General features: G+C 37.9%; 1 pseudogene; it reads left to right on the top strand.

The window, feature by feature from the left end:
• Window positions 1-65,215: 65,215 nt before the first annotated feature.
• On the top strand, window positions 65,216-135,944 carry LOC139438581 (vomeronasal type-2 receptor 116-like; annotated as a pseudogene).
• The last annotated feature ends 8,235 nt before the right edge of the window (window positions 135,945-144,179 follow it).

The following is a 144,179-nucleotide window of genomic DNA, read 5'->3' as shown; positions in this document are numbered from 1 at the left end:
AGGCAAATGAAAGCCTCTCTCTCTATGGGGCTTCTGTCATGTGTAAGGAGTGGTCTCTATTCATCTGTGTTCTTATCCTGTGTGTTCACTTCTTGCACTCCAACTCAAAACTCCCACAAGAAAAACCAGCATCAAAACCCACCAAATCTGTCATTTGCCATGTATTTTATCTGTGAGTCTCCACCCACTGTGAGTCAACATCCTACTGATGTGGCCCAATCAAAGTCCTAATCATAATTTAATCATGCCCAGATACAGGCCAGTTTACATACATAATCCAATGTTGGAGATTTGGACCTGAAGGGTATCAGGAATGAAAGAAAGAGAAAAGACAGAAGGAACAAGCAAGAGAGCTGGGATCAGGGGGTCTGTGAGTAATAACTCCTCAGACAACTTTATTGTTTACAAGGGGCTCTCTATATACACCAGTGTACATAAGAACAAGCAGGAATACATAGCCTATGTGCCAATAAGCAGGAACACATAGCCTACCTGTCATCAAGCAGCAACACGTATTAACTATCAGCATTACCCATAGTTTAAGAAATTTAAAAAAATCATCTTATCTGAAGGTGCAAAATATAAGTGTTCTATTCACTACAAAAGGTATGTGCTCATCTTTTCTTTCTTTCAGCCTTTAACAGCTTCATCCCATTTGCCAGGAACTCTTAATTACCACATTCCTTAGGTTGCAAGTGTAGCCATGGAGACAGCACTAGCATGGAGACAGTACGTCTCTCCTTGTGAGGCCACTGTGCCTCAGTTTCTAACAACTCAATATCTATTTTTAGAATTCATAACTATATCAAACTGTTACACTCCACCTCTGCATTCCAAAATGACATTACAATATTTTCTAAAAACACCTTAAATCTGTAACCATTTAAATAGATTGCTAAATTATATGACAATCTATTTAAAGAAATACAGTTTGTCTTGGGGCAAATTCCCATCTGCTGTAGGTCCCTGAAACTTACAAAACCATTTATCTTCCTCCAATATACAAATGGGCATTAAAAGGATTACCATTTTCATTACAATAAGGAGAAATTGGGAGAGAAACATGAGTTAAGCATACTCTGGATTTCAGTAAACCTGCAGGGCATTCTCCATTCGATTTCAAACTGAGAGTCATTCTTAAGATGATGGTTTCTTCTCCATGGGACCTTATGGGAAATCACCCTTTCCACAGGCTTGCCCAATGACTATTTTCTTGTTTCTACCTTCATCAAACATATAGGTGTCAATCAAGCTTCAGTTTTCCCTCTCAAAGTGCATTGGGGTGATTGTCACACATAACCAAATCTTTGGGCTGGAGACTTAATGCCCCTAGTACAGGCATGTGAAGGTAACATCCTCCTTAACCTTTGGCATATAGGCTCCACTCTATCAGAGCAATGTGTTGACCACCTGGCCATTCCTCATCTACGGGGAACAGGTGTACCCTTCTCAGACCTATGTGGTGCTGAACTTAATCACCCAAGTCCTTGAGGAGTGTGTGCCACCCTCTTTGTACCCTGGCATGGCTAAACTCCCTGAACATCAGGTGGGGACATCTACCCTCTTCAACAACTGGTGCAAAGTCACCCTCTCTGTGCACATGGGTGGGTTTCCTCTCTTGGCCCAAGGCAATGTCCTATTCCAGATCTTAACTCTCTTGGTTTTCCTCTTAAAGCTGTTTTTCCTTCAATCTCTCCTTTCCACGTCCCTTTTAGCCCAACTGACAGTAGTTTTGTTCATACAGTTCTTTCAAAAACCTTGTTGGTTTAGCATGCAAGAAGCAGGGGTCCAAGCCTTCAGACAGTATGTCTTTCGACAAGTATTTCTGAGATAACTGTATTTTCAATCCTGATTTACAAGTTCCAAGTTTAGGTTAGTCCTCCAATTGGGCACTATCATTTGGCAGTTTGATTTCCAGAGGCTTGGACTTTCCAGAATCAGTTTCTGTTTTCTTTGTGCCCAACAATTCATTTCTCAGGTTATCTCACTTATCTAGTAGTTTGCAATAAGCTGCAAGGAGAAGCCTAGCTGCATTCTATGAGTTTACTTTGGAAAGTTTTCATCTAAGTTCCCAGGCTCTCCATTTTCAACGACAGTCTTCCATAAAACACCAGGAGTTAATCTTGCTAAGTTTTCTGCAACTTTAAAAAACAGATTGCCTTTCCTCCAATTTCCAATAATACTTTCATTATTTACTTCTAAGGCATCATAAAAAAGCCTCTTTAGCATCCATATTGCTATCAACAGTCTCTTTATTTAAACATTTTTTATTTTATTTATTTATTTTTTATTAATTTCTCTCCACTTCCCCCACCCCAGTTATCTGTTCTCTGTATCCATTCACTGTGTTCTTCTATGACCACTTCTACCTTATCAGCAGCACTGAGAATCTGTGTTTCTTTTTTTTGCATCATCTTGTTGTGTCAGCTCTTCATGTATGTGGTGCCATTTTTGGGCAGACTGTACTTTCTTTCATGCTGGGCAGCTCTCCTTATGGGGTGCACTCCTTGTGCATGGGGCTGTCCTATGCAGCAGACACCACTGGGTGGCATGGCACTCCTTGTGTGCATCAGTGCTGCACATGGACCAGCTCCACACTGGTCAAGGAGGCCCGGGGTTTGAACTGTGGACCTCCCATGTGGTAGCTGGATGCCCTATCCATTGGGCCAAGTCTGCTTCCCTAAACATTTTTTATTAAAGTTAATAGATCACACAAAATGTTACATTAAAAAAAAGAGGTTCCCATATAACCTACTCCCCACCCCTCACGCCCATCATTTTTGTAAATTGTATTTTTTTGAAGATACACAAATGTGGTGCAGCAGTGCTCAACTGTCTCTTTAAAGTGATCTAGGTCTCTTCCATTAAGCATTTCACAATTCTTCCAAAAAATCCTTCTACCCATTTAAAAAATGATTCCAGTTTTTAGTACTTGAGAAAGAACTTCCCCACTTCCCACTTCTGTATTATTCAGACAAAGGTGCTGATGCAAAATACCAGAAGTCTGTTGGCCCTCATAAAGGATATTTATTTTGGTTAGAAGCTTAGGTACCAGGACATAAAGCATAAATTCCTTCCCTCACCAAAGTATTTTGCCACATGTTGGTGCAACATGGCTGCCAACATTTGCCAATGTCCAGGCTTCCTGTGTTCCTCTCTACTCAGAGCTTGCCTCTTTCCAGACTCAGTTACTCTGTTATCTCCAAAAGTTCATCTGTAGTCTATGAGACTCTCTAGGTAATGCCTCTCCACAGGGCTAGCTGTAGACTTTCAGTCAAATGGCTCTGTCTCTCTCTAGGACTTTTGCTATGTCTACGGAACTGTCTTTATTCTTCTGTGTTCTTCTCCTGATAGTTCACTTCCTGGGCTCCAGTTCAAAACTTCAGTGACAAAAAGTAGCATTAAAACTCCAACATCAAAATGCACTAAATCTGTTCTTTGCCATGTGAGTTGGGAATATACACCCTACTCATGTTGCCCAATCAAAGCCCTAATCATAATTTAATCATATTCAGGTACAGACCAGTTTACAAACATAATACAATCTCTATTTTTTTAAATTCATAAATATATCAAACTCTTATAGCATACATGAAGAAGTTTGCTTGCAGGGTCATATGATTATTCTATTATTCTAGAACTAGCTATTCTACAACTTTCAAAATAAAGAGACCCAGATTTCAAAGTACATAGAATGCATTAGAAGAAAGGCTCTCACTTAAGATGGATTTAGGGGAAATGGGATTTATAAGAAAGAATCAATGTTCATGAAAATAAAGGATCTGAGTGGAAATTTCATTAAAAATGTTAAAGGTAATTTAAAAGGCTCCATAAATTTTTTGGGGTTGGCAAAAAATAAGAAAATGGGTCTGGACCAAGGAAACATGGAGCAGTGTGTGGGTGAGAGCATGACAAAAAATAAGTAACCAAGAGGAAAATTTTTAACACTGACAATTATGATAGGCCTGAGATATATGTTGGTATTAGATGACCAGGAGTGTTATTATTTCTCCATATTCTCTTCAGCAATTGTAGTTTTATTTTTTAAAAATAAGATCCATTCTGTAAGATATGTAATTATATTTCATTGTAGTTTTGATTGCCATTTCTCAAATATTTATGTCAAGCATTTTTACCTGTGTCTTTTGCCAATTTGTGTTTCTTTGGTAAAATATCCAAGTATTTTTCCCATTTTTAAATTTGGTTACTTGTCCTTTTATCATTAACTTTTATGATCACTTTATAGTAAGTGCAAAACAAACCCTGAGTATATATGTGGTTCCCAAAAATTATATCCGAATGATTAGGCTGTGTTTTCACCTTCTAAACAAATCATTTGAAGCACAAGCCTATTTCATTGTTAGGAGATTGTATTTATCTATTTTTCTTTCATGCTCATTTTTTGAGTGTAAAGTTTAAGAAGCCACCACCTACCACAAGATCTTGAAGAACTTTCCCAGCATTTTCTTGGAGGATTTCTATAGTTATAGCTTTTATATTAGTCCTTAAATTTTTTTGGTTAATATTTGTATAGGGTGTGAAATAGTGTTCCTCCTTTCTTTTGGCCATGGTGATCCAGTTCTCCCAGCACCATATGTTGAATAGACTGTTTAGACACAGATGAGTTGGCTTAATAGCCTTTTCAAAAATCACTTGAACATAGATAATGAATCAGTGTTTCATGGCAATAGAAGGCATGTTGTCTTCCTTCCAATACCGGTTGGAAAACTTTCAGTCTTTCAACAATGAGTACAATGCCTGCTGTGGGGTTTTTGTATATGCAATTTATCATGCTCAGAAGATTTCCTTCTATTTATATCTTTTGGATGGTTTTTATCAAGAAAGGATTATTTATTTTGTCAAATAACTTTTCTGCTTCAATTGAGCTGATACTTTGATATTTCTTCTTCAATTTATCAATGTGGTTTATTACATTAATTGGTTTTTCATGTTGAACCACCCTTGCATATCTGATCCTGGGATTTTCATCTTTAGGAGGTTTCTGGTGTGGTCCAAGAACCAACTACTGATTTTGTTGATTCTCTCTAATGCTTTTTGTTCCCAATTCAATTTATTTGTATTCTAATCTTTGTTATTTCTTTTCTTCTACTTGCTATGGCTGTAGTTTTTGTACTTTTTCTAGTTTACCCAGGTGTGCAGTATTGTCTTTGATACCAATTCTATTATTTTTAAACATAAGCATTGAGGGCTATGAATTTCCCTCTCAGCACTACATTTCCTGTAACCCATGGGTTTTGATAAGCTATGCCCTCATTTTTATTTATCTCAAGATATTTACTGATTTCTCTTGGAATTTCTCTTTGACCACTGATTAATTAAGAGGGTGTTATGTAATCTTCATATATATATATATATATGTGTGTGTGTGTGTGTGTGAATTTTCCCTTTTTACATCCACTATTGATATACCAGGTCATTCCATTATGATCAGAGAAGTTGCTTTCCAAAAATTTAATTTTCTTATATTAATTGAATCTTGTCTTGTGACTGAACGTATGGTCTATCCTAGAGAAGGATCACTAAGTCTTTGAGAAGAATGTATATTTTTCTGTTTAGGGGAATAATGCTCCATAAATGTCTGTTAGCTCTATTTCTTTTATCATATTATTATAGCTCTCTGATGCCTTTTTTTCCTGTGTCCAAATGTTCTATCTAATACAGAGAGTGGTGTATTGAATTCTCCAACTATTATTATAGATATGTCTATTATGCTCTTTAATTTTGACTGTGTGTGTCTCATGTATCTTGGGCCAGTCAATTTAAGTATATAAATATTTATATTTATTATTTATTTTTGATAAATTGTCCCTTTTAGTAAAATATAATGACTATCAGTCAGAGTTCTCCAGTGAAACAAAAACAATGGGAGATATCTATAAATTGAGTATGATTTTATAAAATGCTCTCATATGACTGTGGGGATGCACAAGTCCAGATTTTGCAGCCAGGCTACAAACCAGAAGCCCTGATGAAGGTCTGATGAAAGTACTTGATGAGTTTCTGGTAGATGTTTGCTGTCCAAAGATGAACTGGGAAATTCTCCATGAATACTGAAATCAGTTCCTCTTTAAGGGCATTTAACCGATAGGATAAAATGTCAGTCACTGCTGACAGGCATATCCCTAACTGATCATAGATGTAATCAGTCATCTATGCAGAGTAAACTCACTGATGACAGAATTCCATAAATGTCCTTGCAGTACAATTAGCCCAGTGTTTGCTACCAAAAAAAAAAAAAAAAAAAAAAAGGGCACTATTAGACCAAGTTGACACATTAACCTAACTATAAGAGTTCACCACTTGGCAATTTATCAACCATACACATTACTTTAAAGCATACTTAGTCCCTAAGTTAAAACAATAACAAACATTTATATATGTGTGTGTGTGTATGTGTGTGCATCTCCACCTAACAATGTTCAACTCTCTTGTGTAAAAACAGAAATGTATTCATTCCCTCCAGGATAGGGCACAAGTCTAGGGTAATACTCTTAAAGTTGACATCCTTAAATATTATGACATGAAAATAATAGAAATTGTCATATGAAAAGGGAATCAGGGAAGAGGACAAAGATATTCATTTTATATACACATACAACCATACTCTTAACCAAACAAGGAAGATAGATTCATGACTATTATAGTCCTCATTTCTGTAACTCGTCATCTGGTTGAAGTTCTATTACTACCTTTTTCCACTACCCACTCCATGTTCCCATTACCTTCAGCAAACACTTCAGATGGCTTTGTTCTTTAACTGGTGGAGTGGCCAAACCGTCATTCCTGAAGATTCTAGGCCATAGTTAGTCCTGCTTGAGTTGGGTAATGACAATTTTCCATTGACTTTAATCACAGAGCATGGAAGTACTAAGAGACACCCTAGAGATTCTCCTGCATTCCAGCAGAAACTTCTTTACCCCATCATGTAGAAGCAATCTTACTTCTCCTTGATAGTCAAGATAATCACCACAACCAGTACAGCAATTACCTTGTTTGCCTGTTGATTCAGAGGTAAGAGGAGCCCCATTAACTTCCAGATGAATGGGATCATTGGTGTCTTTCCTGGTGGCAACATTCCTTCTTTTAGAACTAAGACCTGTATACCTGTAGTGCTTAAGGTTGCAGGAACAGGCATTTACTAGTAGGTGAATAAGGGTAATAGAGAGTGGTGCCATTCTCATTTCCACTCCTTGATTCCTGGACTCATGAATCCTGGTTATGGGAAAAACAACACCATAGAATAGATGCTGATTTAGAGCATACACAGCCTCCTGAGGAACATTGTGCCAACCCTGCAAGGTATTGACACCTAGTTGGCACTGTAATTGAGGCTTCAGAAGGTCATTCCATGGTTCTAATAATCCAGCTGCCTCAGTATGATGGACAACATGAGTTCCATGGGCATGTGCCCATTCCTGCACATAATTTGCTTTGAAATAGGTTTCTTGAACAGAAACAATGTTGAGTGGAATGCCATTGTGATAGTTATGTCATTTAATAAGTCCACAGATAGTTCTGGAAAAAGCATTGCATTTGGGGGGTGCAAACCTATATCCAGAGTAGGTATCTATTCTAGGTAAAGCAAATCACTTCCCCTTCCATGAACGAAGAGGTCCAGTGTAACTAACTTGAAACCAGGATAAAGGCTGTTTGCTTTTGGGAATGTTGCCATATCAAGGGCTGAATATGGGTCTCTGCTGCTGGCAGATTGGGCACTCAGCAGTGAATGTAGCCAAATGAGCCTTGGTGAGGGAAGTCCATGTTCCTGAGCTCATGCATAACTTTCATATCTACTTCCATTACTACTTTGTTCATGAGCCCATTGGGCAATGACGGGAGTGGTTGGGGAAAGAGCAGAGCATTATTCAGGGAATGGGTCATCTTATCCAATTGATAATTAAAATCTTCCTCTGCTGAATCACCCTCTGAGCATCTATGTGGGACATGTTTTTGCCCACTCAGAAATGTCTATCTACATACCTCTTCCTCAGACCTCTTTGTCACCAATTTTCCAATTATGATTCCTCTAAGTCCCTGTCCATCCAGCCAAACCATTGGCAATAGCCCATGTATCAGTGTACAAATACCCCTCTGGTCACTTCTTCCTACAAGCAAAATGAACAATCACATTCACTGCTCAAAATTCTGTCCACTGGAAGGATTTGTCCTCACTGCTGTCCTTCAGGGGTATCCCAGAAAGGGACTTCTGTGCTTCAGCTGTCCATTTTGGGGAGGTACTGCAAAACATGAGGAACTGTCTTTAAACCAGGGCTGAGTTTTCTCTTCCTGAGTCAACTGATTGTAAGGGACTCTGCAAGAGGCCAAACTGTGGCCTATAAAAAAGAAGATATTGTGGCACTGGTGGTGACCATGCATATTTGTGTTACTTCATCATGTTACTTACTTGTGCCTTCAAGGCCCACTTAAGTTCTATCTCATGTAAACCACCTCCACTTTATTAGGAAGTGCTGCTGTGATGTACAACTTTATAGTTTGGTTGGTCAGAAAATACCCAGATCATGAAAGATAATACAGGCTTCAGGGTAATTTGATGGCCCATGGTTAAGTGTGTCATGGTAACTTGATGGCAGGTGGTTAAGTGTTGGGTCTATTCTAAGTCTCAGCATTCAACCAAAAGCTGTTTCTCAAAAGGAAGGTAGTTATCTGCAGAAAATGATGAAACTTTTTTCCAAAATCCTAATGGTCTACATTGTAATTCTCCTAAAGAAGCCAAAACAGGCTTCAGACAACATCTCTATTTATTAATAACACTGAAACTCCAAGCACCATTCAATCTGCTGGATCATATGCCCCAAGACCACTTGGTACACAAGTACAGCTTGCATAGTATCCTGGACCTGTCACAGGCCTTCTCTTGTTATAGTCCCCAATCAAAATTTGTAGCTTTTCTTGCCTCACTGTAAGTACACACAAATGAGGAATTTGTTGTCTCTAAAATCGGAAGAGACCAACTAAGTGTTGTGATTTTTTTTTTGGGCACAGGAGGGGGCAGTTACAACAGCTTATTCTTCACTTACAAAGGGATATCTTGACATGCTCCACACCACTGGACAACTAGAAATTTCATCAAGGTAAAAGGAACCTGTATTTTTGTTGGGTTTATCTCCTATCCCTTCTCACACAAATGCCATACCAACAAGTCCAGAGTCTTTGCTACTTCTTGTTCATTAGGTCTTATCAACATGATATCATCAACATAATGAACCAGTGTGATGTGTTCTGGGAAGGAGATGATTGGTGTTCCTGAATACAGTATTATGACATTAAACTTGTGTTAGAGAGTTGAAGTATACCTGAAGGAGGACAATGATGATATATTGGTGGCCTTGCCAACTGAAAGCAAACTGTTTCTGGAGGTCCTTACTAAAGGCAATTGAGAAAAAAGATTTTTCTAAATCAGTAGGTGCATACCAGATACCAGATATATGTTTATTTGATCAAGCAATAATTCCACATCTGTGGTAACAGCTGAATTGGAGTCATCACCTGGTTAAGTTTTACATACTCTATGGTTGTCTTCTAAGATCATCTGTTTTCTGCACTGGTGAAACAGAAAAGTTGAATGGAGATGTGATGGCAATCACCACCCCTTCATCCTTCATATCCTTGATGGTAGCACTAATCTCTGCAGTATCTCCTGGAATCCAGTATTGCTCTTAATTTACTATTTTGCCTGGTAGGGGCAGTTCTAGTGGCTTCCATTTGGCCTTTCCTACCATAATAGCCCTCACTCCACAAGTCAGTGATCCAATGAAGGGATTCTGCTAGTTATTGAGTATGTCTATTCCAATTATGCATTCTGGAACTGGGGAAATAACTATACAGTGGGTCAGGGAACCCACTGGACCCACTGTTACACAGATCCAAGCATCGACCCCATCTATCACCTGACATTCGCAAGCGCTTGCAGTGACTGTTGGGCAACAGTGATGTTTCGGGTTTCCTGGAATGTCACTTTAGTGCCAGAGTCTAATAATTCCCAAAATGTCTGATCATATCCTTTTCCCCAATGAAGAGTTACTCTTGTAAAAGTCCTTAGGTCTCCTTGGGGAAAGCTGGGAGGAAGATGAACAGTATAAATTTTTGGGCAGTTTAACAGGATACTTCCCCAATTGGACCTTGCCTACTTCTCATTCAAGGGGCTCTGTGTCTGTACTCTCTCAAATCTGGGAATTGATTAAGGGGCCATGATTATTTGTGTCTGGATTTCAAGTTATGGTTTTGTTCATTCAACCCAGAACTCTTCTGATTATACAGATCCAGTAAAAATTTAGAAGACTGCCCATCTATTTCACTTCTAAGTAACCCATGACTTATTAGCCAATGCCATAACTCTATGCAACTCAAACTCTTTTGATTGTTGCTTTGAGTATGTCTTTCATAGTGTTAACCATGCCCACATTGTCTTTGGAGTTTACTACCAATATTTGACTTTTACAAGTCCAAGATCTGATCATCACCATAATATTTAGGGATTCTAATTCCTTAACAGCCCTTCCTACAGGAATATCTGGACTACAAAGAAGAGCAACCATAGATTTCTTCTTGGAAGATGGAGATATTCTTACAAATTTATTTCTCACACTCCTGGTTAAAGGTGTGTCCTCTGGAAAATCCTGGGGTGGGTGGGGAGGTCTAAAGTTGCAAATTGATTCTAGCATTCCAATTTCTTTAAGCTTTTAAATTCCCTCATACTGTTTACCATGACAAATCAGGCATCTCAACCTCAGACATGCTAGGCCATCTTTTGGTCCATGTTTTAGGCAGCCATATGAACAAACCATCTGAGCTCTTTCTAGCTCATTTAGCTACAGTGTTCAAACAAAAATTTCTGCTTAGTGGGCCCATATCAATAATTTCATCCAGATACAACCTTATATCCTTCCACCATTATCCCACAGCCTTAGTATCCATTCCCACATATATTCTCCTGATTTGACTATATAAATTGAAAATCTCAAGAAGTTCTTTTACAGTGTAGAATGCATCCTCATGGGTGACGCATTGTATTTTACCTTTGGGGCTTGTTGTGATTTTATTCTGGTTAAGTCTCAAAGATAATAGGTGTGTTGGGTGTTGTTAAGAAGATTTGACCTCAGGGAATTCCTTCACATTTTTATCAGGTCAGAAAGAATTAATCTCTTCAGGTAGTGGCTGGAAGGTAGATTCTTGAAGGTGAAGTGAGGGTTGGGCAGTGCATGCTGAATTTGGGCTGTTGCCTACCTCAGAACTGAGAGACTTCCTTGGGAATGCTGGAACTTGGGTGATACAAGGTTGGCAAAGGCTGGCCATAACAGATTTATGTGGTAATGTCTCAGCAGAATTTAGAGTTCCATATCCCAATGAGCAAACCTATATCATCATCATCCCATGTGTCTCCTTCTTAATCCTCAGGGTTCCACTCCTTCCCAATCGAAGCCTTCATTTTAGCAGAAGACACCCTGTGAGGTTGAGATTTTTGTTTCCTTTGCAACTTTACTACTACAATGAGTGTCAATGTCTGGTTTTCAGAAATCTCAATGCTGAGGCTGCAGGAAACAAAATTTTCTTTCGGAGAACACAAAGAAATTTTCACATCATTCATGTGACATTTAAGTTGCAAATGTGAAGGCTTTAGCTCATCACTTTCTTTTATAACTGTAAATATTGTATCTAGGAGTATTCAGCCAACATCATTGTATCTTTTCACTCTACAAATCTCTGTTAAGCTGTTGGAAACACTCTCATCCAGATCCTTGCTTCTTATAAACTTGGAAGTATGGGAATCCAGTGGTGGTATTTTGTGTAACTCCATGCCAACTCATGCTGTGGACTGTTGGTGGTCTATTCATTATTGGAAAGGTACTGATTAGTACACTTTAGTCCAATTAGAGTAGACTGCCTATTATAAAACTTTCTGAACCACTTGAGAAATCTCATGTTTAAGGTTCAGTCCTCAGGAACCACTACTGATATCAAATGTATTAGTCAGAGTTTTTCAGGGAAATGGAATCAACAGGAGATATCTGTAAAGAGTATGAGATTTTATAAAATTCAGTGGGGATGCAAAAGTCCAGATTTCTCAGGCAGCCTGCAAATCAGGGGCCCTGATGAAGATCCAGTGAAGTCCCTTGATGAGTTTCTGGGAGACATCAGTTGTCTAAAGTCAAGTTTGGAAATTCTCTCTGAGTGCTAAAACCACTTCCCTTTTTGAGGCATTCAACTGATTGCATAAAACATCACTCATTGCTGATGGCCATGTCCCTGGTTGATTAGATCTAATCAGTCATCTATGCATTAAAATTACTGGTGACTAAAGTCCATAAATGTCCTTGTATTACAAGTATCCCAGTGCTTGCTAGATCAAAGAATTGGGCACAACTATACGACTGAGTTGACATATTAGCCTAACCATCACAATGACCTTCGTCATCTCTTATAATGTTTTTATTTAAATCCTATTTTGTCCAATATTACTTTGGCTACTCCAGATGTTTTTTGCTTATTATTTATGTGGCATTTTCTTCCAACCTTTGAATTCCAGACTGACTGTGCCATTGCTTATAAGGTGAGCCTCTTGTAGTCAACATAAGTGGGTTATATTTTTTCATCCATTTTGTCCGTCTATGAATTTTGATTGAGGAATTCAATTTATTAATGGAACATTATTAGTATAAAGATATTAATTGCTTCTTCCTTCTCATTTTAGGCTTTCCATTGTCATATGTTCCTATTGTCTATTTCATTGGCTTTAAAATTTTTTTTCTCTCTTTATTTTTTTTTAAATGTTACATTAAAAAATATATGAGGTCCCCATATACCGGCCACCGCACTCACCCCAGTCTTCCCACATCAACAACCTCTTTCATCATCATGGGACATTCATTACATTTGGTGAATACATTTTGGAGTACTGCTGCACCACATGGATAATGGTTAACATGGTAGTTTACACTCTCCCCTAGTCCACCTGGTGGGTCATGGCAGGACATTCAATGTCCAGCATCTGTCCCTCCAGTACCACCCAGGACAACTCCAAGTCCTGAAAATGTCCCCACATCATATCTCTTCTTCCCTTTCCCTACCCTCAGCAGCTACCATGGCCACTTTCTCCACATCAATGCTACAATTTCTTCCATTACTAATCACAATAGTTCCATAGTAGAATATCAGTAAGTCCACTTTAATTCATACTCTATTCCTCTACCTGTGGACCCTGGGAAGGTTATGTCCACTCCACCTCTATATCAAGAGGGGGCTTAGATTCCATCTGGATGATGGATGTAATTCTCCTGCTTGCAGTTGTAGGCATTCTTGCCTCCCTGGCATGGTGGTTGGCCTTCTTCACTTTCCCGTTTGCTGGCCAGGGTAGGTCCAATAAACAAGAGGCTAGGAGTTGCAAGTTTGCCAAGGCTCAGGGCCTGGCTGTCACATGGACAGTCCAGAGATTCAGGTCTCGTGAGCATACACCAACCCCAGCACCAACCACATGTCTGGTAAAAGTAACAGAAGAGGCATGTGTAGAAAGCTCAGATCTGAATCCAACTCCATCACACTCAGGAATACAAACTTCAAAGTAAGGCCAACTGACATGGTACTGAACTCCAGAACCATCTGCCATGACCATAGAACCTGTGGGTCTCTGTAGCCCTCAGGAGAACCAGTACCTGGGCTTGTATCTACTTTGTCTCTGGGACCCTGCTGAGGCATGCATAAGTGTGACCCCTCTGATGACCTCCTGACTCTTTTTTGGAGACTCATAGGCATATAAACTCACTTGTCCTTTTCATGTCCCCCTTTTATTCATGTGAGAGTACCGTATATTGTATATGTGAATTACTGTGTTCTAAAGCTTTTGTGAAGACAAACTTAATAATTAGAAAAAAAAGAAAAAGGATGTAAACACTGAGGAAGAAATGGAAGAAATTGCCTTGCCACTGTATATATAGGGCAACACCTATAGCAGTGATGAAAGGCAAAACATCAAAAACAAAGCTTTTTCATTTTTTCATTTTTTGATACCCCAATTTATTTTTACTTTAAGTTTTCTAAATTAATATGTATTCTATAACCTTTAAACCCATCACTATATTCCATTTTACTATTAATGGAACCTGGCAATATATTAGGCTTCAGTTTTAAAGAAGTTTCAGACCACAGAGAGATTCAACTAAGGCAGGGGAGGAACACTGGTGGGGGGTGTTATTGATAGGTTGGGAGGGAACTCTCCAGAGCATGTATATAGGGTACATAAAAATATTTACATATTTTCATAATGATTACAATTAAAACAACTGAGGGAGTGTTGATTTCATTGCCTTTTTAGTTAACATTACTAATAGTCATCATTTCTATATGCTTCTCCAAATCTTTCACTGTTTTCTTTCCTTTCCATATGAAAACTTCTCTGAGTACCCATCCTAAATCTGGTGCTCTTGTAACAAATTGTTTTTCTTTGTCTTTGAAAGTTTTAAATTCATTCTCATTTTGAAGGCCAGTTCTGCTATATAAAAAATTCTTGTTTGACACTTTTTCTTTTTCATAACTTTAAATATATCATTTTCTGCTTGCTTTCATGTTTCAGGGTTGTAAGAATGGTGTTCATTCTTATTGAGTTTTCCATAGATGTGATACATTGCTTTTCCATTGCAGTTTTCAGAATCATTTCTTATCCCTGTCATTTGACATTCTGAGTAGTAAATGTCACAGTATAGTTCTATTCTGCATTACTCTGTTTTGGTGTGCAGTCCTCCCTGGTTATTGATATTTATGGCTTTCATAAGGGTTGGGAAATATTGGGTCATTATTTACTCAAACATACTTTCTGCCACTTTTCTGTTCTCCTTCTGGGACACATAAAATGCTTTTTTTGTGTGTGTTTTGAATTACCATTCAAAACCCTGAGGTCCTGTTACATTTTTTCCATTATTTTCTCTATCTGTTCTCCTGTCTTTTCAAGTTCAGATGTTCTGTCCCCCAACAAATTCTATCCTCCATCAATTTAAATCTGCTGTTACTTGGCTCTAATGCATTTTTAATCTTATCTACTGCATCTTTCATTCCCATAAGCTCTGTTACTTTTCTTTTCAGAGGGTCAGTTCTTTATGTTCACCTTGTGTCTTCTTTATGTTCTTTATTTCTATAGCCATACTTTCATTCAGCTCCATGATTTTATTAGTAATAGTGTGTGCTCATCATTAGTTGTCTTAAATACTATGTCATGTCAGTGGTTTGTTCCTTAGGCTGTGCCTTCTCCTCCTGTTTTTTAGTATGGCTTGCATTTTTTCACAGATGTCTAGGCATCTGATTATGTTAGTAAATTTACTCTGTCAATTTCCCTCTTTGCCTATTGCCTTTCTTTCAAACTATTTATTGATTTTTAGTTGAACTTATCCTAAATCTTTAAGATTGACTGTTAATTTATCAAATGTAGCCCAGGGACCATTTTGGCAGTGGTAGCCAGATACAAGAGCACCTTGACATGAGAGACACCAATAAGGTTTCTAACTTATTGCAGTTTCCTGGCCTGGCAGCAGATATTGCTCCTATGTGAAACTTTGAGTAGTTTCTCTCTCAAAATTCACTCATTGATGATTATGGCCTGGCCACAGATGACATTTATAATGGGCTTCACCAGCCAAACTCATCAAAGACAAACTACTCTCCTCTTTAATCCCAGGGAGGATGATGTCCACTCACCTCTCAGTGGGCCACAATGAGCCAAGAGTTGTACCCAAGTTGTTTGCATTAAAGTTGGGGATGTGTGCCATTCACCACCATGTGGGCTAGAACCTCACAGTTTTGTTTCAGTCTTTTTCATTTCTCTATATTCTCCCTCCTGGAAGATGTATAGCCCTCTTCTGATCTGCAGAACCCCAAAACAGCTCCCTTGGACAGCTTTTAGCCCTACCTCCAGTGTTTTTGTAAGCGATTTGAGCCTGCTTCCTTATTCCATCACCATCTTCCCTGCAGCCCACCATGAATGTTTTTTTTTAATGAAAATGTATTATATGCACTTTGTATACCATAACCATTCATATTTATTCAAGGCAATGCAGAACACTCAATATTTATTCCCTGATTCTTTTATTTTTCTGTTGCTGGCTCATGCTAAAAGGAGGGTTTAATTAGAGTTGAATAGTTCCAGTCTCTGTGATCATCTTGATGGTTATATAATGTATTTATTTTATACCTAAGGTGAGCTCAAACTCTATATTATATAAACATGGTAAAATAATAATTTAACATTTAAAATTGAAAAAATCTGTACAATTATCTGAAACAGAAATCTCCATCTGAGTACTCAAAAGTATTTTATTTCAAATAGTGAGTTAGGCATTTTCAAGTTCATTGTACTGACTCAGGATGACTTGCAATGAGGTAAGGATGGAAAACACCATACCAAAGAATAGAGTCTAAACTGCAAGGAAGAGAATTCCATCCATCAGCAATATGGGATCAAGGCACCCTCTAAATTAGAGGTGAAGTGGGTATCACCATCCCAGAATCCTCAGGATTGGAGAATAAAATATGGACTAGAGTTGGCTTAATGATATTCTACTATAGACATTGTGATTTTAGTAATGGAAGAAATTATATCACCAAGGTGAAGACACTGGAGGTTCTGGAGGAAGGGAGAGGGGAAAACTGGTGTAATATGGGAAGAATTTCAGGACTTGGGAATTGTCCTGAATGACATTGCAATAACAGATACAGGCCATTATATATCTTGCCATAACCTACAGAATTGAGTGGGAGAGAGAGTAAACTACAATATAAATTATAATCCATACCTAATGGCAGTGCTCCAAATATGTTCACCATTTGCAATGAATGTACCACACTAATGAAAGAAGTTACTAATATAGGGAGGAGTGAGGGTATGGGGAGTGGGCATATGGGAATCTGTTTTTTTTTTTCAGGTATCTTTTTGTGTAATCTAAGGATCTTTTAAAATAATAAATAAATAAATAAAATAAAATAAATTTAAAAAAGTGTGTTAGGGATCAATGAGGGATATATATTAAAATTTATATTTTTGTTTGGGCCTAATATTTTCTTTTTGAAATTCTGACAATTACCTGTATACAATTTTCTAGTATGGTAAGTGCCTATAAGTTTAGAATTTAAATTCTAGATAAACTGCTACTTTTATCCTTATGAATCCTACTTAATTTTTAATGTAAATAAAATATTAGAATAGTTGTCACTTTACAGAAAAATTATGCAGAAAATATATAGTCCTCATATAGCCTACTTTCCACTCACACACACAGATTTTCCTATTAACAATTTACATTAGTGTGTGTGATAGATATGCCTTCTAAAGTGAAGGATAAGCTGTTGCATCTGGGTCCTCCTACAACTTAAAAAGAGGCACAATACTTAGTTGGTCTCTTTGGATTTTGGAGACAATACACTCCTTATTTGAGTGTGCTACTCTGGCCCATTTACCAGGTGACCAGAAAAGCTGCTAATTTTGATTGGGGACCAGAACAAAGAGAGGCTCTGCATCAGGTCCAGGCTGCTCTGCAAGCTGCACTACCACTTGGGCCATATAATCCAGCAGATCCAATGGCGCTGGAAGTTTCAGCTGCAAATAAAGAAGCTGTCTGGAGCCTTTGGCGCAGGCTGTTATAGGAGAATCAAAATGCAGACCCTTAGGATTTTGGAGCAAAGCCCTCCCATCCTCTGCAGATAACTACTCCCATTTTGAGAAACAGCTTTTGGGCTGTTACTGGTCCTTAGTGGAGATTGAATGCTTAACATGGGCCATCAATTTACCATGAGAACTGAGTTGCCTATCATGAGCTGGGTATTGTCTGACCAACCAAACCATAAAGTTGGGCATTCACAGCAGCACTACATAATAAATTGGGAGTGGTATATATGAGGTAGTGCTCAAGCTGACCCTGAAGGCATGAGAAAATTACATGAGGAAGTAGCCCAAATGTTTTTGGTCACCACTACTGCCATGTTACCTTCTCTTTCCCAGCCCACAGCTTTGGCATCTTGGGGAGTCCCTTACAGTCGGTTGACTGAGGAAGAGAAAACTCATGCCTGGTTTACAGACGGTACTGCACAATATGTAGGTACTACCCAAAAGTGGACAGCTGCAGCACTGCAGTACCATTCTGGGACATCCCTGAAGGACAGTGGTGAGGGCAAATCCTCCCAGTGGCCAGAACTTCAAACAGTGCACATGGTTGTTCATTTTACATGGAAGAAAAAATGGGCAGGGGTGCATTTGTACACTGATTCATGGGTTGTTGCCAATGGTTTGGCTGGATGGTCAGGGACTTGGAAGGAACATGATTGGAAAATTGGTGACAAAGAGTTCTAGGGAAGAGGTATGTGAATTGACCTTTTTGAGTGGGCAAAAAACATAAAAATTTTTGTGTCCCGCATGAATGCTCACCAGAGGGTAACTTCAGCAAAGGAAGATTTTAGTAATCAAGTGGATAAGATGATGCACTCTGTGATGAATACTCAGCTTCTTTCCCCAGTCACTCCTGTCATTGCCCAGTGGGCTCATGAAAAAAGTGGCCATGAAGGTAGAGATGGAGGTTACACATGGGCTCAGCAACATGAACTTCCCCTTACCGGGGTTTACATGGCTACAGCCACTGCTGTGTGTCCAGTCTGCCAGCAGCAGAGACCCACACTCAGCCCCCATATGGCACCATTCCTTGAGGTGACAAGCCTGCTACCTGGTGGCAGGTTGACTACATTGAACAACTTCCACCATAGAATAGATACATGCTGTGGGTATGGGTTTGCATTTCCTGCATCCAATGTTTCTTCCAAAACTGCCATCCATGGACTTACAGAATGTCTTATCTACTGCCATGGCATTTCACACAGTATTGTTTCTGACCAAGGAACCCATTTCACAGCAAATGATGTGTGGGAATGGACACAAGTGCATGGAATTCACTTGTCTTACCATGTTCTCCATCACACTGTAGCAGCTGAATTGATAGAACAGTGGAATTGCCTTTTGAAGGCTCAATTAAGGTACAAACTAGGTGGCAATACCTTGCAGGCCTGGGGCAATGCTCTCCATGAGGCTGGTGTATGCTTTAAATCAGTATCCACTCTATGATGCTGTTTCTCCCATAACCAGGATCCATGGGTCCAGGAATCAAGGGGTAGAAATGGGAGCGGCACCACTCACTATTACCCCTAGTGACCCCTAGGAAAATTTTTGCTTCCTGTCCCTGCAACCTCTGCTAATCTACAGGATTTAGTCCCAAAAGGAGTAGTACGGTCACCAATGAATACAACAATGATTCCATTGAACTGGAAATTAAATATGCCATCTGGCCACTGTGGGCTACTCTTACCTATGAATCAACAGTAAAAGAAAGGAATTACTGTACTGGCTGGGGTGATTGATCCTTACTCTTAAGGGGAAATAGGACTGCATCTACATAATGGGGGTAAAGAATAGTTTGCCTGGAATACAGGAGATTCTCTGGGGCATCTCCTAGTACTACCATGTCCTATGATTAAAGTCAGTGGAAAATTGCAACACCCCAATCCAAGCAGGACTAACAATGGCCAAGAATCTTCAGGAATGAAAGTTTGGGTCACCCCACCAGGCAAAGAAACATGGCCAGCAGAAGTGTTTGCTGACAGTCATGGAAACATGAAATGTGTAGTGGAAGAAGGCAGTGATAAATATGAACTTCAACCACATGACCAGATACAGAAATGAGGATGATAATGGTTATGAATCTTTCTTCCTTGTTTCATTATGATAATGATTGTATAAGTACACAAAACGAATTTCTTTGTCTTCTACCCCCAAATTTCCCCTTATCATATAACAAGTTGTATCCATTTCATGTCATAATGTTTTAGGATGTCAAGTTTGAGAATGAATATTGTCCAAGTACTTGCACCCTATTTTGTATGGAATTAATGCATTTCTGTTGTATGCAGGAGAGTTGAACATTGTTAGGTGGAAAAATATATATATATATATATGCATATCTCTTATTGTTTTTACTTAGAGACTAAGTATGGTTTAAGAAAATGTGTGTGGTTGCCGAGTACACAAGGGGTGGACTGTGGTGGTTAGGGTATTGTGTCAGCTTGGTCAGGTAATTGTGCCCAGTAGTTTGCTCAAGCAAGCACTGGACCGACTGTAATACAAGAGCATCTATGAACTTTAGTCACCATTGACTTTACTGCTGTGGTAAATCCTAGATAGCTCGTTATAATTACATCAGTCAGGGAGATTGCCATCAGCAATGAGGGATGCTTTATCCAATCAGCTGAATCCCTTAAAAGGGGGACTGATTCCAGCATTGAGAGAGATTTTCCCAGCTCATCCTTAGACAGCGAATATCTCCCAGAATTTGTCAAGAACCTTCTTTGCACTTTTATCACAGCCCCTGGTTTGAGCCTGCCTGCATAACCTGGACTTGTGCATCCCCATGGCTGCATGAGAGACTCTTATAGAATCACATACTATTGACAGATATCTCTTGATGATTCCAGAACCCTGACTAATACAGTGTGGTACCTCTGAAGCAATTGATAAAACAGTGTTTGTGCAATAATAGTGTAGGATAGCTTACATTAAGGTCCAACACAATGTTGTACAGTTTTTTAAAAAATTTATTCTGGTAACATACACTAGAATTTCCCATTTTATATCCTTTAATTATATAATTCAGTGCTGTTAATTAAACTGAAAATGTCCCACCATCACCACTATCCATTATCAAAATACTTTAATAACATCAAACAATCTTCTCCCATACCATTTAAGAATGAACTTACCATTTCACACAGCCAGCTGGCCCCTGGTAAACTGTACTTATTTCTGAATTTATGAATTTGCATATTCTAATTACTTCATAGGTTTTCTTCTAAGAGTTTTATAGTTTGGGTTTTTATATTAAGGATTTTTATCTATATTGAATATAGAATGAGGAGAGTTCCACCTTCATACATTTGCATATGGATATCTGGTTTTCTCAACATTTGTTGAAGAGAATGTTCTTTTCCCATTGACTGGACTTAGCACCCATTTCATAAAACAATTGGCCATAGATGTGATGGTTGATTTCTAAACTCTCAATTTTTTCTATTGAACTGAAGATTTGCCCTAGTGTAAGTTACTATTTGATTACTGTCTGTAGCAGTTTGAAATAGTTATGCATTCCAAAAATAGATATTGGATTATGTTTGTAATCTGGTGCACACCTGGGTGTGATTAAGTTTTGATTAGGGCTTTGATTGAACCATGTTTTAGGATGTTGAGTACCCACCCCTTCTTGGATGGGGACTCACAGATAATAGGCATGGCAAAGAATAGATCTGAGGACTTCTTAATGTTGGAGTTTTGATGTTGGAGTTTTGCGGTTACCCCTCGGGCTTAAGAGTGGTTTGCTGGCCCGGCGGGGAAGTGGCCGCGGTAGGCCAAGCTGCTGCCCCCATACTAGGGTGGCTGGTCGAACTCACCACCACCCCTGAAGGAAGCTCGGCATGGGCGCAGAGTGCCCTCGGGTCTCCCCTTCGTTGCAGCCATGCTTCCGCGGCCACCCTTCCTCCCAGATGGCGCCAACCAATGCCTTGTGGGGTGGCACCCTTCTTCTTCTTTCTCCCTGCGCAGGCGCAGGGCGGAAAATTCCAGTCTGCCCTTTTCCCCTCCCCCGACAGCAGCAACAGCCAGGCGTGGGCAGAGAAATCCAGTCTGCCCTTTTCCCCTCCCCTGACAGCAGCAACAGCCAGGCGTGGGTGGAAAAATCCAGTCTGCCCTTTTCCCTTCCCCTGACAGCAGCAACAGCCAGGCGTGGGTGGAAAAATCCAGTCTGCCCTCCACCCCAGCAACAGCAGCCACCAATCCCTAAACCCTGCCCCTTCCCCCAGCAACAGCGACAGCCAATCCCTAACCACCACCCCTCCCCCATCCAGTACCACCCACTGACCTTTTGCCGGCAACCAATCAGAACAGGGCATGGCTTCGACCAATCAGCCTTCCCCAGCCCCTATAAAACTGTTGCCTCTCCCTCAGTAAAGTGGACTTGCCTGTTTACCTTGTCTCCACAGTAGTTCTTCTGCCGTGCGCCCTCCAGTCCTGAGAGCCCCCAACAAGGGCCTGGCCTCCCTTGTCCCCAGTTCGTCGCCTGCTTCTCCGGGTGACCCCTTCGTCGCCTGCTTCTCCGGGCGACCCCTTTGTCACCTGCTTCTCCGGGCGACCCCTTCATCGCCGGCTTCGCCGGGCGACCCCGTCAACCGAACCGCACAACCCCTTGTGAGACCGATCCCTCGTCTGCTGCCGGACCGACCCCTCATCCCAAGTGGGACTGACCCCTCATCCCAAGCGGGACCAACCCATTGTCCAGAGCTGGACCGACCCCTTGTCCGCAGCCAGACCCCACCTCTACCGACCGAGCAAGCCGCCGCAGAGTTTGATGCTGAAGTCTTAAGCTGGAGCCCTGGGAAGTAAGCACACAGAGGAAAGAGAAACAATTCTCAGGAAGAGAGTAACCGTGAATCCAGAAAGAAGGAAGAACCTGGAAGGGAGGAACCCAGGAAGTCTGAACACTAACAGCATAGGCAGTCATCTTGCTCCAACACATGGAAGACTTTGGTGAGGGAAGTAACTCATGCTTTATGGCCTGGCATCTGTAAGCTCCTACCCCAAATAAATACCCTTTATAAAAACTGACACATTTCTGGTATTTTGCATCAGCATCCCTTTGACTAACTAATACTCTGTCAAATATCTTTTCTGTATCAAATGAAGTAATCATGGGTTTTTTTTAACCCTTTTTCTATTAGTGTGCCTTATTACAATAATTGGTTATCTTTTGTTGAAACACACTTGTATTCCAATGATATATTTCACTTGATTATGATGTGTACCTTTTTTAATGTGCCAGTGTTTTGTTGAGTGCTTGTGAATCTATATTCATGAATGATATTGGTTTGTTTGTTTTTTTCTTATCTTTATCTTGTTTTAGGATTAGGGTGATGCTAGCCTCATAGAATGAGTTAGGATTTGTTCTCCCTTCTTCAAAATTTTGCAAGTATTTGAGCAGTATTGTTGTCAATTCTTTTGTGTACATTTCATAAAATTCACCTTGAATTGATGTGGTTCTTGGATTTTCTTTGTTGGGAGGATTTTGCTTGGTGATTCAATCTTTTTATTTGTCATTGGTTTCTAAAGAACATCTAATTTTTCTAGAGTCAGTGTAGATTTTTTCCCTTCCATTTCAAGAAGTTTATCATTTTCATCTCATTTATCTAATGCACCAGAACACAATTGCTCATAGTATCTTGCAATATCTATTTTATTTCTGTGGACTCAGTAGTATTTCCCTCCTTTCATTCATTTTATTTAATGTATCCTCTTAATTTTTTTGTCAGTTTAGGAAAAGTTTTGTTGATTTACTTGCCTTTTCAAATAAGCAACTTTGGTTTCATTAATATTGATGGTTTCTTGATTTTCCATTTAATTTAAAATTTGTTACTTTATCAGCTCATTTGGGATTTGTTTATTCTTATTTTCTACTTCCTCCAGCTGTGGAGTTTGACCTCTTATTTGATATCTTCTTTTTTAGTGTAAGCATTTAGAGCTAAACATTACCCTCTCTCAACTGCATTTGTTACATCCCTTAACTTTTGGTATGCTGTATTTTCATTTGCTTCCAGATATTTTCTAATTTTCCTTATGAGTTTTTCTTAGGAGATTTGTTCATTTAAGAGTGTGTTTTTAAATTTACACATAGTTGTTTGCTTTCTAGTTATCCACCCATAATTGATTTCTACCTTAATTCCATTGTGTTCAGAGAAGATAAATTGCATGCTTTCAGTATTTTAAAATGGAAAGAAACTTGTTTTTTGTGATGTAAAATATGGTATAACATGGAGACTAATTCAAGTACACTAAAAAGAATTAAAGAAAGTGGGTATTCTGCTGCTGTTGGGTAAATGTTCATATATACATGTGTAATATATAATATAATATAATATAATATAATATATACAATATATAATTAATATATAAAATACAATGTATAATATATAATTTTTATTTCAGATTTAATATATAATATAACTAAGTCTCATTGGTTTACTATAGCTTTCCAGTCTTTGATTTCCTTCTCAATCTTTGCTGTAGATGTACTATTAATTATTGAAAGTGCTACATTTATGTTTTCTCTTATTAATGTGCAAACTTCTATTTCTCCTTTAAATCCATCAAAATTTGCCTCAAAAACTTTCTGAATCTGGCTTTAGGTGAATATATATTTAAATATTTTATTTTTTGTGGTGAGTGCTTTATACATCATCACTTTTTTGTTCTATGAAACCATTTTGACTTAAAACCTATTTTATTTTCTGTTAGTATTTCTGTGCCAACACTATTTTGGCTATTATTTACATGGAAAATTTTGTCCATACTTCATTTTTGACCCAATTGTGTCTTTTATTTTAAGATGAGAATTTTGTAAACAAAACATAGTTGCATGACACCTTTTTTTAGCTCATACTTCCAGTATCTGTCTTTTGGTTGGAAGATTTAATCTATATAACATTAAGGAAATGATTGAAATTCCCATACTTTATTCTGCCATCTTGTTAATTGGTATTTGTGAATCTTAAAACATTTTTGTTACTCAGTTCTTCCTTTACTGCTTAATTGCATACTTACTGAGTTGTTTTTAGTGACCCATTTTGTATCCATATCATTTACTTTTGTTTTTACTTTTCACTTATGTACTTTATGGTTGCCATGGGCTTAAAACTATAACAATCATGTTTAATTTGGTTTTGTGAATTTACTTTTTTATGTTTCCTTTTTCTTCTTTTTATATTTTTTATTTTATTTTATTTATTTTAATTTCTAAATATATTTAGAATACAGAATTGTTACATAAAAAATAGAGGATTCCCAAAGCTCCAATCTGCACCCCTCTCATATTTTTCATTATTAACAACATCCTTCATTAGTGTGGTTCATTCACTGCAATTGATAAATGCATTTTGGAGCATTGACATTAAGTGTGGATTATAGTTTACAGTAGAGTTTAAAATCTTTCTCACCAATTATGTAAATTATGGCCAGATATCTATTGGCTTATATCCATCACTGCAACAACTTCCTGAACAATTCCCAAGTTCAAAAAATGCCTCCATATTACACCTATTTTCCCCTCTCCCTGCCCTCAGAACCTCCAGTGGCAACTGTGTCCACATCAATGATATAATTTCTTCCATTGTTAGAATCACAATAAGTCTATAGTTGAATACCAGCAAGTCCATTTTAATCCGCAGTTCATTACCCAATCCTGAGGATTCTGGGATGATGTTGTCCACTCCACCTCAAAATGAGAGGGGGCCTTGATCCCATATTGCTGATGTATGAGATTCTCTTGCTAGCAGTTGTAGACTCTTAGATGTACACCTACCAGCACTATTAATAACAATAGGTTCAAATAGAAAAACAGAAGAGCCAATTGCAGGAAAAACCCAACTGAGTCCATCTTTGTGACCCTGGTGAGCATAAATTCCAGAGTCGGGTCCATTTTCAAGCCACCAAGGTCCTGAGCTATCTGGTCTGTCTATTGTCTGGATGTGCCAGAGCCTTCAGGAGCCCCCCCACCCCCCCCCCCCCCCACTATTTGGGATAGTATCTACTTTTGCAGTCAATGAGATCCTACTGAGACCTGTATAAGCATAACTTCTGGAATGAACTCCCAACTCACTTTGAAGTTTCTTAGCAATATAAGTATATTTATCTTTACTTTTCCCCCATTTGGTCAAGGTCTTTTTCCAGTTTCATTGCTAATTAATGCCAAGAAGGCTCATCCCTGGAAGTCATATCCCACACTGTGGGTTGGTAGTGTATGTATATACTGAGTTTGGCTTAGAGAGAGCCCATATTTGAGCAGCAAGAAGGTTGCCAGGAGGCAACTTTTAGGCACACTATAATAATAGGCTAACTTTTCATTTCAAGAGAAATGGTTCATAAGAACAGTCATCAATATCAAGGGTCATCAATGTAATATCCTCGTTCACTAATCATTGCTCCTGTACTTGGAAGATTCTTGGTGTTCAATTAGGAATGTGACAGAGATCTCTAGGATGGGAATTTGATATTCTTTTGGTTATTGTGTGAATGTCCACCCACCATGATAATCCCCTATGAACACTTGAACACATTTATATGGCTTATAGGTATAGCTTCCTCCCATTTATCCCCCAAAACTGACACCCTGCACTAATGATCCTCCCTTGCCACAGTTGTAACACTTCTGTGTTCCAAAACATGTTCAAAATAGAAGCCAATGAAATATCCAAATATAATTAGTAAGAAAATGAAATAATAATGGTATTTTTAAAAAGAAATAAAATTTTAAAACTTTTAAAAATTAAGAAATTGGGTAATAGTAACTAAAGAAAAATTATGAAAAAAGACCTTTTTGACATTTTGCCTTACATTACTTTAAGATCTGCTGTCCTATATGTACAGTGACTTTTTTCTGTTTATTCCCTCAGTATCCTACTTTTCTCATTTTGTCTTCAAAGAAGTTTTAGGTTGCAGAAAAGTCATATACTGAAAACTAGGGACTGCCATATGCCCAACATCCTCCCCCTTTGCCCCTTTCCCATATTAGTAACTGTCGCAGTGTGGGCTCACCCGGAGGGCCGCTGCAGGGGCGGTGTGGGCTCAGGTGGAGGGCTGCAACACATGGAGGGGCCTCCCAAGAAGGTGCTCCAGGGCCAGCAAGGTGCGGAGGACGCGCAGTAGGAAGAAGACTACCGAGACCAGGATCTGTGCGCATCTGATTTATTCAGGAAGTACAGCAGTTAATATAGGGCGAAGATGGGGGAGGTGCAGGGGGTGTGGCTGGGGTGCGGCAGATGGCTGATAGGTTCGTGCAGGGGTGCATCACTGGTTGCAGGCAGAAAACGGGGTAGCCAGGGTTCTCGGCGGCAGTGAGACGGGGCTGTCATGGCGCGGCGGTGGCCCTCGGGGGAGAGGCAGGGTTAGGCCACCGAGGGGGAAGCGGGTGCAGCTGGGCAGAGGGGTGGGCAGTATGCCTGGACCCCAAGCAGAGGGCCTTAATGCCCATTCCCACCACCCGGGTCGGACTCACACCAGTGCCTGGAGACGAGCCGACCCTTGCTGTTGCTGCGCTCCCACACGGTGCCACCCTACATTTCCCCCTTTTCTTTTATTAAGCACTGAAGAAGGTGGAAGAGGAAGGGCCAGCGCTCATTTTGTTGGGGGGAGCCTCGCCAGGCAGCGCGTTCGAGAAGCCTGTCTTGCGGGGGGGTGAAGGTGGGTGGCAGTGGCCGCTGGGCCCTTTCAGCTTGGGCTAGGTGGAGTAGCCGCAGAACTTGTTGGCAGAGAGGGCCTGGCTCAGCATTCAGGGTCATCATGGCCATCCAAGGGGCGAGGTGTCACTGGCGACGTTTCTCTCTCTGGGTCAGGCGGTTCGGCGGTGGCAGGCCGGATGAGGCATCCTGGGACCCAGATGGGCTGGGTGGCATCGTCTGGAAAGACACAAGCAAAACCCCTTCCCTGGGCAAGGAGGGGGGCAGGCCCTGACCAGATGTTAGTCTTGGGGTCTTTCCACTGAACAAGGGGGGCCTGTGTGGGCTGGTAGGACGGGCCCCAATGAGCATGTACTGGGGAAAGGCCATCCTCATCAAAGCAGAGGAGGTTGTGGTGGATTAAGGCAGAGGTGACAATTTCTCCAGGTGTGTGGCGGGGATGGTTGCTCCTTTCCTTTTGAATAAGATGCTTGAGGAAGAGATGAGTGCGTTCAACCATGCCTTGACCTTGGGGGTTGAACGGAATTCCAAAGTGATGAGTGATGTTGTATAGCCTCAGGAACACGGTGAAGGAAGAGCTGCGATATGCTGGTCCATTGTCGGTTTTCAGGTCCCATGGGACTCCCATGAAGAGGATGGCTTGTCTGAGGGCCTGAATGCAGTGCTTGGCTGTTTCTCCTGGGAGGGGAACGGCATAGCACAGGTGGGAGAGGGTGTCGATGGCCACATGGAGATACTTGAGCCTGCCGAACTGGGGCACGTGGGTGACGTCCATTTGCCATCGGGCATTGGGGCGTAGCCTGTGCGGATTAACTCCTTGTGGCTGTAGCGGCCCAAGGGGCAGAAGGGGTGCACAGGCTTGGCAGCATCTGACCATGTGCTTGCAGGCCTGGATGGAAAGTTCTGGGAACAACTTGTGAAGGCTCCTGGCAGAGAAGTGAAATTGAGAGTGGAGTAGCTTGGCTTGGTTGAGGAGGTCGCCAGGTGGAGGGGCGGGCGGTTGGCCTCCTGAGCACTCTACTGAGGCTGGGAGGGCTTGGATGGCTTGATCAGCGAGGTTATTGCCAGCGGCGATAGGTCCAGGAAGGCCAGAATGGCTCCTCACATGAGCGATGTACCAGGGCGCCGTGCGGTTTTCCAAGAGACTCTGGAGAGTTAGGAGTGCTTGGTCGATAGGTCTTTTGGCAGGAAAAAACGTGGCAAAAGCCAAGACTTGGCAGACTTGCAAGGTGTACAGGCTGTTGGTGAAGATGTTGAGGGGTCTGTCGGGACAGGTGCGGAGAGCTAGGACGATGGCCTGGAGCTCTCCTACCTGGACAGAGTTCACGTTGATGTGGATGAGTAGTTGAGGCTCTGACGTACCAGGCGAGTAGATGACAGCTGCGAACTTGTGCTTGGAGGTGTCAGTGAAGGCGGTGGTGGCATGTGGGTAGGGGCGGCAAGACAGGAAGGGGTGGTGCGGTGGAGGGATGAAGGATAACTGGGAGATGCCCTGAAGCAGCCGATGGCTGGGGTAGTGGTTGTCAAATTCACCATGGAAGAGTTCTGCAAGGACTTGCATGTCTGGACTGGACAGAAGCAGCGCGGTGGTTTTCTTGGCATCAAGCGGCCACACAATGGTGTCAGGGGGAGTACCATATGTGTGGGTGCATTGCCAGACGAGGTCAATGGCCAAGGAGATCCAGAGGGTGACTTGCAGGCCGATTTTTCTGAGCTTGTTTTTGGCGGTATGGAGCCAGAGAAGGGGCCCTTCTACCAGAGGAGCCCGGTGGGCGTACCAGTGGTAGGCAGGATCAGCGCCAAGATGGCTCGGTTGGGGTCGTGACTCTGCAGTTGGCATTCTCGCAGGGCATCATTGACAGCTCGGATGGCCTCCTGTGCAGCCGAGGTAATAGCGATTTTCTTTGCTACGGCCTGCGGAGGGTCCTGGTCGGTTTGCAGGAGGGTGAAGAGGGGTTGTAGTTGAGCGGTGGTGATCAGGAGAGCCGAACGGAGCCAATTGATGTGCCCACAGATTTGCTGTAGCTCTGTCAGAGATAGCTTCTGCAGAATGGCCAGTTGGGGGGCTGCAGGCGTGATGGTGTTGTGGATGTTGAAGCCTAGAAAGGTGAAGGGGAGCTCCATGCGTACCTTATCTTGTTGGACTTGTAGGCCAAGGTTGTTGAGATGGCGCAGTAATGCCGTGACGATGGCTTGGAGGCCTCCGGGGGTTTCATGCGCCACGAGAAGGTCGTCCATGTAATGAACAATGTATGCAAAGTTCTTTAATGGCTGAATTGCCTTATTGACATAAAGCTGGCAGATGGCCGGGCTGTTTTGCATTCCTTGTGGGAGGACTCGCCATTGGTAACACTCAGCTCCTTCTTGGTGATTGGTGCACGGGAGCGTGAAGGCGAATTTTGGACGGTCTTTTGGGTGCAGTGGAATGGAGAAGAAACAGTCCTTGATGTCGATGGTGGCAGCGCACCAGTGTCTAGGTATAGCCGTGGGGTGGGGGCACCCCGTTTGGGGGAAGCCCATTGGGTGGATGTGCTTGTTGATCTCACGCAGGTCGTGGAGGAGCTGGTACTTGCCTGACTTCTTCTAAATGATGAAGACAGGTGAGTTGTACGGACTGGTGGATGGCTCAATGTGTCCTGCGTCGAGCTGGTCATAGACAAGAGCTCAGAGAACTAACAGTTTCTGGGATGAGATGGGCCACTGCTCCACCCAAATGGGCTTCCTCAGTATCCCATTCAAGAGGAGTGGGTGCTGGAGGTGTAATGCGAGCAGTGGCGTATATCATTGGGGGGGAGCCGTGGATAGAATGGCTCCGCAGTTCGAGAGGACATCCCGGCCCCAGAGGATATTGTCGATGCCGGGCAGGACAAGGGGGCGGAAGGTGCCTTGGCGGCCTTCCTTGTCCTTCCAAATAAGATCTCGGCTGGTTTGGAATGAGGGAGCTGTTCCGGTGTCTCCAATGACACAGGGGCCGGGAGCACACCCCAGTTGTGTGTGGCTGTTTCTGGGAAGCAGGATATTTCTGCCCCGGTGTCAAGGATTCCCTGAACCATTGGCCTTCAACCTCTAACTCCATTATTGGTTTCTTGGGTCCCAGTGGAACGGTCCACATTATGGCAGGGGGTGGTGGCGTGGATGAGTGGCCTCTTGCTGGCGGGGCTGAGGCCTGCCCCCTCTCGTGTTTAAAGGCTGCCGTTGGCTGTTGGCGGTGCGGCAGTCATGGGCCCAATGGTATCCTTTGCCGCAGCAGGGACATGGGGTGGGAGGCGCGCGTGGTCTGGCTCCTCCGGTGTCTCGAGGCGTGTTCGTGGATGGTCGTGGTCAGGCGGCATGAGGGCATTTGCAGGCAAAATGTCCGGTTTCTCCACATTTGAAGCAGTCAGAGGAGAGGGACATGGCCGTGGCTATGGCCTGAGCCAGTGCGGTGGCCTGTGGGCCTATGTGGGAGCAGGCCAGGATCCAGTCGTGTACTCCCCTTTCCTTCATTGGTAAGATGGCTTGTCGGCAGGCATTGGTGGCCCCTTCCAGAATGAGTTCCCAGGCAAGGGCTTGTTGTGCATGCTTGCCAGGGACCTTGTGCTTGCAGGCCTCCTGAACCCGGGATACGAAGTCGGCGAAGCCTTCGTCTTTTCGTTGGACTAGCTTGGCAAGTGGCTCAGGTCTGGTGGCGGAGCAGCTGCGGAAAGCGCGGAAAGCCAGCTCGCGAAGTTGGAGCCAGAACTCGGGGGGGGGGGGTGTTGTGATATTGGGCTGGATTGGCGAATTGCCCCGTGCCTGTGTAAGCGTCCGGGGCCCCGACATGGGCGTTGTGTGCCACTTGCTTTTCTGCCTCTGATGTAAAGTGAGCACGCCAGTCGATGAATTGGCTGGGGGTTAGAATGGCCCGAGCGAGGGAAACCCAGTCATATGGAACCGCGAGCTGAGTGCTAAGCTCCTCAAGCAAATGTTGGGCGTACGGGCTACCGAGGCCATCCTCTTTAACAGCCTTGCGGAGGTTTTTTATTTCATCGGCTGTAAAGGGGTACCAATCCTGCGGATGGTGCCGCGAGGGGGCGGCATTCAGTGGGTATAAGAGCGGTGTCTGATGCACGGGGGCCTCTGCCCATGGGGGCCAAGTACCCATGGGCCCTCTGGCAGATGAGGGATCCACGGCAGGGGGTACCCAGGGGGTGGGGCAAGAACGTGGCTCATCCCAAGATGGTGGCACCTCACAAGATGGCGGACTGCCCCAGGGGGTAGGCGGCTTGTAAGATGGCGGCCACTCCTCTTCTGGCGGGGACCAAGATGGCGCCGTGGCCGGAGGGGGTGGGTATAGGGGGAGGGACTTCCCTTTATCCTCCCAAGAAGAAGGCAGGAGTTCGCCATCTTGGGGCAAGGTAGGCGCGTCCGGTTTGGGTGGGCAAGAGTCCAGGGCATTGTTGAGGCAGCTGGACAAGGACTTGGTGTCGGAATCACTGTCTGACTGAGACCCCTCTCCCTTGCTCTTACCACAGGTGCAGTGGAAAGCATCCTGATTGACAGGGGTGCCCTGGAGGCACGAGCGAATGGCGATGAGCGTGGGGAGAAGGCTGGAGGGAAAACGCTTGTTCTCATACTCCACAGCCGCCGTGACGTGGTCAATGAGGTTAGTGTACATGTCCGGGTCCCACAGCTGGCAAGTGGAGAGCCAGGGGTTGAAAGGCAGCAAAAGGTCCCAGTATGTTTGGAGCTGCTTTACTGAGACATCCATATGATTGGTGTCTAAAAGGCTGGCAAGGGCCCTAACCTGAGGCACCTGGCAGGAGGAAAGATGGCTGCCCATGGCGCCAACAGTGGGGCCTAGCGAAGACGGGGGTCCTTACCTTGTGGGCAAGGCGGGTGGGGGTCTGGCCGGGAAGTTGTTGCCCCCACATTGGATGCCAAATGGCGCAGTGTGGGCTCACCCGGAGGCCCGCTGCAGGGGCGGTGTGGGCTCGGGTGGAGGGCTGCAACACATGGAGGGGCCTCCCGAGAAGGCGCTCCAGGGCCGGCAAGGTGCTGAGGACGCGCGGTAGGAAGAAGACTACCGAGGAGACCAGGATCTGTGCGCAAGTCTGATTTATTCAGGAAGTACAGTGGTTAATATAGGGCGAAGATGGGGGAGGGGCAGGGGGTGTGGCCGGGGGGTGGCAGACGGCTGATAGGATCATGCAGGGGTGCATCACTGGTTGCAGGCAGAAGATGGGGTAGCCAGGGTTCTTGGCGGCAGTGAGGCGGGGCTGTCACGGCACGGTGGTGGCCCTCAGGGGAGAGGCAGGGTTAGGCCACCGAGGGGGAAGTGGGTGCAGCTGGGCAGAGGGGCGGGCAGTACGCCCGGACCCCAAGTGGAGGGCCTTAACGCCCATTCCCACCACCCAGGTCCGACTTGCACCGGCGCCTGGAGACGAGCCGACCCTTGCTGTCACCGCGCTCCCACACGGCACCACCCTACAAGTAACATTTTATATGTGGATGGTAAGTTTGTTACAACTGATGTACAAATATTGATGTATACCTTAAAACCATGATCAGTGGTTTACATTATGGTTTACATTTTGGACCATATGCGTATAAATTTTGATGCAATTTAACATGACCTGTATTCATTATAGCAAAATCATGTAGAACACATCCATTGGCTACAAATTGCCCCCTTTTCCATCTATTCTATTCCTACCACCCTCTCCACTTGGGATCCATGGCAATCACCAGGCTTCACTCCATGAAGGGCAAGATTCATAGTTAATTGCAACAGCCCTGATGGTTTGACACATTGGCCTGTTCTCCCATATTAGGCACTGCCCATGCTCTTGGAGACTCTAATCCTTCTATTTGAGAAAATAGTAGTCCTCCCTAGGATAGGAATTCACCACCTTGCCACTCATGTGGCTCTCCACCCAATTATATAAGACACTATGGCCAGATGAACACATGCACACACTCCCAGCTTCCCTTGTATGTGAGAGTTCTATTTTCTTTTGCTGCTTTCAGTATTCTTTCTTTGTCTTGAATATTGGACAATTTGACCAGTATATGTCTTGGTGTAGATCTGTTAGGATTTATACTGTTTGTGGTATGCTGCACTTTCTGATGCCCATGTCCTTCAATAGGGTTGGGAAGTTTCCAGCTATTATTTCTTCCAACATACCTTCTATCTCCTTTCCCTTCTTTCATTCCTCAGGGATGCCATAATCAATATGTGTGTGTTTCCTTTTGTCATTGAAATCTCTGAGTCCCTCCTGGATTTTTTGTATCTTTTTATCAATCTATCTTGCTATCTCTTTGATTTCAGCTGTATAGTCTTCCACATCACTAATTCTTTCCATGTTCAAATCTTTTATGTGTTTCCATTGCATTTTTGATTCTTATATTGTGCCATTCATCACCATCATATCCTTTATCTTTTTATGTGTGCTTACATTTCTTCATTGTGTTCCCCAGTGTCTTCTTATATCCTTAATCTCCTGCACTTCATTAGATTGATTCATGATATGTTTTTTGACATCTCTGATTAGTTTTTCCATGTTCTACATCTCCTCCTGTTTTTTAATTGTTTTGTTGGACTCAGCCATATCTTCCTGTTTCTTAGTAAGGGTTGTAATTTTTGGTGCTGTCTAGGCATTGGTTTATCTTGATGTGTTTGTTAAATTTTTTATCTTCTTTTTTATCTTTTACTTTTTATTCTTCTTTTTTATCTTTTGTGTTCTTGTTTTTCATCAGTTTTCATTTTGACACTTCATTTCTCTTATTCTAGTTTATCTTGTTTTCTATCTTCCCTTATAAAAATTAGGGCCTGAAGAAAAGAAAGAAGTATGACAAGAAAAAGTATAATAGTAATAATAATAGTAAAAGGTAGAAGAGGAACCCTATAAGACCTAGGAAAATGAGTATTTAACTCAAGTAAGAAGTGCAGAGGAATAAGAGCAAAAAGGTAGAGTGAAAAATGAAATGAAAAATCAAATAGAAAAAAATATATAGAATTAATTAAAGGCCAGAATGATGAGGAAAGGGGGAAAGAGAAAAGAAAGGAGATAAAAAGTTAAAAATGTTTAAAAAAAAAAAGAGGAAAAAGGGGAAGGAAATAAAAACAAGAAAAAAATGAAGACTGATAAAAAATGTAATGAAAGAACAATGATAGAAAGTAGAAGATAGATGAAAGAAGGAAAAGAAATAGTGTAGGTAAACAAAATTTGTAAACAAAAACAGGGAAACAAAGGTACAGCAAGAACAACAAATGAACAGCAACTAATTAACAACAAAAGGGGGAAGAAAGGGAATAAAAATGGGAAAAAAGAACAAGTAAACAAGTAAACAAAATCCACGAAAAAACAGCCTCCACTATTAGGACACTAAGGACTTTCTCAGACTATGGGGTTCATCAGTCAATTACCCTGTAGCCTTTCCTGCAGTTTTTGAACCAGGTTTTCATTGGTAAACTATGTTAAATTGAAAAAAGGAACATTTGACTCCCAAGGTTGAGCCTCCCTAGTGCCATGGAATTACTATCAAACACCAGCTGGTGATGCAACTAGAAAAAATCCATGAATTAAAGGGGGGAATTGTAAAGACAAATGAGTTTATATGTCTAAGTGACTTCCAAATTAGTTGAGAGGTCAGCAGAGGGGTTGCACTTAGGCACAACTCAGTAGTATCCCAGAGACAGTCAAAGTACACACAACCTCAGCTACTGGTGCTCCTGAGATCTATGGAGACACACAGGGTTTATGGTCATGGCAGATAGCTCTGGAGTACAGTGTCTTTCCAGTGGATACTACTTTGGAATTTGTGCCCATGAATGGGATGGAGTTGGACTCAGTAGTGACCTTACTACACATGCGTCTTCTTTCACTTTTACAGAAACTGTGGTTGGTGCTGTAGTTGATGTATACTCAGGAGACTTCAATCTCTAGACTGGCCATATACCACCTGGGCCCTGAGTCTTAGCAGAGTTGCAAAACTTTCTCTTTGGTTCATTGGACTTACCCAGGTCAGCTAACAGGAAGATGAAAAAACATGGTCAACTTCCAATTGAGGGAATCAAGAGAGTCCTGCAAGCAGGAGAATTATATCCTCAGTCATGAGGGATCTAAATCCCCTCTTGATTTAGTGGTGGAGAGGACATTGCCATCCCAGGGTCCCCAGGATGGAGGAATAAAATATGGATTAGAGCAGACTAACTGGTATTCTACTATAGAACTATTGTGACTCTAGCAAGGGAAGAAATTTTAACATTGATGTGGAGACAGTGGCCACAGGAATTGCTGAGGGTAAGAGGGAAAAGGAAGTGTGATGTGGGGGCATTTTCAGGATTTGGAGTTGTCCTGAATGATATTGCAGGGCCAGATGCAGGACATCATATATTCTGCCATAACCCACTGAATTGACTGGGGGAGAGTGTAAACTACAATGTAAGCTATAATCCACATGATGTAGTAGTGCTTGAAAATGTATTCACCAAATGCAATGAATGTGCCACAATGATGAATGAGGTTGTTGATGTGGGAAGACTGAAGGGGGTTGGGGTGGGGTATATGGGAATCCCTAACCCTAACCCTAACCCTAACCCTAACCCTAACCCTAACCCTAACCCTAACCCTAATGGAATAAAAGTATAAAATCATGATTATCTCAATAGATACAAAAATAATTCAAGAATTAAATGGCTATTTATTATGTAATCAAAGAAAAACAAAAACAAAAAAAAGACCATTAAGAATAACAGAAAATTTTGATAACTATCCATTGAACTTCAAGCAAATAATGATGCCCCATATCCTCACTTCTATTCAACATTGTACTGCTCATACTATAGAAATTATATAAGGCTAGAATGAAGCAAGTGATGGAAAGGGGGAAGACAGAAGCAATTATAATCATAAAATGCCACTCTGATGCTACATATATATATATATGTATGTGTGTATACCTCTACTTCTTCCAGCAATGACCAGTGTACATTGTCCTTTTAAAACTCATTGAATTTAATGTGTGTTTGATATCAAAATTGTAGCAAAATATCATATCATTCTAGAAAAAGGCAGTATCTATATATGTTCTTTCATAGTAGGCAAGTTAAAAATTAAATTTCTATCTCACAATTACAACAATACAAGTTTCAGAAGACTTTATAGCATAGGTGAAAATAAACAATATAACTAACAGATATTAATATTGGTGTATGTGTATTCACAGAGCAGATTAAGCATTTAAACAAATATCAAAAATGGTGTTTTATTTAATAACAAAAAAGTTGGGGAGTTATCCTCTGTGAAATCAGATAAGTAAATATAAAGTATAAGTTGTAGAATAAAATATATTTGTATTATATTTCACATTTTAGAGATTTACTTTATTTAAAGAACACTTTTGAATAAATAAGTAAAATATAACATCATGCAGAAAATAACAAAAGGTGTGAGCATGTAACTCACACAAACAGAACTTAAAAAAATAATAAAGATACCTAGTAATATTTTTTTTTTAAAAAATAAATGGTAAAATATCCTTTCATGTCTCATGAAAATTCACATGAAAACCAATTTAGCAATGATGAAAGAATTACAGTGAAAAATGCAATAAGGTACCATGTCAAAATATCTGGGATTCATTCTGGCAATATTTCACAAAACTAGGTTAACTTAATTTATCATATGTGTATAAATGATGTGTAAGGAGGTTAAATGTTATCATGTTTGGAGTATCAAAAATCAGAACCCACTTAAATATCCATCATTAGGATAGTCATCATGTATAACATTTATATATATATATATGAGTATGTGCATATACCAGATGCAAGTATGAAACTGATATTTGTTGATAATAAATAATACTGGTGATATAAATGTGTTCATGGTATAATATTATGAAAGAAAACTGATTATAGAATAGTATATAAAAGCAAGAAAGTGAATGTAGAATACATATATACAAATATATACATATGTGTGAATATAAATTTTTAGTACTTGATGTTTTCATATACTCCTTAAAGTTTATTTCATTTGATCTTAGCCAATTAGATACTTCTCTGTTCTTCAATGTCAACTCTTCTATAAAACTGTCAGATCCCGGAGGTTCTTTTTCCTGGAGAACAGAGAGCAGACAAGCACAGGTTTGGTGTCTTCTGCAGGAGTTGGGCTGATGACCCTAAACTTTATATCCCTGTGCAACGTGGGGATGCTGAGCTTGACTGCAGCATAGTCTCTACTGTCACAAAAATACCTGAGGAGAGATTTCCTTCATTCACTACCCACCACAAATCTCCCATCCATGGAAACATAAGAACAAATATAGAATGATGAACAAATATATATATATATATGCACATATACATATGTACATATTAAAAATATAGAAATATTTTGTAATATATTTCAATGCTAATTTTGCATTATATATTAAATTCTATATTACAAACATTATATAAAAATGCACAGTATAATTTTATCTTATAGTCACTATATATTTAAATTATAAATGTATAATATATGGACTATGTAGTCTATATTTATATCCAATATATTTATAAAACATGATATATGATATAGGATATACAATATATAAGATATATATGGCATATATGTTTTTATATGGATTTTTATTTATATTATTATACTTTTAATCCATATCAACAAACAGAATGCATGTAGTAGCAATTACAGAAAGAGAAGGGAAGTAAAATAACTAAAAATAAGTACATTAACAACCTCTTTCATCATCACGGCACATTCACTGCATTTGGTGAATACATTTTGGAGCACTGCTGAAACACATGGATAGTCGTTTACATTGTATTCTACACTCTCCCCCAGTCCACCCAGTGGGACATGGTAGGACGTACAATGTCCAGCATCTGTACCTGCAGTACCATTCAGGACAACTCTCAAGTCCTGCAAATGCCCCCACATCATATCACTTCTTCCCCGTCCCCTCAGCAGCTGCTCCAAAATGTATTCAGCAAATGCAGTGAATGTGCCACGATGATGAAAGAGGTTGTTAATGTGGGAGGAGTGGGATGAGGGGGTGGGGCTATATGGGGACCTCAAATTTTTTAAATGTAACATTTTAAAGAAATATAGAAGGAAGAAAAAGAAAATACAGGTAAAGGACAAAATGATATCACAAGAATAATAAATAAACAGTATGAGAGTCAAAGTAAAGAGAAAATTTTAAAAGCATCTAACCAATAGGCCTGGAGTTAAAGGCCACAATAACTGGTATGAAAAAGGAGGGATTCGAGAGCAGACTGGAGCTGACAGTGATCTTGAATAAAAACATTTGAAATACGTTGAGAAGCAGAAAAGGAAAATAAACATTTAAAGTGAAAATAGCCTAAAACATCAATTACATACCAATATACACATTATAAGTCTGTCAGATGGAAAAGAAAGATATAAAGGGCCAGAAGGGATATTCAAAGAAAAAACAGACTTATAAGAAAGCGTGAATATGCAAATCCAAGAAGCTCAGAGATCAACAAATGGCATAACCATGAAAAAATATACCCCTCCACTTATTGATTACATTACTAAATGCAAAGGATAATGAGAGAATTATGAATGCTTCAAGAAAGAAGCAACGTTTTACATACAAGTGAGTCCCAATTAAATTGAGTGCTGATTGATTTCTCATCAGAACTTAATGGAGGCTAGAGGGCAGAAGGTTGAAATACTTAAAGTGCCAAAGGAAAACAAATATCAGCCAAAAATATATATATAGTGAGTCTTTCAAAATTGAGGGAGAAATGAACACATTCTCAATTAAACAAAAGCTGAAGGAATTCATCATTAGACCTGCCTCACAAGTAATGCTAATGGGAGGTTTTCAGAATGAAATGAAAGTACACTGAAAGTGCTTCAAAGCAGACTAAAAAACAATGATCTGCAGTAAAAGTAACCATTTGGTAACTGTAAATGTATTGTATTGTATTGTATTGTATTGTATTGTATTGTATTGTATTGTATTGTTTGGTGTGTATCTCCACTTCTTGCTTCCTACAACTGCTAAAATGCAAATGCATAAAAAGCAATTATAAATAAAGGTTTTTCTAAATATAATGTTTTAAAAAAAGTACAGCAGAAGGGATGAATCCCTTCCTTCAGACAGCTAAAAATATCACCTAAACTTCCTGGAAAATGATGGAATAGAAGACACAAGACAGTTCTCTCCCAGAAAAATGACTAGAAGACTATTAGAAATGGTCTATAAAAAGAGTTCCAGTGTTTAGGTCATGAAGGAAAGGCTGGACAACACTCAGAAAAGAGGGGCACAGGAAAATTCTCAAATGAAAGACAATGAGTAGAAGAAGCAGCTGCAGTTTCTGGTGCTCTTTCTCTACCCTAAGAGCAGACAATTTTTAATTATCCAGCCTCAGGCCAGTGGCAACAAACACAAGAGGATACAGCAATTTACCCCTCCAGGAAATAGGAAAGAGAGGGATGCAGCCTAAGGCTAAATCAGTTTTTGGCTAACAGGTTTGGTTTCTTGTGTCCAATGAACACCTCCAGGGTGTGAGGGCCACATCTTTGTTTGTCCTGGATTCTTGCACAGGACTAAAGAGATCCAACACTCTCAATCACCCTCCTTACTGACTGGGGCTGGTTGTTTAGCATGCAGAGGATAGTATAATTATTACTACCCTAGGAAATAGAAGGAACTATCAGCAAAGGTAGACTCTGAGAACAAAGTATGATTTTCAAGGCTCCGAAGAGTCTCCAGGTAGGTTCCTCTGTAACATTGTTGCAGTCTGTGATATAAGGAGCAAACAGCCTTTGAACTGAGAAGGTTATAGAAAAGCAAAATCTGCTGGTGTAACATGGAAGCACATGTTAGCAAATTCAAAGTAAATAATTGAGAGAGGCTTTTTCCAGCCTTTAAAACATCCTACCACAAGGCCATTAGAAATGGATCTGCAACCAATCAGTGGGCCCATGGCCCAGAAATGAGGAGCTAACAGAGATAATAGAGACCTACAACAGGAATTGAAACAGGAATGAAAGAAAGGCAGTAACACAGAGCGTCCCACCATTAAATACCAAGAAAAGAGAAAAATTGAGCATTACAGTAAACTTACCACCACAATCAGATGTCTAGACATAGGCAAAAAATTAAAAGCCATAAAAACGAAATGGAAGAAATGGCCCACACAAATGAATATACTAAAATCCCATGAGAGACAAAGGATTTGAGACAACTAATGAATGTGATTCATACAAGTTTACAAAATCAATTTTATGAGTTGAAAGACAATATGAGTAGAGAGATAAAGGATATTAGGAGGGCACTGAGTGAGTTTAAAGAAGAAAAACTTAATGGAAAATTAACAGACCTCTTGGGATGAAAGACATTACAGGTGAGGTAAAAAACATGTTAAAAGCATACAACTGTTGACTCAAAATGATGGAAAAAAGAATACAGATCAGCTGAAATTGAAGGCAAATAGAGAACAGAATGGGAAAAAATGAGCAAGGGCTCAGGGAGTAAAATTATAACATAAGCACAACAAATAATTTTCAAGGGGGTTCCAGAAGGAGAAGGAAAAGGACAAGAGCAGTTGGAGTATTTGAGGAAATAATGGCTGAAAATTTCCCAACTCTCATTAAATAAATGTCTAAGAAGCACAGTGCATCCCAACAGAATAGACCTACTCCAAGACATGTACTACTCAAACTTCAAAGATAAAATTCTAAGAATAACAGGAGAGAAGCAAAACATCATACATAATTGATGTCCGATAAATGCTTAGTGCATATTTCTCATCAGGAATCATGGAGACAAGAAGGCAGTAGAATATTATTAGGATACTCAAAGAGAAACATTGACAACCAGGAATTCATTTTTGGGCAAAATTGCATTTTAAATATGAAGGAGATTTTAAAATATTAACATATAAACTGAAACTAGGAGAGTTCATAAAAAAGAATCTGCCTTTGCAGGGATTATTGAAGTGAGGGAAAGAGTATTGCAGAAGAGTGTAAAAGGCTGGAAAGGATAACTACAAGAGAAGAAACTTGGACTCAGAGAAGATATGACATAATAAAATCAAAGAATAAAATCATGGAAGTAAGTAATGGGTTTACTGTAATGTCATTCAATGTGAATGGATTAAATTCCCCAATCAAAAAATAAAGCATCCTCAACATATTAAAGTTTATAAATGAAAAGCCCACAGCTAACATAATACTCAATAGTGAAAGGCTAAGAATTTCCCTCTAAGATATGAAATAAGACACAGAAGCCCATTGTCATTTCTCTTATGTTACATTGTATTAGAATTACTAGTTTGAGCACTTAAACAAGAAAAAGAAATAAAAGCCATCCAAATTGGTAAGGAAGAAGTAAAATTTTCACCATTTGCAGATAACATGGTCCTCTGCATAGAAAGGCCTGAAAAATCAACAATAAAGCTTCTAGAGATGATAAATGAGTTCAGACAATTGGCAGGATATAAGATCAACAGGCAAAAATGTGCAGCTTTTCTGTGCACTCACAATTAGCAATCTGAGGAATAAATCAAGAAAAAAATTCAATTTACAATAGTAATAGAAGAATCAAATTGTCAGGGATTAATTTTACTAATAACATAAAGGAGTTGTACAAAGACAACTTCACAAAATTTTTAAAGGAAATCAAAGATCTAAATAAATGGAAGAATGTTTCATATTCATGCATTAGAAGATGAAACACCATTAAGATATCTATCACACATTTTTTTTTAAAGACATAATGCAATCCCATGAAAATTGCAACAAAACTTTTCATGGAATTCTTAAAGCTAATTTATTTGGATGGGCAAGGGAACCTGAAGGGCCAAAAATATATTGAAAAAAAAAAAAAGCAAAACAAAATTGGAGGAATCACACTCCCTGAATTTAAACCATACCACAAAGCTACAGTGATTACATCTGCAAAGATAGATCTCTGACAAATGAAACCAAATTGGAAGTTCTGATATATATCCTCACTTAGAAAATGAACTGATACTTGACCAGGCTACCAAGCTCACTGAACTGGGACAGAATGACCTTATCAACAAATGGTGTGGGGAGAACTGGATAGGCATATCCAAAACAAAAAAAAATTGACACATTGTCTTATGCAGTAAACAAAAGCTAACTCAAGATGGATCAAAGACCTAAATGTAAAACAAGATCACAAGACTACTAGAAGATAATGTAGGGAAACATCTATGAGATCTAGTAGTAGGAAATGATTTCATAAACTTTCACAAACTTTACACCCAAACAAGTAACAAAAGAAAAAATAAATAAATGGAACTTCCAAAAAATTAACACTTTTGTGCTTCTAAGGAGTTTGTCAAGGAAGGGAAAAAGTAGCCTTCCCAATTGGAGAAAATATTTGGGATCCACTTAGCCATTAAGGTCCCATTATCAAGTACATATTTAAAAAACCCTACATCTAAAAAACAGAAAGACAAACAAACCATTTAAAGAATGGACAAAAGATTTGAACAGACACATTTCCAAAGAGGAAATACACATGGCTAAGTTGGACTCAGTGGTGGCTTCCCTAACTATACCTCTTTTGCTCCTTCTGTTTGAACTGATAATACTAGAGTTGATAGAACTTTGATGAAGGGACTTAAATCTTTGTGTTGTCCACATACCAGTTGGATTCAGAATCTCAACAGGTTTGCAAGATCTACTCTCCAGTATATTGGAATCACTCAGGATAACTAACAAAGAGATGATGATTCAAATGACCATCTCAAGAAACAGAGAGTCTGCAACTGCAAGCAAGACAGTCCCATCCGTCTGCCACTGGGATCTAAGCCCCCTCTCAGTTAGAGTTGGAGTGGGCATCATCATACCAGAATCATCAGGATTGTGGGATGAGCAATGGACTAAAATAGGCTTACTGTAATTCTTTTATGAACTTATTGTGATCCTAGCAGTGGAAGAACTCTTATCACTGATATGGTGGCAGTGGTCATTGGAGGTTCTAAGGGGAGGGTGAAGGAAAAAGAAGTGTAATTTTGGAACATTTTTAGGACTGAGGAATTGTCCAGAATGACATTGCAATACCAGATACAGGTCATTGTGTACCTTGTTACTACTTACAAAAATGTGCAGGAAAGAGTGTAAACTACAGTATAATCTATAGTCCTCACTTAGTGGCAATGCTGAAAGAGCTGTTCTACAATTGTGGCAAATGTACCATACTAATGAAATATGTTGATATAAGAAAATGTGGAGGGCTAGGGAGCAGGGCATATGGAAATCCCCTATATTTTATAGGTAACATTTTTGTAATCTCTGTCTTTTAAAAAATAAAATATATTAAAAGCATCCTCAGGAAAAAAAGCTTAACATTACTAGATATTCAGGAAATGCAAATCCAAACTACAATGTGGTTTCATTTTACATCTATTAGACTGGTAGCTATTAAAAACTGAGAACTACAGTTTGGAGAGGTTGAGGAGGAATGAGAATACACACATACTGTTAGTGTGAATGTAGAATGGTGCCACAATTGTGGATGAGAATTGGCAGTTCCTCCTAGAAGCTAACTATAGAACAGCCATATGACACAGCAATCCTGCTCCTGGGTATATACATGGAATTATTGAGAGCAGAAACATGAAAAGATATGCACATGCTAATGTTCATTGCAACAATATTCACTATTGCCAAAATTTGGAAGCAGCAGAAATGTCCAACAACCAATGAATGGATAAGCAAAATATGGTATATACATTCAGTGGAATATTACTCAGTTGCAAGACAGAATGAAATATGGACACATGCAACAACGTGGATGAATCTTGAAGGTCTATGTTGAGTGAAGTAAGCCAGTCACTGAAGGACATATATTGCATGATTTCACTGATATGACCTAAGCCTACTGAACAGACTTACAGAGGTAGAGTCTGAAAGATAGGTTGTCAGGAGAAAGAAAGTTGGTGGAGTGTGTTCAGATGATTCTCAATATGGGAAAAACCATGGTAAGATGTAAGGGGGAAGTGGAAGTGAGTGATTGTGGTGCAGGAATGTGAGTGGGGTTGATATTGCAGGAATGTGAAGATGAGCAGGTATGGGGGTATTGGAATGAATTAACCATGAAAATGATGGGAGGATTGGAGGAAGGAACACATGAACTCTGTTGATCTATAGATCCGTGGGTGAAACTACAATGGTAGGAATATTTTATATTTTGAAAAAATATGGCATAGGATGGCCACTATTGCAGGACATCAGTGGAGGGTGTGTGTGAATAAAAGTGCAGTAGGGCAAGATTCTATGATTTATGAATGTGTTCAATGTGTATTATGTTATCTCTATGGGTGAAGATCCATGCCATAAACTAGAATATATTAAACTCCCATCCTAGGTAGTACTGTTACAGATTCATATAGAGGAGCAAGAATCTCTTGAGAACTCAGGTAGCATCTAATAATAGAAAACAGACCTGCAAGTCAAGCCCTCAATATTAATTCATGCAACTATGAATCTAATTCTTCAAAAATTGAAAAAATAATGGTTTATATAGGTTCTGAGGAGATTAGGTAGAAGAATGGGTGGAATATAGGGCATTTTGGTGGCAATGGAATTGATCTATATGATCTTGCCAAGACAGATACAGGCCATTATACATATTGTCAGAATCTAAAAAGGAAAATTAAACCACAATGTAAGTCAATTACCATGGTTAGTAGCAATATTTCAATAACTGTTCATCAAATGTAATAATTGAAATTTATTCATGCAAGATATTATTGGTATGGGAGGTTGTGGGGTAGCAGGGTTGTATATAGGAATCCCCTATATTTTCTATGTGACTTTTCTGTAACCAAAAAGTTTTGGAAAATAAGTGAAATAAATAAGACCCTAAGAGAACATACAGAATAAATTGTCAATATATGAAAAGATAACAGATCAGGAGCAATGAGAGGCAGAAACAAAAAAATTATGTATGTATGTATTAATTTATGTTTTGGGTTTGCTTTGTTTTGGGGGAGATTATGCATTACAGAAGGGTTGCAACTCTGACAGGGTGGATCATTGGTGCAGGACATCAGCATTGTGGGGTGTATGGGAAGAAGTGCACAAGGTGTGTACCCTATGAATGTGAATGTGTTCATGAAGGCATGTGTGTTGTCTCAGTGGGTAGGTAGATACATGCAGAATAACTGATGGAAATTTAAATTTCCATCCTTGGGAGTTCTAATACATTCTCTCATAGAGTGGAAAGAATCTCTTGCGTACATGGGCATTATCAAGTGAAGGATGAAAGACCAACACCCCAAGCCCTTGATTTTGATGATTATATTTATGAAGTTTTTCTTGGCAGTTGAAACTAAACCTAGGAATATATATTGCCTAAGAGTTACCTCCTGAAGGCTCTTTGTTGCTCAAATTTGGCATCTCTCTGTCAAACACAGCAAATAAATTTACTGGACATGTGATATGACTCCCAGGAATGTGACTCCCTGCCATTGAGGGAATATTACTAAGCACCATTAATGATGCATTTGGAAAAAGACCTTGGCCAAATGGGGAAATATTAAATAAAAATGAATTTCAAAGTCAAGAGACTCCAAAATGAGTAAGGACTTCACCCAATATGTTACCTTTATGCATGTCTCAGGACGACCTCACTGACTACTACAGTAAACAGTGTAACAGTGTAGAGGCTTCCAGGTACTTTCGGTGGGCAGACAACCCTAAGAAATTGGCATCCTTTCAGTGGGCCTTACCATGCAGTATATGATATCCTAGCTCCCCAATGTATCAGATTGAGAATCATTTACAATTTTCCTACACATTGTTCTTCTGTCCCATTTATTTGAACCTATAATTAGCACTATATATATTAAGTATATGTCCCAAAGATTAAATCTTCTGAATTTTTATTTTCCAGTTAAGATTTGAAACTCAGCATAGTTGCAATTAACACCTATTCTCCCATTCATCAGACTCGCCTAAGAAAATTAAGAAATGGATGATGATGGGGAACAACCATTACAAGGACTGAGAGAATCTATTACTACATGTGCACAGCAGACAATTCCATTATCTGATGCATGAGATCTAAGCCACCTGTTAAGTGGAAACAGAGTGGGCCTCATTATCCTCAAATCCTCAAGACTGAGGAATGAACAAACACAAGGAAGTAATGCATCTAGGTCTAAAGTAGACTTATTATTATTCTAGCAATGAAAAAACTAGTAACATTGATATAAGAGAGTGAAGAGGTAATGAGGGAATGGAGAGAGAATAATAGGTGTATTATGGGGCATTTTGAGGAAATTGAGGTTGTTCTACATGTTAATACAATGACAGATAGTCGATGACACATTTTGTCAAAAGCTTTAAAATTGTGTGGTGCATGGGTAAACTATAATCTAAACTAAGACCATGCTTAGAAGCAATGCCTCAGTATGTGTTCATTAACTGCAACAAATGTTACGTGCTAATAAATACATAATGTCCAGTATCCATCATTTCAATGACATACAGGACAACTGCACTGTTGTGAAAATGCCCCTATGGAACAACTATTATTCACTCTCCCTATCTATCTTGATGTGCCTTCACATCAATGATAAAAGTTATTCAATTGCTAGAATAATAAAACATCTAGAACAATAATAAGACTTTTTTCATTGTTCATTGCCTATTCTCGAATGGTGATGCCCACACTTTTTCTAATGGAGAGGGGGTTTATTTCCCATGGGGCAGATGGATAGAACTATCTTGATTAGAGTTGCAGACAATCTCTGTTCATTGGGATGGGCATTGTTCAGCATCATGTCCTTGGTACTTTTCCTGGACAAGTCCCATGAACAGGAAAGTAAGTGTTGCAGCTTTGCTGCAAGTCAGGGCTCAAATAGCAAATGAACACACTAAAGATTTATGTTTCTTGAAAATGCATTTAACATAAATAGTGCTAGTTATACATTCAACTAAAAGGGGCAGAAGAACCACCTGTAGGGAAACTTTAAATGAGAATAGAGATAATAGATTACATTGTAGTTTAAACTCTACACTGCACAATTTTATAGGTGTTGACAAAATATTGTGCAGAATGACCTCCAGACTTACTTTGAAATATCTTTGCCATAAAGAGTCATTTGTAAAAAAAAAAGAGTCATTTGTATTTAATATTTCTCTCTTTTGTTCAGGTCTTTTTCCAAATACATCACTAGTTGGTGGTTGGTAATAATTCCTCAGTGACAGAGAGTCTTACCTCCGGGTGTCATGTGTGTTTTTTTATTCATGAGTTTGTCTGCCCAGCTTATAGTATGTAGGTGTCTCTTGAGCCCTCAGGAGTCCTGTAGTTTGAGGCACATTTTACTATAGCAGTCAATGAGAACTTGTTGAGCTGTTTTCTCAGGAAAAAAGCCCCACAACACATGCATATTGTATGATTCCATTTATATAAAATTTAAAGATAAATTAATTTATAAGGATAGAATTAAATTAGTTGTTATGGACAGTTTGGGAAGGATAGAGGGATTGAGAGGTGACTGGTAATGAGAATGGAGTTTTTATCTTTCAAGCAATGAAATTGCTGTAATTTTTATGGTAATGAATGTAAAATACTGTGATTATGTTAATGCCCATTGAATGTACATTTTGGAGAAATTATGGATAGATTTTTATTGTGACTATATCTCAATAAAATTGCTTCAAAAATACAGTTACCTGAAGTAGACTTGAATAACAGAGTGTCTTGAATGATATTTTCACATATTTTAAAGACTGGAGGGAAAAACCAGCTGATTACTCTGAACTTCCTCAATTATTTCCAAATTGAGTACAATATAAGTTATCTATAGCTGAATAATAAGCTGTCCAAATATAAATGGTTTCATTACTGCATAAGAGTCTATGTTGTGCTTTGTTTTGCTCTTTGCTAGATCTCAAGAATATGTCATCATTAGGATAACAGTTAGTAAGTTTCTGTTGGTCTTGACTGGGATATTTCAATATAAGAAGCTAGGTTGGCAACATCTCAGCTGAAGTGGTTTGGTGGCGATACATGACATTTGTTCCATGTCTGCCCATGCTGAAGCAGGATTGTCTGGACTTGTTCACATGATAGATATAGTATTACTTAAAAGAGCAGCAGAAGGTTTGCTCTTTAGGCAAATCTTCAGACCATATTGTATCTCTCCAATGAAGAGATAACAAATGGACAGAAAGCACATGAAAAGATGTCCATCATCACTAGCCATTGAGGAAATACAAATCAAATCCAGAAGGTGCTATAATTTCACACCAATTGGAATGTCTGTTACTAAAATAAATGGGAAAATATATGTGATTGAAAGGTTGTGGATCTCTGTAGCCTCAGGAGAACCAGTACCTGGGTGTGTATCTACTTTGGCTGTCTGTGGGGTCCTGCTGAGGTGTGTGTAGGCACGACCCTTCTGATGACCTCCCAACTCTTTTTTGAAGACTCTTAGACATATAAACTCATTTGTCTTTGCCATTTCCCCCTTTTATTCAAAGTCAAAAAGCAGTTTTTAACAGATAATCCAACATGTAGTCTGAGATATTCTGCCAGTCTAAATTGACCTTTTTATTCAAGATCTCTTTCTAGTTACATCAGCAGTTAGTGATTGGTACTAATCCCTTGGCAACATGGAGGTTCATCCCCAGGAGTCATGTCCATGCTGGGGAGAGAGGGGAGGTAATGCATTTACATGCTGAGTTTGGCTTAGAGAGTGGCCACATTTGAGCAACATAGGGGCTCTCAGGAGGTAAATCTTAGGCACTCTACAGCTCTAGACCTAGTTCATATTTCAGGCACACAGACTCATAAGCATAGTCATCAGTATCAAGGGCTCATCATTGGACCATCCTTCTTCCCTAGTCTTGGCATTAGAGTTGGTATATACTCAGTAGACTTGAATCTCTGGGCCATCCATGTGCCAGCTGGGCCCTGAGCCTCAGCAGAGTTGCAGCTCCTACTTTCTGGTTCGTTGGACTTACACAGTTCAGTTAACAAGGAGGTGAAGATGGTCAACCACCACACCAGTTAGCTGAGATTGCCTACAACTGCAAGCAGGAGAATTACATCCACCATCTATGTGGGATCTAAGCCCCCTCTCAATACAGAGATGGAGTGGACATCACCATCTAGGTCCACAGGATGGAGGAATAAAATATGAATTAGAGTGGATTTACTGATAATGTACTACAGCACTATTGTGACTAGTAATGGAAGAAATTGTAGCATTGATGTGGAGAAAGTGGCCATGGTATTTCTGAGGGGAGGGAGAGGGAAAAAGTGATGTGATATGGGGGCATTTTTGGGACTTGGAGTTGTCCTAAATGATATTGCAGGGAGAGATACTGGATATTATATATCCTGCCATAACCCACTAAATAGACTTGGGGAGAGTGTAAACTACAAGGGAAACTATTATCCTTGTGGAGCAGCAGTGTTCCAAAATGTATTCACCAAATGCAATGAGTGTGCCACAATGATGAAAGAGGTGGTTGATGTGGGAGGAATGGGTTGTCGGGGTTTGTGGGGTATATGGGAACCTCTTGTATTTTTAATGTACCATTTTTTTTTTGTCATCTGTGTATATTTTAAAAAATACAAATAAAAAATGATCAGGTGGAGGTGGGGAGTGGGGTATATGGGAACTTCTTATGTTTTTTAATGTAACATTTTGTGTGATTTATTAATTTAAAAAAGATAATTAAAAAATAAAATGTGAAGAGCAAAAAAAGAAAGTTTGTGATAAATAGCAACACTAATTCATTTCTGCTTGCAGTGTTAACTGTTGCAGCTATGTTGGAAGACACTTTGGTGGTTCCCCATCAAGCTGAACATAGAAATCATGTGATCCAGATATCCCATTGTAGATAAATACCTAAAAGAATTGAATGCAGGAAACAAAATAGATATTTACACACCAATGTTCATAGCAGCGTTGCTTACAACTGCCAGTAGGTGGAAGCAACACTAATGTCCATCAACTGATGAATGAATAAATAAAATTTTGCATCTATATGTAAAGAAATATTATCCAGCAATAAAAAGAATGAAATTCTGATACATGAGACAACATGATGTAGCAGTTTGATATAACCGATGAATTCCAAAACGAAATATTGGATTATGCTTATAATCTGATCTGTACACTTGGGCATGGTTGAGTTATGATTAGGGCATTGAGTCCCCACCCAGTCCCCACCCCTTGGTGGGTGGGGACTCACAGATAAAAGGCATGGCAAAGAATAAAGTTGAGGGTTTCTGATGTTGAAGTTTTGATGTTGGAGTTTCATGCTCTAAAATTAAGCTGGAGCTCTGGGAAGTAAGCTTGCAGAGGAAAGAAAAGCCAGCCGCAGGAAGGAAGGAACCTTGAATGCAGAGAAAAGCAAGCCCCAGGAACATAGGAACCCTGGAAGCCTGAACCCTTGCAGACTTTGAAGCCATCTTGCTCCAAATAGACTTTGGTGAGGGAAGTAACTTATGGTTAAGGCCTGGTATCTGTAAGTGCCTAACCCAAATAAACACCCTTTATAAGCCCAGCAGATTTCTGGTATTTTGCATCAGCACCCCTTTGGCTGACTGATACAATGGATGATTCTTGAAGACATACTTTTGCGTGAAATAAGCCAGGCACAAAAGAACAAAAAATGTAGTATCTCATGGTTTGAAATAAATAGAATAAGCAAACACTTAAAATCAAATACTGGAATATAGATTACCAAGGGAAGAAATGGGTAGAGGGAATGGTACTTGATGGCTTCCAATGTACAGGGATCTCATTTGGAATAATGAAAATGTTTTTTAATGAATGATGGTTTTAGAATACTATTTTAAAATAATAAGCAACACTCAAATATTCATTTGAATATGAATGAAAGAAAAATTGTTAGATTTTTATGTGGTAACAGAATTTTTAAAAATTTTAAAATAAATTTATGGAGCTACAATACACAGGCAACTATAGAATTAATCCATGGTCTGAATTTAATTGAAAAATTGTAAAAATGTGCTGTCATGTTTTCTGTGTGTGTGTGTGTGGTAAATTCATTGCACTTGATGAATATATTTTGAATCATTGCTACACAGCATGGGTTATAATTTATGCTGTAGTTTACATTCTCTCCCAGTTCATTCAGTGAGTTATGGCAGGATATATAAGATCCTGCATCTTCAATATCATTCAGGACAAATCCAAGTTTCCAAATACCCCAATATCACAACTCTTTTTCCCTTTCCCTTCCTTCAGCAACTCCCATGGCCACTGTCTCAAGATCAATGATATAATTTCTTCCATTGCTAGAGTCACAATAATTCCATAGTAGAATATAAATAAGACTCCTCTAATCCATATTTTATGCCTCCATTCTAAGACCCTTGGATTGTTATGTCTACTCCATGGGCTTAGGTCCACATGGCTGTTGGATGGAATTCTACTGTTGGCACCTGTAGACTCTCTCAGTTCCCTAGTGTGTTGTTTGACCATCGTCACCTCACTTATAGCTGACCTGGGTAAGTCTAATGAACTGGAGAGAGGTGTTGCTACTCTGCTGAGGCTCAGGGCCCAGCTGGCACATAGACAATCCAGAAATTCAAGCCTCATGAGCATACATGAACCCCAGCACCAAACCACAGGTTTAGTAAAGGTGACAAAAGGAGATGCAAAGAGAGCACATAGCTGAGTCCAACTCTTTCACACTCAGGAGCACAAATTCCAAAGTAGGGCCCATTGACAAGGCATTAAACTTCAGAGCCATTGGTCACAACTGCCACACCTGCGTGTCTCCATAGCCCTCAGGATCACCCCTACCTGCAGTTTTATCTACTTTGACTGTCTCTGAGATCCTGGTGACGTGTGCATAAGTGTGAACTCTCCAATAACCTCCTGATACATTTTGAAATCTCAGCCATAAACACTCATTTGTCTTTACCATATCCCCCTTTTATTCAAGGCCTTTTTCTCATTCATCACCAGCTTGTGCTTGGTAGTAATCCATCCGGGCCAGGGAGGCTCAACCCTGGGAGGAATGTATCATGCTGGGAGGAATATATATGCTGTGTTTGACTTAGAGAATGGCCACACTTGAACATGGAGGTTCTCAGGAGGTAACTCTTAGGCACCCTGCAGCTCTAGGCCTAGTTGAAATTTCAAGTGCACAGGCTTATAAGCATAGGCATCAATATCAATGGCACATCATTGGACCATCTTTCTTCACTAGTCTTTTCCCTTTTACTTGGTGGATTGCTTCATTGGGGAATGCAACAGGGTTTCCCTTAATGGGAACTCAACAGTCCCTCAGTTGAGGTGTGAAACTTTACCCCCATGCCAACACCCAATGAACATACAAACATATCTATACACTCAATATGCTTGTCCTGGAGAACTCCTTCACACTCATGCATCCCCCAACAATGACACCAAACATCAGGACACCTCCCCACCATAGTTGAAGCTCTCTGTGATCCAAAACTTCTTCAAAAATGAAGTCTAATATATTGCAAAATTCAATTAACCAGAAAATGAAATAACAATGATAGGTTTTAGGATTAGAAATAGAATACATAATAATTTAGAAAAACTAAAATAAAGTATTAAATAAATTGGGATATCAAAAATAAAAATATAAAAAATTATTTTTGATGTTTTACCTTTCATCACTGTAACAGGTGTTGTAATGTAAATACAGTAACAAGGCAAATCTCTTTCATTTCTTCCAGGGTCTATATCCTTTTTTTAAAATATGTGCCTTCAAAAAAGTTTTAGGTCACAATAAAGTCACACATAGATTATAGGGAATTCCAATGTACCCAACATCAAACCCTTTTCCCCCTTCACCAGCAAAGATCTTTTTACATGTGGATGTTACATTTGCTGTGACTGATGTCTAGATATTGAAACATAGCTACCAACCATGGTTCCATTATGGTTTACATTATCATTTATATTTAGACTGTATATATGTTGGTTCTAAAAGCCTACAAAAATCTCTAATAAGTAAAACAAAACAAAGTGAACTGTAAAAGGAAACAAGGGAATATTTTGTTAAAAGAGGAGTTCCAGGAAGATGGCTTTGGAGCATCAAGGCAGGGCTCAACTTCCTCACAGAAACAATGGAGAAAGCTGAAAAGCTATCTCAGAAAATGCTTTGGAGGTCAGCAATACAGGGCAGTGCTACACAACTTACAAAAGGGAGAGGTTCAGAGAGATGAAGAACCCAAACCATCAAATAGGAGTTACCAAAACTGTGGCAGCTGGGAAGGGCTCCTTTCATCTACCCCAAAGATAATAAGTTGGATAAAAGTCCTTGGTTACAGCAGCTAACTGACAGGGGAGAAAACATCTTCCTCCCTGACAACTGTTACTTGGGAAAAGGGAGTTGGAGTCAGGGGTCATCTCTTCAGTGAATTCAGCCAGCAGATCCCTCTTTGAGCCTTGGTTCTAACCAGAACAAACAATAGCAAAATGGACACAAAGGATTCTGTCATAAGGTGCACTGAAGAATGCCATCTGCTGCAATGTCTGGAATCTTTAAGCAAAAAATGATTTTGGGTCTTTTGATTCCCTAATCCCTCATGGAAAACCTGTGTCTTCTTAGTGATTTCTCACCCAATTTTGATAGCTTAAGCTGGGCAAATTTAAAGACTTAAAATAAGTTGAACCAAATATCAAAGAAGAGCAGAGGAAAAAAGCAAACAAACTATTAAGCAACAGAGAGAAATTGCCCATCAGAGTATAACCACCATGATAATCAGATGCCTAGACATCAGCAAAAAATTTCAAGTCATATTTGGAAACAGGAACCAATGGCTAAGCCAATAGAATGATGAACAACTATTCTGAAGAGATGCTGGATTTGAGACAATAATCAATGAGTATCACACAGCTCTCCAGAATCAATTAAAATAATTGACAGAACTTATTACTAAAGTGGTCAAGTATATAGAGAAGACACAAGGTGAACATAAAGAACAATTTGAAAGCCCACAAAGAAAATTAACTGACATTATGGGAACAAAAGACATGATATTGGATTATGTTTGTAAACCATTCTGTTTCTGGGCATGATTAATTTATGATTAGGGCTTTCATTGGGCCATGTCAGTACTGTGTTGAGTCCCTACCCCTTGGGGGTGAGGACTCACAGATAAAAGCCATGGCAAAGGCTAGAATTGGAACTTTTTAATGCTGGAGGTTTTTAATGTTTGAGTTTTGATTTGGAGTTTGATGCTGAATTCTTAAGCTGGAACCCCAGTACATAAGCACACAAGGGAAGAGAGCAACCCTGAGCCTAGAGAGAAGCAAGAACCAGGAAGAGAGGAACCCACAATACCTGAACCATTGAAGACATCAGCAGCCATCATTCTCCAACAAGTGAAAATAGAATTTGATAAGAGAAGTAACTTATACTTTAAGGCCTGATATCTGTAAGATCATACCCCAAAAAGAAGTCCTTTATAGGAGCCAACAGTCTTCTGGTATTTTGCATCAGCACTCCTTTGGCTGGCTAATTCAATGGATGAGTTTAAACTATATTAAAGAAACATAATAGCAGATTTGAATTGCTTGAAGTCAGAATTAGTTATTTTAGAGAGATTATTTGAAATGGATAAGATAGGAAAAGAGAAAGAGAAGAGAATTGAAAAAAATGGAACAATTTCTCAGGGAATTGAATGATAACACAAAATACATACATTACTGGCATCCCAGAAGGAGAAGAGAATTGAAAAGGGGCAGAAAGAATATTTGAGGAAATAAGGACAAAACACTTCAAACCCTTATGAAACATATAAATATCAATATTTAAGAAGGACAACACATCCCAAACAGAATAAATCCTATTAGACCTACACTGAGATATTGACATTCTGAATGACAATTACAGAAATAAAAGAGGATTCTGAAAGAAGCAAGAGAAAAACAAAGCATTACATATAAGGAAACCTCAATTAGATTAAGTGCCAATGTCTCATCAAAAACCTGGCAGGAAAGAAGAAAGTGGTATGATGTATTAAGGGTACCAAAAGAGAAAACCTGCCAGCTGAGAATTCTGTATCCAACAAAGCTCAACTTCAAAAATTACAGTGAGCTCAGAATCTTCAGAGACAAACAAAAATTGTTACAAAATATATGAGTCTTCTATATCTTGTCTAATAAAGTGTCACACCATTGGAAGGAAATAACTATGACAAATGTGAAAAGTTAGAAAAAAGGTATTCCATGTGAATAGTAATCAAAAAATGGATGTAGTAGTGGCCCTGAAATTGGATAAAATAGATTTCAAGTGAAAATATGTCATAAGGGATGAAGAAGGTTTTTGTACATTAATAAAATGGAAAATTTATCAAGAAGAAATAACTATAACAAATATTTATGAAGCTAATCTGAGAACCCCAAAATTCTTGAGGCAAACACTGGCAAAAATGAAGGGAGAAATTGATGTTTCTACCATAATTGTTGGAGATTTCAATACAACATGCTCAATAATGGAGAGAACATCTGGTTAGTTGGTAAATAAAGAAGTAGAGAGGTTGAGTTATATAATAAATGAAGTAGACTTAACTGACATCTACAGAGTACTATATCACAAAATAACAGGATATAATTCTTTTTAAGTACTCATGGATAATTCTCCAAGTTAGAACATATGTTACATCACAGTACTAGACTCACTGAATTTTAGAAGATTGAAATTATACAAAACACATTCTTAGATCATATGATAAAAAAGTTGTAAATTAATAGTGGGGAGAACAAGGGAAAATTCGCAAATATATGGAAATTAAAGAATGCATTCTTAGATAATCAGTGGCTTTTAAGATGAAATGGCAGAAGAATTCAGCAAATATCGTGAAAATGCAGCCAATACCATGGGACAAAATATTTGGCAATCACATATCTGATAAGGGTTTAATATCCATGACATATAAAGAAATACTATACTCAACAATAAAAATAAAAACTACATGACTAAAATTGGGTAAAAGATTTGAAATGACAATTGTCCAAGAAGAAATACAAATAGTGAGGAAACACATGATAAAATGTTCAACATTACTTGCAATTAGGAAAATACTTTTCAAAACTATGAAAAGGTATCATTTCACAACTTTTAGTCAGGCACTATTAAAATATCAGAAAAAAATGTAAATTTTGGAAAGGATATAGAGAGATAGGAATGCTTATTCAATGTTGGTGGGACTATAGAATGGAACAACCATGGTGGAGGACTTTTGTAGTTCCTAAGGAAGATAAATATAGACTTTCCATGTAAACAAGGAATATCAATACTAGTTATATACCCAGAAGTGCTGAGTGAATTGAGATAGTTACCTGCACACAGATGTACTTAGTGGCATTATTCATGATTGCCAAAAGTTGTAAAATACCCAGGTGTCCCTCAAACAATAAATGGATAAACAATTTGTAGGATATACACATAATGGAATTTTATGTAGTAGTAAAAAGAAATGAAAAAACAAAGTCATGGATAAAGCTTCAGAAAATTATGTTGAATGAATCAATCCAGACACTAAAGAACAAATAATGTATGATTGCACTATTATGAATTAATATATCATGTAGTGTCATGGGGTTAATAGATAGAATATAGGTCACCAGAAAATAGGTGTGGATAGAGAATGGAAAACTGTGCCTAATTGGTAAAAAGTTTATTTGTAAATCTTTGTAAATGAATGTAAATGGTGAGAGCTTTTTATGGTTTTTGTGATTTGAAAAGCTCTTATATAGGTATAAGAGTGGTTGAAAGGGAAAGTCTAAACCATGTGTATTACTAGAATGAAAGCTAAAAATTTAGCATGCAACTGTATAACATAGCTAACCCTCATGTAAAATATGAATGTTAGTGATATTACCTATATAAAGCAAATTTTACAAAATATAAATACCAATATACTAGAAAGAAGGAACGAGAATAGCAACTGTGTAGGGCAGGTAAAATACAGATTGACAGGTGATAAGATTTGTCTGTTTGGTTGGGTTTTGTTTGTTATTATTATTAATAATAATAATGCCCTAATATGATTGTAGTGGTGAATGCACACCTGTGTGACTGTATCAGATACCTTTGATTGTACACTGTGGATGGATTTTCTCTTTATTAATATGTATTAATAATATTGATATGTTAAAAATGTTATACTCAGAAATATAGTAAGAGAAAGAAGCCTCAATGACATTATGTTCTTTGAATCCACTTTATTGAAATATATAGTACAAATAAACCTAGAGAATTGGAAACTAGTTTACTGTTTGCTTTGCTTTTTGTTGTGAGAGTGAATATGTGTATGAATGGAAACAAGAAAATAATTTGATTTTGATGTGAAGTTTCTAAAATTAACTGTGTTGGTGGTGGACTTGGCCCAGTGGTTAGGGCGTCTGTCTACCACATGGGAGGTCGCGGTTCAAACCCGTGACTCCTTGACCCATGGGAGCTGGCCCACGCATAGTGCTGATGCGCGCAAGGAGTGCCCTGCCATGCAGCGGTGTCCCCCGCGTAGGGGAGCCCATGTGCAAGGAGTGTGCCCCGTAGGGAGAGCCACCCGGCATGAAAGAAAGTGCAGCCTGCCCAGGAATGGAGCCACACACACAGATAGCTGACACCGCAAGATGACACAACAAAAAGAAACACAGATTCCCATGCCACTGACAACATCAGAAGCGGACAAAGAAGAACATGCAGCAAATAGACAGAGAACAGACAACCGGGGTGGGGTGGGGGTGGGGTGGGGGTGGGGGGGTGGAGGAGAAGGGGAGAGAAATAAATAAATAAATAAATCTTTAAAAAACAAATAAAATAAAATTAGCTGTGTTGATACTTGAATATGTGAGTAAATTAAGAAAATATAACTTTTTAAAAGAAATATCATTCATTTAAAATGGTGTATTATGTGATGTATGCATCATAGCTCAATAAAGCTATTATAAAAGATATATACAGGAAATTGTAAATGAAATTTCATTCCATCATCATTTGTAATACCCACAAATGAACATAAATATCCATCAGTGAGTATCAGGATTAATGAATTGTGGCAATGGTGCTTATAAAACTCAACAACCATATATTGATAGACATGAGTACATAGATAAATACCAAATAATTATGCTGAGATCAAAGAGACAAACATGTCCAAATTATACCATCCAGTTTTTATGAATTCCTAGAAAATGCAAAGCAATCTAGAATGTCATTAACTAGATCAAGGGTTTCCTAGTGATGAGGAGGAACATGGAAGGCCAAGGGGCTCAATAGGAAACTTTTCAGCATGATGAATATAGAAATATTTATTCTGATGATATTTTAAAGGTGAATGCCTGTAAAGGGTACATGTTATATGAAATTTATTGTATGTCAATGGTTCATTAATAAAGCTGTTTTAAGGAAGAAGTAGAAGTGGCTTACTGAGTCATGATAAGCTCAATGGTCAAGTGAGAAAAGGGTATATATACATATAGCATATTTGTGTATTACAAGGACCAACTTCCACAATGAGGTGGAATCTTATTTCCAATCATTTGAATCCAGTGTGACTTTGTGACTTGGTTCACCATTATTATATGGCACATTGTAGATCATCTGAACCCAGATCTTAAAGGATCCTGCAGCATCTGTTTTATACTCTTGGAAAGCTGTCCCCACATGAACAACTCAGAGCTATTGTGCTGGAGCAACTCAGGCTGTTAGCCTATCAATACTACTACTTAGATGGTCCATCTAGACCATAAAGATCCAGGTACTACCAGTTGTCTGCAACTCTATGAGTAAGACAAACCCTTCATATGAATGACACAACTGAATCAGATCATACTATCGGCCACCAGTTTCATGATGTAATAAACAAGTCTTGTTTAACAAGTAAGTTTGGGGTTGGCTTGATGGACAGCAAACATACATAAAAGAAGAGATATTTGAGCATTGTGAAAATATACTTTTTAAAATAGAGTGGTGGGGTCAGGGACAAAAACATAAGCAAGCATGTTCAAGAGAGTGGGAGAAAAGAATGAAGTGTTTAGAAAATTCTTTTTTAGAAGTTTTGCACTGAAAAATGTTAAAACATTCTATAACATCAGGAGAAAAATCCAATGTTAAGAGCAGAGTTCTTTTTATTTGTAAGGTATTGAACCATGTAATGAGGAGGATTTGGTACCAGAATTATCAATTGACTGAGTAGAGAACAACAGCAATGGGGCTACCAGACCAATTGTTGGGAAGGAATTTAACTTTAAATCTTCCCTGGATGTAGCCTAGTGCTTTGTAAATCATGGCATACTTTCTTTCTGGAGGTTATTTCAAATCTGGGAGTGATGCTAATGCTTGATAATGAAAAGACGTCTGGGTTGCACAGGCATAAATAAATGATTGATGAACTTTTCCTTCTGGTTAAAGCTTCAGATAAAATTGTGCTAGAAAACCTTTTGTTGATTCAGCAAAAGGCCCTTCTAAGTGATAATTCACTCAGAGCAGTACTCTGAATCAACCACTGAATCGCCTCCCATTGCATTGATCATGGATTTAAGATTAAAGAATGCTTTATATCAGAATGAAGTGGTCCCTGAAGATTAAAGGTCAAAGAACATGATGAAATCATAGAGGTAGGGAAAACATGTTTCCCCTGATTGTTTTTCACCAGCTTGGTGGCTGACAGGTGCAGAGCCCCAGGGCACAGGAATGCTGAGTGCTACCTCGTGGGACTCGAGTGAAGCTGTGAAAAGCAGTGGAAGCCAGAGTGGCTCTGATGATAGGGAAACTCAGGGTGTTGTCTCAACACTCTGACTCCTTTATAAATACCTCCTTTATTTATCTAGCTCTGCCTTTGTCTATCTTTCTTCCTTAGCACATGGTCAAGAGGCAGAAAATTTTTGGACATTTTCTTTGTCCATGGTCAAGAGGCAGAAAATTTTTGGACATTTTCCCAGCTGAGTCTGGACTTGCATTCTAGCTTCAACTCCAGCTTTTCTGTGGCTCAGCAGAGATGCAGGTCATTGGCTCTATGTTCCAGGGATGCTGTTTCTTCCTACTTTTCAGCCTTCACCCAATATGTGCAGTATGACTTATGAAGATTATTTATGGTACCTGAAGCCAAGTGTCTGCAGAGATGGGGATCTGATTCTGACAGGATTTTTCCCATTCTACAGCTTGATGGTTGAGCCAGATATTTCCAAGTTATCTTTTCTGGTCAAGCCAAGCGAAGGATTGAAAGATAATATGTAAGTCCTTGCATGTACCTGCCCATGTGTATGTGAGTGTGTGTGTACTACCCAGGACAATTATGTGGGAGAAATGAACACTGAAGTATTTTAATGGTCTTTTTTTTTCATATTATTACATTCATATTATCTTTTTCTCTACATTTGCCTCAAGACAGAGGAAAGTAATCAACATGTTTTGTGGTACACACCCTTGACCTGATCCCCATGTTCATTGCCTGGAAGACTTAGAATGAATGAGACCAGAGGGATCCCATTTCCTTCTCCTACTTGATCCAAAAGGTCACTCAACTCCTTGTCCTCTGGTCAGTGTTAGGATAAGCAGCTAAGCAGCTCAGACTGAGTATCAAGTGGTGGCAAGGGCATTGTTGAAATGTGACTTCTCAAGAAGCCAGGGGCCTTTGAGTACCACCACCCTACACAGCACATGTACCATGATATAATAATTTAATCCTATTAGGAATGATGCATTCCAGACTGATTTCCTCTAAGACAAAAAAGAAAAGTAGGTAATTTTTCAAAAGTTGTTAATAACCTTCTCTTTGATCTTGTTACTAACTTCTCCAGGAAATTCTAAGAGCATGAAATCTGAACTATAGCTGATTGTGTGACTTATCTGTCTAATGGTTGGTAATAATATTGAGCTTAAATGTAGTTTTACAACTTAACTAAAATATAGTTTGTTTTATTAGTGATTTGTAGGTAGAAAAACAGTTTATGTTAAGCTCAAAAATTCAATTTATAAACATGCCCACATCCACAATAGAATAGTAGGTAATATCCATTCTGTTTCCATGGAATGTCTCTGGTCCTTTTCAATTCCCTTTAGAGTTAATGCTTGTCATTTCAGCAGCTCACTTTGCATTGGAGGGAGGTGATAGGTAGTTTGCTCATATTTTCACTGGAATTGCATCCTTGTTTTATCTCATCTTCTTGATGACCTCAACCTGACTAATCCTGGTCCTTTCTAGCTGTTCCATTTCAAATTTTCTTTCCTCTTGGACTTTTTCTTATTAGAAGGCAACATACGGAATGGAATATGACAATTATTTTCTGCATATCCATTGCTCGGTTGATGGCAGCTATTGATTGTCCTCCCTCTACTACTATTCGGTTATCAGGAATTGAAAGACAGGGTTTAATGAATTTCTGATTTCAAGTATACTGTGGAGAAAGTGAGAATTTTTCTTGCTGATCATGGCATTTTGTTCAGATCACTGCCTGGAGGTCTAACTTTGTACTCTGCTTTTGTTCTCCAGCCAGAGAAATCTCAGTCAACCTCCTTTCAAGACTGTGTGGATTACAAAAGGGCACACACTGTCAGTTATATTTTGCAAAAAAAACTGCCCATACTTAATATATTTCAGGGACATAATTTCTTTTAAACAAATGTACATTGATGTTATTGTTTTAGTGACTACAAAGTTTCATTTCATGGGGACATACCAACAATAATTTGGTCATTTTGCAAGCATTGGGTGATAGCAAAAAAGTTAGTTGATCAGTCATTTTCACCATAGTTTTCCCACAGTTATGATAGCATTTGAAATTGACCATCTTTTGATCTTCCCATTCTAATACATACATTTTTGTACACCTATGTATTTTAAATTTGCATTACAGATATGTATGCCAAGACATTGAACATGTTTTTTAATACTATTTGAAATCTTTTTTATCTCATAATGGTGAGTCTTTAGGTCAAAGATTTTGGCCCATTTTTAAAATTGTTTGCTTTCTTATTCAGTTTTGAGAGTTATTTATATATTCTGTATACAAGGAATTTATCAGTTATGTGCTTTACACATAATTTCATCCAATCTGTAGCTTGTTCTTTCATTCTCCTGAAAATGTCTTTCAAAACATGAAATCTGATGTTCATTTTATTTTTAAAAAATTATCAATTGTGTTTTTCATGTCATATTAAAGAAATTTTCTCATAATCTAGAGTTATAGTTATTTTTGATAGGTTTTCCTCTAAATATTTTATTTTCATTTTTCCTTTAGTTTTATTATAAACTTTGCATTATTATTTGGATATGATGTGAGGAATGGGTCGAAGTTCATTTTCTTTTGCATACAGACAATTGTTTCAGCACCATTGCTGTGAAAGACTATTCTGTCTTTGATTTGCTGTTCACATTTCTCAGCAATCAGTTGTGTGTGTCTGGATTTGTTATTCTCTTCCATTGATTTATTTCCCTATGTTAAAAAAAAACACTATATTGACTATTGTAGCTACATAGTAAGAATCCAAAAGTATTCTTTTTCAATGTTTAGTCTGTTCTTGGTCCTTTGTGTTTTTATATGAATTCTAGAACGAAATTACCAATGCCCCCTTCGAAAAAATGGTTAGGTCTCTAGTAAAAATTTTATTGAATTCATTATAAATTTGGGGAAAATTTGCATCTTATCTATACTGTATCTTCCAATAAATGAATATAGCTTATTAAGATCTCCTTATAATTATCTTAGTAATACTTCATAGCTTTTGGTGAAAAATTCTTACACATCTTTGATAAACTCAAACCTTAGAACCACGATTGTTTAATTATTATAAATAGCAGGGTTTTAAATATTTTTAATAATGGTCCATTGTCTGTATATAGAAATACCATTGAATTTTTATTTTCACATGTTGCACTTTTATGCCAAAAGCTTGCTAAATTCACTTAACATTGCATTATTTTATAGACTCAGTGGATTTTGTAGTCAGAGATCTATGTCATTTGAGTCTTTAGAGAACTTTACATATTTCTCTTCCTTCTCAATATTTTTCCTGCATACTACACATGCTTGAAAACAGAAGAAATGTGAAACATAAGGAGTTAAAAATGAGCATCTTTTGTTGTTCTTGATGTTTGTTGGAAAGCATTCAAACATTCCCTGTGACAATAGTATGTTTTGTAGTTACTTTTCACAAATTTGAGAAAGTTCTTTTTATTTTTTGTTTCCTTTGAGAATTGATTGTTTAAGATGTTGATTTATCTCACTTGTATTTATTAAAGTTATTATATGTTTCATTTGTATTTTGCCAATATATTAATTTATTTAAATTTTTGAAGCTTAGTAAAACCTGAACACTTGAAATAAAATCTATTGGATTAGAATGTATTATCTCTTTTATATAATTCTGGATTGATTTGCTAAAATGTTGCTAAGAATTTTTGCATCTTAGTTCCTGATATACATTGATCTGAAATACTTCTTGCCATGCAAGATATTTAACTAGCACTGCTATCAGATGAATTCTAGCTGCAAAGAAAGAGTTGGCAATAATGAAAATCTTTCACTTTCTAGAAGGTTGTGTGTGTGTGTGTGTGTGTGTGTGTGTGTGTGAAACCAATATGATATCCAATAATTATTTGGCAGAACTCACCCCTGAAGTAATTTTAGATTATTATACTTCCAGACTTTGGATCCTTGAGTACATCTTAATTCATTTTATAATGTAAACTCATAATAACTTGGTAACCTTTGTTAGCAAACATGTTTTGTAGAATGATCACTTCTATTTTTATTAGAGGAATGGGGCAAAAATCATTGTCTCATTATTGAAATAAATTTCAGTTATTCCAGCCTCAAGTTGATTGGAGAGTCCCCCATTTTATTTCCTGGTACAGGTTTTATAAGTTAAAATCTGTGTGCATTCTAAAGTTTATTGAAGAACCCTTGTAAACCAATATTTACCTGAGGCTTTAAGTGGTTTGTTGTAAATATAATTATAAATCTAATGTCACTGATGTGTACTATCTTGCCAGATTTTCTACCAAATGTATTTATTATGATAAACTTAACATCTGAAAATTTTAAATATTTGGAAAATCATAATAAAAAAAGTTAACTTAAATGTTGATATAATGCCATAAAAATTAAACATAATAACAATTTTAAATTTCCTCTCTAAATTTACAACAGCTTAACTAGGTATGATTAAGGACAAGGACTTCTAAAACGATAATTTTTGCTATGGAACTCTTTATGTTAATCACAGTGTCTTGTGTATAAAATCTCCGAAAGCTTTCTTTTTAGGTTTAAAGAGATAAAAATTGGGCCATTCATTTAGACAATAACAGAAAAATTTTAAGAGAAGAAAAAATGTAGAAAATATTATATGAGAACAATTGAATAAGAGTGTTTAATATTAATCTCTAACTGTTTATAACTGTTTAAATCTACCTCTTAAATATATGTTTACAGACTTAGTAATAAGAAAAATTTCTCTTGATATAGGAAATTAAAAATAGTGAAGAGTCCCTGGAAAACAGTCAAATTACTGTTTGTGAAAATCTTTATTAATTTAAAATATATATATATGTATTCAATTTCAAAATGTTTAAATTAACCTGGAAATTTACAAACTTAAGGGAAAAAAAATTCCAACAAATGTAGAGAGGGTGATTGGTAAAGAGAAAAGGAAATATTACTTCAGATGGAAATATAAAACTTTTAGAGTTCCTTAAAATACACAAGAAACTAACTTTATTGTACTTTGTATAAAATAAGTTAGATCCAATATAAAATGAGAAATAAAAGAGAATTGTCAAGGAAGGACAACAAGGAATTATGAATAAGAATTTGCTGCAGTATATGATCATAAGGTATAAAATATAACTTACCAGGTCACTAGTCAAGGTTAATACAATTTAAGAAAACTGTCGTTATAAGAACTGATACAAGGGTGTGGACATGGCTCAAGTGATTGCTCTTCCACTTAACATATGGGATGATCCAGGGTCAACCCCTGGGGCCTTCCGGTAAAAGAATAAAAGTGTGCCCAAAGGGCAAACCAAGTGCCTGTGCGGTGAGCCATATGCACGCACAAGGGCTCTAGCAGTCTACGGAGTGCCCGTGTGGTAATCTGAGTACACACAAGAGAGCCTGCATGGTGAGCCGGGGAACGACGAGGCTAGCAAGTGAGTCATGCACAGAGATGATGATGCAACAAGGGAGAGATGAAGGGAAAGTCAAGGCGTGGCACAAGAGAAACCAGGAATTGAGGTGGTGCAAGTGACAGGGACCCATTCTCCTATCAGAGGTCCCCAGGATCAAATCCCAGTGAATCCTAGAGAAAAAAAATGAGAAGTCCAAAAAAAGATAAAAAGATACAGAAGATCACACAGCAAATGGGCACAGATAACAAAAACAGCAGGGTGGGTGAGGGGGTGGTGAGGGAAAATAAGACCTGATATATTGAATAGTGCAGAAAATAACAAAGAAAGGTTCTTATAAATGCCTCAGGGCAATATGGTGTCAGAGAGCAATTTATTCAACTGTTTTAAGAAGTGATAGGCCAGTTGCTATTTTAAATATTCCAGCATACATGGGCAAAAAGGGAAGATTCCATCTAGTTTCCAGCTCTAGATGAAACAATTATCAAATCTGAGATTCTCTCAAGTCCTTCAGATGAGTTTCTAAGATGGTTTTGTGCACTCCTTAGCCAGGATGAACTAAGAACATCTTTCCATATTGTCATAGATGTATTTCCCGTTTATAGGATCAAGACGATAAATCTCTCCAGCTGACTGTGATATCATAATACTAAAGTATTTCTTAACCCTCTCATAATGCCCTGCACAATTCTCTATTGTCTGTACAGAATTTTCTCATTTAAAGGGAAGCTTTTGAGTTACTCCTGAAATACATAACTTTACAATTTTCCTTAATGCGGTCCCCTCTGCCTAGATGGTACTGGAAGAACTACCAATATGTTCTCGCTTTTCTCTTTGCCATCGAGGAGATCAACAAAGATTTCTTTCTCTTCCCCAACATGTCCCTGGGTTTTGAGCTCTACAATGCTTTTCCCAGTAACCACAGGACCTTGGAGAGCACCCTGTCATTGCTTTATGGCGGGAGTCCGACTCTCCCTAACTACAATTGCCCCCAAAAAAGTAAATCTATGGCCGTTTTTGCAGGCACCGAATCATCATTTTCAGCAGAGATCGGAACACTGCTGGAGCGCTACAAAACCCGACAGGTATGATGGTCGTGAGTTCTAGAGGGAGAGAATCTCATCTGTCCCTATGCCATTCCCTCACATTTGGTCAAGGGGGACGTTTGAAGCTGGGCATACATATGTCATGAGAGTTATAAGCAAATAGTATGAATTTCCTGTGATTGCACGAGTAATAACTTGGGTGAAGGGGACGAAGGAAAGTTAAGTGAATATGTTAAGATTCTCCCCACAGTCATGCTTAGCATCAATGCATCCTTCATACAGCAGAAGGGAATACTGACTGCTGACAACTTACTGACCCCTACTACTTAGCAAATCTCTGCAGTATAGAGGACTATCACCGGAGGTTATGACCCTTATCTGGTTGAGGGATTGCCTAAGACCAATGACGGCTAGTATGCAGATTTAGGGACTTTGTACCTTGTCTAGCATGCAAGATGCTCAAGTTTCAACCTTGTTCCTGTACTTTTCAAGGATTCTTTAAGAATCAGTTCAGTACCTTAAATGAATCAATTTAATGTATGAAATAAATTTACTATGACTTGAAAATGACATCAACTTACCACAGGAAAGAAGAAGAATCAATTCATACTGTTTATTGGAAATACTGTCTGTTTCATGTTAACCTCCATAAATTCACCACAGGTGCATATTTTGATCTTCCAGTGTAATTCCCATAGTCAACTCCCTGTCTCAAAGTCATTTTTCCAGGGGCCTGATCTAACATGATCAGGAATTAGGAAATCATACTGCCAGATTTATTAGCTATAGAGAATTGTCTATGAAAATTTTTTGAAAATATGTGAAGGTAGATGATTATATTTTCCAGTACAACTTATTTTATGATGTATTAGTAAGTTCAAATGTTGTTTAACAAAATAAAGATTGATTTCTTTCTCAAAGTTCACAACCAACAATGTTGGCAGGGTCTGGGAGGATCTCCTGTTTCAAAAGTCCCTCATAGAAAGCTGAGGTAGACACAAACATGTTTGTCTTCCGTCTGAATCTCATGCTTTGTGTGCTGCCACGAGAGGTGAACATATGAAGAATTTATTCTTTCCAATCATTCCAAATTAGGATTTGCTTGCATATGACACCACTGGGTGGAATTAATGATATATCCCTACTGAAAGGTTGAAAGTTTGGGAAAATATGATCTTTTGTGTTCCCAGAATGTTAAGAGAAATATATGATGACCTTTGTAGTCTCTCTTTCACCAAATATTCCATTAATTCTACCTCTAACATAGTGAATTCTTTGAAGTTCTGTTTAAGGATAACGAGATGAATTTCACTAAATGTAAAATTATGATACTTTATTTTCTTATTCAGGTCACATATGGCACTTTTGACCCATTCCTATGTGACAAAGGGAATTTTGCATCACTGTATCAAATGGCCATGAAGGACAGCTCTCTGGTTCATGGAGTGATCTGGTTATTGTTGTATTTCAGTTGGACTTGGGTGGCACTCTTTGTTTCAGATGATATGAAAGGGGAGCAGTACTCTTGGAACTTGAAAGCAGAAATGGTAAAGAATGATATCTGTATAGCCTTTACAAAAAAGATCCCTACCACTAAAAGTAAGCATTTTAATAATTATTTAATGTCCATTTCCAAGATTGGCAATTCATCTGCAAATGTACATATTATGTGGGGTGAGATGCAGATTCTCATAGTACTGGGATATTTAGGAAAATATTAATTAACATCTAGTAAGGTGTGGATTATGATATCAAATTGAGATAATACTTCAGATATGATGAACCATATGCTGCACTCTTTCCATGGAAGTCTCTCATTTTCCCACCAGAAGAGGGATATTCCTGGTTTCAAACACTTTCTCAAGACAATCCATCAAAATATCCAGAAGACTTTTATTTCTGCAAATTCTGGCTTAACAGTTTTGGTTGCTCACTTGAAGGGTCACTATGTGGAACAATTGGAAAGTGTACACCAAATGCTTCCTTACAGGTCATGACAGGAAATATTGATATGATTACTATATCTGATTATAGCTATTTCATTTATAATGCTGCATATGCTGTGGCTCATTCCATTCATGAAACACTTTTGGTGAAATTAGAAATGGTATCTACAGAAAGCACAGACCAACCTATGCTACATCCATGGGAGGTAAATATCTTTCACCCTGTTGAAAGATATCAACCTATGAGGAGAGGTTAAAATATTTTGTTGATATGGAAAATGATGATATTTTTCTATTAGGAAACCAGGAAAAGGAAATGAAATATTCATTTTTTTTCCCCCAGATTCTACCTTTACCTGTAATTTTCACATATATTTTGAGAATTCTCTAGATAGTACTGTTAATTTCAGATCATTTAATTAGAAATTGTATTAGAAAATTTATTCTCAATATTAGATGAAACCCTGTAAATTATCCACTATTAACTTATCACAAAATATAAGGAGGCCAAAAAGTGCAGAATTTTAAATTATTCTGTGGAATATATACATTTTTCCATCAAACAGAACAATGACTCCAAAAATAGGCTTATTTTCTTTATTTTTAAAGGAACATTTGATTACATAAATTTTCCATAAAAAATATATGGGAATCCCATATACCCCCTACTCTTCCCTGAATTTCCCCTATTAACAACGTGTTTCATTATTATCACACTTTCGTTACCACTGAAGAGCACAATTGCAACATTGGTACTAACCAGATCAGCAGTTCACAATTTCACACTTTGCACCACACAATTTTATAGTTGTTAACAAAATGTTTGATGGCCTGTATAGATATTGCAATGTTATGCAGGACAATTCCAAAGTTCCATGTTACAGCATTTCTTCCCTCTCCCTCCCCTCAGAACTTCCAGTGGCCACTTCCTTTATCTGAATGACACAAGTTCTTTATTGCTAGAAGAATAATAAGTCTACTTTTGTCCATAATTGCATACCCCCCTTATGTTTGTTCATTCCTCAATATTGAAGAATTTGGGATGGGAATGCCCACTTTGTTTCTGATTGAGAGGGGGCTTAGATACTTTGGTGTAATCATTAAATGGAAATTTATATTAAAATGTACAGTGTTCAACAGAAAAATAAAGAAAAACAAAGAAAAAGGAACAGATGGTGGGTCCAAAGGAAGATGAAAAATTATAGAAAACACCATGAAGACAATAAGAATGTGGAGAAACTGAGTAAAAGCTTTAATAATTATCTTACAAATGATCAAGGAGATTAGAAAACTAAAAACAATATCTAAAGGGTCAGGAAAAAAGTGAGTGATCAATATGAGAGTCATAATATAAAGATGGAAATTTTAAAAAGGAAACAAAGACAACTACTGGAGTTGAGGTCCACAATACTTGAAAGAATTCCAAGAGGTGTTCAAGAGTAGATTGGAAGTGATAGAGAAAAGGATCAATGAACTTGATGACAAAACATTTGAAATGTTTCAAACTGAGGAGTAGAAATATAAAGGCATAATTAAAGGCAAAAAAAATAGTCTAATATACATATTGGGAAACTCCAAAAATGTCAATATATACATTAAGAGAGTCCAAGTAGGAGATGAAAGAGAAAAAGGGAAAAAATGGAATATTTAAGGAATAATGAAAGAACATTCCAGACTTAGAAAAGACATGAATATGCACATCCAGAAGCTCAAGGAACTCCAGAGAAGATACACTTGAAGACCAATATACTCCATCATATAGTTACCACACTTTCAAATGCAAAGGAAAATGAGACAGTTGTGATAGTTGCAAGATGTAAAGCTAGTCCTATGTATAAGGTACTTTCAATTAGACTGAGTGCTGATTTCTCATCAAAAATAATGGAGGCAAAATGTTAGTGAGCAAAGTACTAAAAGCGTCAGCCATGGCTTTTACATCTGGTGAGATTTTTCTTTCAAAATTTAGGGAAAGAGATCTGGAAAGATGGCATCAGAGTAGGTAGACAATGCTCAGTGTTCTCACACAGAGAAAGAAGGGCAAAATGCAGATCTACTCTAGGGATCTGCAGACCAGGAAATGCTGTGCATCATCCAAGAGGGAGACGGCTTGAGAGACAAAGAAGCCAAATAAAAACTGTGAGAAAATTGACATCAAGTCAAGGAGGAAGCAGTATTTTAATAGATTAAAGACACATGATACAAACACACAAACACAAAATGGAACATTATTCAACTACAAAAAGTAATAAAGGTCTGAAAATGTATAACTTGGAAATTTGCTTCAGTAAATTACAGGGGAAAAATAAAATTATTGGAATGCAAAGGAACTGTTTATTCAGGGTTGCCCCTGAGCACATTATAACCATATCCTGAGGTGCATCATGCATTTATTCAAGTACTCTTCCATTGCTCTCACATGGAGAGGAAGAATGTCTTACCTAAATCCATGAAATAGTGAACACCTAAAAAAAATGTAGTCTCTACCAAAATGACTACTTAAAAGTAGGGATCAAGAAAAGAAGGTTTGCTTCATGGGTATGACCTTCAGTCTGTAATTTGAATCCACTTGACATTTCAAAATTATGACTTCCTTCCAGCTTCACCCACTTCTGAGGAAAATCCGATTTATAAACAGTGCTGGTGATCATGTGTCCTTAGATGAGGAAAGAAATTTTATGGTGAAGTATGATATCGTGAACACCATAAATTTCCCTGCTGGTCTTGCCCTCCTCATTAAAGTGGGAGAATTTGTCTCCAATATTTCACATCATCAAGGTTTGAGCTTCCATGAAGAGATGATCGAGTGGCCTGTTGGATTTAAAGAGGTATGACACCATATCAATGTAGGGTTTATTTATTATACAGTTATCTCAACACTCTCTTCATATTAGATTAAATTTTCACCCCTTGATCTCGGGACTAAATTTGTAAATTAAAATCAATTTCTTGACTTCATATTATGCAATCACACAGATATTTTGAGAACTTGCCTTTAAAGTATCAAGTATATAATTTATAATCTTTCATTTGGAATTAAAGTACAATGCAGCATTTGAGTGCATACACTGCCAGGCTACATTAATTAACCTAGTAATTTCCTCTGGGGTCTTGAGAAGACTAAATCATGTATGGATGATCCTTATTAGAGGCATTATAAACATTAATAGAATACACAATTAAAATGTCAACTCATATCCACAATTCACATTTTCCTGTGGTCATTTCAATACCACTCAGTACCAAAGTTCATTTGTCCTAACAGGCCATGACTTTCATCTAGTCTTTCCAAAGTTGAAAAAGCAAAGGGAATTTTGGAGGTGATTTGTTAAACAAAAGAGCTTTTGTCTTTAAAGTCCAGTTGAGTTTCTGCAAATTGGTGGCATACTGGGAAATAAAAACCCAGAACGGGATTAATCACATTCATATTGTTTTTCTCTACCTGATCTATATATTTTATACAATTCATTTTATTAATGAGATCACTTTTGTAATTGTGTTTTCCTCTCTAGAAATTAACATTTTCTATTCAGACACTTATGACAAGGCAATTTTATTAGGCTTACAACGCCCTAGTACCACCATTATAAAAAGCCTTGCTTGAAAGTCTTTTTCATCATGCGCTTAAATTATAGGAGAGTAAAACCAAGGTGATGTTACCCATGATAGGTGAAATATAAGTATTCTGATACATTAGTACATTGTTTGATTTTTGTATAAAGTTAATGTCCATGTAATATCAACATGTTAGAGATTGGAATGAAACTTGTTTACAAAATAGATGAGAAATTGTTTTCTCTTATTAGGAGATGAATATAGATGTTTCCTCTTTATTGGTAATATGTTCAATAATATGACCAATAATTGTCTCTTTCTTCTACAGACTCCTCAATCTGTATGTAGCCAGAGATGCCATTCAGGGTTCAAGAAACTTCCACAAGAAGGAAGGCCTGTGTGCTGCTTTACTTGTGTTTTAGCCCAGAGGGAGGCATTTCCAATCAGACAGGTATGAAAATATGTAACCAATCTATAAAAATACCTGAGACATAGTCAATATAAAGGAAACAAAAGAATATTCCATAGGGTCCTAAGACACCATTGTTCTCAGTTTATGCAGTCACTGATAATTTTCACATATCCATGTTATAATCACCAGGGTTACTCATGTTGGTTAAGGTCTCTTATGGCTCTGCTCATTCAATTAGGCTTAACTGTGGCACAGATTTGAATAAGCATTTTTTCTTTCAGTCCAGTGCTTTGTGATACAGCCTTAGTCAATGATCCATGGTGGATCATACTAACATCTAGAAGGTAAGGATCATCAGGGCACTTGTGAGTACCTTGAAGATTTTAGTTATGCAATTTTTCATGTGATAAGGACAGAGCTGGTTCATATACATTTTTGGGAGAATTTTATTACTTTATTTATCCTCTCTTGAAAAGAATGAAATGTACTTGTAATAAATGAGTGTATCAATTTATAAATAAATGTTCAATTAATTAAAGCATCAACAGCCCTCAGGAAGTGTATAATATATGCAAATATATATATATATATTTTTATACACATACATATATATATGTATTTGAAGTGAGGTCACAAGATCCTAATAAAAGTTATAATTTGGCACACTCAATTGGGGCTGCAACATGTACATAGATCTCAAATAGACAAATATACATAGATCTCATATAGGAGATATAAAAGTAAAACATGCATTGTGAAATATGTGTAAAATATGGAATGGTTAATTAGACTAAATTTTTCAAAATACAAAGTCAAGTACTGTAATGATTTGAATTTATCCATAAATGGTATACAATTCCAACCATATAATCACGACCATATTAGCATTAAGAACCTTTTAGTTTCAATCACTTGGGAGAGAATGAATAGATATCTTTGGAAATGAACAAACTAAAACAATTACTTACTTTTCTCATAAAGGATTTGCAATAACAAATAAGGATGTAACTCAAGAAGGAGAAATAGAAGAAAAGCAACAATACTGGACACCCAACCGACATGCACATGCTTATGTGTGCAGAGCAAGTCTCTTAAAGAATAAAGGCAGAATCCAAAGACAGTCACTGAATCAAAAAGGAATGAATGGGTATCTGAGAAACATAGTTGAGAGAGAATTAACTGATTGTTTTACACTTTTCTACTATTTCATGAATATCTCCTCTAAAAAATGAATGAAGAACTTTAAATCAGAAGTCACAAAATATGGCTTATTGACACAATGACATGATAAATTATTTCTGAAATGATTATTGCTACAATATCCATACTATCTGTGCTACAAAAAACAGAATTACATAGTTGAAATAGAGAAACTATTGCCTGCATGGAGATCAAATATATGCTAAATGATTACCTAAAATTACAATCTCAAAACTGTAAAAAATATTTACCAAACCTTGCATTTAGAATTCAATGAATCATAATTTAAAATTGTACCTCATTCTTCAATAAAATGATAAAAATTTAAAAGCCCCCAGAAATAAACTTATAAGAGTAATAATCTTCCAAACAGCATCCAAATAACCTCGAAAAAATACTTTGCAAAAGTAGTAAAATAAATGAAAACTGAATGCTAAGTGACTTTCTCTAACATATGTTAAGATATATACATGTAAAAAACAGTAATCAGTGGAAATTAAGGTAGTGATAAAGGTTAAGATATCCCAGAGAAATAATTAAATCTACTTTTCCTCACTCAGTGTGATTGTGAAAAAGGAACTCTTTAACTCCTTCCTGTCATTTCAGGATACATTGGGTGTGCCTCTAGCCTGCACAGCTCTTTGCCTCTCTCTTGTCACAGCTGCAGTTCTGTGGGTCTATATGAAGTATCTTCCCATTGGGAAGATGAATAACCGAGCTCTCAGCTACATCCTGCTCTTCTCCCTTCTCCTGTGTTTCCTCTGCTCCTTACTCTTCATTGGCCATCCCAACACAGCATTCTTCGTCAAGTCACCTTTGCAGTTGTGTTCACTGTGGCTGTTTCCACTGTATTGGCCAAAACCATCACTGTGATTCTGGCATTCAAAGACATAAAACCCAGAAGAACAATGAGATGGCTGCTGACATCAGGGTTTCTAACTGTCATTCCCGTCTGCACCTTGATCCAAGTGATGATCTGTGGAATCTGGCTGGGAACTTCTCCTCCTTTCATTGACATAGACACACACTCTGAGCCCAGAAGCATCATCATTGAGTGCAACAAGGGCTCTGTGCCTGCCTTCTACTGTGTCCTGGACTACCTGGGCTCATTGGCCCTGGGAAGCTTCATTTTAGCTTTTTTGGCCAGAACCTCCCTGACACCTTCAATAAAGCCAAGTTCCCTGACATCATATTTTCAGGCTTTGGAGCAACAAACTTCCCTGAATTTTGCATCTTGATATTACAAAATAGTGGAAACTGCTTTCCATCTTTATTTGACACAAGTATCCTGGTCATTATTATTATTATTATTGCTATTATTTTACAATACTCAAAGAGTTGTTATATTTTAGGAAAGAAAATCTTGGGACAAGATATCAAAGGGAATAAGTTTATTTGGGCTCTGTTTCATCTCAGACACAATTATATTTCATTACTTCCTTGGTTGGTGATACAGTTCCCCATAATTGAAGGTCAATAGGATTAGATTTTACTATTTTTTGTACACTATTTATGTCTGGGTACTGATGATGCTGACTTCTTTTTTTTTAAGAGTCCATGTATACAACTACCCTTAGACAAAGACTCACAAATAGAAATATACCTCAGATAAATGGCTATCACGAAATATTTGTCACAATTTTTTTCTATATTTTTAAAGTGACTGATAGAATATAAAATCATATTTTTCATAAATCTAAGTTATACTTGCATTTTTCCTATTTTCTTAATACTTTAGATCAAGTTTTTAAAGTTTTAATTTAATATTTATAATATATTTGAAATTTTTCTTGTCATTAGGTCTTAATTCATCAATATAAATTCTCTACTGATGTTCAATCTCTGGGTATTGTTTTTTTGTTTTTATTCTCATTTTATTTGCCCTAATTCCAGACATATATAATTGATTTATGCAATTATTCCTAAGTTTCTAAAATTTATCCTCTATTCACTGCTTCTAGTAATGTCTATTTCTGTGATTTTTGTATCCCAGGATATTTCATATGAGAATAATCATTGCGTATTTGTCATTCTGTGACATTCATTACAATATTTTCAAGTCCATCTCTATTTAGCATGCATCAGAAATTTATTCATTTTATGACTGAATAATATACCATTGTATGTAACGCAACTTGTTTTTTTGTTTTTTTTATCTTTTCTTTTTAATGTAACATTCAAAAAATATAATAGGTTCCCATAAACCCCCACTCCCCTTCCCCCACTACTCCCACATCAACAACCTCTTTCATCATTGTAGCACATTCATTGCATTTGATGAATACATTTCGGAACACTGCTGCACCACATGGATAATAGTTTACATTGTAGTTTACACTCTCCCCCAATACATTCAGTGGGTTATGGCTGGATATATAATGTCCAGCTTCTGTACCTGCAATATCATTTAGGACAACTCCAAGTCCTGAAAATGCACCCACATCACATCTCTTCCTTCCTCTCCCTACCTCAGAAACTCCCATGGCCTCTCTCTCCACATCAATGTCACAATTTCTTCCATTACTAGCTGCAACATTTCAACAGTAGAATATCAGCAAGTTGACTCTAATCCATAATTTATTCCTCCATCATTTGACCTTGGAATGGTGATGTCCACTCCATCTCTATATTGAGAGGAGGCTTAGATTTGACATGGATGATGTATGCAATTCTCCTGCTTGCATTTATAGGCACTTTCGGTTCCCTGGTGTGGTGGTTCACCTCCTGTTAGCTGACCTGGGTAAGTTCAACAAACCAGAGGGTAGGAGTTGCAACTCTGCTGAGGATTAGGGCCCAGCTGGTACATGGCCAGTCCAGAGATTCAAGTCTCCTGAGTATACACCAACCCTAGCACCAACCACAGGTTGACCATTGGATCAACTGTTGGGTCAACATTGCCCATGGGGAACTGTTGCTGTTGCATTGGGGAATGTGATAGATCTCCCCTGGGTAGGAACTCAGCACTCCCTCCGTTGTTTGTAACTGTAACTACTATGAAAATACCCAACATATATCCAAACATTTTTATGTACCCTATATATATGTCCTGGAGAACTCCCTCCCAACCATGTATCCCCCATCAATAACACCCCACACCAGTGTTCCTCTCCTGCCATAGTTGGACCTCCCTGTGGTCCAAATCTTCTTTAAAAATGAAGCCTAATATATTGCCAAATTCAATCAAGGAAAATGAAATATAGTGATGGGTTTAAAGATTAGAAGGAGAATACATACTAATTTAGAAAAACTAAAATAAAGTAAAAACAAATTGGGGTATTAAAAGATAAAAAATATCATAAATTTTTGTTTTTGATGTTTTACCTTTCATCATTGCAGTAGTTTTTGACCTGTATGTACAGTGGCAATGTAATTTCTTTCATTTCTTCCTCAGTGTCTACATTCTTTCTTTTTTTTTTCTTCTAATTTTTAATTTGGTCTTCACAAAAGTTTTAGATCACAGTAATTCACATATGCAATATAGGGGACTCCCATATATTGAACATCAAATCCTCTTCCCCCTTCCCAAGCAATGATATTTTTACATATTCATGTTATATTTGATGCAGCTGATGTACAGATATTGAAACATAGCTTTCAAACATGGTTCCATTTTGGTTTACATTATGGTTTATATTTTAGACTGTACAATTTTCTAATTTTTTGTTATTTTATGTTTTACATTATGGTGTACATTTTAGCCCATAGACTTTTACACATTTTTGGGGTAATTTAACATGTCCTATAGTCATCATTGCATGATCTTGTGGAGCATTTCCATTGCCCCCAAGTTACCCTGATTCCATCTATTCTATACCTCTCTCTGCCGCCCCTCAGGGCCCACAGTGACAATCTTCATTACTTGAAGGACCAGATTCACAGATTCTTGCAACAATGCTGAGCACTTGACATACTAGACTGCCCTAACCCATTTGGAGCCACTGATTCTCTTGAGAGACACAATTTTCTCTGTTCGAGAACATCGGGCCTCCCCAGGATGTGGTTACAGCTTCCCATTCATTATCTGGGTCTCTAGCCAATGATATAACACACTATGACAAAATGAGCACTCACACACTCCCTAAAAGCCTGCCCGAGGGCCAGATGCCCCCCCCACCTTAAACACCTTAAACAGATAATCCTTCCTTATTGTATTTTCTAAAGAGTTCTCTCGACATTATAGTTTAAACTGCATACATGACAATCTCTCATTTTCAAATGCTCCCTCCAGCCCTCCCCTCAATTCCTTGGGCTATCTGACCCATCCTCCCAACCTTAGCCCCCTTCAAGCCCACAAAACCCCACCCAAAGGTATCTCTATGCCCACATCTCATCCCATCTCTGTACAAATACTTACCTCCAGCTTATCATAGATTTCTCCCAGTAGGTGTCAGCTTGCAACCTTCCTTTTCCCCAAATCTCCTTTAAGCCTAATATTCAGTCTCTAGCTCTCTGAGACAGTTTGCTTTACTTATTTCGTATCAGAGAGGTTATGTAGTATTTATCCTTCAACACCTACCTTGCGTCACTCAACATAAGGTTCTCAAGATTCATCCATGTTATCCCATGTGTTTGTCCTATATTCCTTCTTATAGCTGAGTAGTATTCTATTGTGTGTATACACTATATTTTTTATTTATGCATTCATCTCTTGATGGACATTTGGGTTGATTTCAACTTTTGGCGGTAGTGAATAATGCTGCTATGAACGTTGGTGTGCATATATCAGTTTGTGTCCTTGTTTTCAGTTCTTCTGTGTTCAGTTCTCCCAGGAGTGGAATTGCTGGTTCATATTGCAAATCTCTATCTAGATATTTGAGCAACTGCCCCTTGTCCTCCATAAAGGCTGGTTCCTTGTGCATTCCCACCAGCAGTGGATGAGAGTTCCCATTACTCCACATCCTCTCCAGCACTTGTAGTCTTCTGTTTTTTTGATAGCTGACAGTTTCATGGGAGTAAGATGTTATCTCATTGTAGTTTTGATTTGCATTTCCCCAATAGCTAGGGATTTTGAGCATTTTTTCATGTGCTTTTAGCCATTTGTACTTCTTCTTTGGAGAAGCATCTGTTCAAATCTCTTGCCCATTTTTTTAAATGGGTTGTTTGTCTTTTTATTTTTGAGATGGAGGAATTCTTTATATATGCAGGATAGTAGTCTCTTATCAGATATATGGTTACCAAATATTTTCTCCCATTGGGTGGGCTGTCTTTTCACTTTCTTGACAAACTCCTTGAGGTGCAAAAAGTTTTAATTTTGAGGAAGTCCCATTAAATATTTGTTATTTTGCTTCTCGTGCTTTGTGTGTGAAGTTCATGAACCATTTCCTATTAAAAGGTCCTGTAGATGCTTTCCTACATTTTTTTCCAAGGTCTTTATAGTCTTGGCTCTTATATTTAGGTCTATGAGTTATCTTGAGTTGATTTTTGTGTAAGGTGTGAGGTGGTAATCCTCTTTCATTCTTTTACATATGGATATCCGGGTCTCCAGGCACCATTTTTTGAAGAGACTGTTCTATCCCAGTTGAGTGAGTTAGTTTGGCCTTGGCAAATACCATATGTGGATCTAAATCAGAACTCTCAATTCAGTTCCATTTGTCAGTGTTTCTATCCTTGTGCCAATATCATGCCATTTTCACTACTGTAGCTTTGCAGTATGATTTAAAGTAAGGTAGTGTGATTCCTCCAATTTCATTTTTCTTTTTCAATGAGGCTTTGGCTATTTAGGGCCTCTTTCATTTTTAAATAAATTTGGTAGTTAGTTTTCTAGTTCATTAAAAAATGCTGTGTTGATTTTTATTCAGATTGCATTAAATCTGTAGACCAGTTTTGGTAGGATAGACATCTTAATAATATTTAGTCTTCCTATCCATGTACAAGGACTATTCTTCCATTTATTTAGGTCTTCTTTCATTTCCTTGAACAGTGTTGTGTAGTTCTCTGTGTATAAATCTTTTACATCTTTAATTAAATTTATTCCTAGGTATTTTATATTTTTATTTACTATTGTAAAGATGATATTTGTTTCTTGATTTCCTCCTCAGATTGTGCATTATTGGTGTACAGAAATATGACTGAGTTTTACCCTTTAATGTTATAACCTGTAACTTTACTGAACTCATTTATAATTTCCAGAAGCTTTCTTGTAGACTTCTCAGAGTTTTCTATGCATAGGATCATGTCATCTGCAGATAGTGAAATTTTGACTTCTTTTCCAAATTGGATGCGTTTTATGTCTGGTTTTTGCCTCAGTGCACGAGCAAGTACTTCTGAGATTATATTAAATAGAAGGAGTGATACTGGGCATGCTTGTCTTGTTCCTGATCTCAGAGGGAAAGATTTTAGGATTTCACCATTGTAAATGAAGTTAGTTGTGGGTTTTTCATATATACCCTTTATCATATTCAGAAAGTTTCCTTGTATTCCTATCTTTTGCAGTGTTTTTATCAAGAGAAGGTGCTGTATTTTGTCAAATGATTTTTCTGCATCTATAGATATGATCATGGGATTTTTTTCCTTCATTCTGTTTATGTCGTGTATTACATAATTGATTTTCTTCTTTTGAACCATCCTTGCCGACCAGGAATGAATCCCACTTGGTAATGGTGTATAATTAATTTATTGTGTTATTTAAATTGAATAGCAAGTCGTTTGTTGAGGATTTTTGCATCTACATTCATTAGAGAGATTGGTCTGTAATTTTACTTTCTTGTGGTGTCTTTGTTTGGTTTTGGTATTAGGGTAATGTTGGCATCATAGAATGAATTATCAATGTTCCTTTTGTTTTGATTTTTTTGGAAGAGTTTAAGCAAGATTGGTGTTAGTTCTTTCCAGAATGTTTGGTAGAATTCACCTGTGAAGCCATCTGGCCCAGGACTCTTCTTCGTTGGGAGGTTTTTAATGACTGACTCTGTCTCTTTACTTATGACTGGTGTGTTGAGATCATCAGTTTCTTCTTTCTTCAGTGTAGGCTGTTTATGTGTTTCTAGGAATTTGTCCATTTTCTCTAAATTGTCATTTTTGTTGAAATATCATTTTTCAAAGTATCCTCTTATGATAGTCTTTATTTCTTTGGCAGCAGTGGTGGTATCCCCTTTTTCTTTTCTTATTTGTGTATTTGCATCTTCTCTCTTTTTCTTTGTTAGTCTGGCTAAGGGTTTGTCAATTTTATTGATCTTCTCAAGAACCAACTCTTGATTTTATGGTATTTTTTGAGTGCTTTCTTATTTTCTATTTCTTTTAGTTCTGCTCTGATCTTTCTTTGTTATTTTTTCTTCCTTCTTCTTTTGGGTTTATTTTATTTCTTGCTAATTCCTCCAAGTGTTCATTTAGTTCTTCAATTTTAGTTCTTTCTTCTTTTTTGATATATGGATTTATGGCTATAAATTTCCCTCTCAGTAAAGCTTTTGCTGCATCCCATATGCTTTGATATGTTGTATCATTTTCATTATTTTCAAGGTAGTTATTGATTTCTGTTGAGATTTCCTCCTTGACTCACTGTTTTTCTTCTTTCTTTTTTTAAAAATTTCTCTCCCCTTCCCTGCCTCCCCCCCAGTTCTCTCCTCTCTGTGTCTACTCACTGTGTGTTCTTGTGTCCACTTGTATTCTTGTCAGTGGCACTGGGAATCTGTGTCTCCTTTTGTTGTGTCATCTTGCTGCATCAGCTCTCCATGTGTGTGGCACCACACCTGAGCAGGCTGCACTTTTTTCATGCTGGGTGGCTCTCCTTATGGGGTGCACTCATTGTGTATGGGGCTCCCCTACATGGAAGACACCCCTGCATGGCACGGCACTCCTTTCACACATCAAAATACCACTGTTTTTCTAAGACTGTGTTCTTCAACTTCCATATCTTGGTGCCAAGTCTGGGTCTCTGGACCTTGTAGATTTCCAGCTTCATTCCACTATGATCAGAGAAATTATTTTGTATGATTTCAATCTTTCTGAATTCATTGAGACTTTCTTTGTGACCTAGCATGTGGTCTATCTCAGAGAATGTTCCATGTACACTTGAGGAGAATATATATTCTGCTGTATTTGGGTGTATTATTCTGTATGTGTCTATTAGGTTCAGGTCCTGTAATATATTGCTCAAAGTCTTTGTTTCTTTATTGATTCTCTTTTGAGATGTTCTGTCCAATGGTAATAGCGGTGTGTTAAAGTCCCCCACTATAATTGTAGAGGCATCTATTCCTTCACTTAGTTTTTCCAGTGTTTGCCTCATGTATTTGTTAGAAGCATAACTGTTTGTGATTGTTCTTTCTTGAAAGATTATCCCTTTCACTAATATGTAGTGTCTATCTTTGTCTCTCAATTGTTTTGCATTTAAAGTCTATTTTGCCTGATATTAATATAGCTACTCCAGCCCTTTTTTTGGTTATTGTTTGCTTCTAAGAGTGTTTTCCAGCCATACACTTTCACCCTCCTTGAATCCCTGGGTCTAAGATGTGTTTCTTGTAGACAGCATATAGATGGGTCATATTTCCTAATCCAAGCTTCCAATCTGTGTCTCTTAACAGGTGAGTTTAATCCATTAATGGATTAACGTTGAAAGTAATTCAACGTTATTACTTTCAAGGAATTAATTATACTAGCCATATTTTCTCTGGATTTGTGTTGTCATATTTTGTTTGATTTTTTTCTCTTTTTGTCTTCTTAGTTGTTCTTACACTCTCCTCCAACTCTGTCTCTCCTGTTTTTTCATTTTCTCCTGCAGAACTTCTTTCAGTATTTCTTGAAGGGCACATTTCTTGTTGGCATACTCTCTTCATTTCTGTTTATCTGTGAATATTTTGAACTCTCCATCATTTTGGAATGCTAGCTTTGCTTGATAGAGTGTTGTTGTTTGGAAATATTTTTCTTTTAGTGTCTTGACTATATCATACCACTGCCTTCTTGCCTCTATGATTTCAGATGATAAATCAGCAATTAATCTTATGGAGCCTCTTTTGTATGTGATGGTTCTCTTTTCCCTTGCTGCTTTTAGTATTTTCTCTTTGTCTTGAGCATTGGATAATTTGAAAGGTTTATGTCTTAGGGTAAGCCTGTTGGGATATATGCTGTTTGGAGTGCATTGTGCTTCCTGGACATATACATCCATCTCCCTCAATAGGTTCGGGAAGTTTTCAGCTATTATTTCCTCCATCACCCCTTCTGTCCCCTTTCCCCTCTCTTTTCCATCTGGGATGCCTACGATGCACATATTTGTGCACTTTGCATCATCACTCAGGTCCCTAAGTCCCTTCTGGATTTTTAAAAAAATCTTTTTATTAATCAATTCTACTATCTGTTTTATTTCAGCTGCTCTGTCTTCCACATCACTAATTCTTTCCTCTGCCTCTTCAAATCTGCTATTATTTGCTGAGAATGTATTTTTGATTTCTTGAATTTTGCTGTTTATCACCATCACATTCATTATCTTTTTGTGTATGATTACAAGTTCTTCTTTATCCATTCAAAGTATTTTCTTTATATCCTTAATCTCTTCCTTTACTTCATTAAAATGGTCCCTGATATATGTTTTGAGACCTTTGATTAATTGTCATTGTTCTGCTCTTCTTCCATGTTTTTAGTTTGTTCATTGGATTAGGCCATGTTTTCCTGATTATTGGTTTGGTTTGTAGTATTTTCTTGCTATCTTGTCATCATTTTATCTTGATGGGTTTATTCAGTTAATTAACTTCTTCATCTCGTATCAGGGTTTAAGTAGTATTTTTTGCATATGTGTTAAGTCTTCTCTTTGTCACTTTGTTCTTATTCTATTTCCTTGTTGTTAGCTGTGTTCCCTTGAAGGAAAATATTAGAGCCAGAAAAAGCACAAGGGTTAAGAAAAGAAAAAGTGTAATAGTAGTATTGATAGTAAATGTTAGTGGAACCATGTGAAATATAGGAGAAATGATATTAAACTCATGTGAGCTGTGTAGAGTTATAACAGTAAGAAAAGTTGAGTAGCTATAATGAGATTGTAAACTGAATATGGGAGGAATATAGTATGAATAAAAAGGCCAATGTGGTCAGGAGAGAGGGAAAGAGAAAGGAAAGGACAATAAAATAAAAAGTGCATAAAAGATAGAAAACAGAACAGCGATATTAGAAATAAAAAGGCAGAAAAATTGGGGGCTAAACAAAGAGAGTGGAATGTAAGAGAAACAATAAATGATGGAGCATAAAAAGATGTAAAGGACAGGGAATAGCATTTAGTAGCCAAAATCATTACACACAGAAAAGAGGAAATTGAGGACGAGGAAACACAGCAAATAAGAAATGCTGCCTGAAGCACCTAACATAAAAAAAGAAAAGAAAAAAGAAGAGAAAAAAAGGAGGGAAAAAAAAGGGTCATGGGGAGATAAAGAGGAAGGAAAACCAAGAGAACAAACCAACAAAAAACACCAGACAAGGCTTCAAGCAAGGAATCTTCTCTGTAGTTTAATAAACTGCTTAGGAACCTGAACCCCGCCCTTTCTCACTTCCTCACTTCCTCACTTCCCTCTCTCCCAGGACAGCAGGAAGACCATGTGAGGGGTTCTGTAGGAGATTCAAATGGGATCCTGGTGAACCAACTCACCACAGAAAATAATGACTCTTAATTTTTTGAGAGAGTGCACACACACCTTGCCAGGAACCATAAATATGCTGTTGGAAACCTGAAAAGCATGTCCCACTGTCCCTCTCCCTTAAATGTGCCATGGGAGGGCTAGTTAATTTTTTGACTCCATCTTCTCCCAGACCAAGTTTCCCATCCCAGGGCATCCAGGTAAACTGGACTTTCTCAGCAGATTTGCCCCTCCCTTCTTCCTAAGTTCCCCTCAAGCCAGCTGGCATGCTCTTCCAAGCTCAAAAAATAAACCTCAAAAAACAAAAAGGGGGGGACCAGAGAATTGAACCCATGCTCCCCAGTCCCTCTGCACCTCTCATCAAACCCTCCCACTCCTGGAGTTAGTATGAGACTGGAGGGCTAGGGTAGGGGAATCCTAAATTTTCAGGGGCACTGGATTTGGGAAACAGAAGCCCGGGATATTGCAGACTCAAGGTATGCTAGTATGTGAAAAGTGGGTTACAGGAGTTCAGGGAACTCAGGCTTGGGAATCAAGTGTTTGGGGAACACAGGGCTTGGGAATGACACTGCACAACTGGCAGTCTTCAGTGAATGCTGCAGCCTTCAGCATTAGGGGGAACAGATTTGCCTTCCCACAATTTCTGATGTCAGTGTTAGAAACCCACCGTTTTACCTTGTGGAAGCACTACGTTAGTCACAGTCTCTCCAGATTGATGTGCAGACACCTCCTGCTTTGTAGGTTCCTGAAACAGCCTGCTCCAGCAATGTTCTGACCCCATCCAACTGGTCCTCTGCAGGAGAGATTACAAGGGTGCACTCATTTGGACGCCATCTTGCCCCACCTTCCTCAATTTGTTTATCCATTCATTTGTTGTAGACACATGAGTTGTTACCACTTTTGGCTTATGTGTATAATGCTGCTATGAACAGAGGAATACAAGTTCCCATTTGAGTCCCTGATTTTCATTGTTTGGGGTATATACCAATGAGTGGCTGATGTTCTATAATAAAATTATTATTAAGAATTGTGAATTCTTAAGTTTTTAAATCTGTAGTCTCTGCTCCTATAGCCTATAATTGTGAATGGTTGACTTGTTCTTTGTCCTTTGGAATGTTATAATGCAGTTATGCAGGCAACCCCATCATCCATTACCCAAAAACAAATGTTTAAAAGAAGGAAAGTCCTCAAGCATGATATGTACACATCCTGTTTGAATCTCCTGTAAAACTAAAATTTTAAGACCTCTATGAACATAGAGTACCTTACCTAGAATAGAAGAAAGATCCCTTGAGACACCGCATCTCATCTGTTGAGGGCTGGCAAGCCCCACTCTGGATGGATTTGGTTACTTTCAATGTGGTCATTCCTCATGTTTTGCAAGACTCTTTGGAGTTCTGAGGTTTAGAACCCCTTAAAAAGGATGATCTCTAAGCTGCCATTTGGAACCTTGGAAAGGAAATTGGCTGGAACAGTTTTTCCAATTGTGCTCCTAATCAACTGCAAAGTGGCTCCCTAGCCACATGAGACTTCAGTTGTTGAGTTTTCCCCTGATTTGGTGAGTGATTGTATTATATGTTCATTCTTCCTATGTCTTTAATTGATTCTTTTATCTTGTGATTGCTCAATTGTTATAATCATTTGATATAATCACCAAGTCACCTGATAGAATAAAAGTACATTTGCATAGCTTTTAGAGTTTTGCCTTTCCTTAGGAAAACATTTAATAAAAATGCCTCTGCATAGCATTTAGGGTGTCTGCCTCTTCCTTAGCAGAACAGTAAGAGAGCTGTGCCTTATGGGTTTTCTATCTTCAACTTTTTTTAGAACCACAGTCCAAACATGTACAAGGGTGGGAAATTTTTACCTCTCTCTACCACTTATTGTTTCCACAATTTTAATAAGTGTCATCCTTTTGGTATGAAGTGGTGTCTCAGGTGGTTTTGGCATACATTTATCTAATGGCTTATAATGGTAAACTTTTGTGTGTGTGTGTTTATCATTTGTAGATATAACTTGTAAGAACCATTTTTTGTATCCTTTTGCCCAATTTTTTAATAAACAGAGTTGTTTATCTTTGTGTTATTGAGTGGAAGGATTTCTTTAATATTCTTCATATTAAGCCTTTACCAAATATATATTTGAATTTATTTTCTTCCATTATTTAAATTATCTTTTCTTTTTCTTCATGAGACCCTTTAGTGTACTAATGTTTCAAGTGAGATGAATTTGAATTTTTCTGTTTTTCTTTTGTTGCCCATGTTTTTGTTGTCATATCAAAGAATTCATCAACTGGTCCAACTTCATGATGTTTATTGAAAAGTTTTCTTCTAGGCAATTCATGGTTGTAGTTATATTTAGTACCTTGATCCTTTGATTAAATATTAGTATATGGTGTGATGAAGGGGCTAACTTAATTTTTAAGTAAGGGAAATGTTATTTTCCAGCAATATTTGTTTAGGAGTAATATTTTCCCCATTCTGTTCTCTTAGCAGCCTTCCCATATGTCAAGAGGTCAATAGATAAATGAGTTCTTTCTGGACATTCAGTTCTATTAAAATGGTCTTTCTATATATTTATCTTTATGTCAGTTCTAAACTAGTTTTTATACACTACATTTGGATGAAACCAAGTATATAGCCTAGATCTAATCACCCATGCATTACCCACCAAAATTTGATGATAATAATAAAATCAACAAGCATAAAAAAAAGATAATACTCTGAAACAATTCAAGTATAAGAACTTTTCTTTACAGCTGTAAGAGTTTCACAGATCAATTTAATATATGTGAACAATTATAAAAGGTCATATAAAAAATCATAGATGTGAAGCTGACTTAAATGTACCAAAATAATAAATATATAGGAAAATTAAATAATAGGAGCAAACAATTATGTACTATCTACTACATGCCAGAATTTTTCCTAATGTTTTATATATTTTTACATATTTAGTCCTCAAAAATTAAACTATAAAATATTTTTCAGAAAAAAATTTCAATTAGCAAACTATATGCTGTAATTTTCTTCCATTTTTTTCTTGGAAGATTAGAATGTTATATAATATTTCCCTAAGTTGCCCATAAATTTTAATTATGCTCCTTAAACCAGATTGTAAAAATATTTGTTAAAATGCATAATCATATCTGATACACCTAAATAAATTGTGAATCCTTCTGAAGGAGGCTAGTAAAATAGGAAAACAGTAACTGGATCTGGAACCTAGCAGAGGGTCAACATGGACATTGATAACCCCAAGATGGCTGCTTGAAGACCCTCCCCAAGATTCTGCCACTCAGAAGATTTCCTCCATAAGCCAGGAGAAACCCTGGATATCATCCAAGGACTTTATCATTGGGCCCTCCTGAGAGATTGATAGGGGAAATAAGCAATCAAAAAGGTAAAAAGCTGGAACTCCTCCCTTGCCATTAGCAAAAGGGGGGATAATCAACAGTTCAGAAAGGAAGGCACAGGGTCTAAGCTCTCTCTTTCATGTGCTGTCTTGCCTGTGGACACATCCTGCCTTCTGTACACCACTCTCACCATTTTTCCTCTGCCATGTGGTCACACAAGTAAATCTGGGAATTTATAACCTATAGTGGAGAATTGTAGTCTGTAAATCAGCCCACTTTATCACTTTCAACCCCTTCCTCTCTACCTGAGACCCAAGATCTGTTATTTTCTCCCATTTCTCATCCCTCCCTGCCTGAATAAATTACTGGCCTAACTCATCTCACTTGCTCTTGAAATTCATTTCTGTAGCAAATTCAAGAACCTAGATAAAATCTGGTAACATATTTGGTAACCCAGTGCAGGAGTTCATTTGTGAGTAAAACTATGGCCTACAGCTTGTTTAATGACTTGCTTTTGTTCTCCATTTCAAATGGGTTAATCTACAAGCCCCCACAGGTAATCCTATAAGGGAAGGGGCAGGGCTTGTGAATTCTCTGAATCCAAACCATACACCCAGGCTTGTAAGATCTGACCTTAGCCAGGATGGCTGGGTGATAGGGTAATGGCTTAAATCATAGCCCTGCCAAGACAGAGGTTCCCCATCAGAGTGCCAGGCTCTGCAAAGCTTCTTTTTCCAACCCTTTTAGAAGCCAGAATCTTTGTTCCTGGGTCTGCTCACTGTTGCCTTTTCCAGCCCTCTACCCTCAGAGGCAACATGGCAATGACAGAAAACCCTGGTGCTTGCCCATGGACCCCAGTGGGTCCATGCAATGCAAACAGCTTTCCTATACAATCATACCCAGCTACTTGGGGGATGAGCTTGGAAGGCAGCAAGCAGTACTAAAATGGATGCCATGGGAGTTCCCTTCTCCAAGGGTGTCATAGACCAGGTTACCCCTGATCATAGTTAACATTTACCCATGTTTTGTTTTCCTAGTTCTTGATATTGAATTTTTCTTTACAGGTTTGTCTTAGAATGCTTTGGAATGTCTTAAAAACTGTGAAAATGGAAATACCTATTTTATCAAGGAACCTATTGCCTCAGGGCCCCAAAGCCTGTTAGCTAGAGCAATCATTTAATGGCCTTTTGATGGCTGGTTTAACTGGGAAACTTTCAGACAGTAAAGTCATAAAACTAGGATGGCTTTAAGAACCTCAGTAAGAATAGGAAGAAGCTTTTTGTCCCTTCTCAAAAGATGGAGCAGTATTCGAGGAAGAAGCACTATTCAGCTTGACAACATCAGGTTGAAATCTATTCAGTCTGTCTTCCAAGTCCAGAACAGCCCCAGGATTGCCTGGCAGCAAGGGCTATATTATTCCCTGGGATGGTGGGAATCACAGAGCAGCCAAACTTTTCCTCAAATTTAATTCAGAAACTTCTGTTTGTGTAACCATGTAGTTGGTCTCAGACTTGTAATGATTGGGGGTGCCAAGAACCAGAGCAGTAAACTGAATGGTCCCCATTCCTTGAGCGCATCCATTCAGAGAGCAGCCAAATATCCACCAAAACTGACATCTCAGGTGCTTTGATTTGGGGCAATGGCTCAATTTCCCACCAATTCGGCTTGGGTGCATTGATCTGATCACAGGAAGAAGCATCAGATATCCCCCAGGATGCCTGTAGGCCAGGCAGGCTCTGAAAATTGAAAATCTCAGGATGCTGGAACAGATTATCATCTCCAAATTATGTGGAGTGGTGAACATTTTAGTCAGAGTAGGACTTGGGATTGCCCGACCAAATAGGTTCTTCTTCATTCTTCCTAGAATAATGGTTGCAGCCTCTAGCATGCCAGCACACTCCCTATAGGAGTCTCTTCTCAGGAATCAGAAATTCTGCCTACTGCTGGTCCACATGGTCACAGTGTACCTGAGAGCAGCCTCTGTGTAGGATCCACCTTATACAGTTAAACCAGTGTAAGAAAAGAGAACAGATAAATCTGAGGTCCAGAAACCTCCTTTCATTTCTGCTTAAAGCTGAGGAAATAAACTTCAAACTTCTCACTTTAAACTCAGTTGTGCCTATAAAAAGTGTGAATAGTGATCAAGGAAAAAAAAAAAGCCTGATGTGCCATCAATTAAGATTAAAGAGTTATTAGAAATGCTAAAGGTATAAAATTCTCTCCTGTTTTAACTTGTGCATAACTTTGTGTTAAACTTTGAAATTTGTGTTAAATTTTGTCAGTTTGCTTGTGCCTAGGAGATCAGATTTGGCATTCACCTGTAATGAACTGGATAACAGTGAAAGGTAACCTAAAAATGAGTCTTTAAATGTCAATATTGTCTTATTAGCAGATTTAATGCATAAATCACAAGTGGACTTTGTTTAATTGCTGGAAAAGCAGAGAAACTTCACAGTTGTTACTAATAAAATTCTTGTGGCTTAGTTAATAAAGGTACCCAGTTCACCTAGAGGGAAAAACTTCCTAGGAACTAGCTAAAAGTTAAGATCATTTATAGATGCCTTTATGTAATGAAACAGAAAGATAATAACTGAAATTTTATCTGGCTAGCTATAACCTAAACCCACTATTACAAGTACAAAATTTAAAACTGAACTTACCTTCATTTAAAATTCCTGGTAAACTTAATTTTCTAAGTAGTTAATGAACATGCTTAGGCCAGGTCTCTTTCCAAGCCCTTAGTCCAGAACCTGTCATACTTATACCCTGGGGCGGACTGGAAGACCCACATGCCATTGTATCAGGTCTAAGATTTTCCCTCCAGAAGGGAAACAGCAAATGGGGTGGCTAAGACCCACTTCAGCTTAGCCCCTTTGAAATGGTCCATGGACAATCTTTCCTTACCCAAGACCTGCAAACCAGGTTCTGATCAAAACTTGTCTAGAAAACAATCCTTGTTCTCAATTAGAGCCAAAATGTAAGAAACTTTACTTTGAGTTCTTATCACTCCCACAGCTCTTAAAGTTAAAGGAATTTCCAGCTTGGTACACTAACCCTGAGTGAAGCCAGCTGCCTAAGAAAGTGCCAGCTCACCAGAAACACCTGACAGGATGTACAAATGCCAGTCTTGGACAGCCTGAAATACCTCTTTAAGGAAAAAAGCTAAGTAGTGTCTATGTCAAAGTCAGCTGTTCCCTTGAACTCTAGCTCAAATGCCTATAGCTAGGGGGAGTGCAAAGAAGACATCCCTTTTAAAAATATTGTCTGGCTTCATCTCCTTTAACTTAACTAAAAAGGCAATGCCTCTTCTCATTTCTCTCTCCTACCATAAAACTGGGATTGGCAATTTATACCTAACCCAGTTGTCTATTGCAATTTCTCTCTAGAGTTAACCAATAGCATAAAATAACTGAAGGAAAAATTGTGTTTCCCACCAACTTTGGGAAAATGCAGACTTTGCAGGCACCTAGCCTTTTCTACTTCTGTGGTCCAGTATCCTCTTAGTGGGAACACACATTTTCAGAATTCTAATCAAGTCTATTTCTTCCTGAATCAACATCATGTTAGCCATATGGGAACTTCATCCTGTTTCAGGATGCCAGATCCATCTTCCTCCAACTGAGATACAAAAGCCAGAGTTTTACATTTTGTCCTAACCTACAGGAAGTAGCTATAGAAGAATGATCATCTCCCTTAAGCACCTCTTTTAGATTAAAGGTGTAAAATTTATTGAGCAGGGAATGAAGCAGGCTAGTAAAATAGGGAATCGATACATGGATCTGGAACCTGGCAGAGAGTCTACATAGACATCAATAACCCCAAGATGGCCGCTGTAAAACCATTCTGAAATTTCTGCCAATCAGATGAAGAATTCCTCCAGAAGCCAGAAGAAACCCTGGATATTCCCCAAGGAATTTATCATTGGCCCCTCCTGGGAGTTTGATAGGAGAATAAGCAATCAAAATGGTAAACAGCTGGAACTCCTTCCCTGTCATGAGCAAAAGGGTGGGATAATCAACAGTTCAAAATGGCAGGCACAGGGCCAAAGCTCTCTTTCATGCACTGTCTTGCCTGTGGACCCATCCTGTCATCTGCACACTGTTCTCATAATTTTTCCTGTGCCATGTGGACATGTAGTAAACCTGAAGATTTATAACATACAATGGAGAACTGTAGTCTGTAAATCTGCCCACTTCAGCACTTTTCAACCCCTGTTTTTTATCATTTCTAATCCCTCCCTGCCTGAATAAATTACTGGCCTAATTCACCCAACTTCTCCTGAAATTCATTTCTGAAGCAAAGCCAAGAACCTAGATAAAATCTGGCAACTCTTCCCTTTAGGTATAGGCATGAAAACTAGATAACTCAGGATCCCCTCAGGATATCTTGAAAGAACATTGTTCTTAAACTGATAAGAGAAAATAGTGTGATAAATATCCCATACACATATTCTGGAACCTATTGGGGTCTTGAGTTCTGAGGACAAACAACTGGTCCAAAACCTATGGAATGAAAAGACAAAAATATCTCCCAAAGAAGATTTCAGCTTGGGTGATTAGCAAATTGGTGGAGAATAAGTGGTACTGGAGAGACACAGTGAGACAATGAGGAATTCAATTATGGGGGAAAGTGCACACTCTTCCAACTTTTCTCCATAAATACTATCAGATATTCAAAGAAAAGAAATGGGAAATGCTACTAAACTGCTGTCAGGGTGCAGAACTGAGAAAAGGGAACCAAAGTCAGATTGAGCCTGTTACACTCAGAAACAACAGTTTCTGTGTCTCACACCAGCACATTCTACTTACATGAATTCGAGTACATATATGCAGGAATTGAAGGATTACCATGGGAGATAAGTAGAAGGTGCACGCCCAAATGTGGATCCCTAAACACAATCCCCCACTGCACCAGGTTGGAATCACATAGTATGGGCAGCCTTGCATTTAGCTCAACCTCAGTGTTTTCTGATTCCTTCTTTTTGTTGTGAGCTGTTATTGGAGAATACTTATAGCTATGTGTTAACAATCTCCTCTTGAGCATTTTGTTAATTTCCAGCATGGAAGGTCTTAAGACTCTGGGTGCTGTCAACAAATTAAAATGTTTCTTTGTGAACACTTGTACACAATTCTGTTGGTGATATTTTTGTGCAGAGTAACAGAAACTGGATATATACATCTTTGGAGATTCTGCCCAACATTTTTCCAACATGGTTCTACCAAATTATAAAAAAAATATACGACACCAATTGTGTCAACACATTTATTTCCTATTTTAAACTTTATTGTTAATGTATAGTTGTTCTTTATATGAATGAATATCACATAGAAAGTTGCATACTAGAGATTAATATTTGTCAAGTAATAGTAAGGGTATTTGTACATTTTGTATGTCATTATCAGTTATCTAGGTCAGATTATTTTATCATCACAATTTCTATGAATGGAAAGCAGTACTGAGCCATGCAGTCTTCAAATAATCCAATTCTGTGGGAAATATATTTTTTCCCATTATGATTTTAGGATATTTTGATTTAACATATATGATTTTAGCATATTTTTTAAAATATCACATCATCAGTGATAGTCAAAGTTTTCATTATAGTTAATTTCTCATTCTCTTCCAACCAATAACCCTTCCATCTATATCTCTGTCTCTTTCCTGCTCTGTCTCCATAATATTGTTCATCAGAGTACTTATTTCTACGTGCAAGTATCTTTTAAATGTGTTCTGTGTACTATCTTTCTTCTCAGAAACACCAAAGCTAAATAATATTAGTGACAATTTAATTTTTTTAATCATTGAATTAATTCAGAGGTTAATTCATAGTCGGTGAACTATAAATTGGTAAGCAAATAATTTCCCTGCAAATGGGAACCTTTTGGGGAATGAATTATTGCTCTCATAAATGGAACTTTTCCCCCTTATTTTCTCTTTGGATAGCTCGTTATTAGTATACAGACATGTTTATGATTTTTAAATGTTGAACTTATATCCCAACACTCTACTGGACTCATTCTTCAGCTCTGGAAGTTTTGTTGAAGTTTTTTTGGTACTTTCACATCATCTGCAAATAGTGAGTTTTACTTCTTTCTTTCCTTTGTGGACTGCTTTTATATATTTTTCTAACTTAAGTGTTTGAGCAAGTCCTACTAATACAATATTAAATGAGAGTGATGATAGTGGGCTTCCTTGACTTGTTCCAACTCTTAAAAGGAAAATATTAGCCTTTCACCATCAAGTGTGAGGTTAGCAGTAGGTTTCTCATGTATGTCCTTTATCAAATTGGGTAACTTTCTGTCAAATCCTATCTTTTGAAACATTTGTATTGAAGCCTTTTAAATTTTTTAAAATTTATTATTTTATTGTCAGAGAGATGATTGATTGGCCAAAACAGGCAACCTAAGAAGATTATCCTAACCTATTTTCATGGTCTAAGAGGCAGTGCCAGATTTTTGTTTCCTTTCCTATTTGTTTTGAATGCTTCTTCTCTACTTCCTTATTTTCATTCTTTCTTCTCCTGATTTTCTTCTTTTCTTTCTTCTTTTCCCATTTTCATCTGATTTAATTTTTTGGTTTTCTTTTTCCCTCCCTTATGTTTTATTTATTATTTTACATACATTTCTCAATTTTGCTCTTTCCTTCCACCTTTTATTTTTTAATTATTCTCTTATTTTTCCTTCCTTTCTGGATTTTCATTTTTCTTCTCGTAACTTATCTGGCCTTTTACTTTGTCTAATTATATTTTCCAGTTTATTTTTTCACTCATTTACATTTTTATACCTGTTTACTATTTTTCTACCATTTGATTTTTTTCCATTTCTTTTTTTGTCTTTATTTTTTAATATTACATTTAAAAAATAGGAGGTCCCCATATACTCCCCACACCTTCACCCAACTTCTCCCCCCCCAACAGCAACTTCCTCCATCATCATGAGACATTCATTGCACTTGGTGAATACATCTCGGAGCACCACTGCACCTCATGGTCAGTGGTCCACACCATAGCCCACACTCTCCTGCAGTCCACCCAGTGGGTCATGGGAGGAATACAATGTCTAGTAAATGTCCCCACAGCACCACCCAGGACAACTCCAAGTCTAGAAAATGCCTCCACATCACATCTCTTCCTCCCACTCCCTACCTGCAGCAGCCACCATGGCCACTTTCTCCACACCAATGCCACATTTTCTTCAGTTACTAATCACAATAGTTCATGAATAGAATATCAGTAAGTCCACTCTAATCCATACTCTATTCCTCCATCCTGTGGACCTTAGAATGGTTGTGTCCACTCCACATCTGTATCAAGAGGGGGCTTAGATTCCACATGGATGCTGGATGCAATTCTCCTGCTTTCAGTTGTAGGCACTCTTGGATCCCTGGTGTGGTGGTTGACCTTCTTCAACTCCATGTTAGCTGAGTGGGGTAAGTCCAATAAACCAGAGTGTAGGAGTTGCAAGTCTGTTGAGGCTCAGGGCCTGGCTATCACATGGTCAGTCTAGAGATTCAGGTCCCCTGGGTATACACTAAACCCCAGCACCAACTACAGATCTGGTAAAAGTAATAGGAGAGGCTTGTGGACAAAGATCACACCTGAATCCAGCTCCATCACACAGAAACACAAACTCCAAAGTAGGGCCAACTGACAGGGCACTGAACTCCATCTGCCATGACCATAGAACCTGTGGGTCTCTGTAGTCCTCAGAAGAACCAATACCTGGGGTTGTATCTACTTTACTGTCTCTGGGGCCCTGCTGAGGTGTGCATAAGAGCAACCTCTCTGATAACATCCCAGCTATTTTTGGAGACTCATAGCCATATAAACTCATTTGTCCTTTCCATTTCCCCCTTTTCTTCAGGTAAAAAAAGCATTTTTAACTCCTGGTATTATATGTAGACTGAGATATTCTGCTGGTCCAAGTTGACCCTTTTATTGAAGGTCATTTTCTAGTTACGTCATCAGCTGGTATTTGGTAGTAATCCTTCAGTGCCAAGGAGGCTCATCCCTGGGAGTCATGTCCCACCCTGGGGGGAAGGCAACACATTTACATGCTGAGTTTTGCTTTGAGACTGGCCACATTTGAGCAACACGGAGGCTCTCAGGAGGTAATTCTGACCTCCTCTAGACCTTGTTCTTATTTCAGGTGCACAGGCTCACAAGCATAGTCATTAGTATCAAGGGCTCATTGTTGGACCTTCATTATTTTTTGGTCTTTGCCATTGCACTTGGAGGATTGTTGCTATTCCTTTAGGGAGTGTGATAGAGCTCCCTTGGCTAGGAACTCAGCACTCCCTCAGTTGTTGTTTTTAATTGTAACCAGTATGAAAATATCCTAACATTTTTATGTACCCTGGATATATGCCCTGGAGTACTCCCTACCAACCATGTGTCCCCTCTCAATAACATCCCACACCAGTATTCCTCCCCTGCCATTGTTGAACCTCTCTGTGATTCAAAACTTCTTAAAAATGAAGCCCAATATAGTGCCAGGTTCATTAATAGTAAAAGGGAATATAGTGATGGGTTTAAAGGTTAAATATAGAATACATATTAATTTAGAAAAATTAAGGTAAAAATAAATAGGGGTATCAAAAAATTTAAAAATACAAAAGTTTTTTTATGTTTTGCCTTTCATCACTGCAATAAGTGTTGCCCTGTATGCAAATTGGCAAGGCAACTTCTTCTATCTTTTCCTCAGTGTCTACATCCTTTTTTTTCTCTTAATATTAAGCTTTTCTTCACAAAAGTTTTAGCTCACAGTAATTCGTATATACAATATACAGTACTCCCACATATCCAACATAAAACCCTTTTCCCATCCACAGCAATAATCTTTTTACATATTCATACAATATTTACTGAAACTGATGTACAGATATTGAGACAATAGCTTTCAAACAAGGTAATATTTGGGTTTACATTGTGGTTTATATTTTAGACTATACAATTTTCTAAATTTTTAGTTATGTTTTACATTATGATTTACATTTTAGCCTATCAGCTAAATGTACATATTTTTGGTGTAATTTTACATGTTTTATATTCATCCTTGCATAATCTTGTGGAACACTTCTATTGCCCACACAGTTACATTGATTCCATCTATTCAATACTTCCTTCCCACTCCCCTTAAGGGCCCACAGTAACAGTCAATCTTCAAAGCTTGAAGGGCCATATTCAGAGATACCTGCAACAGTGTTGAGGGATTAACATGCTCAACTGCCCTAATGCATTGGAAGCCACCATTTCTCTCAAGAGATACAATTTCCTCTATTTGAGAACATCAGTCCTCTCCAGGATGTGGTTATATCTTCACACTCACTATATAGTTCTCTATCAAATGATATAACCCACTCTGGCAAAATGAGCACCCACACCCTCCCTTGGAGCCTGTCCTGCATCAGATTATCCCTTTTAAGCATCTTAAATAGGTAACCTTCCTTATTATATTTTTGAAAAAGTTTTCTAAGCATTATACTCTCAACCAAATACCTGACAATCTCCTATATTCATATGTTGCCCCACCCTCCCCCCAATTTCTTGGGCAATAGTACCCATCCTCTCATCCCTAGCCCCTCTCAAGCCCACAAAGCCCCACCAAAGATCACCCTATGCTCCCAATTTATCCCTTCCTTGTACAAATACTTGCCTCCAGTTTATCATAGATTACACCCATGTAGGTGTCAGCTTACATCCTTCCTCTACCCCCTGAATTCCTTTAAGCCTATCATTCAGTCTCTAGCTCTCTGAGGCAGCTTGGTTTACTTATTTCATATCATTGAGTTCATGTAGTATTTGTCCTTCAATGCCTGGGTTGCTTCACTCAACATAAGGTTCTCAAGATTCATCCATGTTACCACATGTGTTTGAAGTGTATTCATTCTTAAAGCCGAGTAGGATTCCATTGTATGTATATACCACATTTTATTTATCCATTCATCAGTTGATGGGCATTTGGGTTGATTCCAACTTTTGGCAATAGTGAACAATGTTGTTATGAACGTTGGTGTGCATATATTGGTTTGTGTCCTTGTTTTCAGTTCTACTGGGTATATACCCAGCAGTGGAATTGCTGGGTCATATGGCAAATCTATAGCAAGTTTTTTGGGAAACCACCAAACTGTTCTCCAGAATGCCTGGATCCTTCTGCATTCCCATTAGCAGTGGATGAGTGTTCTCATTCCTCCGCATCCTCTCCAGCATTTGTAGTCTTCTGTTTTTTTCATAGCTGCCAATCTTATGGGAATAAGATGGTATCTCGTTATGGTTTTTTTTAAAAGATTTATTTATTTCTCTCCCCTTCCCCCTCGCCACCCCGGTTGTCTGCTCTCTGTGTCCATTTGCTGCATCTTCTTTGTCTGCTTCAGTTGTTGTCAGTGGCATGGGAATCTGTGATTCTTTTTGTTGCATCATCTTGCTGTGTCAGCTCTCCATGTGTGATGCCATTCCTGGGCAGGCTGCACTTTCTTTCATGCTGGGCAGCTCCCCTTATGGGGCACACTCCTTGTGTGTGTGGCTCCCATACTTGGGGACACCCCTGCATGGCATGGCACTCCTTGCACGCATCAGCATTGAGCATGGGCCAGTTCCAAACGGGTCAAGGAGTCCCAGGGTTTGAACCACAGTCCTCCCATGTGGTCGACGAATGTTCTAACCACTGGACCATGTCTGCCACCCCTCATTTTAGTTTTGATTTGCATTTCCCTAATAGCTAGAGATTCAGAGCATTTTTTCATGTGCTTTTTAGGCATTTTAAATCTTTTCCCCATTTTTAAAATGGGTTGGTTGTCTTTTTTATTTTCGAGATATAGGAGTTCTTTATATATGCATGTTATAAGTCTCCTATTAGATATATGATTGCCAAATATTTTCTCCGATTGTGTAGGCTCTCTTTTCACTTTCTTGACAAACTCCTTTGAGGAGCAGAAGGCTTTAATTTTGAGGAAGTCCCATTTATCTATTTGTTCTTTAGCTGCTCATGCTTTTGGTGTGAAGTTCATGAAGCCCTTTCCTATTACAAGGTCCTCTAGATGCTTCCCTATGCTGCTTTCCAAAGTCTTTATGGTCTTGGCTCTTATATTTGGACCTTTGATCCATCTTGAGTTGGTTTTTGTATAAGGTGTGAGTTAGTAATCCTCTTTCATTCTTTTACACATGGATATCCAGTTCTCCCAGTACCATTTGTTGAATAGGCCATTCTCTCCCAGTTGAGAGGATTTGGTGGCTTTATCAAATATTATATGGCTATATATATGAGGATCTATATCAGAACTCTCAATTCTGATCCTTTGGTCTGTGTGTCTCTCCTTGTGCCAATACCATGCTGTTTTCACTACTGTAGCTTTGAAGTATGTTTTGAAATCAGGTTGTGTAATTCCTCCAATTTAGTATTTCTTTTTCAATATGTCTTTGGCTATTTGAGGCCTCTTTCCTTTCCAAATAAATTTTATAGCTAATTTTTCTAGTTCATTAAAGAATGCTGTGTTGAATTTTTTTGGGATTGCATTGAATGTGTAGACCAGTTTTGGTAGGATAGACATCTTAATAATATTTAGTCTTCCTATCCATGAATGGGAATATTCTTCCATTTATTTAGGTCTTCTTTGATTTCCTTGAACAGTGTTGTGTAGTTCTCTGTGTGTAAGTTTTTTTTACATTTTTAGGTAAATTTATTCCTAGGTATTTGATTTTTTTAATTTACTATTGAAAATGGTATTTGTTTCTTGATTTCCTCCTGAACTTGTTCAGTATTGGTGTACAGAAATGCTACTGATTTTTGCACATTGATCTTATAACCTGAGATTTTGCAAACTCATTTATGAGTTCTAGAAGCTTTGTTGTAGACCTCTCAGGGTTTTCTAGATATAGGATCATGTCATCTGCAAATAATGAAATTTTGACTTCTTCCTTTTCCTTTTCCTTTTGAATGCCTTTTATATCTGGTTCTTGCCTCAGTGCTTGAGCAAGTACTTCTAAGACAATGTTAAATAGAAGAGATGATAGTGGGCATCCTTGTCTTCTTCCTGATCTTAGAGGGAAAGATTTTAGGATTTCACCATTGTAAATGATGTTGGCTGAGGGTTTTTCATATATACTCTATCATGTTCAAAAAAATTTCCTTGTACTCTAATCTTTTGCAGTGTTTTTAACAAGAAAGTGTGCTGTATTTTGTCAATGCTTTTACTGAATCTATAGATATAATCATGAGATTTTTTTCCTTCAATCTGCTTATATGGTGTATTGCATTGGTTGAGTTTCTTATGTTGAACCGTCCTTGCATACCCAGAATGACTCTCAATCGGTCATGATGTATAATTCATTTAATGTGTTGTTGAATACAGTTAGCAAGTATTTTGTTGAGGATTTTTGCATGTAGGTTCATTAGAGAAATTGGCCTGTAATTTTCCTTTCTTGTGGTGTCTTTGAGTTTTGTACTTGGGTAATGTTGGCATCATAGAATGAGATAGGTAATGTTCCTTCTGTTTTGATTTTTTGGAAGAGTTTCAGCAAGATTGGCATTAGTTCTTTCTGGAAAGTTTTGTAGAATTCACCTGTGAAACTTTTCTGGCCCAGGGGTCTTCTTAGTTGGGAGTTTTTTAATGACTGATTCTATCCCTTTACTTGTGATTGGTTTGTTGAGATCATCAATTTCTTCTTTCATCAATGTAGGCTGCTTATGTGTTTCTAGGAATTTGTCCGTTTCCTCTGAATTGTCTTTTTTTTTTTTTAATATATCTTTTCAAAGCATCCTCTTATGATAGCCTTTATTTCTGTGGGTCAGTGGTGATATCTCCTTTCTCATTTCTTATTTTGTGTATTTGCATCTTCTCTCTATTTTCTTTGTTATTCTACCTAAGGGATTGTCAATTTTATTGATCCTCTCAAAGAACCAGCTCTTGATTTTGTTCATCTTTTCAAGTGCTTTCTTATTTTCTATTTCTTTTAGTTCTGCTGTTATCTATGTTCTTTCTTCTTCCTGAGGAGTTACATTTTTTTAAAGATTTATTTATTTATTTTTTATTTCTCTCCCTCCCCCCCACCTCAGTTGTCTGTTCTCTGTGTCTATTTGCTATGTCTTCTTTGTCCACTTCTGTTTTTGTCAGTGGCATGGGAATCTGTGTTTCTTTCTGTTGCATCATCTTGTTGTGTCAGCTCTCCATGTGGATGGCACCATTCTTAAACAGGCTGCACTTTCTTTCACACTAGGTGGCTCTCCTTACAGGGCACACACCTTGCACATGGGGCTCCCCTATGTGAGGGACACCCTTTTGTGGCACGGCACTCCCTGTGTGCATCAGCACTGTGCATGGGCCAGCTCCACATGGGTCAAGGAGGCCCAGGGTTTGAACTAGGGACCTCCCATGTGGTAGACAGATGCCCTAACCACTGGGTCAAGTCTGCTTCCCTGGGGAGTTACCTTGATGGTTTTTTTTTTTTTTTACTAATTCCTCCAACTGTGCAGTTCTTCAATTTTTGCTCTTCCTTCTTTTTTGATGTATGAATTTATGGCTATAAATTTCCCTTTCTGGACTGCTTTTGCTGCTTCCCATAAGTTTTGGTATGTTGTGTTATCATTTTCATTAGTTTCAAGGTAGTTATTAATTTCTTTTGAGATTTCCTCTTTGACCCACTGTTTTTCTAAGACTGTGCTGTTTAATTTCCATATCTTGGTGTGAAATCTGGGCCTCTGGCCCTTGCAGATTTCCAGCTTCACTCCACTGTGGTAAGAGACATTATTTTGTATGATTTCAATCTTTCTGAATTCATTGAGCCTTTCTTTGTGGCTTAGCATATGGTCCATCTTGAAGAATGATCCATGTGCACTTGAGAAAAATGCATATTCTGCTGTATTTGGGGGTAATGATCTGTATATGTCTATTAGGTCAAGTTCCTCTAATATACTGTTCAAAGTTTTTGTTTCTTTATTGATTCTCTTTTGAGATGTTCTGTCCAATGTCTCTAGTGGTGTATTAAAGTCCCCCACTATAATTGTAGAGGCATCTAGTCTTTCATTTAGTTTTTCCGGTGTTTGCCTCATGTATTTGGAGGCACCCTTCTTAGAAGCATAAATATTTATGATTGTTTGTTCCTCTTGAAAGGTTATTCCTTTCACCAATATATAGTATCCATCTTTGTCTCTCAGAATTGTTTCACATTTAAAGTCTATTTTGTCTGATATTAATATAGCTACTCCGGCCTTTTTTTGGTTACTGTTTGCTTGTAAGATTTTTTCCAGCCATTCACTTTCAACCTCCTTGAATCCCTGGGTCTAAGATGTGTTTTTGTAGACAGCATATTGATGGGTCATATTTCCTTATCCTGTCTTCCAATCTGAATCTTTTTACAGGTGAGTTTAATGCATTGACATTCAGTGTTATTACTTTCAAGGAATTATTTATGTTAGCCATATTTTGTTTGGACTTGTGTTCATCATATTTTGTTTGTATTTTTCCTTCTCTTTTTTGTCTTGTTTTGTTGCTCTTACACTTTCCTCCAACTCTGCCTCTCCTGTTTTTTTCTTTCTTCCTGCAGAACTCCCTTTAGTATTTCTGGAAGGGCAGGGTTCTTGTTGTTATTCTCTTTTAATTTCTGTTTATCTGTGAATATTTTGAACTCTCAATCATTTCTGAATGCTAACTTAGCTGGGTAGAGTATTCTTGGTTGGAATTTTTTTTCTTTTAGTACCTTGACTATATCATACCACTGCCTTCTTGCCTCCATGGTTTCAGATGAGAAATCAGCACTTAATCTTATGGAGCCTCCCTTATATGTGATGGTTCTGTTTTCTCTTGCTGCTTTTAGAATTTTCTCTTTGTCTTGAGCATTGTATAATTTGACAAGCATATGTAATGTTGTAGGCCTGTTGGGATTTATGGTGTTTGGGTGCATTGTGCTTCCTGGACATGTACATCCATCTCTCTCAGTAGATTTCAGAAGATTTCAACCATTATTTCCTGCAACACCCCTTCTGTCCCCTTTCCCTTCTTTTCTCCTTCTAGGATGCATATAATATGTATGTTTGTGTGTTTTGCATTGTCATTCATGTCCCTAAGTCCCAGCTGGATTTTTCTTTTTATTGATCAATTCTACTATCTGCTTGATTTCCTTTTTTTTTTTTAAAAGATTTATTTTTATTTATTTAATTCCCCTCCCCTCCACTGGTTGTCTGTTTTCTGTGTCTTTTTGCTGCGTCTTGTTTCTTTGTCCGCTTCTGTTGTTGTCAGCAGCACGGGAAGTGTGGGCGGTGCTGTTCCTTGGCAGGCTGCTGCCTCCTTCACACTGAGCGGCTCTCCTTAGGGGTGCATTCCTTGCACGTGGGGCTCCCCTATGCGGGGGACACCCCTGTGTGGCATGGCACTCCTTGTGCGCATCAGCACTGTGCATGGGCCAGCTCCACGTGGGTCAAGGAGGCCCAGTGCTTGAACTGTGGGCTTCCTATGTGGTAGATGGACTCCCTAACCACTGGGCCAAAGTCTGTTTCCCTGCTTGATTTCCAATGTACTGTCTTCCACATTGCTAATTCTTTCCTCTGCCTCTTCTAAGCTGCTGCTATTTGCTGAGAGTGTATTTTTGATTTCTTGAACTGTGGTGTTTATCACCATCATATCCATTATCTTTTTGCATATGTCTGCAATTTCCTCTGTATTCTCTCCAAGTGTTTTCTTTATATTGTTAATCTCTTACTTTACTTCATTAAGTTGGTCTCTAATATATGTTTTGAGATCTTTAATTATTTGTCCAATGTTCTGCTCCTCTTCCAGGTTTTTAGTTTGTTCATTGGATTCAGGCATGTTTTCCTGATTATAGGTTTGGTTTGTAGTTTTTTGTTGCTGTCTGGTCATCATTTTATCTTGATGGTTTTAATCAGTTCCTTAGCTTCTTTGTCTAGTCATGGGGGATTAATTAGTTGTTGTTCATGTGTAAGTGTTATGTCTTCTCTTTGTCACTTTGTTCTTCTTACTTTATTTTCTTGTTGTTGGCTAAGTTCACTTTGAAGGAAAATATTAGGGCTAGGGAAAGCAAAATGAGTAAGAAAAGAGTATGTGTAAAGTAGTATTGGTAATAAATGTTAACAGAGCAACAATGTGAGATCTAGGAGAATAGATATTAGACTCGTAATTTGTGTAGAGTTATAGCAATAAGTAGAGAACCTATAATGATACATTCAACTGTAAATGGGGAGGAATATAGTATGAATTAATAGGCCAATGTCTTCATGAGAGAGGGAAAGGAAAAGAAAGAAAATAATATTAAGAGTGGTTAAAAGACAGAAAACAGAACTAAGGTATTAGAAATAAAAAGTAAGACAATTTGGGGACCAAAGAAAGGGAGGTAGAATGTAATAGAAACAGTAGATGATGGAGGATAGAAAGATGTAGGGGAAAGGGGATCGTGTAGGTGGCCAAAATCAAGACACACATAAAAGAGGAAATGGAGGATAAGGAAACATAGCAAATGTGAGGCACTCCCTGCAGCATCTATTATATAAAGAAAAGAAAAGAAAAAAGAAGTAAAAGAGAGAAAAGGAAAAAAAGAGAAGAGAAAAGAGGGGACAAAGAAAAGGGGGGGGGGAGCAAGAAAAAGAGGAAAAACTAAATAAATGAAAAAGGACCCTGGGGAATAAAATGGGAGAAAAGACCAGGAGACAATGCAATATTAGCAACCAAAAAAAAAATAAAAAGAAAGAAAGAAAGAAAGAAAGAAAGAAAGAAAGAAAGAAAGAAAGAAAGAAAGAAAGAAAGAAAGAAAGAAAGAAAGAAAGAAACCCAGCGTTTCAAGCTAGGAATCCTCTTTGCAGTTAAATAAAATGCTTGGGGATCTGGCCTTCCCCCTTTCTCCCTTTCTCACTTCTTTCTCTCCAGGGCAGCAGGAAAGCTGCCTGAGAGGTCCAGTAGGAGATCCAAGTGGTTCCTTGTTGAACCTACTCAACACAGAAGACTATGAGTCTTTATTTCCAGTGTGAGAGCACCTACACCTCACCAGATACCCCAAATATGCTATTGGAAGCTTGAATAATACCTCCTACAGTCCCTCCCCCTTAGGTGTGCTAGGGGAGGTCTAATTGATTTTCTGACTCCACCTTCTCCCAGATCAATTTTCCTATCCCAGGACATTTAGGTAAATTGGGCTTCCTCACCAGATTCACCTCTCCTTTCTTTCCAGACTCTCCCCAAGTCAGCTGGTACACTCTTCCAAGCTCATGGAGAAAAAAAACAGCAACAAAAAATGCAGAGCAGTAATCAAGTACCTCTGATGGACTTCTGGGCATGATGAATTTGGGAATGGGAAGTCCATGATATTGTAGACTCAAGGTGTGTAAGTCTCTGGAGCATGGTCTACCAGGGTTTAGGGGATACAGTTCTCAGAACCACACATCCAGTTAACCTGCAGTTTGGGAACACCACAGCACAACAAAGTCTTTAGGGATTGCCACAGCCAGGCTGCCAGTCCTAGAAGGAGCGGTCCCACTCACAACTTCTGACATCCATGTCAGAAACCCAAAATTCCACCTCTCACAAGAATATCTTATTTCACTGTCTCACCAATTTGACATCCAGACATCTTTTTCCCTGAAAGTCCACAAAACAGCCCACTCAGGGTTTGAGAATACTGCAGCAAAACAAAGATTTTAGGAATCACTGCAGCCGGGCCACCAGCCCTAGGGGGAAGGGTCCCACCCACAACTTCTGACCTCAATGTAAGAGACCCAAAATTCTACCTCTTGCAAGAATCTCTTCTGTCACTGTCTCACCAAATCTATGTCCAGACACCTCCTGCCCTGCAAGCACCCAAAACAGCCTGCTCCAGTAGGTCTCCAACCCTACTCAGCCACTTCTTTGCAGGAAAGATTATGAGGTGCACTCACTCAGGTGCCATCTTGCCCCACCTCCCCAAAATAGCCTTTAAATGCAAAACAATTGTGAGAGACAAAGACGGATGCTACATATTAGTGGAGGGGATAATCTTTCAAGAAGAAAGAAGAATCATAAATGTACATGCCCTAACAAGGGCACCTCCAAATACATGAGGCAAACACTGGAAAAACTAAGTGAAGGAATAGATGCCTCTACAGTTATAGTGGGGGTCTTTAATACACCACTATCAACTTCAGACAGAACATCTCAAAAGAGAATTGATAAAGAAACAAAGACTTTGAGCAATATATTAGAGGAGCTGGACATAACACATATACAGAACATTACACCCAAATACAGCAGGATATACATTCTTCTCAAGTGCACATGGATCATTCTCCAAAGTAGACCATGTGCTAGGTCACAGAAAAAGTGTCAATGAATTCAGACAGATAGAAATCATACAAAATAATTTCTCTGACTTAGTGGAATGAAGCTGAAAATTTGCAAGGGTTAGAGACCAAGATTTGGCAACAAGGTATAGGAGCTAAACAACTCACTCTTAGGAAAACAGTGGGACAAGGAGAAAAATCTCAAAAGAAATTAACAACTACCTTGAAACTAATGAAAATGATAACACAATATATCAAAACTTATGGGATGCAGCAAAAGCAGTACAGAGAGGGAAATTTATAGCCATAAATTCATACATCCAAAAAAGAGAAAAAGTTAAAATTGAAGAACTAACTGCACAGTTGGATGAATTTGTAAAAACAAAACAAAACAAAACAAAAAATAACCAAGGAAGAAGAACTAAATGAAAGAGAAAATAAGAAAGCATTTGAAAAAATAAAACCAAGACCTGGTTCTTTGAGAAGATCAATAAAATCAACAAAACTTTCGCTAAAATTAACAAAGAAAAAAGAGAGAAGATGCAAATACACAAAATAAGAAATGAGAAAGGAGATATCACCACTGACACCACAGAAATAAGGATCATCATAAGAGGATACTTTGTTAAACTATATGCCAACAAGAAAGGCAATTTAGAGGAAATGGACAAATTCCTAGAAATACATAAGCAGCCTACATTGGTGAAACAAGAAATTGATGATCTCAACAAAGCAATCACAAGTAAAGAGATAGAATCAGTCATTAAAAAACTCCCAACTAAGAAGTGCTCTGGGCCAGATGGCTTCACAGGTGAATTCTACCAAACATTCCAGAAAGAACTAACACCAATCTTGCTTAAGCTCTTCCAAAACATGAAACAGAAGGAACATTGCCTAACTCATTCTATGATGTCAATGTTACTATAGTACCAAAGCCAAACATAGACCCCATAAGAAAGGAAAATTACAGACCAATCTCTCTAATGAACCTAGATGCAAAAATCCTCAATAAAATACTTGCTAATTGTATTCAACAACACATTGGATGAATTATACACCATGACCAATTGGGATTCATTCCTGGTATGCAAAGATGGTTCAACATAAGAAAATCAATTAATGTAATATACCACATAAACAGAATGAAGGAAATAAATCACATGATCATATCTATAGATGCAGAAAAAGCATTTGACAAAGTACAACACCATTTCTTGATGAAAACACTGCAAAAGATCAGAATAGAGTGAAACTTTCTGAACATGATAAAGAATATATATGAAAAACCCACAGCTAGCATCATTTAAAATGGTGAAATCCTAAAATCTTTCCCTCTGAGACCAGGAAAAAGACAAGGATGCTCACTGTCACTCCTTCCATTTAATATTGTATCAGAAGTGCTTGCTCAAGCCCTGAGGCAAGAGCCAGACATAAAACCCATCCAAATTGGAAAAGAGAAGTCAAAATTTCACTATTTGTTGATGATTTGATCCTATACATAGAAAACCCTTAGAACTCTACAACGAAGCTTCTAGAACTATAAATGAGTTCAATAAAGTGACAGTTTACAGGATCAATGTGCAAAAATCAGCAACATTTCTTTACACCAATAATGAGCAATCTGAGGGGGAAATCAGAAAACAAATACCATTTATGATAGTAAATAAAATTTTCAAATACCTAGGATTAAATTTAATTAAAGATATAAAAGACTTATACGCAGAAGACTACACAACACTGATCAAGGAAATCAAAGAAGATTAAATAAATGGAAGAATATTCCTTGTTCATGGAAAGGAAAACTAAATATTATTAAGATGTCTATTCTACCAAAACTTATCTACAGATTCAATGCAATCCCAACAAAAATCAACATAGTGTTCTTTAATGAACTAGAGAAACTAAGTATGAAATGCATTTGAAAAGAAAGAGACCATGAAATAGCCAAAGATATATTGAAAAAGAAAAATGAAATAGGTGGAATCACAGTACTTTACTTCAAAACATACTACAAAGCTACTGTAGTGAAAACAACATGTTATTGGAACAAAGATAGACACACTGACCAGTGGAACTGAATTGAGAGTTCTGATAAGGATCCTCATATATACAGCTATATGGTATTTGACAAGACCACCAAACCCTCTCTACTGGGAGAGAATGGCCTCTTCAATAAATGGTGCCTGCAGAACTGGATATCCATATGTAAAAGAATGAAAGAGGATTACCAACTCACACCTTATACAAAAATCAATTCAAGATGAATCCAAGGCCTAAATATAAGAGCCAAGACCATAAAGACTTTGCAAAACAATGTAGGGAAGTATCTACAGGACCTTGTAATAGGAAATGGCTTCATGCACTTCACATCAAAAGCACAAGCAGCAGAAGAACAAATAGATAAATGGGACTTCCTCAAAATTAAAACCTTCTGCACCTCAGAGGAGTTTGTGAAGAAAGTGAAAAGAGAGCCTACACAATGGGAGAAAATATTTGGTACTATGTATCTGATAAGAGACTTATATCCTTCATATATAAAGAACCCCTATATCTTGAAAATAAAAAGACAACCCATTTAAACAATGGGAAAATGATTTGAACAGACACTACTCCAAAGAAGAGATACAAATGGCTAAAAAGCACATGACAAAATGCTCAAAATCACTAGCTATTAGGGAAATGCAAATCAAAACAACAATGAGATACCATCTTACTCCCATAACACCAGAAGCTATAAAAATAATCAGAAGACTACAAGTGCTGGAGAGGATGTGGAAGAATGGGAACACTCATCCTCTCTTGGTAGGAATGCAGAAGGATCCAGTCATTCTGGAGGACAGTCCGGTGGTTTCTCAAAAAACTAGCTATAGATTTGCCATATGACCCAGCAATTCCACTGCTGGGTATATACCCAGTAGAACTGAAAACAAGGACACAATCCAATATATGCACACCAATGCTCATAGCAGCACTATACTCTACTGCCAAAAATTGGAATCCACCCAAATAACCATCAGCAGATGAATAGACAAATAAAATGTGGTATATACATACGATGGAATCCTACTGAGCTATAAGAACCAATACAGCAGAAACACATGTGATAACGTGGTTGAATCTTGAGAACCTTATGTTGATTAAAGCAAGCCAGGTTGAAGGACAAATACTACATGACCTCAATGTTATGAAATAAGTAAGCCAAGCTGTCTCAGAGAGCTAGAGACTGGATGGCAGGCTTAAAGGAAGTTTGCGGGTAGAGGAATGTTGCACGCTGACACCTACATGGGTGAAATCTATGGTAAGCTGGAGGTAAATGTACAGGGAAGGGAAAAAATGGGGGCATAGAGATCCCTTGGGTGGGGCTCTGTGGGCTTGGGGGGAGGGGCTAGGGATGGGAGAATAGGTCAGCTGGCCCAAGAAATTGGGGGAAAGGTGGGGGTAACATTTGCACATAGGAGATTGTCAGGTATTTGGATGAATCTATAATGTTGAGAAAATTCTTTTGAAAATATAATAAGGAAGGTTACCTGTTAAAGATGCTTAAGCAGGGGCATCTAATACAGGGCAGGCTTCCAGGGAGGGTGTGAGTGCTCATTTTGTCATAGTGTGTTATATCATTGAATGGAGACCCATAAAATAGTGAAGATATACCCACATCCAGGGGAGAACTGATGTTCTCAGAGGATATTGTATCTCTCCAGAGAACTGGTGACTCCCAATGAGTTAGGGCAGTCAAGTATGTCAAGCCCTCAACATTGTGGCAAGTATCTCTGAATATGGTCCTTCAAGTAATGAAGATTGATTGTCACTGTGGGCCCTGAGGGGAGGGGGAAAGAGGTGTTGAATACATGGAATCAGGGTAACTGTGGGGCAATGGAAGTGTTCCACAAGATCATGCAATGATGGATATAGGGCATGTTAAGTTACATCAAAAATGTATAAAATCTATAGGCTAAAATGTAAACCATAATGTAAAACATAAGATAACTAAAAATTTGGAAAATTGTGTAGTCTAAAATATAAACCGTAATGTAAACACAAATGGAACCATGTTTGAAAGCTATTGTTTCAATATCTGTACATCAGCTGCAGCAAATAAAATATGAACATGTAAAAAGATCATTGCTGGGGAAGGGACAAAGTGCTTGAAGTTGAATATGTGGGAGTACTGTTTAATGTATATGTGAATTATTGTGATCAAAAATATTTGTGAAGACAAAATTAGTAATTAAAAAAAAGAAAGGATGTAGACACTGAGGAAGAAATGGAAGAAATTGACTTGCCACTATACATACATATAGCAGTATTGAAAGGCAAAACATCAAAAACAAAGCTTTTTAATTTTTTCATTTTTTGATACCCCTATTTATTTTTACTTTATTTAATTTTTTCCAAATTAGCTTGTATTCTATATCTAACCTTTAAACCCATCACTGTATTCCATTTTACTATTAATGGAACCTGGCAATATATCAGGCTTCATTTTTAAAGAAGTTTCAGGCCACAGATAGGATCAACTATGGCAGGGGAAGAACACTGGTGTGGGTGTTATTGATAGTGGGCACATGGTTGGGAGGTACTTCTCCAGAGCATGTGTACAGGGTGCATAAAAAATATTTGGATATTTTCATAGTGGTTTCAGTTAAAAATAACAACTGAGGGAATTTTGAGTTCCTAACCAAGGGAGCTCTATCACATTCCCCAATGGAATAGCAACAGTCCCCCAAGTGCAATGGTAAAGATCAATAAAATGGATGGCCCAACAATGAGCTCTTGATACTGATGGCTATGATTATGAACCTGTGTGCCTGAAATATGAACTAGGCCTAGAGCTGCAGGGTGCCTAAGAATTACCTCCTGAGAGCCTCCATGTTGCTCCATGTTGCCACTCCCTAAGCCAAATTCAGCATGTAAATGCATTACCTTCCCCCCAGTGTGGGACATGACTCCCAGGGATGAGCCTTTCTAGTGCTGAGGGATTACTACCAAGAACCAGCTGATGATGTAACTAGAAAAAGACCTTGAATAAAAAGGTAAACTCAGCCCAGCAGAATGTCTCAGCCTATATGTAATATCAGGTGTTTAAACCTGCTTTTTGACATTGGATAAAAAGGGGAAATGGAAAGGACAAATGAGTTTATATGGCTATGAGTCTCCAAAAAAGAGTCAGGAGGTCATGAGAAAGGTAAAGCTTATGCATGCCACACCAGGGTCCCAGAGAGAGCAAAAGTAGATACAAACACAGGTACTGGTTCTCCTGAGGGCTAGAGAGACCCACCAGATCTATGGTCATGGCAGGTGAACCCTGGAGTTCAGTGCTGTGTCAGTTGGCCCTACTTTGGAGTTTGTGTTCCTGAGTGTGATGGAGGTGGATTCAGATGTGACCTTTCTACTCATGCTTCTTCTGTTAGTTTTACCAGATCTGTGGTTGATGCTTGGGTTGGTGTATACTCAGGAAATCTGAATCTGGACTGTCCATGTGACAGCCAGGCCCTGAGCCTCAGTAGGGTTGCAACTCCTACCCTCTGGTTTATTGGACTTATTCTGGCCAGCTAACAGTGAGGTGAAGAAGATCACCCACCACACTGGATAGCCAAGGGTGCCTACAACTACAAGCAGGAGAATTGCATCCATCATCCATGTGGAATCTAAACTTCCTCTTGATATAGAGGGGGAGTGGAATAACCATCCCAGGGTCCACAGGTTGGAGGAATAGAGTATGGATTAGAGTGGACTTATTGATATTCTAGTATGGAACTTTTGTGATTAGTAAGGGAAGAAATTGTAGCATTGATATGGAGAAAGTGGCCACGGTAGCTGCTGAGGGTAGGGAGAGGGAAGAAGAGATATGATGTGGGGGCATTTTCAGGACTTGGAGTTGTCCTGAGTGGTACTTCAGGGACAGATGCTGGACACTGTATATCCTGCCATGGCCCACTGGTTGGACTGGGGGAGAGTGTAAACTACAATGTAAACCACTATCCATGTGGTGCAGCCGTGCTCCAAAATGTATTCACCAAATGCAATGAACGTCCCATGATGATGAAAGAGGCTGTTGATGTGGGATTAGTGGGGCAAGGGGGTGGGGGCATATGGGGACCTTATATTTTTTTAATGTAACATTTTAAAAAAATTTTCCCTACATCCTTTCCAACACTTGTAACTGTTTTCTTTAATAGCAGTGATTCTAATGGTTGTGATACACCGGTACCAGTACCATGCTGTTTTGGTTAAAATGGCTTTGTAAATTTTAAGTTTGGGAAGTGTGAATCCTTCAACTTCTGTTTTCAAGAGGTTTTGCCTATTTGTGGCCATTTAACCTTCATATAAATTTGATGATTGGCTTTTCCATTTCTGCAAAGAAGGTTGTTGGAATTTTATTTTTTTTATTTTTTAGTGTGGTGCATTTATTAAATTAGTGAACACATTTTGAGGCATTGCTACTATCTGTGAACTATAGCTTACATTATAGTTTACAGTCTGCACCACAAAATGTTACAGGTTATGAAAAAATGTATAATGGCTTGTATCATCATTGCAATGTCATTCTAGACAATTCCAAAGTCCCAGAAATGCTCCCATGTTACACATAGAATTCCTTTTTTTATCTTAAGTAGGGAGAACCACTTCTGGAGACTCTGACCAGATCACGAAGACCTGATGCAAAAAAGCTAACCCTCTGGAATAAAGTTTCACTTCTCAGCTGACTGCTATGACACAACAAAGACTACTTTGGGTACAAAGAGAAAACAGCAAATCCTGTAATATTTACTTAAGAGCCTACATTCCTGAAATTTTCCTGATGATACCTTTTGAAGGAAGCCTGTCACAGAATGAGTGGGTCATTCCTGTATACTATTCCTGTATTCAGCAAATACTAACACTAACTAATATCACGATGTATGTACATAAATACAGGACAAGAAATTATTATATTGATAATACTATATTATTATCTCTGATCTTTGAAATGAAGGTACTACAGGTTATGTAATTTCTAAGAGGATTCACAATTTAATAGTCCTCTTCTGGAAGTATTGATCTTAAGAATTGAGGAGTGCAGAAACTTTATTTGGCCAATGGATTGTAGTAGATATGTTAATTCAGCTCACAGTATATTCTGGATAAGCCAGAATGGCAATCATCAATTTATTATAAGAAATGCAGTTGTATTGGAGACTGAAATCATTTTCCCTTGTGAAGAGATGATTTCTTTCTTTAGGGCATTGGCATTCAGATATAAATCATAAGCTCTAATGATAAGCATGAAATAAGAGCAGAGGGAATCTAAAGATGTGGGAAGATCATCTAAAGAAGGACAGATATCTGTTAACAGCAAGGGAGCTTGCTAAAAATATGAATGACCTAGCCCCTGTACATTCTGAGTGAGGTATGAGAATTGGACTTTTAAAAGCAACTTAGAAAATTGTGTTGACACTAGTTTGTATTTGCAATGGCTGAGAGATCAACTACTATGTACTGACATCACTTTAGGACAAAAGAATGTGCTAATCACTCCCTTTGTTGTATACTGACCCCCTAAGTAAATAGTTCATATCCTTATTTCCTGGACCCAAATGGATGAGGGCTGCCAGTGATGATCCTTCTTGAAGTGTTTGTGGCTGAGCAACTGCATTGATAACCAACAGCTATTTCTTTAGAAGGTACTGGGGTTTGAATGATGTTCTGAGTTCAATCCAGAACATGGGAAACAGGCCCTCAATCACTGAGCTACATCTGCATCTCAGTGAGATTTTTTTTTCATTTGTTCTTTAGGAGGTACTCAGAATCAAACTGGGGTCTTGTATATGGGTAGTAGGCACTTAACCACTTGTGCTACATCTACTCTCACAGCTTCTTTGTTATTTTGTTTGGTTTTTTGGAGTTTTTCTTTTTAATTTTATTTTTTAAATATTCTTAGATTACATAATTGTTACACAAAAAATATAGGGGATTCCCACATCCCCACTCCCCACATTTCTGACAATTTCCCACATTAACAAAATCCCTTATTAGTGTGATACATTCATTGCAATTGAGAAACACATTTTGGAGCATTGCCACTAAGCATGGATTAAAGTTTACATTGTACTTTATATTCTGTGCCACCTAATTCTGTAGGTTATGGCAAGATATATAATGGCCTTCATCTGTCATTGCAGTGTCATTTGGGACAATTTCCAAGTCCTGAAAATGCTCCTATATTACACCTGTTTTTCCCTTTCTGCCCTCAGAACCTTCAGTGACCACTGCCTCCGCATCAATAATACAATTTCTTCCATTCCTAGAATCATAAAAAGTCTATAGTAGAAGTCTATAGTTTCTCATAATCAATAGGTTGGTAATGGTACATGTATAGCATGAAAGTACTAAGACAGTAAGAATTCATAAAGTACAGGTCCACTTCATGGTAGTATGTAAGTGGCAATCCCTTCTACACACTCTAAACAAATTACATAATACTGTCAGAAACATATATTTAAAAAAATATTTTAATAACAAATAAATTCAATAAAGAATAATAATACTAAGGACTAAGGCAGTCAGAGATTTCAAAAGTCAAGCTTTTTTCCAGGTGAAAGTAATTTTGTCAAATAAGTTTTCAAAATTTTGTTCAGAGCCAACATTGCACATTAATGTCACACATTTATTTCATATATTTATTTTCTTCCCAATAAAATATCTTTGATAAACATGAACAATGCCAAGGTATAACACAGTTGATATGAAAATGGATCAAATACTGTTATTTTAACAACTACTATGTTAAATACTTGAGTGTCACTAGTTTATTCAAACAAAATGAAAATCCAAATGTGATGAGCTTTGTTTTAGTATTCTTTGTTCAAGTCTTTGCATTCTCAAGTTAGATTAATTTCTATATATTTGATACTCTTATAAGCTATTGTAAATGGACTTATTTCTTGTTTCCTACTTCTAATTGTTTATTGCATGTTTTATGAAACTCTTGTGATTTGGCTGTTTATCTCACTCCTTGCCACTTTGATAAATTCATTTATTGTTCTAGGAGTTTTCATTCCAATTTTCCAGGATTTTCTGTATATTTGGTCATGTAATCTGTAAATAGGGAATGTCTTCCCCCTTTGTTTCCAATTTGGTTGCCTTTTGTTTCTCTTTGTTGCTTAATTGTTCTGGTAAGAACTTCCAGTACAAAGCAGTGGTGACAGTGGGCATCCTTGTCTTGTTCCTGACACTAGAGGGAAAGATTTCAATCTTTCACCATTAAGTAGGATGTTAGCTATTGGCTTCTCATATATGTCCTTTTCATGTTGAGGAAATTTCCATCTATTTCTAGTGTTCTATGTGTTTTTGTGAAGATGGCATGCTGCATTTTGTCATAAGTTTTTCTGCATCAATTTTGATGATCATTTGTTTTTCTTTATTGTCTCATTCTACTAATGTGGTGTATTAATAGATTTTCTTATGTTGAAACAACATTGCATACCAGAGATAAATCCCATGTGATTATAATAATTTTAATGTGTTGTAGGATTCAGTTTGCTAGTATCTTGTTGAGGATTTTTTGTATTATATTCATAAGAAATATTGGTCTGCAGTTTTCTTTCCTTGTGGTATCTTTTTCTGACTTTGGTATGAGGTTGATGTTGGGCTCAAAGAATGAACCAAGGAGTCTTCACTTTTCTTCAATTTTTTGAAAGAGTTTGAACAGTCTTTGTGGAGATGTCTTTGTAGAATGTTTGGTAGAATTCACCTGTGATGCAATCTGGTCCTGGGCCTATCTGTTTGGAGGTTTTTAATTATAAATTTTTTCACATGAATGTGGGAATGCATAAGTCCAAATTACATTAGATGGGCTGCAAGGCAAGAACTCAGATGAAGGTCCTGAATGAGTTCCCCAGAAGAAGCAGGGTGACTGAAGTAGAGATAGAAATTCTCTCTTCTGACAGCTGAAAGCTCCACTTCTCCTTTTAAAGCCTTCAACTGATTGGATGAGGTGTCTCTCATTGCTGAAGGCAATCTTCTCAGTTGATTATAGATATAATCAGCTATAATGCCCTCACAGTTACAATTAAGCCAGTGCTTGCTTGACCAAACAAATGGGCAGCATTACCTGGCCAAGTTGACATATGAACCTAAACTCATAATGATCATCTTCATCCATTGTAATTGCTTTTGAATTAAAGTCCATTTTACCTGAAATTAGTGTAGCTCTCTCTGTGGTTACTATTTACACAGTGTATTATTTTTGTATTCTTTAACTTTCAAACTAATTATACCTTGAAATTAAGGTATCTTGAACATATAGTTGCCAATATCTGCTTTTTTAATGATATTTCTCAGTTGTTGGGAAATCATTTGAAGGATTTTAATAACTGAGTGAATTACAGTTAAGAATATATATGAGTAGGGCACACATATTAACAAACAGATGGTATAAAACCTAGATAAATAAAATTGGATGTTAAAGCATTGAAATACAGGATATTTCCAGGTCAGAGCTTGGGGGAAAAAAGAGGACTCATGAAAGTGATTCAGAAAGGGAGTAGACTAAGTAGTAGAAATAAAATCTGATGAAAAAATGATGTTGGGGAAATAGTTTTCCAGTAACAAGGATTTAGATGATTCAGTCAAAAATTCCCACCAAAAACAAAGGGAAAGTCTGGACAAAATACCAAAAACATGCTTGTGAGGCCTTCACAGAGCAAAAGTGTTATTGAAAACAGATGTGATCAAATCTGGAATCATAAGGATACTCAGGAACTTGAACCTGGAATTGGAATCTTTGCTCCCATAAGTATCAACCTATGTGGAAGAGGAAATGGAGTTGAGGAGAAACCACTAAAGCATTTCACCTGACACAAAGAGCTTGAGAACCAAATAGTGGAATGTAAAATACATAAGGGTAGATTGAGACTTGAAGGGACATACTCTAGTCTTAGCCATCAAACAGAAATATATCTGTTCTTCCAAGATTTAGGTACACTTTTGAATGTTCACAACCCAATTAGTTTACTCAGCATAGTAATATTCTACCTTCCTCAAGTATCCTTCTAAGTAAAAGGGAACATTTTGCTATATTTTAAAGTGTCTCCTAAATATTTTATGCACAATATACAACATGCATATACACAAAACCAGCAATAAGGGGAAGAATAAAATATGAAAAAATCCAAGATTAAAAACAAACAGTAACTATGGAGGACACAGATAATGAAACTGGCAGACAGAGATTAAGAACAATCATATATAAAGTGTTCAAGGAAACAAAAGTATCTGAGATTTTTGATGAAGAACTGAAAATTGTTGTAAAAGGGTAAATGGAATTTACTACTTGAGAAAAATACAGTAGATTTTTAAAAATTTCAACAGTTTTAACAGCTTAGGAGATATTGCAATATTTAGTCAGAAGAAATTATTCAATGAAGCAAGATGAGGAAACAATGAAAAAAACAGAAAAGTACATGAGCAAAATGGTAACAGTAAAATGTCTCAGAAAAAAGAGGAAAGGGAGACTGTGTCATTACTGATATAGAAAGATAATGGCTAATAATTTTAAATATTTCCAATTTCTAGTTAGCTCTTGCTTAAAAACTAAATTTTGTATGTTTTTATAGTGTCCAAACTCTATAAAAATCATCAAAAATATGAAAATATAGAAATAAACTGATAACTATGAAATACAGAGAAAGTGCTTTTCAAAATGTAATTCACATAAAGAACTGACCTACTTCTGACTGTTCTGTAGTATCATTTAATCATGAATTAAATGGGGAGAAATCATTGATTCATTTTTGCAGGTCCAAATCCATTATTTCCTTTTGTCTTTTTTATGTCCAAATATAGGGGAAACTTAAAATTCAACCTTATCATATTAGTAAGATAAGTCCCAGACCCTTAATTGTAACTTTGTTATATCAATGTGCTTCTTATGTGAGTTGAAGGAAAAGTAGGAAATACAACTTACAACAGGGTAGTAGAGTCCCAATTCTGAAATATGTTTTGATTTCTTAACAGATAACCCTCCTCTGCCACCTATTCCTTCCCTTGTCTAGCAGGATAGCCTCATTATCTACATTATTATGGTATAACAAATTTACATTCTCACAGAATCCATATCCGTGGTTGTTTTTTTTTTTCTGTTTTAATTTGTTTGTTTCCATATCAGACATTTACATTTTCAATATATAGATATTGTGTGAACACTAATTGGTTGGTTGCTGTCCAGCAAATCTCCTGGTTCTAGACACTTCTCCCTTTCCTTTATTGCATAACATCAATGCAATTTTCCATTATAATCATCATCAAGCCCCCTGGCCATTACCATCTCCTGGTCTTTGTAAGTGAGTAAGTACATTTAATATTGAGAGTAGCCCTTTCACTCCCATCCATTATTTTCTGGATTTATATAACCTGACCCTGGGGAAATAGTTGTATAACTTAACCTCTGTTTTAAAGTACCTACTGAGCTCTGTATATCACCCCAGCATTACAGTGTGATTTACACCACCTAGAATTACAGCTAAGCCTTAATTCCACCATTCTGCTAGCCTGGTTGCTGTCAGAAAAAAATGACAGAAAGTGTGAACACAATGGTGTGAGACCATTCCCATGCTTTCATTACCACAAAATTAGTTCCTTTGTCAAAAGTAATGTGTGTCATGCCTACTTGTTAGTTTTCTAAAGATAATAAAAGTTAGTTGCCCATAAGGAAAAACCATTGTCTTTGAGGATGACTGGTACACCCAGAGAATGGATCCATTTCAGTGGTTCAACATTGGCCTTTTCTGTAGACTCATTAAGTACTAAACTGGTAATAGAGAGAGAAATTATTGTTGATTACATATATGTCTTTTATCACTGCCCCTTGTCTACATTTCAGTGGGCTCATTGAACAAGGACTAGTGCTTCAGTGAAGAGGAATTGAATAACATTCACTGGTTTGGTCATTTTGTGTATCTGATCATTGAGGGTTTACATAGAAATGCCATAGGCCTCCAAAGCAAGAATGGAACAAGCCAGATTCATGCTGTAATTTCTCTCTTCTTTCCTCATTTACCCTACCAGTGCCTGTTATGCCTGCTAATCCAAACCAAAAAGGAAACCAGGGGGAAAGGACCCTGAAAGATGAAATTCAAATAGTTCATCTTCCAGGGAATAGAAGATGGCAGAAAATGTCATGGACTATATGGGGAGGGGAAGGAAAGAAATGACATTACAGTTGGAGTAATAGTAAGAGTTATCATTTTAAAAATTAAAATGCATGCTCCATTTGTTAATAAAGTAAACTTGAATTTTCATAATAGGCACTAGAAATTCACTATTGTCACTATGTGACAAAAGGAGGTTTACTTAATTTAATGAGACAAAATTAAAGAAAGTAAAAAAATGTAAATAACAGAGAAATGAGAGAGTAGTATTTGTTTCTAATATGGGATTAAGGTAAGAATATGGTGTCTCATGTTATTCTAAGGTAGTAAACTCCTCACTCAACACAGCATGGTACAATTTATATATCTATTATTCCAAAATAACCATTAACTGCACATCCTTTCCTTTTCCAAATTGTTTCAGGTAAGAAGACTGTGTTCATCTTAAATTTAAGCCTGTTTCCTAATATGATTTTAGGTGGTCACCTATTTTGGATCCAGATATTTTATGCAGGGAAGGACAATTCACAAAAGCTAGATGGATAGATTACTTAACTGACCCTTTCCAAAGTGGAACATGGAATCAAGTTAGTTTGCTTGGTACAGTGGCCAGAGGTTAATGACAAATCCATCACTACCTGTATTCCTCCTTAAAAATGGAAAACATTTTTCCTAGATAGAAAGGAGCCAATAGCAGATAAAGGCAGAGAACAGTCATCTGATCTGAGTGCTGTTCAACATGGAGGCCTGTGTTTTGCTTTCTGAAACTCTTGCAGGTTTCTCTGAGTCAGCAAAATATTTTCTTCCTTCTGACTTAAAATTTTTTTGTTACTTGCAAACCTCTTTCCTGCCCCAGTCCTGATTTTGGTTATTAAAATCAATACACTGAATATTATATGCTCAAAATTATGGATCTAGAAATATTATTTTATGCTATAAGATGCAAGAATATTTTAGATGGGGCAGCTGGCCCCACTTATGTAGATGTACAGAAATTCACTAAGTTATAATGTGTTGTTTCCTGTCATTCAGTGACTATAGCTTTTAGGAAATTTGTTAGGGAAATATAGTACATCCCAGTGTTTTGAATAAATCTTGTGCACTTTAGTGAGGAGGGGGTCAGGCTGGGAGAGCAATTATTCATGCAAGTACACCTGAAAGAAAGGGAACAGAAGGAGGACTGGGATGCAACGTGGTTCAGGAAAGGCCTTTATTCTCAGATGTTAACTCATAATTCATGGTGAGCTGTGGGAAAATACCTTGAATTTGAATGTGGAAACCTGGATTGAAGTTGAAACATGTCCATAATGTAGATAAGAAGAGTGGATTTAGGAACACCAGGTTTAACTAGACAGAACACTGGTCAGCACAAAAATTGTTTGCATGTGGAGACATTTGAACTTTGTTATGGCCTGCTCCCTAGCATTGCTGGTGCTACAGCTTTAATAATAAGCAGGCTTGAAAATAAACATGGATAATTACTGCTTTGTAATTTCTAATAAATACAATAGGGAAACTAGGGTTGAGGCTCTCAGTTCCAGAATCTGTTGAGTCCCGTGGTCCCATCTTTAATTTCTCTCTTGTGTCTTTCTTTCTGTCCTTTTATTTCATCAGTTCTGTGTTGCCTTTCCTTCATGCAAAACCTATTGCTGAGCTGGTCTCAGCAGTGAGCAGCTTAATAAACCTGAGGAAATGTACAATTAATCTGCATCTGTGAGACCCTGGGAGTTGTTATAGTAAAGCCAGGGAAAATCTAGTACTTCTTCCACCCAACCTCTTACTGTGGATCCCCTGAATGACAAAGTTAAGTTGGCTCCATATAGGAACTTTCTGATGCCAACACTATGAATAATGTGCCAGAAGAGTATATTGGTTTCTTCCCTGTCTCATTAAGCCAAGTAATTATAGCTGCCTACTATCATACCAACCAATTGTTACCAACACTTATAACTCAGACAGTGGTTGAGACCCAATTATAGAAGCTGAGACTAACGGGTTATGTATAAGGCTGGCTGTAGTGATAGGAAATGTATGTGATCAGTCCCTGTACAAAGGGAAAAATCATCTTCTCTGATGATGCTCTTTATTTTAGCAAACTGTGTCCCCAATCTCCCAACAAGAAAATGAAATTTACCTATATTGAACAAATTCTTCAGTGAGCTGTAGGATCAGGAAACATGAAGTGTGGAGTGCTAGGACATAGATATAGCTGACAACCCAACATAAAACACAATTTGTCAGGTACCGTGCCTTAACAAGAGATTGTTTTGCAAATTATAATTTCAAAATCAGACTTGATTGACACATGAGGGAAATATTTAGAAAGGGCTAAGTCAGGGACAACTAGGTTATTTGAGAAAATACTTTTCCTGGAGGAAAATCATCACCAAGTGGCTACGATAGTTTCTCTTCTGTGATTGTCCTTATTTTTCCTATATTGCAGTTTATGAGTAAACCATGGAACAATTGACACTCTTTAGTGCTTTAACTTTTTCCCTCAACTAAACTGGAGGTAAATATTTCCTACTGTATCACACAACATGTGTTTTCAAAATTTTTACACCACTCAACTTGTCCAAGAATGACCAGATCATAAGGATGCATCTTAGCTTTCCCAGAAAGGACATCACCCAGTGGTCCTTGTTTTTAGTAGGATATTATGTGGAATGATTTTGCATTCAATCACAAATAAACATGTAATACTACTTTTATATGCCTGAATTCCTGTGCCATTTCTTGAATGGGATTTATTAACCACACTAAATTTTCAGGTAACTTTCTGTCCAGAAAGAGTAAATATTGAATTTTTCCCATTCATGCATGCACACTTCAAGCTGCCTTATTACAAATGGAAGGAGAAATCCAAATAGAAATCCCAGAAGATATTCTCCTGAAAGTGAAATAAGAAGTATGGACTTATGGGATGCTGGGAAGAGATAAAACTGCTAACCAATTAAGGTAAAATTTACCCTCATGTCAAAATCCCCCATCTAAAAAATATCTCTTAAAAATAAAGGCCAGGAAAAAGCCAGAAAGGCATAGAGCCTTGCCAATCTCCCTAAAATGCTCCAATCTTGCCTATTCAGAAAACTGGCACCAAGTACTGCTTTGTAGAGGACTTCAGGGTCATTAATCAGATAGTGGAAGCCATTCACCTGGTGGTATGAAATCCCTACACATTACTCACCACTTTATCCAGAAACCTCTATTTGTTTATGGCATTTAACCTGAAAGATAACTCTTACTATATACCTCTGAGTCCAGATTCTCAAGAATGGCTTGCTTTTCAGTGTAAGGATCCTAAAGCCAATGGAAAACAACATTACTGGACTGTCCTTCAACAAGGATTTGCAAATGTCCTCACTCTTACTTATAGAATTACTATCTAAACATTTGAGGGAATTACAACTATAAGGAGGAGTAATATTATACTACAATACATAGATAGCATCTTAACCACCAGTAATACCAAAGGAAGATTCAGATAAAATACCATCCCAACTCTGAACTTCTAGCAGAACAATGATCAAAGGTTTCCAAGAAAAAGGACCAAATCTTCAGCCCCTTGTAAGATATGTAGGATTTGAATGATCAGAATGGCAAAGAAATGTTTTACAAGATAGAAGAGAGTCATTGGTTAGCATAGATGTGCCAAGAACCAGGAAACAGCACTGGTGTTTAATGAGAATGGCTGTGTTCTGCAATATCTGGAGCCACAATTTTGGACTTACAGCTAAACCTTTGTATGTTCCCTTTAAGCATGTTTCCTTTAAGTATGTTACAGCTAAACCTTTGTATGTTTCCTTAAAGGAAAAGCCAATGAACCCTTATATTGGGCTTTCAAATGTTATCAGTCATATCACACAATCAAAGAAATACTATTAACTGCTTTGGCACTTGCCTTCCCAAACAGAACATGTAGCTGTAGCTACTACAGATATATTAGAGCAAATTCAATTCTCCCTAGAATTCTTAGCAGGGGTTATTCTAGATGACTGGATGGCTCTAGACTTTCTACTAGCTGAATAAGGAGTCTGTACTATACGCAATGTCTTTTTTTTTGTTCATGGGCAAATGCCTCTGGACAAATAGAACTAAACATAAGAAAAATTAAAACTCAAGTCTCCTGGCTTCATGGTTTTCACAAGCCCTTGGTCAATGACCTCTGGACAACTGTAAAAAATTATCATCTAAAACATTCATGGTTATCCTTTTTAATCAGGTCCTACACTCTTATACTCTTATTTTTCCTTTTCAGAACTATGACACTTAACCATATTGTAAAATTTGTCTCCCAAAAGCTTCAAGTAAGTGTGCCTCCTCATGCCCTCCCAATCATGATCATTAATCCAGTTGAACTATAGTTGTCAGCATGCTGAATCTTAAATATTGAAGAATGTTCAAAAGCTCAAGGGGAGAAGGACTTTTGGGAAGATGACATCAGAGTAGGCAGGCAGGACTCAACTCTCTCATAAAAACAATGGACAAAGGGCCAGATGCTGTCCAAGGGACATGCTTTAGGAGTTAGCAAACCAGGACAGTACTGTCCAAATCCTATGAATGCAAGGGACAAAGAGATGAAACCCTCCCCCAAAAAATCCATGAGTTACTAAATCCTCATGGCAACTGGGAAGGGCACCCATCCCCACCCTCAAACCTGACTATAAACCCTAGCTCACAGGAGCTGAGTGAAATGGTAGCAGACATCTTCCTCATCATTTGTTACAAGGGAAGAGGGAGAGTGAGTCAGAGGGCTTCTGTTCAGTGAATTCAGCCAGCAGAGCCCACTTTGAACCTGGGATCTGCCCAGACCAGAAATACAGGAAAGTGGAGGATGACAGAAACAAATCCATAGAAAGGTTTTCCAACAAGGGCCATCTGCTGGCTTGCCATGAAATTTCAAGAAGAAAAACTGCCTTTATGTTTCTCTTTAAGCCCACCCCTTGGAGAAAATATTTTGCCCCATTAATGAGTTCAATGCCTGAATTTTTTTAACTAATCAATTATATTTATAGATATTAATGAAGCAAAAATAGCTCCATCATATACAGTATGCAGTATTCAATATAATCACATAATTGTGTATTCATTATTTCAATCATTTTAGACCATATTCATTATTGCAATAATAATAATAAAAGCAAGTAAAAAATTCATTGCCCCTCTGTCTCTCTTTCCTTCCCCTACTGCTATTCTGTTTCTGTATCTCTAGTTTGCTGCATTTAGTCAGCTCACAATAGGTCTGCATGAAGGGAAGGTGAAAGAAACCTTAAATAAAGAAATAAAGGATAGAGAGAGACACAAGAGAGGAGGTAAAGATGGGATCAGGGGACTCACAGCTTCTGGAACTGAGAAGCTCAACCCTAGTTTCCACATTGTATTTATTTAAAAACTAACAATCAGCTGTTTGCTGTCAGAACTGCAACATCATCTACAATTAACAGGAAGTAACTACAACATCTACAAAACAGGAATCAACTGCAACATTTACAATAACAGGAAGCAACTGCAACATCTACAATAAGGTAACATTTACAAAACAGAAAGCAATTGCAACATCATCTACAATAACAGGAAGCAACAAATAGATAAGCCATTTTCCCACAATATAACCCCTTTTTTTTTCATAAAGCAATGAAGGCAGATTAGGTGATTTCTTACTGCCTCATACCCTGAAGGGCTGGTTGCATGCTTATCATTTAAGTAACAGTGTCATATCAGAGAACAGCATTTTACACATATCCATAACTACAGCAGATTATACAGACTTCCAACTAGCAGAGACTTACTTCTCATGGTCTTAAGATTTCCTACCAGGAAAGCTATATAGGCCAGTACTCAATTTTAAAATGACCTCATTTTTCCCAGTTTGTATAGTGCTCTTAGCATCTTCACTGGACCTGGGGTCACATCTAATTCACAGGCTAAGTCAATATCCACCTTCTCACTCTTACTATTTTTAAAAGCAGCCTGCCGAAGGTCCTCCTGCTCCCATGAAAGGCCTTTCCTAATTAGCACATCTTAGTGAGGGATAAAAGATTTTTAGTATTTCAACAATATTACAAATTCTATTAATCATAAGAAAACATTGTACTTTATCAATTACAACAGAGTTTAGTTTTGTCTTATCCAACCAAACACCATTTAATAATGTGATAGAGTAGCAGGGACCTTACAGCTTGTCCCAATTGTTTACCTATTCCAGGCCCTTAAGATACCAATGTCTCTGATGATTCTTAATAGGGTCACTGCCACAGTTTTCTTCTATGCAGCCTGATTGATTGCCATCAGGCCAGGGCAGAAAGACTTGAGGAAGAACTGCAAAAGTCCATTGCTGACTTTTCACACAGGTTTTGTACTTTTGGTATTTATTCATGTTCATTTTCTTTTTACAAAACACATTAACTCATTGAATGCTGCCACAATACTTTTACAACTTGCTATCTGCATACTAGTTCTGTCCCGCATATCTTCATTTCCTGACTTTACAAAACTAATCGTTTCATTTTAGGGCAAAATACACCTTATAGCATTTTAGTTAGCATTCCCACAAACTTTTTTTAACCTTTTTAAATATTCACTTATCTTTTACATCTTTCATTTTATCCTTCCTTTCTCTCTCTCTCTCTCTCTCTCTCTCTCTCTCTCTCTCTCTCTCTCTCTCTCTCTCTCTCTCTTTTCCTTTTTCTTTCTTTCTCTTTCTTTTTCTTTTTCTTCCTTCTCATTCTCTTTCTGGGCACTCACCCTTCTCTGGGTGCCTGCGCTTCTCTGGACACTCACCCTTCTCTGAACATTTGCCCTTATCTTGGCACTTGCCTTTCTCTGGGCACCTGCCTTTCTCTTTTTCTTTTTAACATATACTGAAACAATTACAACACACACACTGACATGGCACAGACAAACACAAAAACAGTTCCAAATCTACTAACCTAGAATTTCTTCATTGATTTTAACTTGACATTTTATATGCACTCAAGCTGCCCTGTCTTCTGCCTTTTCTGTTTCTTTCCTCTAACATTCCTTTTGTTAACTTTTCTTCTTGGTTTCTTTTATAATCCTACATTCTTTTGCAGTTTTCCTCCTCTCAATTTCTTTCTTTATCTCTTTCTGTCCCTAAGTCACACTTGCTTTATGATTCCATGCTTAAGCAAGTTCTGTAGTGTAGACACTTTGATGAGAAGCCATTCTAGTCTTCAGAATGAGATCCAGTCATGCAGTTTCCAGCATCTGTCTCTCCATTTGCATGACCAGAGGTCTGGCTTCCTCAGGAAATTTTGTCATCTCTTGGGATCCATGGCCTGGCTCCATCCACCTGTGGCACTCACACAGCATGTTCTCCATATCCTGTGGAAATACAAGCAAACCCTTGAGGACTTCAAAGGCTTTCCAAATCACTCAGGCTTTATGCCATCACACCAACTTTAGTTTTGCTCAAGGCAATCCTTCTTCCCTTCAGGTCCCTGTTCAGGTGCCAGTTGCTGAATTTCCCTTTGAGCCCCATGTTGGGCACCAGTTGCTGCATTGTCTGCTTACAATAGGTCTGCACAAAGGGAAGGCAACATATAACTTTATGAAATAAAAGACAGAGAGAGAGATACAAGAGAGGAGGTAAAGATGGGAGCAGGGGACTCACAGCTTCTGGAACTGAAAGACTCAATCATACTTTCCACATCTATTTATTTAGAAACTAACAATCAGCTGATTGCTATCAGATCTGCTACATCATCAACAACAACAGGAAGTGCGGTCACCCCTCGGGCTGAAGTGTGGTTTGCTGGCCTGGCGAGGGGAGCGGCCACGGTAGGCCTAATTCCACTGCCCCCATAATAGGGTGGTTGGTCGGGCCCACCGCCACCCCTGAAGGAAGCTCGGCATGGGCGCAGAGTGCCCTCGGGTCTCCCCTTCTTGGCAGCCATGCTTCCACAGCCGCCCCTCCTCCTGGATGGCACCACACAATGCCTGTGGGGCGGCACCCTTCTTCTTCTTCTCCCTGCGCATGCGCAGGGCAGAAAATTCCAGTCTGCCCTTTTCCCCTCCCCCGACAGCAGCAACAGCCAGGTGTGGGCGGAAAAATCCAGTCTGCCCCTTTCCCTCCCCCCCGACAGCAGCAACAGCCAGGCATGGGCGGGAAACTCAAGTCTGCCCTCTACCCCAGCAACAGCAGCCACCAATCACTAAACCCTGCCCCTTCCCCCAGCAACAGCGACAGCCAATCCCTAATCACCACCCCTCCCCCATCCAGTACCGCCCACTGACCTTTCTCCGGCAACCAATCAGAACAGGGCGTGGCTTCGACCAATCAGCCTTCCCCAGCCCCTATAAAACTGTTGCCTCTCCCTCAATAAAGTGGACTTGTGTGTTTACCTTGTCTCCGCGGTAGTTCTTCTGCCATGCGCCCTCCAGTCCTGAGAGCCCCCAACAAGGGCCTGGCCTCCCTTGTCCCCAGTTCATCGCCTGCTTCTCCAGGTGACCCCTTCGCCGCCAGCTTCACCGGGTGACCCCGTGAGCAGAACCGCGCAACCCCTGTGAGACCGACCCCTCATCTGCTGCCGGACCGACCCCTCGTCCCAAGTGGGATCGACCCCTCGTCCCAAGCGGGACTGACCCCTCATCCCAAGTGGGACCGACCCCTCGTCTGCAGCCAGACCCCACCTCTACCGACCGAGCAAACCGTCACAAGGAAGTAACTGCAACATCTACAAAACAGGAAGCAACTGCATCATTGACGATAAGGTAACATTTACAATAACAGGAAGCAATTGCAACATCATCTACAATAACAGGAAGCAACAAATAGGTAAGTCAGTTTCCCACAACACTAGTTTATTTGAATTTATATTTTTTGAAAACAGACATATATGCAATGACACCCATATTCATATTTTACAAGAATTTCACTATGTTATATAGTCCCATGTTATATTTTTTAGCTTTCCTTCTAGTAATATACATGACCTTAGACTTACCCTTTCAACCACTGTCATATCGTATAATAGATCTGCTAGTTAAAAACACTATGGTATGTTTTTACCATTGTTATTCATTTTTAAAAATTTACAAAGTTTTTCCCATTTTGCACAGATTAATCCTCAGCTTTCCATTCTTTACATGCATTCTATTTTCAGCTGACCTACATTCTTAGCTCCATAAGTTCACACAATATTTTTATTTCATAATAGCACAATCATAAAGTATTTGTCTTTCTCTCTCTGGCTTTCCCCATTCAACATAAGGTCCTTCATTTTCATCCTTGTTGTCATATGCTTCATAACTTCATTTCTTCTTAGCACTGCATAATATTCCATCTTGTGCATATACCACAATTTTTTAATCCATTTTTCATTTGATGGATACCAGTGTTTCTTCATTCTTTGGCATTTATGAAAAATGCTGCTATGAACAGTGGTGTGCAAATGTCTGATCATGTCACTGCTCTAAGTTATTTGGGGTATATACCTTGTAATGGTATTGCCAGGTCACATAGTAATTCTATATACAAATGTCATAGGAACTGCCAAAGAGGCCTCCACAGTGGCTCCACCATTCCACATTCCCATCAATAGTGAATAAGTGTTCCTATCTCTCCACATCATCTCCAACACTTACGGTTTTCCAATTTTTTAATAGTGGCCACTGTAAAAGGTATGCAATGATTTTCCATTGTGGTTCTGACCTGTATTTCCCCAATTGACAGTGGTGCTCAGCATTTTTTCATGTGGCTCTTCACCACTTGTATCTCTTCTCTGGACAATTGTCTCCACAACTATTTTGCCCACTTTTTAATTGGGTAGCTTGTCTTTTTATTGTTGAGCTGCATGATATCTTTTTTATTTCCAAACTGCCTTTTGTAAGAAGAAGTTTTAGATTACATAAATGTTATGTCAAAAATAATAGAGGATTCCCATATACCCTAACCCTTCCCTCTTCCCCACTTTCCCACATTACCACCATCTTCTTTAGTGTGGTACATTTGTTACAGTTGATGAATATATATTGAAGTATTGTGCCAACCAAGGACTATAGTTTACATTATAGTTTAACTTTGTGCTGAAAATCTTTTTGCCTGAAGAGTTTTGACAAAATGTATAATGGCCTATTTCCATCATTGCAGTGTCATCAAGACAATTCCAACATCCCAAAAATGCCCAATTTTGCACTTATTCTACCCTCTCCCTCCCCTCAGAACTGATAATGACCACCACCTTTATATCAATGATGCAAGTTCATCCATTAATTGAACAATAATAAGTCTACTTTAGTACATATTTTCTTTCACAAACTTATGTTTGTTCATTCACAATCTTGAGGACTTTGGGATAGTGATGCCCACCTTGCCTCTGATTTGGAGGGGGATTAAATTCCATGTGTCTGATAGGTGTAACTATATTACTTGCAGTTTCAGATACTTTCAGATTCCTAGGATTGTCATTGTTCATTATCATCCTTTTATTAGTTGTCCTGGTAAGTTCAAAGAACTGGTGTATAGATGGTACAACTTTGTTGAGATTCAAGGCTCAAATTGCATATGAATAGACTAAAGATTTAAGTCTTTGGGACATATAATTAGCAAATATACAGCTAATAATAGGTTCAAATGAAGGGCAGAAGAGCCATGTATAGGGAAAGTATAATTGAGTATTACACTGTCACATTGGGGAGCATATATTCCAAAGGAAAGCCAAATTCCTGAGATTTTCTGCTGTTCCTATACTGTTTAGATGTCTCTAGAGCCCTCAGGAGCCCCACTGTTTGAGGTACCATTTAATGTGGCAGTCATTGAGATCCTACTGACATGCTGGTATAAACATAAGGATAAACTCCAGAATTAACTTCATTTGTATTTAATATTAAGTACAAATAACTCATTCATATTTGATATTAACTCCTTTTGGTCAAGGTCTGTTTTTCAAATTCTCAACTAGTCTGTGCTTGGTAATAATCCCTTGGTGCTAGGGTGGTTCATACCTGGGGGTCATGTCCACACTAGGGGGAATGTAGCATATTTATATGCCAAATTTGACTTAGAAAAAAGGCCACATTTGAGCAACAAGAGGGCTTCAGGAGGTAACTTTTAGGCAATATATAATACTAGACTAAGTTTCAATTTCAATAGAAAAGGTTCATAAGAACAATCATCAATATCAAGGTTCTGGTGTCCTCCAATGTCTGTCCTCCAATGCTAGGCCCTGCCCATGTTCCAGGGGTATTCTTCCTGGTCTATTAGAGAATTTAGCAGATTTCCCAAGAAGGGGAATTCAGTATTCTTTTGGTTATTGCATAGGTCCCCACCTCCTAAGAAAATGCCCCATGACAACCTGAACATATTTATATTCAATAGAGACATGACTCAGGTTTACCACTCCCCACACATCCCTCCATCACTGACACCCTGCAACAGTGATCCTCTGCCAGAGTTGTGACCCTTCTGCAATCCAATACTTCCAAAAAACAAAACTATTAAATAAACAAAGAGTAAGAAAACTAAAAAATAATAATAATAAATTACAAAAATAAAAATTGACTTCTTTATATATAATGGACACCAAACCCCCATCAGACATGTGATTGTCAAACATTTTCTCAAATTAGGTCAGCTATGCCTTAACCCCTTTACAAAGTTCTTTGAGGTGTAAAAGTGTTCAACTCAGAGGAGATGCCATTTTTTCATTCCTTACCTCATTGCTTGAGCCCTGGGTGTAAGAGCTAAGAAACTACTGCCCACCTCAAGATTCTGAAGATATTTTCCCACACCTTCTAAGAGTTTTATGGTTATCACTTTTATATTTAGGTCCATGATACATTTTTAATTAATTTTTGTATAGGGTGTGAGAGTCATTTCTGAGTTCTTAATTTGGTTCCATTGGTCAGTCAGTCATTATGCCAGGACTATGTTGTTTATACCACTGTAGCTACGTAATATGATTTAAAGTCAGGAAGTAAGAGTCTTCAAAATTCTTTCTTCCTATTTTTAAAACATATTTGACTATTTGGGACTACTGGCCCTTCCAAATAAATTGGATAATTGGCTTTACCATTTCTGCAAAAAAGGCTGTTGGGACTTGTATTGGGATTGTGTTGAATCTGTAAATCAATCTGAGCAGAATTAACATCTTAATAATATTTAATCTTCCATTCCATGAAGATGGAATGTCCCTCCATTTCTTTCAGTCTTATTCAGTTTCTTTGAGCAATGTTCTTTAGTTTTCTAAATACAGGTCCTTTATGTCCTTGGATAAGTTTATACCTAAATATTTGATTCTTTTAGTTGCTATTATGAATATAATTTTCCCATTTTTATTAATATGGATTTTTGCATATTAATAGTGTATCTTGAATACATACTGAAAAGTGGCATAAGAAGGTAGGCAGAGTCCAGCTCTTTTACAAAAAAAGAACAGAGAAATGGAAAAACCTATTGGAAAGAGCTGTTTTGGAGATAGATAGAATTGGAAAGTGCTATGCATCATCCAGGAGGGAGATAATGGAACCAAAGGAAAACCATGAGTTACCCCCATGGCTGGAGATGGCAAATATACACCACTCTCAAGGCTAATAGCCTCAGTAAAGCCCCTGATTCACTGCAACCAACTGAATGAGAGGGAGCATTGCCTGGAAGGGGAAGGTGTCCTGGCAAAGTGTGGAGAGTGGTTTCTTTTTAGTGAGTTTGGCCAGTTGAACCCCATTTGAATATTGGAGTGTACCCCAACTGACACTGGGGCAATCTTGGGTAGTGGGGAGGGGAGATCTGATCAGGTAGGCTATCACACCCAGAAGACCTTGGGAGAAAGAGGAATTAAGGTAGAGAGGGGGCAGAGACAGGTGCTTAAATAGCCCAGCTTGGCAAACTGAAGTCTAAATTGCCTGAGGGAACAGAGGAAGGAAGAGTCAGATACACTTACAGAAGACTCCTTGAACTGTGAAGAAAGAGTAGCTCAGTGTAAAAATTCCTGTTTTGTGCATATGAGGTCCTTGGTTTGATTCCCAGGTCTCCTTAGATTAATGATCCAAAGAGTGATCCCCTGGTTATCAGACACCCAGGTGGTGCCTTATGACAGGGAACATACAGGCAGATTTTTTTTTTTTTTGGTTTTAGGTTGTCTTTGATCTGTTATTTTTCATTTTTTATTGGTAACTACATTTTTCCCTTTATTTTATTCACTAAAACTTGTTACATCACCTGTGAGGGGCAGGCTGAAGGCTGATTGATTGATGAGCACCTGAAGCCTGAGATATTCCTTAGGGGCTTAGGAATGAAGGTTGCTTTTAATTTTTGTTTTGTTTTGTTTCTTTTGTTGTTGTCTTGTTTCTTGTTTGTCTTCCCCTTTCTTTGTTTCCTTTCTGTTTTTAAACATATTTTCTACATTTTTATTTCTTTTCTTTCCTTGGTTTTCTATCTTGTTTTCTATCTTTTGTTTTCCTTTCATTCCACCTCTTTTTTCTTAGCCTTCATTTTTTAAATATTCTCTTTTTTCTTTTTACCTCTTTTCATCTCTTCTCATCATTGTCCTATTCATTCTATTTTTTCCTCTACTTTGTTCCTTGCTTCAGTTTTACTATTCCTTCTTTTTCATTCTTATTGCTTTGCAATATTTCAATTTTTTATTCATACTATTTATTTTCATAGCTCTTGTACAATTCCTCTTCCATCTTTTTAAAAGATATTTTTACTATTATTCTTTTTCTCTTCCTATCTCTTTCCTTTTCTCTGGCTCTAATATTTTTTAAGGAGCACAGAAAAATTCAAGGATATAGAGTAAGAGGAACCAAGAGTCAAAAGGAACTTTATGCCACACACAATAAAAAAGAACAAAATAAAACCCTAGGTTAGAAAAATAAGGCAACCACCCAAATAAGCCCATCAAGATAAACAGATGCCTAGACATCAAAAACATGCACAAGCCATACTAAGAAACAGGAAGACATGGCCCAGTCTAATGAACAGAATAAGTGAAAAAAAATAATCAGGGATATCCAAACAAATTTCATGAAGCAACTTAATGAAGTGAAGGAAGAGATTAAGGTTTTTTAGAAGATACTGGGGAAATGTACTGAAGAAATTACAAACATACATAAAATGATAACAGACCTAATGGTGATGAAAGGCACAATGCAAGTTCAAAAATACACTGGAAGAACATAACAGCAGATTTGAACAGTCAAAAGAAAGAACTAGTGATGTCATGCTGAAGACAGTAAATCTGAAATCAAGCAGAACAGATAGATAAAAAGAAAAAAATCCAATATAGGCTTAGGGATTTTAATGACAACATGAAACACACAAATATATACATTTTAAGTATAACAGAGGGAGAAGAGAAGGAAAAGGGGATATAAGGAGTGTTGGAGGAAATTATGGCTGAAATTTTCCTGACTCTTTTGAAGGACATGGGTGTACATGCTCAGGAAGGGAAGCACACCCAAAACAATATAAATCCTAGTAAGCCTACACCAAGATATATTTATGTCAAATTGTCTAATCTTCAAGTCAAAGAGAGAATACTGAAAGCAGCAAGAGAAAATGATCAATCATATACAAGGGAAGATCAATAAGATTAAGTGATGATTTCTCATCTGAAACTACAGAGGCAAGAAGACAGTGGCATGACAAGTTAAGGAGATTTTTTAAAAAATGATTCCAGTCAAGAATTCTCTATCCATCAAAGCAGGCATTCAAAAATGTGTGAGAGTTGAAAATATTCACAGATATATAGAAGAATATGCAGTGAATGGAAACAGAGAGCAGACAGTGAATGCAAGCAGCACAGGAGGAATAAATAAATAAATAAATAAATAAATAAATAAATAAATATTTTTTTTTCTGAAAAATGAGGGGGAATTAAAAACAGTAACAGATAAATAGAAATCAGAAGTTCATCAGCAAGAAAACTGCACTTCAAAAAATATTAAAGGAAATTCTGCAGTTTGAAAGGAAAGAAACAGGACATGAGCCTTAGAGGAAAGTGTATAAAATAATATTATCAGTAAGAACAACTAAGAGATAAAAGGAGAAATAAAAACAGCTTATGACATAAACTTAAAGAAAATATGGCTAATATAAGTAGCTCCTTGACAGGAATATCATTATCTTTTAATGGCTTAAACTCTCCAATCAAGAAACACAAAATAGGCAGAATGGATAAGGAAATATGAGCTGTCTATATGCAACCTACAAGAAGCTCAGCATAGACCCAGGGATGCAAGAGGGTTGAAAATGAATGATTGGAAAGCAATTTTACATGCAAACAATAACCATAAAAGGGCAAGGGTAGCTATAATAATACTGGGTAAACTAGGCTTTAAATGTAAAACTACTGTGAGACAAAGAAGGACACTATATATTAAGTGTTATTAAGAAGAAAGAACAATCATAAACATTTATGCACCTACCCAGGGAACCTCAAAAATATGAGGCAAACTTTGGAAAACCTAAGTGGAGAAATAGATGGCTCTACAATTATAGTGGAAGATTGTAGTCCACCATTGTCACCATTAGACAGAACATTTCAACAGAAGATCAATAAAGAAAAAACAAACCTTGAATAATATATTCAAGGATCTAGACCTGGTAGACCTATACAGCACATTACACCCAAACACAGCAGGATATACATTCTTGAATGCACATGGCTCATTCTCCAGGATAAACCACAGGCTAGGCCTCAGAACTCTCAATGGATTTAGAAAGATTAAAATTTTACAAATTAATTTCTCTGGCCACAATGGAATGAAGCTGGAAATCAGTAAAGGGCAGAGAACCAGTTTAGGCACCAAGATATGGAAGTTAAACAACACACTCTTATGCTATCAGTGGGTCAGGGAGGAAATTTGGAAAAAATCAGTAACTACCTTGAAAATAATAATGAAAATGACAATACAATGCATCAAAATCAATGTGATGCAACAAAAGCAGGTCTGAGATGGAAATTTATAACCATAAATTAAATATAACCTATATTTAAAAAGAAGAATGCACTACACTCAAAGACCTAACTGCATACCTGGAGGAATTAGTAAAAGAACAACAGACTAATCCCAAAGCAAGTAGAAAGAAGGAAATAATAAAGATTAGTGCAGAGCTAAATGAAAAAGAAATAACAAAACAAAACCAAAATCTGGTTCTTGAGAAATTAATAAAATTGAAAAATGCTTAGGTTGACTAAAAAAGAACAAAAGAGAGATGCAAATACATAAAACAAGAAACTAGGAAGGGAATATCACCACTGACCCCACAGAAATAAAGGGTATCATAAAAAGGATGTTTTGAAAAATTATATGCCAAAAAGATGGATAACGTAGATGAATCAGACCAATTCCTAGAAACACAAAATTAGTCTACATTGATGAAAGAAGAAAGTTGTGACCTCAACTACCAATCATAACCAAGGAGAATGAATTAATCATCAAAAACCTCTCAACTAAGAAGAGCCCAGGAACAGATGGCTTCATAGTGGAATTGAACCAAACATTCAGGAAAGAATGACCACCAATCCTCCTTAAATTCTTTCAAAAAATAGAAGTGGAGGGAACATTGCCTAATTCATTCTGGAGCTAAAAGCACCCTAATATTTTAACAAAGCCACACAAATGTTGGAGATTTGGACCCAAAGGTTATTGGGAATGAAAGAAAAGAAAAGGGGGGAGGAAACAAAGAGAAAGAACTAATGAGCTTGGATCAGGGAGTCTGCAAGTAATGACTCCTCAGACAACTTTATTTTCTACAGAGATATATATAGAGATAACAAGCAGTGTAACTACACATTAACAATACTCATAAATTAAAGAAATATCTCAGAGTACAAAGATTCAGTATCCTTTTCAAGCTACAAAGTGTGTTTGCTCGTATTTCTCCATGCCCCAGACAGCTTTATCCTGTTGACTTGAAAGTCTTAATTGCTGCATTCCTATGTTAAAAGTGTAGCCATGGAAACAGCATGTCTCTCTTTGTGAGACCACTATGCCTCAGTTTCCAACATTTCCCCCTTTTTGTTTTAGTCGAGGTGACCATGCCTGTCTTAGGTTGCCCTCCTCTGAGAGTCTTACCCATCAATGACTACCCGCCAAGCTCTTCAACTAGGGGAAGTTATTGAAGTGCTTTTGCTAGCACCAGATTATTTGCATGTCCCATGGCTGTTAAGCTTTGCAATTTTCTTCAAACTACTATCCGGCACAGGTGAAAATCATGAGCAACAGAACAAATATGATTAGCCATATTCCTAAAGCTGACAGGAAATGCTGTGATTTCCACCAATTAATTGGGTTAAATTTTGTAATATATGAAGTCATATCTGAGAAAATATCCTTATCATTGTTTACATGAATTTGATTTTGAGACATTTCTAATATTGTCCTCTGTAATTCAATTTCCAGAGAGATATTACTTTTATGGCCTAGCAAATGATTTTTAATTTTTCTCCATTCTATATCAGATGAATTATAGGCAAGAGGAGTAAAGTTGCTTTCATTCCAATCACATTTCAATCCCCTTAACAAGCTTAAATTATACAATTGATCTCAAATATGCAAAACAGCCAATTCTAAATCATTAACCCAATTATTTAACTGTTCATCAATGTGCTTTGGCTATGCCACAAATCACTAGCATTTTTATGCCAATCATGCACATATTGTTGAGTCTGAACAGTCCCATGCAAAGCAACAGCAGTGGTTGCAGCAGCTGTGATGATTCCAATTAGTCCCATTATACTAATTATTAGGAGTCCAATAAATATTTTTGTCCATTTCAGGATTTCTTGTACCATGTGAAACAATAGCTGACTTTCAGGTTATGACTGACATGTTTGGTTCATTTGGACAGGAATCCATATACCGCATCATCTTCTGGCTATTGTGATGGTGTCTTCATCCTGCAACACACTTTCTGACAGACATGTATACAAGGCACCATTTTTATAAAACAAGGCATTATCTTTTTTTTTTTAAAGATTTATTTATTTAATTCCCCCCCCCTCCCCTGGTTGTCTGTTCTTGGTGTCTATTTGCTGCATCTTGTTTCTTTGTCCGCTTCTGTTGTCATCAGCGGCATGGGAAGTGTGGGCGGTGCCATTCCTGGGCAGGCTGCACTTTCTTTTCACGCTGGGTGGCTTTCCTCACGGGCGCACTCCTTGCACGTGGGGCTCCCCCACGTGGGGACACCCCTGTGTGGCACAGCACTCCTTGCGTGCATCAGCACTGCGCATGGCCAGCTCCACACGGGTCGAGGAGGCCCGGGGTTTGAACAGCGGACCTCCCATATGGTAGACGGACGCCCTAACCACTGGGCCAAAGTCCGTTTCCCAAGGCATTATCTTTTATAGTTATTTTTCCAGTAACAAATACAAAAGGATCCCTGACACATGCTTTCAATTGATAGATTTGATTTAATTGTAGATATTCACCTGTTTGGTTGTAATTACCAATCAATTCATAAGTAGGGGCAATTCCAAGAAATACTTTCCACAAGTTTTTATGTATATTAAGATTATAGGTGTCATTAATACAAGGGGTTGGTAATCATTTTCCTTTACATTTCCAAATAGTAAAATTGTTAGTATATACCACTCATTCACCCAAGAATAGAGATTTTGAAAAAGGATATTGCATATTACTATGTCATTGACCCTGTTGTTAAGTCCATACCATATAAATCTGCCATTATATTCTTTGGGGTCTCTATAGAAGCACTTTCCCACACTATTCCATTGGAATCATTAAAAATGACAGATACTCTTCCTCAATGGCATTCCTTCCATCCCTCCTTCTCTTCAGGTTCTCAGGGTGGGCAATTATAATTTCATTTTTTAGTTATGAAAGAATTATATGAGGGAAACAAAATTATTAATAATTTGGTACCATTACTTTTCATGATAAGCACAGTCCAATTATTTGTCTGCAATGCAAGGGGGACTTTTTCCAATACATAGTGGTCTATGATCAAAAGGAATGGTAAGATTATATATTTCCTCCCCTTCTTCATGAGATTTTAAGGGTAGTCTGTCATCTATAGGCCCAGGAAACACATGTGTTTTATTAAAAATACAGGAAATGATGGGTCTGTCCATGTTAGAGCATGTACTAGAGGTGGGTTAGGAATATATGCCCAATAAGTATGATTTTCACCTGCATGACCCAGAGTTACCATTAACATGATCAGGAGAGGAGAAATCATCATCAAAATTATCTTTCTTCTCTATCTGCAGTTTAATCCATCAAGCTGGCAGCCAGATTTGTTCCCCATCTTCTGTAATGACAAGAGCATATCCTCGCCCCCATACTTTAACCTTTCCCTTTTGCCAAGTGTTAGTTAGTACATCTTTCCAATATATTGACTGATATTCAGCTGAGTCACACAATACCTTTTCTTTATTCTTAGTGCATAATGCCATTCAGCAGGCATTATTGAATCATATACATTAAGGAAATTTAAAGTGAATAAAGTTTTTGCCAATTGGTCCTTTGGTACTATAATGCCATCATCTCCCCCTTTTTGTTTTAGTAACATTTGCTTAAGAGTATGATGTGACTGTTCAACTATGGCTTGACCTGTAGGATTATAAGGAATGCCTGTGACATGAGCAATGGAATATTTAGAGCAAAATGTTGCAAACTCTTTGTCAGAATAAACTGGACTATTATCAATTTCGATTTCTGCAGGGCATCCCATAACTGGAAAGGCAGACCAGAAATGTGAACAAACATGACAAAATCTTTCCCCACTATGTGCTGTAGCCCAGAGAAAGTGAGAATAAGTATCAATACAAACAAAAACATATTGCAATTTACCAAAAGTTGGAACATGTGTGTCATCCATTTGCCAGATTTTATTTGGAGCCAGCCCTCGGGGATTAGTGCCTTATCAAATGGTGTTGACATGAGAGGGCCACAGGTAGAACAATGTTTTATAATATTTTGTGCTTGTAATTTTGTTAAAGATGGAAATTCATGTTGCATTCCCTTAGTATTGATATGAGTTAAGCATGATATTTGGCAGCATCCTGTATAGACCCTACCAGAATATCAGCTTGTGCATTATGTGCAGATAAGGGGCCAGGTAAAGTAGAATGTGATTGAATATGGGTAATGTATAGAGAATTTACTCATTGATGAATGAGTGCCTGCAATTGTAGGAATAATTGAGAAAGCTCATCAGTTACAGAGATATTAGCAGTTTCAATTTGAGCAACAGTTAAGCAAACATATTCAGAATCAGAAATAATATTGAGAGGCTCTTTAAAAGTTTGTAGAACCATGAGAACAGCTGATAATTCTGTATGCTGTACAGAAGTATGCAGTGTTTGCCAAACCTTTTCTGTAAAAGAAGTGATATAAGCTGGTTTATCATTGCTACTACCATCTGTGAAAATGGTAAGTGCATTTTCATTTGGAAATGACTTAACTATTTTTGGTAAAATCCAAGTTGTTCTCTGTGAGAATGTTAACAGCTTAGAAGCGGGGTAATGGTTATCAATAATTCCCTGGAAATCACTAATAGCAACTTGCCATTGTGTATTTGTAGCATAAAGATGTTTAATTCCATCATTAGACTACATATTATTCAATCAGGATCAGTCCCTTTAAGTTGCATGAGCAGTAATCGATCTTTAGCAATAGTAGAAATAAGTTATTGTAAATATCTTTGCAATCTTTTTTGTTTATTATTGGTGATAAATACCCATTCTAATAAGCCATCTTGCCAGAACAAGGCTGTAGGAGATTGCTGGGTAGAAAAAATCACCAAGTCTATGGTTTTGTCTGTATCTATTTGAGTCAATTGTCCCTATGAAATTCATTCTTCAATGAGATTTAATTCTTTTTCTACCTCTGAGGATAATTTCCTCAGACTCAAGAGGGCAGGATTACCCTCTAAAGTTTGAAAAAGTTTCTGCAACATGTAGTTAGGAATGCCTAGAGTAGGATGAATCCAATTAACTTCCCCCAGAAGTTTTTGAAAGTCATTTAAGATTTTAAATTTATCATATCTCAATTGTATTTTCTGTGGGCATATGCATCCATTCGCCAATTGCATACCTAGATAACAATAGGGGGCATTCCACTGAACTTTTTATGGGGCAATCTCTAACCCATACTCAGGAAACACCTTTTCAGCATACTGAAACAGTTGCTGTAACTTGTCGTCTGAAGAATATGCAAATAATATATCATCCATATAATGAATAATCATGGCTTTTGGAAACCTTTTTCTTAGCACCTGTAGAGGTTGATGAATGAATAATTGACACATGGTAGGACTGTTCATCATGCGCCGAGGCAACACACACCACTGATATCTCTAAATAGGGGACTGATTATTTAGCAGGAACAGAAAAGGTGAATTTCTCTTTATCAGAAGGATTCAAAAGAATAGTAAAGAAAACAATCTTTCAAATCTATAATAATCAAAGACCAATTCTTAGGAATCATAGAGGGCTGTGGAATCCCTGGTTGCAGTGCCCCCATAGGGCTCATAACCTTATTAACACCTCTTAGATCAGTTACCATTCATCATTTTCCAGATTTCTTTTTTATTACAAACACTGGAGAATTCCAAGGACCATTTGAGGTCTCAATACGTTTCTGAGATAATTGTTCTTTTACTAAACTATGAAGGGCATTGAGTTTTTCCACAGGCAGGGGCTATTGATCAACCCACACTGGTGCCTCTGTAAGCCAGGTTATGGGAATAGTAATGCCCTTTATTGCAATGGCCCTATGTTAAATTTTGCATCTCTGAATCCTGTCTTAGTGTAACAGAACCAAGTCCTCTACAATCCCCTTTTTGATGTATGTTAGGGTTATATTGCATATCCAAAAATAAAGCTTTTGCCTGCTCAGATAATGTAGGAATGTGAACAAAAGCTCCCCACTGACTAAATAAATCATGGTCCCATAAATTAAGTCCAACATCAGCCACATAAGGTTGTAGCATAAATTTTTGCCCATCAGGTCCTAATATATCAAAAATAGAGGTACTCTGATAAATATCTGTCATAGTGCCAATGCCAGTAAAGACTGTTGTGATTTTTTGTGATGTCCATGATTGAGGCCAATATCATTTAGTAATGATGGACACATCAGCTCCTGTGTCTATTAATCCCAAAATCACTTTTCCATTAATAGTAATAGTAACTTCAGGCCAATCATCACCTACAAAAGTTTGCCAATAAATTTCATTCCCCGTAGACCCAAATTCCCCATTTCTAGCAAAAGGAAGAGTGCGAGGTTTGTGATAGGGCAGGTAGTAACTGAGCTATATGTTGCCCCAAAGTAACTTGCACTTGACTAACAGCTTGCACCATAACCTTAATTTCTTTTTATAATCACTATCTATAATGCCAATTTGTACTAGCAATCCTTTCATAGTTAAACTACTCCTACCTACAATTAGGTCAACAGTTTCAGGCAGTAATGGGCCTTTTATGCTTGTAAGTATAGTTTGCATACCCATAGCAGGAATAATAAATTTAGTTTCTGTAGAAGGTAAATCAACAGCAGCACTCCCTGGAGTAGCTGACCTTAATTCAGAAACTGGGATGCATGCTGCTGGCCAGTGCTTACTCAGTATCTTTCCTGTAGGCTCATATTGTTTGTCTGAGGGCCTTGAGCTAGGTCCACAAAGCAGTTTCCTGACAGTGAAATGAGAGAGCCATTTTTATGAAATCTAGTCTTACATTCATTAGCCCAATGAAAGCCCTTTTGACATATAGGGCATAGTTTAGAAGGGGTTTTTCCTTCCCCATTATTTTGTGTCTAAGCAAAATTTGCCCTGCAATCCTTTTGAAAATGACAAGATTTTCAACATTTAAAACAACTTCCTCTTTTAGTCAGGGGTCTCTGATTGCCCCCCCTTATTGCTGCAGCTAATAAGGCCATCTGGTGGGTGGTGGAACCTATGTCCTGGCAAGCTTTAAAACAGTCTTGTATTGACCCTCCCACTGCCTTAACTTTAATAGCTTTTTTGCATTCATTGTTTGCTTGATCAAATGCAAGAGTTAATAAAATCAAGTCTCTAGCATCCAGAATTACTATAGGTTTTTGAATAATATCTGATAGCCTAGCTACAAACTCATTTGTCTCATTTATTCCTTGTATAACTTTAGCAAAGGATTGTACAGGTTTCCCAGGGGCTGAAATTTTTCTCCAAGCTGCTAAGCAGGACATTCTAACTTGAACTATTGCTACATCATCACACTGCATTTGTCTGCCAACTCCTGCCCAAGCTCCTATTCCCAATAGCTGTTCTGCCGATATAAGCACTGGAGGGTCTTGATTAGCATTTCACCAGGTAGTCATATTAGCCTCATTTGTCCACAAAGTTTTAAATTGCAGAAATTCAGCAGGACTAAGAACAGTATGGGCTAACATTTCCCAGTTCCAAGGAATCAATCTACCTAAGCCATGCCCTGAACTAAGTCAAATGTCTAGAGAGGATAGGGCAAGATGGCGGCTGAGTGAACATCCCTGTTAGGGTCTTCTGCAGGGAATCAGCTGGGTGGCGTTGGAGACTCTTTGGGACCGGATTGTTTCAGGATTTTTGCTGGTCCGGAGGTGTCTGGACATCGATTTGGAGGGAAGTATACAATAGGTGCTACAGGGAACACCTCACATTTGCTGGGTTTTCCCATCCTCCACTGCCTCATTTCTGTGTGAACTGATTTAGGCTACCTACACTATCCCCCTTCCCCTGCATCTTGATATCCACTATCATCTACTGTCTCTCCTATATTCCACCCCCCACCTCCCGTTCTTTGATCCACAAAGTGTCTAACTCTTAATTTCTAATACCTTTGTTCTGTTTTCTGTCTGTTATCCACTCTTGAAACTATTACCTTTCTTTTCTTTTTCCCTCTCTCACGAAAACAATAGCTTTGTAGTTCATACCATATTCCTCCCATATTCAGTCATCTACTTCATAAAAGGTACTCTACCTACAGCTATAACTCTATACAATCTACATGAATCTAATCTCCATCCTCCCAGATCTCATATTCTTGCTTTGTTAACATACATCACCAATACTACTTTACACTTTTCCCTTGCTTACACAATTGCCTTTCCCCAACACTAATACTTTCCTCTAAAGTGAACTTAACCAACAACAAGTAACTAGAATAAGAAGAAAAAAGTGACAAAGAGAAGATATAACACCTATGCAAAAATAACAACTAATTAACCTCCAAGAGCAGACAAAGAAGCTAAGAAACTGATTAAATTCATCAAAATAAAGAGATGACCAGAAAGCAACAAAAATCTACAAACCAAACCAATAATCAAGAAAACATGGCTGAATCCAATCAACAAACCAATAATCACGAAGGGGAGCAAAACTTGGCACAAGCAATGAAAGATCTCAGAATATTTATCACCGACAAATTTGATGCAGTAATGAAAGAGGTTAACAACATGAAGACATCACTTGAAGGGGAAATTGCAGACATATGCAAAAACATAACAGATATGATGGGAATGAACACCACAGTTCAAGAAATAAAAAATACACTTACAGCAAATATCAGCAGACTAGAAGAGACAGAGCAGAGAATTAGTGATGTGTAAGACAGTACATCAGAAATCAAACAGATAGTAGAAGGGGTCAATAAGAAGATAGAAAAAATCCAATTAGGATTTAGGGACCTGAATGACAATGCAAAACACTCAAACATACGTATTATAGGCATTCCAGAAGGTGAAGAGAAGGGAAAGGGGTCAGAAGGAGTGTTGCAGGAAATAATGGCTGAAAACTTCCCAAATCTACTGAAAGAGACAAATGTACATATCCAAGAAGCACAGCACACTCCACAAGGCATAAACCCCAACAGGCCCACCCCAAGACATATACTTGTCAAATTATCCAATGCTCAAGACAAAGAGAAAATCCTAAAAGCAGCAAGAGAAAAGAAAACCATCACATACAAGGGAAGCTCAATTAAATTAAGTGCTGATTTCTCTTCTGAAACCATGGAGGCAAGAAGGCAGTGGTATGATATAGTCAAGGTACTAAAGGAAAAAAATTTCCAACCAAGAATACTCTATCCAGCTAAACTAGCATCCAAACATGATGGAGAGTTCAAAATATTCGCAGACAAACAGAAACTGAAAGAGTATACCAACAAGAAACCTCCCCTTCAAGAAATTCTAAAGGGAGTTCTGCAGGAAGAAAGGAAAAAACAGGAAAGGCAAAGTTGGAGGAGAGTATAAGACCAACAACAACAACAAAAAAGACAAAAAAAATATACAAACAAAATATGACAAACACAAATCCAATCAAAATATGGCTAACACAAATAATTCCTTGATAGTAATAACACTGAATGTCAACGGATTAAACT

Source organism: Dasypus novemcinctus, assembly GCF_030445035.2.
Source record: "Dasypus novemcinctus isolate mDasNov1 chromosome Y unlocalized genomic scaffold, mDasNov1.1.hap2 SUPER_Y_unloc_1, whole genome shotgun sequence".
In the NCBI taxonomy this organism is placed as follows: Eukaryota; Metazoa; Chordata; class Mammalia; order Cingulata; family Dasypodidae; genus Dasypus; species Dasypus novemcinctus.
Note: the sequence above shows the minus strand (reverse complement) of the source record. Positions and strands in the feature narration are given on the sequence as shown.